This window comes from Aphis gossypii, chromosome X, assembly GCF_020184175.1.
Source record: "Aphis gossypii isolate Hap1 chromosome X, ASM2018417v2, whole genome shotgun sequence".
Classification (NCBI taxonomy): domain Eukaryota; kingdom Metazoa; phylum Arthropoda; class Insecta; order Hemiptera; family Aphididae; genus Aphis; species Aphis gossypii.
This window is the reverse complement of record NC_065533.1, coordinates 57,567,545-57,689,440: the sequence shown is the minus strand read 5'-3', so window position 1 is coordinate 57,689,440 and position 121,896 is coordinate 57,567,545. Positions and strand designations below refer to the sequence as shown.

Sequence of the window (121,896 nt, the reverse complement as noted above, 5' to 3'; positions counted from 1 at the left end):
ATGAAAGTAGCAGCATATTACACACACACACACACACACGCACATTTTATTGTTCATTTATATTATTGTTTAAATTTGTATTTGTGAATTATATAGTTATATAATAGTAAGATTAAGCGCGAGGAAGCGCAATCAGCCACATTTTTATGTCTTCCCGTTATTTTTTATGTCGGCCGTGTATTATTATAAGATTTAAGTAGTTATTAAGATAGCCCGTTCTTAAAATCTCCGGTTAAGTATCGGTTAGCACTAACCGGCGGTTAAACTGAAATTTAATGGACAATTGGTTCTTACATACGTCGGTTATGTGAAACGTCTACGGTTACCGGGAGTTTTACGGGCGGATTTTTAACCGGCCGATTTCCGCCAGTATTCCTCCGTTTAGATAAAATCTCTCGGTTTGTGTTATCAACAATAGTTTTTATCATCATTTGATTATTCATTTTTGTTTTTAATTCGACATTTCGACGTTGGAGTTTCGAAGTAGTATTGTGGATACGTTTTTGTTGTGTTTTTTTGTTACGTTATTAACAATTATGAATAGAAATCTTCATAACTACGGTTTAATTGATCAAGAAAGCGATTCGTCTGAATTTGAAAATGAAATGGCAGAACTTAACGTTCCCATTCGGAAAGAAAAAAAATTTGCAGAACGCAAAAATTACTTCGAATTATTAGACGAAGTAGAGTTTCAAAAACGATTTCGTTTAAAGAAACAAACTGTAGAGATGGTCTTGGAAGAGTTACTTAATCAGATAAAATACCCCACAGACAGGTAATTTGACATACTATTATGTTTAATTAATTTTATAAACATTTTGTAATAATGTTAAAAACCAATATTTCAGAAACAATGCTATTTCTCCAATGACTCAATTGTTATTAACTTTGAGGTTTATTGCCTCGGGGAATTTTCTAATAACAGCCGGTGATTTTAGTGGTGTTAGCGTTGCAGCAGCTGGACAAATTGTAAAGCGTGTCAGCTATGCATTAGCTAAAAAAAGTGATAAGTAAGTAACTGTATAATATTATAGAATGTATTTCTTTGATTTCGCGAAGGGTATTCAACATATCGTTACTTAGTATTCCGGAATAAAAATATAAAGATACACACATACATAAATTACTTTTTACTTAATAATTAATTAAATTGCTTTTCAGTGCTCTAAGTCCTGAACCTGAAACGTTATATTTAGTACAACTATATTTTAGGAGTCCGTTTTTTATTTTTGCGGGGGGCCCAAATTTTTTGTTATGCATCTGTACAGATATCTGATATGTATATATCTATAATTTACTATAATTTGTTTTTGTAGATATATCAAAATGCCTAAAACAACAGCAGAGATTATGGAGGTGAATATGAAGTTTTAAGGTATAGCCCGTTTTCCAAAAGTAATAGGTGCAAATGATTGCACCCATATCAAGTTGCAATCCCCATCAAGAGAATACGGAGAACAATATCGAAACAGAAAGGGGTATATTTCACTAAATTAACAAGCTTTGGTTAATGCAAATTTGGAGTTTTTGGATGTAGTGGCACGTTGGCCAGGGTCAGCACATGACAGCTACATTTTTGCAAATCTCAGACTCAGGGCAAGAATGGATCTCCATGAGTTTAAAGATTGTGTAATTCTGAGAGATGCCGGTTATGCACAACCCCCTTACTTAATAACACCTATGGCAAATCCAACAACAAGGGCTGAAAGATTATACAATGAATCTCAGATTAGGACTCGTAATGTGGTGGAACGGACATATGGAGTCTGGAAACGAAGATTTCCTGTATTATTTTTTGGACTCCGTTTGAAAATTGAAACGTCAATGGCAGTTATTCAGTCCTGTGCCATACTTCACAACGTTGCTCGTTTGGCAAATGAACCACAACCACCAGATAAGATTGAAAATATTATAATATGACGCAACAAAACACGAACGATCAACAGTTCATCACCATGGATTGACCAGACAAGGATGACAAGCAAAAAAAGGCCGCTGCAAAAACAACAACTAAAGTCGACAAAGGCGTTAGCTCCGAATTATGCTCAGTGCGAGCGGTGGATAATACAGAGAAGGAAGATGAAAATCCATCGATTGCCGAAAAACATTGGTACATAATTAAATAGCTGGAAGACGCGCGCAACGCCAGATAAAGAAAAAAAACATAATAACTAATTGATACGGAAGAAAACCCGCACGCCTAAAACGGCAATCTTACGTCGAACAAGAAATTTCATAAATAAATGTATATAAGACGCAACAAAACACGAACGATCAACAGTTCATCACCATGAGTAAACCTGCAGACACGGAGGACCAACAAAAAAAGGTGGAACAAGAGCATAAGGAAGATGAAAAGCCATCGATTGGCGAAAAACATTGGTACATTATTAAATGGATGGAGGACGCGCGCAACGCCAGAAAAAGAAAGAAATTATAATAACTAATTTGATACGGAAGAAAACCCGATCGCCTAAAACGGCAATCTTACGTCGAACAAGAAATTTCATAAATAACTGTATATAAGACGCAATGCAAGACGAACGATCATCCGTCCAACATCATGGATCGCCCAGGAAAGTACGAAGAGCCAAAAATAAATCACCATCGATTCAAGAATCAAGTCATGACACGATGGCAAAGCTTTTACTTCCGGAGTTTCGTCATTGCGAGCAGTGAATACAGTGAAGAAAAAAAAAAACGCCGAAGAAACGAAGAAAAACGAGAAAATATTGAAAATCGGAAAAATATTTCAACAGTTTTTTTAAATACGGTCCAGGACATCCGCACACAATATTAGCCGTTCTTACGTCAAACAAGAAATTTCATAAAAAAAATGTATATACTACGCAACAAAACACGAACGATCAACAGTTCATCACCATGAGTAAACCTGCAGACATGGAGGACCAACAAAAAAAGGTGGAACAAGAGCATAAGGAAGATGAAAAGCCATCGATTGGCGAAAAACATTGGTACATTATTAAATGGATGGAGGACGCGCGCAACGCCAGAAAAAGAAAGAAATTATAATAACTAATTTGATACGGAAGAAAACCCGATCGCCTAAAACGGCAATCTTACGTCGAACAAGAAATTTCATAAATAAATGTATATAAGACGCAATGCAAGACGAACGATCATCCGTCCAACATCATGGATCGCCCAGGAAAGTACGAAGAGCCAAAAATAAATCACCACTGATTCAAGAATCAAGTCATGACACGATGGCAAAGCTTTTACTTCCGGAGTTTTGTCATTGCGAGCAGTGAATACAGTGAAGAAAGAAAAAAAAAACGCCGAAGAAAGAAGAAGAAACGAAGAAAAACGAGAAAATATTGAAAATCGGAAAAATATTTCAACAGTTTTTTTAAATACGGTCCAGGACATCCGCACACAATATTAGCCGTTCTTACGTCAAACAAGAAATTTCATAAAAAAAATGTATATACGACGCAACAAAACACGAACGATCAACAGTTCATCACCATGAGTAAACCTGCAGACATGGAGGACCAACAAAAAAAGGTGGAACAAGAGCATAAGTAAGATGAAAAGCCATCGATTGGCGAAAAACATTGGTACATTATTAAATGGCTGGAAGACGCGCGCCACGCCAGATAAAGAAAAAAAACATAATAACTAATTGATACGGATGAAAACCCGCACGCCAAAAACGGCAATCTTACGTCGAACTAGAAATTTCATAAATAAATGTATATAAGACGCAATGCAAGACGAACGATCATCCGTCCAACATCATGTATCGCCCAGGATAGTACGAAGAGCCAAAAATAAATCACCACTGATTCAAGAATCAAGTCATGACACGATGGCAAAGCTTTTACTTCCGGAGTTTCGTCATTGCGAGCAGTGAATACAGTGAAGAAAGAAAAAAAACGCCAAAGAAACGAAGAAGAAAGAAAAACGAGAAAATATTGAAAATCTGAAAAATATTTCAACAGTTTTTTTAAATACGGTCCAGGACATCCGCACACAAATTAGCCGTTCTTACGTCAAACAAGAAATTTCATAAAAAAAATGTATATACTACGCAACAAAACACGAACGATCAACAGTTCATCACCATGAGTAAACCTGCAGACATGGAGGACCAACAAAAAAAGGTGGAACAAGAGCATAAGGAAGATGAAAAGCCATCGATTGGCGAAAAACATTGGTACATTATTAAATGGATGGAGGACGCGCGCAACGCCAGAAAAAGAAAGAAATTATAATAACTAATTTGATACGGAAGAAAACCCGATCGCCTAAAACGGCAATCTTACGTCGAACAAGAAATTTCAAAAATAAATGTATATAAGACGCAATGCAAGACGAACGATCATCCGTCCAACATCATAGATCGCCCAGGAAAGTACGAAGAGCCAAAAATAAATCACCACTGATTCAAGAATCAAGTCATGACACGATGGCAAAGCTTTTACTTCCGGAGTTTCGTCATTGCGAGCAGTGATTACAGTGAAGAAAGAAAAAAAAAACGCCAAAGAAACGAAGAAAGAAAGAGAAAAAGAAAATATTGAAAATCGGAAAAATATTTCAACAGTTTTTTTAAATACGGTCCAGGACATCCGCACACAATATTAGCCGTTCTTACGTCAAACAAGAAATTTCATAAAAAAAATGTATATACTACGCAACAAAACACGAACGATCAACAGTTCATCACCATGAGTAAACCTGCAGACATGGAGGACCAACAAAAAAAGGTGGAACAAGAGCATAAGGAAGATGAAAAGCCATCGATTGGCGAAAAACATTGGTACATTATTAAATGGATGGAGGACGCGCGCAACGCCAGAAAAAGAAAGAAATTATAATAACTAATTTGATACGGAAGAAAACCCGATCGCCTAAAACGGCAATCTTACGTCGAACAAGAAATTTCAAAAATAAATGTATATAAGACGCAATGCAAGACGAACGATCATCCGTCCACATCATAGATCGCCCAGGAAAGTACGAAGAGCCAAAAATAAATCACCACTGATTCAAGAATCAAGTCATGACACGATGGCAAAGCTTTTACTTCCGGAGTTTCGTCATTGCGAGCAGTGATTACAGTGAAGAAAGAAAAAAAAAACGCCAAAGAAAAGAAACGAAGAAAAACGAGAAAATATTGAAAATCGGAAAAATATTCAACAGTTTTTTTAAATACGGTCCAGGACATCCGCACACAATATTAGCCGTTCTTACGTCAAACAAGAAATTTCATAAAAAAAATGTATATACTACGCAACAAAACACGAACGATCAACAGTTCATCACCATGAGTAAACCTGCAGACATGGAGGACCAACAAAAAAAGGTGGAACAAGAGCATAAGGAAGATGAAAAGCCATCGATTGGCGAAAAACATTGGTACATTATTAATGGATGGAGGACGCGCGCAACGCCAGAAAAAGAAAGAAATTAAATAAATAATTTGATACGGAAGAAAACCCGATCGCCTAAAACGGCAATCTTACGTCGAACAAGAAATTTCATAAATAAATGTATATAAGACCCAATGCAAGACGAACGATCATCCGTCACAACATCATGTATCGCCCAGGATAGTACGAAGAGCCAAAAATAAATCACCACTGATTCAAGAATCAAGTCATGACACGATGGCAAAGCTTTTACTTCCGGAGTTTCGTCATTGCGAGCAGTGAATACAGTGAAGAAAGAAAAAAAACGCAAGAAGAAACGAAGAAAAACGAGAAAATATTGAAAATCTGAAAAATATTTCAACAGTTTTTTTAAATACGGTCCAGGACATCCGCACACAATATTAGCCGTTCTTACGTCAAACAAGAAATTTCATAAAAAAAATGTATATACGACGCAACAAAACACGAACGATCAACAGTTCATCACCATGAGTAAACCTGCAGTCATGGAGGACCAACAAAAAAAGGTGGAACAAGAGCATGAGTAAGATGAAAAGCCATCGATTGGCGAAAAACATTGGTACATTATTAAATGGCTGGAAGACGCGCGCCACGCCAGATAAAGAAAAAAAACATAATAACTAATTGATACGGATGAAAACCCGCACGCCAAAAACGGCAATCTTACGTCGAACAAGAAATTTCATAAATAAATGTATATAAGACCCAATGCAAGACGAACGATCATCCATCCAACATCATGTATCGCCCAGGATAGTACGAAGAGCCAAAAATAAATCACCACTGATTCAAGAATCAAGTCATGACACGATGGCAAAGCTTTTACTTCCGGAGTTTCGTCATTGCGAGCAGTGAATACAGTGAAGAAAGAAAAAAAACGCCGAAGAAACGAAGAAAAACGAGAAAATATTGAAAATCGGAAAAATATTTCAACAGTTTTTTTAAATACGGCCAGGACATCCGCACACAATATTAGCCGTTCTTACGTCAAACAAGAAATTTCATAAAAAAAATGTATATACTACGCACGCACAAAACACGAACGATCAACAGTCATCACCATGAGTAAACCTGCAGACATGGAGGACCAACAAAAAAAGGTGGAACAAGAGCATAAGGAAGATGAAAAGCCATCGATTGGCGAAAAACATTGGTACATTATTAAATGGATGGAGGACGCGCGTAACGCCAGAAAAAGAAAGAAATTATAATAACTAATTTGATACGGAAGAAAACCCGATCGCCTAAAACGGCAATCTTACCTCGAACAAGAAATTTCATAAATAAATGTATATAAGACGCACGCAACAAAACACGAACGATCAACGTTCATCACCATGAGTAAACCTGCAGAAATGGAGGACCAACAAAAAAAGGTGGAACAAGAGCATAAGGAAGATGAAAAGCATTCGATTGGCGAAAAACATTGGTACATTATTAAATGGATGGAGGACGCGCGCAACGCCAGAAAAAGAAAGAAATTATAATAACTAATTTGATACGGAAGAAAACCCGATCGCCTAAAACGGCAATCTTACCTCGAACAAGAAATTTCATAAATAAATGTATATAAGACGCAACAAAACACGAACGATCAACAGTTCATCACCATGAGTAAACCTGCAGACATGGAGGACCAACAAAAAAAGGTGGAACAAGAGCATAATTAAGATGAAAAGCCATCGATTGGCGAAAAACATTGGTACATTATTAAATGGATGGAGGACGCGCGCAACGCCAGAAAAAGAAAGAAATTATAATAACTAATTTGATACGGAAGAAAACCCGATCGCCTAAAACAGCAATCTTACGTCGAACAAGAAATTTCATAAATAAATGTATATAAGACGCAATGCAAGACGAACGATCATCCGTCCAACATCATGGATCGCCCAGGAAAGTGCGAAAAGCAAAAAATAAATCACCACTGATTCAAGAATCAAGTCATGACACGATGGTGAAGGTACTAGTTCCGGAGTTTCGTCATTGGGAGCAGTGAATACAGTGAAGAAAGGAGAAAAACGCCGAAGAAACGAAGAAAAACGAGAAAATATTGAAAATCGGAAAAATATTTCAACAGTTTTTTTAAATACGGTCCAGGACATCCGCACACAATATTAGCCGTTCTTACGTCAAACAAGAAATTTCATAAAAAAAATGTATATACGACGCAACAAAACACGAACGATCAACAGTTCATCACCATGAGTAAACCTGCAGACATGGAGGACCAACAAAAAAAGGTGGAACAAGAGCATAAGGAAGATGAAAAGCCATCGATTGGCGAAAAACATTGGTACATTATTAAATGGATGGAGGACGCGCGCACGCAACGCCAGAAAAAGAAAGAAATTATAATAACTAATTTGATACGGAAGAAAACCCGATCGCCTAAAACGGCAATCTTACGTCGAACAAGAAATTTCATAAATAAATGTATATAAGACGCAATGCAAGACGAACGATCATCCGTCCAACATCATGGATCGCCCAGGAAAGTACGAAGAGCCAAAAATAAATCACCATCGATTCAAGAATCAAGTCATGACACGATGGCAAAGCTTTTACTTCCGGAGTTTCGTCATTGCGAGCAGTGAATACAGTGAAAAAAAAAAAAAAACGCCGAAGAAACGAAGAAAAACGAGAAAATATTGAAAATCGGAAAAATATTTCAACAGTTTTTTTAAATACGGTCCAGGACATCCGCACACAATATTAGCCGTTCTTACGTCAAACAAGAAATTTCAAAAAAAATGTATATACTACGCAACAAAACACGAACGATCAACAGTTCATCACCATGAGTAAACCTGCAGACATGGAGGACCAACAAAAAAAGGTGGAACAAGAGCATAAGGAAGATGAAAAGCCATCGATTGGCGAAAAACATTGGTACATTATTAAATGGATGGAGGACGCGCGCAACGCCAGAAAAAGAAAGAAATTATAATAACTAATTTGATACGGAAGAAAACCCGATCGCCTAAAACGGCAATCTTACGTCGAACAAGAAATTTCATAAATAAATGTATATAAGACGCAATGCAAGACGAACGATCATCCGTCCAACATCATGGATCGCCCAGGAAAGTACGAAGAGCCAAAAATAAATCACCACTGATTCAAGAATCAAGTCATGACACGATGGCAAAGCTTTTACTTCCGGAGTTTTGTCATTGCGAGCAGTGAATACAGTGAAGAAAGAAAAAAAACGCCGAAGAAACGAAGAAAAACGAGAAAATATTGAAAATCTGAAAAATATTTCAACAGTTTTTTTAAATACGGTCCAGGACATCCGCACACAATATTAGCCGTTCTTACGTCAAACAAGAAATTTCATAAAAAAAATGTATATACGACGCAACAAAACACGAACGATCAACAGTTCATCACCATGAGTAAACCTGCAGACATGGAGGACCAACAAAAAAAGGTGGAACAAGAGCATAAGTAAGATGAAAAGCCATCGATTGGCGAAAAACATTGGTACATTATTAAATGGCTGGAAGACGCGCGCCACGCCAGATAAAGAAAAAAACATAATAACTAATTGATACGGATGAAAACCCGCACGCCAAAAACGGCAATCTTACGTCGAACTAGAAATTTCATAAATAAATGTATATAAGACGCAATGCAAGACGAACGATCATCCGTCCAACATCATGTATCGCCCAGGATAGTACGAAGAGCCAAAAATAAATCACCACTGATTCAAGAATCAAGTCATGACACGATGGCAAAGCTTTTACTTCCGGAGTTTCGTCATTGCGAGCAGTGAATACAGTGAAGAAAGAAAAAAAACGCCAAAGAAACGAAGAAAAACGAGAAAATATTGAAAATCTGAAAAATATTTCAACAGTTTTTTTAAATACGGTCCAGGACATCCGCACACAATATTAGCCGTTCTTACGTCAAACAAGAAATTTCATAAAAAAAATGTATATACTACGCAACAAAACACGAACGATCAACAGTTCATCACCATGAGTAAACCTGCAGACATGGAGGACCAACAAAAAAAGGTGGAACAAGAGCATAAGGAAGATGAAAAGCTATCGATTGGCGAAAAACATTGGTACATTATTAAATGGATGGAGGACGCGCGCAACGCCAGAAAAAGAAAGAAATTATAATAACTAATTTGATACGGAAGAAAACCCGATCTCCTAAAACGGCAATCTTACGTCGAACAAGAAATTTCATAAATAAATGTATATAAGACGCAATGCAAGACGAACGATCATCCGTCCAACATCATGGATCGCCCAGGAAAGTACGAAGAGCCAAAAATAAATCACCACTGATTCAAGAATCAAGTCATGACACGATGGCAAAGCTTTTACTTCCGGAGTTTCGTCATTGCGAGCAGTGAATACAGTGAAGAAAGAAAAAAAACGCCGAAGAAACGAAGAAAAACGAGAAAATATTGAAAATCGGAAAAATATTTCAACAGTTTTTTTAAATACGGTCCAGGACATCCGCACACAATATTAGCCGTTCTTACGTCAAACAAGAAATTTCATAAAAAAAATGTATATACGACGCAACAAAACACGAACGATCAACAGTTCATCACCATGAGTAAACCTGCAGACATGGAGGACCAACAAAAAAAGGTGGAACAAGAGCATAAGGAAGATGAAAAGCCATCGATTGGCGAAAAACATTGGTACATTATTAAATGGATGGAGGACGCGCGCAACGCCAGAAAAAGAAAGAAATTATAATAACTAATTTGATACGGAAGAAAACCCGATCGCCTAAAACGGCAATCTTACGTCGAACAAGAAATTTCATAAATAAATGTATATAAGACCCAATGCAAGACGAACGATCATCCGTCCAACATCATGGATCGCCCAGGAAAGTACGAAGAGCCAAAAATAAATCACCACTGATTCAAGAATCAAGTCATGACACGATGGCAAAGCTTTTACTTCCGGAGTTTCGTCATTGCGAGCAGTGAATACAGTGAAGAAAGAAAAAAAACGCCGAAGAAACGAAGAAAAACGAGAAAATATTGAAAATCTGAAAAATATTTCAACAGTTTTTTTAAATACGGTCCAGGACATCCGCACACAATATTAGCCGTTCTTACGTCAAACAAGAAATTTCATAAAAAAAATGTATATACTACGCAACAAAACACGAACGATCAACAGTTCATCACCATAAGTAAACCTGCAGACATGGAGGACCAACAAAAAGAGGTGGAACAAGAGCATAAGTAAGATGAAAAGCCATCGATTGGCGAAAAACATTGGTACATTATTAAATGGATGGAGGACGCGCGCAACGCCAGAAAAAGAAAGAAATTATAATAACTAATTTGATACGGAAGAAAACCCGATCGCCTAAAACGGCAATCTTACGTCGAACATGAAATTTCATAAATAAATGTATATAAGACGCAATGCAAGACGAACGATCATCCGTCCAACATCATGGATCGCCCAGGAAAGTGCGAAGAGCCAAAAATAAATCACCACTGATTCAAGAATCAAGTCATGACACGATGGTGAAGGTACTAGTTCCGGAGTTTCGTCATTGGGAGCAGTGAATACAGTGAAGAACTGTAAAAAAGTGTAAGACTTTGCTTTCTCATAACACTCTAATAATAAAAACACTTATAATAATATACCACTATTATTATAAAAACAATAACTGCTAAAGTTAATGTACATACTTTATTTTAATATTGATAATACAATTGAGGTTTACAAAATTTAATTATCAAAACTACTTATTTTAACATGATTTTTCTGGAATAAAAATTATATTTATTTTAAATTTATTGGCTTTCCAAACAATTTGTTATGTTCACAAGTAGGAGAAGTTATTGATATATTGAAAATTAATTTCAAACTATATAGTTATTAGTGACTCACATTATATTGATTTATAAAAAAGAATCAATAGATGATTCTATTGATAAAGTGTCCTCTATTTTTTACTTATTTGTATTATACGTACGTCAAGTATGTATATCAAGAGTTATATTATTTTGTTCTGTCAATAGTTCAATTTTTAGCCAAAAAAATAAAAAATTCTTTATCACAAAGTTATTTTTAAAATAAATATAAATTTTCAAAATTATGATTTTTGTTCCATGAAATATGAATAACTACGTTTATGCGACCCATATAAACGGTATTAGTCAAAACTTGCTATTTATTAGTACATTATTAAATAAGACTATATATTAAAGGGATGGCCAAACTTTTTTTGGTTACGATCTTCTAAAAATATACTTCACCTTTGAGAATCGACTTCCATAGAAATTTTTTTTATTATTGTATAACTATAATTATTAAGAAACATATAGGACGCGTGGCCTTAAAAATTAAATTCTAACAGAATCGACTTTGAAATTGTCCGCGATCGATTGTTTGGCCACCCCTGATGTAGTTTATAAAATATATATGTATATTGTACGTATATTAGGTATAGCCGGGAACATAAAAGCAAAGAGGCAATTATTTTTCTTTATATACATTATGATAACTGCAATATTTTTTAGAAAATGTGTTTTATTTTTGGGGGGTGCACATTTTGAACTTGGGGGTGCACAAGTCCTCTGTTCACCCTCTAGTTGTGCCAATGACGACATCTAAAACCTACGTCGTTCACCCATGACCCATTCAATCTCCGACCTCTCAGACATTCCGGTGCGTATTCAAACACCTGGAATTCAAGGAAACTATACACGAAGACCGTCGCAACCGATGAAAGCGATCCATTGACGACGACCGCCGTGAATAATAAAAATACCGAGCGACCGAGCTAGTCAGTACTCCCATCGATACACCAACCATCCCTTACCGGCGCGACAGCCAGCGGCATAGGATTTGCCTGCCACACTGAGTGTATTCGGTTCATTTGTGTAATCATAACTGTCGTTTTTTTGACAACCAGACTTGTGAAATTTACAACTACGGAACCCTTACAAACGTAATACCCATTATAGTGCAGCCAAACGAAACTAGAAGTGTGGCTGTCTCGCACCCGGTGGCAAATTTCCTACAGGACTTCTACAATATGCCTTCCCGAGTAAAATATTGTAAAACCCCTAGGTTCAACGAAAACTAGTCTTAGGCATAGTCGAATGATTTCGATATCGAGTCATTAGTTATGGAGACATTTTCATAATCGAAATAATCATTTGAAATATTAATAATCAAGATATTGCCATTATCGAAAGATCTCTCGATCAAATTCATCCAATTGTATAGAACGAAAGATCGTGTGACTGAAATTTTTGAAAATTACAACTTTTCAATACAGCCTGTCATAAATTCATAACTCGTTTGGTCATTTTATATACAATTAAAAAGAACATTTTATTGTGTCAGAATTTTCAATAATTTATTTAGTCTCAATTTTTATACTAATTGCTTTTTAAATTTTTTTCACAAATGAAAATGTCAATTTTACATACCTTTACATACGAGTATACGACAAATACGACAGCTAGAAAAATTAAAATTAAAATTTGAATGACCAACATAGAATTTATGAAAAATAACATAAAAATAAATCACATTTTGAGGTATGCAATATGTAATATGGAAGTTATTGACAATATTATAGTACTAATAACTTGAGAATAGTTTCCTGTAAAAATATAGCTAGGAAAATTTACGTCCATATCTTTCGAAATCCACTGTATTAAATGCTTGGGCGAACTCCTTATTTTTTTTAATCAGCACGTCGGAGAAATTTTTTTTACCGTATATAATTTTTGCAATGACATACACTAAATTGTAATGTTCTTCGTACTCATCGGGTGGTGAAATGTTCGACAAAACGTACACCATGACTTTTCCGCTTATATCGGACACGCACAAATGGTTACCGTCCGGTGAAAACTGTATGTCGGAACACTTTTGATGTGGATTTGGCATTTTTTGTACAAATATTGGATCATATTTCGTCACACTTATATCCCAAATGTGTATACAGTTGTCTGTAAAACACAACACATTGATTGACACTATCATTACACTGCAAATATTATATGTTAACGACTAAGAATTTATAAAATAATATTATGCTTCATAAAATATGTTGTGACCAAGGATGAATTGGACTAAACTCAAATTAACAACTTAGAACAAAAAGTTTATGAATAAAACCAGTCTTGTCAGAGTGTCACACTGTCTTATTTTATTCTTCTGAAGAATAAAATTTACAATTAATTTAAATTCGGTCCGGTTATTTTGTAGACACGTTGTGTTACGTAGTTAATAACTTATTTTATGTATAAAATAAGTTTGGATAAATATAATTGAAGTATAAATAGACATTCTATAATATTTCATCAACCTTGCTCGAAAACCAATCAAGAATTCAGATGTTTTTATATACGATAATATATCTACCGACCATAATGAGTGAGCGTGCAATTAATATTAGTTATTTGGTCTAATAAAATCTGACTAATTGTATGATACATTTAATTTTGCATTTGGTGTCTGTTTACCTAACCAAAGGTTTGTGGTACTAACGCTTCTCGCACAACACCAATTATGGCGGATAAACGATAAACGACGATTGACGTCATCGCATTCCACACAACCGGCTTCCCATAGAGCAGCGGTTCCCAACCTTTTTGAGACTTTAACCCATAAATCAGGTTAGATATTAAGAATTACCCCTCCCTCCCAAAAAATAACAGAAACAATATATAAATATTATTTGAAAGTAATACAATTATAAGTGGCATTAGGACATAAGATAATGTACCTAATCTAAAACTATCCCAAGACTATTAACAACAATTATATTATTACAATTACTTTTACTGTTGGATTATACATGACTGATGCAGAGTTAATTATTATAAATATAAAGTTCATAAAAATATAGTCTTTACCCCCTTAAAAATTTGTGTTTTACCCCTTGTAATTACCCTCAGGTTGGGAACCGCTGCCACAGAGGAATTACCCAGCCAGGAAAAAGATAAAGCTTTTCACACTGATACATACTACGGATTATTGTTTGTAGTAGTTTTTAGCCATTATTTATTATTTTAATATACTATTATAATATAAAACATTTCACTACATTAACAGTTATTTTCTACATTGCACACATACGTCAATCAGTCAGTAATCGGTTGTACCTCGAAACATACGGTTGTAGTTTTTTTGTTTGCAAAACTTATAACGGTATTTTCACCATATTTTTCAAGTAATTTCGCGCGACTAGTTTTGATATTGGGTACATATTCATTATCAATGCAAGACAATATATTATTTTCAATCGAAAATTGACATTCCTCACTGTTTTTTAAAATAAAAGTATATTTTTTCCATAACTATCATAATACTCTCATTTTACGGCCTCTTTTTAAATTGCCACTAAAAGATGATTTGAAAAAATGAACATAACAGTGTTTGTGATAAAAAAAAAACATCAAGTGCTACAACATCAATTTCATTAACCAAACGTTTTTCAACATCTTTACCCCGTAAGTCATTTTGTTTTTTTTTTGCTTGTGCAATTATAAAATGACCTACATTCAGTGGCGAATGCTGATTCCAAAGTATGGACATGCTCATTTATCATAATACATTATAATTTATAATTCTATTTAATTTATAGTTGATAAACTATACAGAAATTTGTATTTATTTATAAATCAATAAAAATTAATACAATTGTCACACACTCGTACACGTAAATTATATTAATCATTGGCGAAACGCATCACGTTGAGCATGCCCTGGGTTGTTAGTATCGCGGCCTGGTAGAGCTAGTCCCGGAATAAACAATATTTCACAGCAATAACAAGCGTTGTATACCTAACTTGCGCACACAGCTATGGCATGCTCACGACACAACGCACAGATACCGTAGAAACGTGGTTTTAACTCCATTAGAAAGATCATTACTTAAACTATGCATCCTCGATGAGTTTTTTTTTTAAAAATTTTTTGGTTTATTTTTTACATGGATGGAAAAAATACAAAAAACTGACATTGTTAAGCTTGAATATTGGTTGATGTATTAAATCGATCAAAAAATCTCTTCGAGGAGGCATAGTTTAATATCTATCCTTTCAACAGAATTAATCACATTCCTTCTAAGTAAATTATTGAACGAGCTGTAACTATAGAGCGTATGTTAGTTCAGACTGCGTTAACACGTTTTGTCTATATCACAGGTGTGTAAGACGGAGACAACACATGCGAGTGCGACGACCTCTTAACAAATGTTACGATCAATAATAATTTCATCCGTCTAGATGACAGTTTTGTTAAACATTAGGATGTTTTTAAATACGTAATATATTATTATTGATGACAAAATAATGTTTGTATTATTTTATACTAATTATGTTTGTATTCTTAAGCACGCGATGCATGCCCGGAGAATTCGCATATGCGGTTACATTTAAACTAGTCACTGTACACACAATCTGTCTATTCTGAACAGGTTTTTTCTTTTGAATACCAGAAAAAATGTGTGGTATAATATCAAAACAAAAAAGGCACTTTGATTTTAGTTTAAGCGACTGATGAGATGACCGTACTTTATTTTTAATACGTGTAATAGGCACTGCCTTATTAGATGCAGTAGAAGCACTAGCTTGTTTTTAAGTCACTTTTATGATGCTACTTTTACGTGTGTACGATTTTCTACATTCTACGTGTACCATTACCGTGCCACTAAAATTATTAAACTTATTGCCACCGCGCATTTGACTAGCTTTTATCGCACTTATTAAAACCTTTTGTTTAACTTCAACCAAGTTACTTCGAGTCTTGTTACAAATATAACACTTTATTAATGACATTTTTTATAATATTATAATTTTAAAATAAAAAATTGAACTAATAATGTCGAAACAACTTAATATTCACTAAATCGCACAAGACTTTCAAATGTTCAACTGTTTCGTAACGACTACGATACACACACTACCATCAACCGTATAATATGACGGGAACGGGAAAACTAATGAAATTATTGTATGAATAGATTCCAATATGACAATATTATTTGGATAGTTTCTTATCGGTTATAAATACCATAAGATATTATAACGTGCCGACCGTGCCGTACAGATTTTCTTGTTATGTCGAACTCGGCTATCTCGAATATTTGTTATCTCAAATTAAATTGAAATCCCCTTGCAATATTACTATAATATTGTAGGCACTCAATAGCGTTTTACTCACGATAACTAATAAGTAGAGTTCGGATTTGAAGGCAATATAATAAATAAAAAAAAAAAGCGTTTAAAAGGCAAATCAAAAATATACCATCTAATCGGGTAATATCATTGATTATAAAATAACTCGACGAATGCGGACTGACGAACAACCTTGAGTCTACGCATTATGAACATATTTTAATCTTTACATAGGCATAGGACCAAAGAACAAACGTAGTTCGGGTGCTTTTATAGCCATACCAAATACTCGATAAGACGAGAACGGATAGAGTATTCAGCGATATCGATAAATATTTCGAAGAATAAAACCCATTTGTACCGATAATACGATATGTACGGGCCGGGAACGTATAATATTATTAATAAGTACGCGCGCCCGGTCACCAACTACTTCGTACTTCGTAGCGCTCGCACACACCGACCGACCTGTGTAAATGTGTATAATATGTGTGTATAGTGACTTAAAACTAGAGAACAATAATTATTAGGTAACTGATGCAAAAAATGGTTGTTCAGATGAAATAATAATAACGATTATATAATTTGACGAAAATAATAATAATTTACGGTCCTTTTGGCCCGACAGAAAAAAATGTATAGTTTAAATTGACGGTTCGGCACGACCGATATAATAATAGTAAAACTCACCGATTATCGGCACTCTGCTGCAGGCCAGCTGATACCTATGCTATAATAGCAATTAACAATAATTACATTACAAGCTCGCGGTGATTTACGCTCACCAGAAACGAAACAAATAATGACGATAATACGATGAACGAAATATGAATAAATACCTAAATAAATACGCCGATTTGTGACAAACGTACAAAATATAAATAAAATAATAAACGTGGCGATTAGCGCCTTTAAAACAATAATATGGTACTATATAAGAATAATTGTGGCACACAAAATACAATCCAAGTATAAAAAATGACCGACGGCGATTATGAGAGGCGTTACATACTTATATCATATTATATTATGCGTCAACGCTGGAGAGAGGACTTAATAATATTATTGAGCGGCTGTGCTAATCTGTTCATCTACATAATATAATATTATATTTTAATATCCACAACGAGACAATTGAATACAAAAATAAAAACAATAACATAAATAATATAACGATAATATGTTTTTGTGTGCGTGCGTGTGTGTGCAATCAGCCGGCAGCGGCGACGTCTTTATTATTACGTTTGTACGGCTTCAACAAAGACATTTTGTTGAGACTACTTGAGGTATGGAAGGTATAGAAAGGACACTCTCGACACAAACATTTGACACATAGTGATACACGACACTTAGTGCATATTTTGTGGTAATTAGTACGTTTGAATCCGAGATTTAAGTACCTATTTATAGCTTATTCAATATTGTATGTATTTAAATCCACAGCAAAATAAGATGCGTTTCTGAATATACAATTAAAAATATATGCCGACTTTTAAGAAAGACCTACAAATTCTAACGATGAAAATAAAAAATAAAATATTTTCAAAAACGTTAATACTTATTAATAAAATAAGTATTTAGGTACCTTTAAAAGCGTCGCTCCGCTTACGCCTTTAATCTTAACTTTTATAATTATCTTATTGTTATCTAAACTTTTATTTATATAACTGGCTAATGGTATTGTGTATTACCGATAATAGATGCTATAATTGTTGAACGTGTCCGACTCCAAATAGCTTTTTCGATTTGTTTACCGGTACTTAAAATTATTACTGGTTCAAGAAAATAACCACCAATCCAAATGTTTATGTTACAGTCACAACCAGTTGTTAAATATACATCTTGAGAAAATGGCGATTTTTCCAGAGATTTGATTATTCCGAAGTGAGAAACAAATTTTTTCGGACGAGTCATCAAATCGTCGTATGAAAACGAGTAGACGAGACCGTCCGCAGTGCCAATCAAATCCGCGTTTTGATTAAGTTCGATAAATTTAGTTATGCGAAAACCTGGTTTGAACGTTTTACTTCCGTCTAAATTTTTCTCTGGGTGGTCATCTTGTATCATAATATGCGATAGTTTCATAATTAATTGTTCCACAAACTTACAGCGTAAAAAATAATAACGTGAAATACAACCAATCGTATTGCACGCCATCTATATATGAATCAAGTACAAGTCGAATTAATAAGCCTAATACTATTATGTAGACGTTTACAACTAACTATCATTATTTGTATTATTATATACTAACTAGACATTCGGATTTTATCTCATAAGGTATTTTTTTGTTTTCAATGTTGATGGTCCAAAATAACTCTGAAATTGTGGTGGTTTCTAACGATAGCTCCGTGGACGTTTGAAACAATATGTTAAGTGATTTTTTTGAAACATCGATTATCAATATTTTCCCACAGTCGAATCCTATGGCAAGTTGATTTGGTGATACGGTGGAGAACTTAATGCACGTAATAGCTGTTGTATTGAATTCGTAAAATCTAAAACCGATTAAACATTATTGGACGTGTTTACTTATCAAAGATGAAAATTAAAAACTGTCTGGTATAATCGGTGCTCACGATATGAAGGAAGGGGGCAGTTAAAGCTTTACTTATATTTTAGATATATTAGTGTATCCGTTTATCTTTTTTAAGTAGATCACACGAACAGGTATCCAGTTAGGAATGTCGTATACGTTTGTTAAGAGAACATCATATCAGCGTGAGCCGTGTATCGTCTTACCGCAAAGCACTGTAGCATATTTGAATTAAAAAGAATCCATTTTAAGAGCAGCTTCCTTTTATATTAAAGTCGATTTACCTATTATCAAAACTTAAAGATAATAGTATTAATAAAAGTCTTATTACATTTAAGTTTGATAATAGGTAAATTGACTGTAATATTAAAGCTAACACTATAAAATAGATTCTGCTGAACTTAATTTGCTATATTGACTGACTGACGGAGACAACATGTGCAGATATGACGTCCTCTTTGACGAAGAATACATTTATTAATTGAGTGAGTATAGTGAGTAGTGTAATATAATTTTGAAAAAATCAAAATAATAAAATGTTTGCAAGTCACAATTTCGTAATTTTTTGCTTTCGACGTCAAGCACTGTGTATAATAATATACCTAATATTGATTTAACAATACAAAAAAACAATACATTACCACGTATGTCAAATATTTGATTTTTACCTTTCAGGAGTATGCTGATTTTTTGTACTCCACACGGCGACGGATGCGTATTGCTTACCGGTGTAATCTGTGTACATCAACTTGCTGTAGACAACCGCCAGCAACTGCTTTTCTGTCTCGTTCCAATGCATGCATCTTACGGCTATGCCTTTATCCGCATCACCAAACAATTTTAGTGTAAAACAGTACTTAAGATCAAAAGCTATTTGTTGCCCTGGTAATTCATTACTGTGATTCGTCATTTCTAGATCATTTGACCAAAATAATTTGACGTCCAACGAGTTTTGTGCCAATATTCGTTCTAAAAACATTGTCGTTACGGAAGAAGATTTTTCTGTCTCCTCGTCAGTATCATAATTTTCCATGTCATTAGATACTTCTGCGATGGTTGGTGACGTGATTACGTTTTGTTTCTCGTCTATCTTATTGTAAGCGTCTATTATGTTAAAATCGTGGACCTGAGTACCAGCCGAAAACGTAATGTCATTCGAGGTTTGACATTCCACATGTTCACGTTCCATAAGAGAATTGATTGTTTGTGAGATATTATCGACCTTGTCGCGTGATTTTGCTAGATTATTTAGATAAATTTCTTTTAGTTTTTGTAATCTTTCGTAATCTCCATCTCTGAAATAACGAAATTCGATTATAAAACTGTTAATGAACAGCATTGTAAGACATAGTTACGAATTTTTATTTTTGTACATAAAAATATTGTAAGCATTGCTTGTATTACAAACATTCATAGAAGTATAAATTAAAGAACAAATTATTTAATTCTCATCAAGCATAAAGTACCTAGAATATATAGCCTATATTTTATGGACTTTAATGCTTAATTTCTGTTAGTTACAAATTTCAATACATATAATTATACCACTACTATAGGTTCGTGGTACTGTGTCCACAAACAGTAAATGTTTCATAATGGTTTATTTATAATATATTTTAATGAATTTAGTCAAGTAATTATTGTAACCAAGATTTATTATTGATAAATGTTATACATTTTTAATTAAAACGTAAGTACCGGAAAGTAGGTCATGTACACTGTACAGTGTACACTCTTGTAAAATTATTCTATAACTGTCTAGTTAATTTATAATTTAGTGTGATTTTCTGGAAACTTCGTCATGAAATTCAAATGAAAACCTAACTAGTAAATAATTAAGATTATATTTTTTATAACCTTACCCTTTTATAGTAACACTGCTTGGTACGTTCAAAATGTTAAACGGTGGACTCTCAATAATTTCAATCTCATAATTGTCATTACTAGTATTATTTTTTGGTAACAGAAAATTTGGCCCAACGTCGTATTTATGTTCTTTCGAAATTTCTCCATTGTGATATTGTCGTTTGGTAAATATATTGTCAAGTAAATTATCAAGCGATTTAATGCTGAGGTGACGAAAAGTATCGAAGTGATCTTCTGGTTCTGGTTCCTGTTCTACGTGAGTAGTAGTCCATATCTTTGATACAATTGGTTGATCCAACAAGTCATCATTAGATTGTATGGTTTTATATTTAATATGAATTGGTTCTTGAGGTGTCACATTTATGTCCCCTAGATAAAACTCGTATCGATGAAGCAGTTGATTTTCGATCGAAGAACAATATGAATCATTTTCATTTGACGTAACCACTAATTTTAGGGCTATTTCATCATTAGATTTATTTTGTCTTGACTTTTTCATATCTATCTACCAGTGTTACATTTTAATAATATTAATTATTAATTATGTCATTAAACAGTACGATTAAAATTGGTTTTGTTTTATACTACTTAACTATTATACATGTTGCACATGATTAATATCATGTTTATATATGTATTATAATATATAATATTATACACACATTATACCTACCTAAACATTATTTTTATTAATGGTATTATAAACACTACTGGTTCGTTTAAACTATATAGATACTCATTATACACTTTAACTATTGAAGTATTGTGGTAATTAATTAAATACAAAAAATAGATAGGTAGGTACTTTAAAATGATAACATATAACATAAACTCAAATGTGTAAACGATATGAAAAATTTTGTTAAGGAAAATTAATATTATTCATGGTAATATCATAATATCATGTACGCCTATACGTAACAAAAAATAGATGTTTATCTAACACTTATAATTTAAATTATTTAATAACTGCTTTACCTTTTATACTTGGACGTTTTATAAAAACTTCTACAGTTCTTATTAACAGAAATAAAATAAAATTACTATTATACAGTGTGAAAATAATAAAAAAAAAAACTAGATTTTTCGATAAATTATAATATAATTATAATTATATTCTTCTTATTTGGGAGTTTTTTTGGGATTGATACTATTTGATTTTTTTTTTTATTATGATTAATGAAATGAAATTTTTTTTGTGTAGGTTTGTTGAGTTGATTTTTGTGAATATAACGCGGCTCGCTACATAATGAAAATGTCATTTACTATGACAAAAAACTCGAAAGATCACGGGCATATACTTTAAGCGTGTAGTAACTAAGAAATGATACTTTTTATTACAAAAACAGGAAAAACTAGCAAGCCTTGTAAATAATATTCCTAATTTAACCTAATGACTTTATAACAAAATGTATGATTTTTGTCATAAATTTAATCTAAATTATTAGTCAAATATTAAGAGTAAGCTGTTTTTAAACTTCTAAATAGGAAATTATAGTAAAACTGAACAATATTTTGATGAGTTTAATATGAAAATGTTATAGCTGTTCGTTTTAAAAAAAATATAGTTTATTTTTTAATCAATTTTCAATGTACACAAACATAATATTAGTCTACTTTAGTATATGTTCAGGTACAATAGGCACATGTTACTATTTCAATGAATATTACGCTCACTATTTAGTGTTTTTAAGTTACAAAATATGATACATATTTAAAATATTTTCATATCACCTGACAAAAAAATGTAAAGGACTTAGCCACTTAGATCTTAAAATCAAATATTATAAATTGATTTGGATAGAATATCTAAAATGGAAAGTCGTCTTACAGTCTTGTCACACATTGAGATTTAAATACCTCCTTCTCGGTTTAATTAATTTAATATTAATTATTAAGTAGATATCCTGCATTCTCCTATCATATACATTATAACATATGACTATTATGTTATAGTAATTTTGAATAAAATAAATAATTTATAATTTTATTATATTAATATATACATATTTTTTTTAATTCGGTAGATTATATTTATATTTTGAAAGTTTGTTTACTTTAATTACCATCATTTATTATGTTTTTTTTTTTTTTTTGTAGAAAGTGCGTAAAATATTTTTAAAAAAACCATAAAAACTAATATTTTGACAGTAATGTAAAATATGATTATAATTATAATTTATTTAACTTATAAGACAATTGGTAAAATTAAACAAAGGATAATTCGTATACATTCAGCAATTGTTTGACATTAAATTCAGTCATTCCTTAAGTTTGTAATATTCAAGATTAAAACTCTAATAATACATGACAACTAATACAATAATATATTATTTTTAATATTACCGATTTGGCGATTTTCAATATTATTAATGTATAGATATTCGCTCAAACCAAGAGAGCGAGCTTTACGCATGTATGTAACTGTCTGTATATAATCAAATCATTGGTGAACATTTCATTCGTGAATAATCAATAGGCTTATGCAAGCGTTTTCAAGATCTTCGTCGTTCGAGTCGTCATTTTTTTTTTTTTGTGGTGTTAAATAATAAATAATTAACACAATACAGTTGTTATGGTTACTAGTAATTCAGTTCTTATTGAACGAGTGTATAAAGTGAACTAACAAAATACAATATTTAATTCGCTGAATTTTAATAGTTATAGGTACTGTACATGATCTAACCTAATCTTTTTTTTTATTTAAACTGAAAACTGGGGTGGTAGGTACAGTCATTGTAATTTCACACCTCCCCAAAGCCAACATAGTTTATCAAGAAAATAATTACAATTAAGGATATATTAATTATTTAGGGGGAGTCATAATAATTGAGAAGCTTTATCCCCTCAAAAGTTGCTTTCAATATGTATAATACATAAAAGATTAACTAAGCGTTTCATTTTCTTTCTCTCACATGATTTCATGGATAATTTATGATGCAAATTTCCACTATTTTAGGCCTCACTGAGGTTCTCTGTGATGCTGTTGAGTTAACTATGTACGTCTGCTTTATCAAGCATTGGAAACGGTAACTATTTGAAAGGCGTCGTCAATGGCATTATCACAGTATCAGCAGACGGACGATTCCAACTTGCAAATTAGTGTAAATACGCAGCAAAGCATTCGGAATCTATAAGAGCCTAGCTGTGTGAGATTGTTATTCGTCTCTTCGTGCTCTCGCAAAATACATATCTCTAGATCAGTAATTATGTAGTATGTATATCTGTCTTTAAGTGATTAGTCCCATTTAGACTACCAAAATCGAAATATCATTTTTAATTTTTTTAAATAGGTACATAGTTAATTTCATATTTCGAAGCAGTATTGTTCGAAGTAGGTACTTAAATATTTAAAAATCAAATTTGACGCGTGTATTCTATTAATTATTACTTATTAGTTATAACTTTAAATACTTATAGCTCACAAATAACTTATCTAAAATTAAATTATTATATAATCAAATACTTACTCCAAAAATTAATCTGCTTTTGAATAAGAAATTAAAAATAAATGCTGCAATTAAAATTGTTTTTTTTTTATTATTAATTATACCTATTAAAATTATTTTCAAAGATCTTAATATTTTTTGAAATAATAAATGTTCTCCATTAAAAGAATCAACCAATATAGCATAATTTAACTTCCAATTTTGTTCTTAAAATCTTGTTCATTAGCTTGTAGTTTTTTCTAAACTGTTTAACTAGTCATGGTTCGGTACTGGGCCAGCAGTTACAAAATAATTCATCTCACAAGAATTAAAAGTACTGATATTAGCTGAGCTTGAATTGTTAATCACCTGAATTATTTCTTATTGGGTGTCAGAAATGTTGGTGACTTCAACTTTTAAATAAGCTAAATAGTTCAAAATATTATTTCAGTATAGCCAAAAAATACAAACAATGTTATTATATGTACTATATAGTTGAATAAAATATTTTTCTTAATGTGAATTAATCATATTTGTTTTTAGAAATTACTAAAATTGAAAAAAAATATTACTTACTGTTATCAACTGAAGTAGATGGAAGAGCTAAATTTTTTAAAATAGATGACAACTTTTTGTTAGTATTAAGATTTAAGATACATGATTGAAAATCAGGAATAATGATTTATTATAAAAATAATATTATATTACATAAATATAAAAAGGATGTAAAATAATACTTAAAAAAACCATATAAGTAGGTACCAAGCATACCTACCGTTTTTAATATTGTTTTCAACAACACGTGATACATTATTTCATTATTTTCAATTGATTTAACCTTTGGGTGTTAAAAAACTATTAATAATTATCATTTCCTCATCGAATTTTTCATTTATTAGGTAACTAGTTTTTACTTTGTAGATCTGGAATATATTCCTTATCCTTGTCAGAATCATAACCAGCAATATTAATTGCAATAAATAAAAATCTTTATTATAAATAATTATCCTTACACGCAAAAAAACTATTAAAATAGTATCATTAATATCAATATACAAATTAACTTGAAAAAATCTCATATTTAGGTAAGTAGGTAGATTACATAATTTAATTGAAATATAATAAAGTGCTTACAGAAGTTTGATATAGGTATTGTAATCTGATTCTAATTCTGATGATGATGATTGTACTTTTGTCGATGTATCTTTTGTTTTATAAATTTTAGTTTTGAATTTTGAATTCCTACATAATATCACCAGTACTAATTTTGCACTTTTTAATTTTATATTATATTAAAGTGACCTATTCAGATTTCACATTTAAATTGGTTTATATTATACTTAACCTACCTACTATTTTTAAATCCATAATAATATACTTATTAAAAATAAATATATTTTATCACAAAAATATCGTATCAATTTCAACATTTACTTTTATCGAATCAATTGTCCTTTGCTATTACGTTATTTTGAAAATTAAGAACCCTCAGATATGTCTAATATGTATTGTGCAGTAAGGACTTTTTCTTCTGCTTCTATAAAAGATTCAGTGGAAAAAGAGCTATTGTTATTATTTAAATAATGAATGTACAAAATTGTACAGAATAGGAAAACTATGCAAATTATGTTATTGTCCAATGTCAACCACTTACAAAATACAAATAGAATCGCTGTAAGTATACTCGTATTATAAATTTAGAGAAAAAGTTAGTAATATTTCTTACTAGTATTACTTATTGATTGAATATATTAACATTATTTGCAAGAAATATTATGCGATATAAGTTAAATTAAAATTAAAATTCATTTGTTTTGACTCAGTTTGTTCTTAATTTATGTATATTATGACTTATTGAATGATGATTATAATGTGAATTGACAAAAGATAATATAAACAACATAATTATTAGTTGCAATAATAATAAATAGTATTTTACTATAACTAAACACATATCTGAGTACCTATGAAAAGTAAATTGTCTTTTAACAATAAGTATATTGTTATAATAAGTATAATTAATTAAAATATTAATATTTTAATGATATAAAAGTAATTTTTATAATAATTATATATGTGTGTATTTTCTTTTCTAACTAAGGATATTTAAAAATTATAACATTAAAACATTAATTTTAAAGTAATATTTTCATTACATAACATTAATTTCTGATTCAAATGGTTTAGTTTCAAAAGTGTGAGATGAAAACTGAGTTAAATAAAGTTAATAAAAAATTAGCAAAATAAAAATTGACATTGTTTATTTCCAAACATAATATAATGATAAAATCTATTAGGGACATATTATTATGTGTATAGAATTATTATAAAACTGTTAGGAGTAATTTTAAGTGTTATGTATCAAAAGAATAAAAGAATATTCTGTTTATCGCCTCGACGCTGTCTTCCACCGTGCTGGGTTTCCTTATTCAATGACGTGTGTACATATTGATATGTGCTCCTCGATTAGCTGTTACCTCAATTTCTACTTATCCAGCTGTTTCTATTTACTATCTAAAATAAAATATTATGGTTAGTTTGTGTTTACTCACATTCCTACAGTTAATTTTATTGCCGATCATATATACCTCAGTATTATTATTATATTAAAGACGGTCTAGTCCTTAATTATTTATTGAATTTTGCCATTCCTTAGTGTTTGAAATCATAACCGGCCTAAAAAAATTATTCCTCATATTCCTCATTTGACAGCATGTGCGGGATTAAGGCTATAGTTATTACTGTGGTAGTTGCTAGGTGTTTCTGTTAGTGATGTTGGTATTTGTCTGAACACTTTGAGTATAACGCAATACTTCTACGTGCTCTGATGTTCTATAATAAATACAATACATGTAGGTATTAAAAATGTTAGGCTTAAAAATGTAAATAATAATAAGGAAACAATAGTTTACCATTAAATTCTAATTCTAATGGTAGCGGTTTTAAAATTTTAAAATGAAAACTGAGTTTTTTATTAGAAAAATAAAAAGTTAAATGGTGCGTCATTGGACATAACTAAGAAATGAAGAGTTTTTGGTTTAACAACAATTTTAATGGGACATATTATATATTACTAATAATATCTTTATTCTTTACTAATCATTAAATGCTAATTCTAATGGTTATAATTTCAAATGTATGAAATGAAAACTGAGTTTTTTATAAGCAAAATAAAAATTGTGTATTTATATTCTACACACTACACTATTTTAAAAAAAAATAGTTTACATTAAATTTTGATTCTAATGGTTATAATGTCAAATGTGTGAGATGATAACTAATATTTTTTTAGCAAAATAAAAATTGACTTTGTGTATTTCTAAACATAATTATGATAAAATCTAATAGGGACATAGGTATTATGGATATAACGTTATTACACAATTTTTAAGGCTAATCTTACATGTTATGTATCAAAAGAATAAAATAAAATTCTGTTTAAAGCCTCGGCGCTGTCTTCCACCCAGGAGGTGTTCCCTGTTCAACGGCTTGTGTGCTTATTGATGTATTCTGCTTGATATTAAATCGATTTCTGCTCTACTGTTGTAGGTGTTGTCCTAGAATTATCTAGCTTTTTCTATTCACTATTTAAAGTAGAATATGATGGTTAGTTTGTGTTTTATCATGTCTCTACAGTTAATTTTATTGCTGATCATATATACTTACCTCTGTATTGTTATTATATTAAAGACAGTCTAGTCTCTAATTATTTATTGAATTTTGCTGTTCCTTAGTGTTTGAAATCATAATCGGCATAAAAAATGTATTCTTCATTTGACAGCAAGTGCGGGATTACGGCTATAGTTATTACTGTGGTAGCTGCTGGGTGTTTCTGTTAGTGGTGTTGGTATTTGTCTGAACACTTTGAGTATAACGTAATACTTCTACGTGCTCTGATATTCTATAATAAATAAAATACATGTATGTATTAAAAATGTTAGGTTCAGGCTCAGCTCAAGGAGTAGGCGACATAGGCCCACGCCTAGGACGACATTTAATATTTTTGTATTATAGATAAAAAAAAATGTTTGATGTAGTATGTAAGGGGCGGCAAAACTCAAGTTTGCTTAGGTGTGTTTAAACACTTGAGCCGGTCCTGGTTAAGCTTAAACATATAAAAAAATATTAAGGAGGAAATTAAACATAGTGAGTTGTGATAAGATACGGTGCCATCTGCGTCCGCGTATATTAGTATCACAAGATCAAAATGTACAACTGTATACCTATAATAATCGATGACGACGATAAAATATCGTTCATTAGAAACTAACAAAACAATAAAAATTCACTGAAATATTCTTACCATTTATTTATTTCAGTATTTCACCTCTGCTTCACAACAACTATTCGAGGTTGCTCATACTTGTTCATAATTTTGACTAGCGAAGTGGCGAATGGCCATGAGATAAGGATTTGAAACATACTTTAGGCGATCAGGTACTGTCTCAAAAATTTTAAGAATATAATTGTTTTTTACATGACAAATTAAATTTAATTTGTCATGGTTTTTTATTTTGTTCATTTAAGCGCGAGTATTAATTGTCTGTTATTATCATAGATATTAAAGACATTATTATCTATGATTATTATCATTTACAGTAGTTATCAGTGTATCACTTTATTGTATTGTCGTCATCGTCAAGATTAGAATATTATAGTCTTCATGGTCATCATCATAGACTAATTGACTGGCCTTTCGTATACGTAGTCACGTACTCAAGTAGAGCGGTTAGAGAAAAGGCGTTCTTCGCGTGTGATTTGTGACCTCACAATGTTAATATTATTATTTAAATATAATGACAACACTGATGTGTCTAGTGATTTCATTATATTGTACATTACTGCAGTACCTATGTCTACGATTTTAAATCGTGAGTAGGTATGTCTGAGTGTCTGACCGGTTACTACTACAGCTACTCCTCTACAGTCTATAGGCAAGGCCAGTCTATTAGTAATTATTATAGTATAAGGTCTATGCATCCAAACTTAGGTATAATATTCTATTATATCGTTGATATATTTATCAATGATTATAAATTATTATTGTTGCCTGTTGGGCATTAGTAAAGAGTGTGATCTACCGAGAAAACAGTAGATAAAAAAATAATTCTATAATGTTATATTATTATTCAATCAAAAAAAAATAACTATGTTTAATACATTAAAGTTTTTTGTGTCCATTAAACAAATGATACGATACCTGTGTAAATTATATTCAAAACATGATAATTGTTACAATATTACATTTTATGAAACATAAACTTTTTTGAAGAAAAATGTATAAATAAAATAAAATAATTCCTAATATTTATTGAGCGGTATCAAAATTCAATTAAATAGATTTAATAGTAATAGACTTTCATTAGTCCTATACATTTTAAATTTTAATATTGATCATAAACATTCTATTGTTGATGTTTTATAAGTTATATTATTGTTGTTGTTTATACATAGGTAGTATAATCACAGATTTCTATTTAGAACAAGATAGCGAACTCTTACTATTTATTAGTTGAAGGCTTAAATCCACGTTTTTCGGTTAGCATCATGTTATTATGATATTTTATTTGATAAATATTAATTGTGTTGTAGGTATTGTATTTTATGATTTCTAAACCGTTTGTTTAAAAAAAAAAATACTTTTTATAAATCATTTACCATTAAAAAGATGTTATTCCTAATAACATTTTGTACAAAAAATGTAACGTTTTGCTAACCGACGAATTTACGGATACAGGGGCTTCACTAATTAATATATATAATATAGGAGTACCTTATGTAGTTAGTATAGAAGTGTGGGAGTATAATATGTATAATAAATGGTTTAAACCATTAGTTTTATTCACCTAAAATTGTTTGATAGTAAATCGTTATTTTAAGCGGAAATTTTAATTTCGTAAAAATTTAAACTTAAGATAAGTTTTTTTAATTTGATAAAGCTCGATTTCTTTAAGCCAAATTTATGAAAAATCCTGTATCGAATTTTCAATTCTTAGCTACTTACACAACATTTTTATACATTTTTAACTACAAAATAATTTTCAAATATTCATGATTTTGATGAATTTTTGTTTATGTTTGAACTTTAAACGCCAATATAAAAAACTGAGCTTATGTAAATTTTACAGTTTTAAATTTAAAAGTTAAATGTTTATAAAAAATGTTGTATAAATAGTTACAAATTGAAAATTAAAAAACAAGATTTTCCATAAGTTTGGTTTACAACAATTATAAAACAAATTAAGTGTGTGTTGGCCAAATAAAGTAAATTTATCTTAAGTTTAAAATTTTACAAAATCAAAAATTATAAAAAAATACTAATGGTTTTTATCTTTGATTTTGTTTTCCACAGCCAATTTTAGATTCTAAACAGAGTGATGAATGTATTGATTTTACAATGATGATGTATGTTTTTTTTTTTGTGTATTTGTACAGCATAACTAGTCGAAATAATGCTTCAATTTCAAACTTCGGGAGTGGTTTCCGATGGAAAAGTGAATATCCTTGGTGCATTATAGAGGTAAAAATTAAACATTTTCCAACAGTTTTCAAAAAAATCGAGAAAAACAAAAAAAAAAAAAATGACGGAAAAACGGGAATTTTTACGCAAAACCAGTTTTCGACCGAATCGATTTTTTTATATGGTTGTAATTCAAAAACTAATCACTGTAAATACTTGAAATGTTCGCCAAATGTTTATGTTAGTGTTATCTATATACAGTTAAATTTTTAAAAATTTTTGACTTTTTTTGACAATTTTTTTTTATAAGCGTTAATAGTTCAAATTTTTACGAAATCTGTCGAAAACGCGAAAATTTGCAAGTAATTTTGAAGTTGAAAAATCATAAAATGTTTTGTGTTTATAACTTAAGGTTAAAAATACAACACTAAGTTTTCCATGGGTTTTTCTTTAAGTATCTATAAAGAAAACTTGAAGCATCATTATAGGAAAAATTTTAAGTGCGTTTGAATTTTAAATTTTTACGAAATCGCGTAACGATAACGATTTAAAATATTTGTTATTATTCAAAAAGTATAAGTCGTAAATACTTGAAAATTTTACCAGTTATTTAGATTGTCATTTTCTTTACGTGATTTGATTTTCAAAATATTTTGACTTTTTTGAGCTATTTATAGACAAATGAAATTTTCAATTTTCCTAAGAATTTTTTTTTGAAGTGTCGATAAAATTTTTTTGGCGGAGTCAAAATATTTGAAAAATTAATAAAAAGTTCCTCATAAGTTATTCTTATAGCGATAAAAAAATTATAAGAATACATACGCATAATTTTTTTTGATTAGCATTTGAAGTTCAAATTTCGACAAAAATTCGTCAAAATCATGAATATTTGCAAATTATTTTGTAGTTCAAAATTCATAAAGTTGTTTGTATTTATATCTAACTTTAAATATTCTAGACTGACAAATCATCTCCGTTCAGAATCGTTTTTCGTATACAATGATACATATATCATTGCATTCAAATTTAACCTACCCTAGTCCGAGGTCCACCCCATCCCCTAATGTACAGCAGAGCGGTAACCACTTGCCGACGTTTTTTTTTTTTTGATGTGTCAATAAAAAATATTGGGTACTCAAAAAAACTTGAAAACTTAATACAAGGTTCCTTATGAGCTGTTCTTATTGTTGGTAAAATAAATCAAAAATCGTTTGTCACAATTTTTTTTATAAACGTTTATAGTTCTAATTTTTACGAGTTATGTCATAATCACCAAAATTTGCAAGTAATTCTATAATTGAAAAATCATAAAAATATTTGTGTTTATATTATCTAAGATTATTTTTATTTAAACTCAAAAAAAAAATTCGACCAAAATGTAATAAATTATACACGTAAATGTGTCCTCAAAGATCAGATTCAATCTGTTACATGCTCAAAATGATAATTATTTTTTTTTATTTTACAATTGATTTTATGATTTAGGTTAGTTTATAAAAAATAATAATAATATCATTAATAGGGCCTGGATTTCAATGCAGAGTTCATCTTACGTGCGCTATGATTCAAAAAAATACATTTCAAGTACATAATTTGTTTCATATAACAGATAAAGATATTTCAAGAAGGACACTTACTTTTTATATTTTATTTTACAATTTTTTTTATTAATTTTTGGTGTATAACAAGGGTGGGCAACTGTCTGCCTGCGTGACGCATCCGGGCATCCGTCACACGAGCCCTTTTTATCTGGCCCGTCCTACATTTCCAAATGACATTTAAAAGTTTATTGACTATACTCTATATTCTATAAACTATGTATATAGTCTATTTTATCCATATAATAATACTGTTATCTGGTATTGAACTTCGTTAAATGTCTAAATGTCATAAAATAGTGTATACACACGTATAGCTTTTAACCATTATAACTGTTTGTACATTCGTGTCATGCTGTCGTTGAATTTATTATTTTCGTGTTTTTGTAGTGCTTTATAATGTCCGCAAAAAAATCGTAAAATTGATGATTAAAACAGAACTTTTAAAACTTTATGAGAGAATGACCATTTATTTATTATTAGCAAAATAAATGCAAATTAACATGTATATTTTGAATGACATCATTTTTTTTTGCTTACTATGTTCTCTGGTCCGCTAGCGCTAAATTTTAATTTTCAAAAAATTGACTCTCTAGTAACTTTTGAGTTGCCAATCCCTGGTCTATAATATCAAAATTTATAGAAGAAATTAGAAAATTTAATATCGTTGTTGAATTACCGTTAAGACAATGGATGGATAAAATAAATGACAGAAAAAGTTCTAGACAAATTTTGAAGAACTCGCCGAGGTGAATTATTTTTCAAAAAAAATGTCACAGATAATGTCTCAGGTGATACGTAACAAAATAAGAGGACCTAACAATTGCTAATTTGTTTTAGAGGTTTTTTAAGGAGTTTACGAATCTGGGAATTGAAGTGATAGAACCTCCAGTCATTGAAATGGTGCCAATGACAAAAACTTTAATATCAAAGTCGATAGCACCTATGTACAGTAGTAAAAACACAACAGAAAATAGTGATAGTGCTACAACAACTGGACTCTCAAGACGTGATTATTACAACAACCGTTTCGTCACTTTTGACGTTCATTAGAGCGGAACCAATTGGTTGCCAATTGGAAGCCAATTGGTCTAGTCGAAGATGATAACTACTTACTTTATTAAATAAATATGTTTATATTTTAATGAGACATTTTTAAAGTATATTTGGTTATTATAAATCAAACTATTGTCAATAATAATTGCGAGCTACCAAAGTACATACGTAACATTACCACGTTAAAACAAGACATGTGTAGTGTGTACTTTAAAACAATAACAGCTAATGCCAAAATAAGACCAAAAACACCAAATACATTTGCTGTAGCTCCTTTACTGCTATAAATCTTTTCAGGAACTAAGCTCATCAATTAAATAAAACACAATATATAAATATGATACTATACATAAATTGTTAAGTATTTTATACATAAATTAATTTTTTATTGGTTTTTCCTTTTATTAACAATAAAATAAATGAAAAATATTGTTTTAAAATATTTTATGTTACATCCAATTTAGATTACCACAACAATAATAATAATAAAAGTAATTATTTAATTCATATTATTTGATATTATAGGTACCTCGGTTACGTTAATAGTATGTCTTATTATAATTTAACTGATATCTTATAAATTTAGATAACTTTAAGCAACTATAATAATAAACAACACTGGCTAAAAAAATTAGCAATGCAAATAAATGCTTATCGACCATAACAGAATACAAGAAGTATTATACGTAGTTATCGAAAAAACATATATTGGTTAAAACATAAAATAACTAAATTAAACGTCGTCAAATTTAATTGGCGTACTTATTATACAGCAAGACTCGAGTATATATATCTATACGTTTTAGCAATATATTCGGTAGAATTGATAACTACTTATATGTGAAAAAACCCAAAAAATAAATATTATGGAACAACAAAAGACATACACAGAAAAAAAGCCATACCAATGTGAAGTGTGCAATAAATCGTTTTTTCGAAATTTTGATCTAAAAGTATGTCATCGAACTCACACGGGAGAAAAGCCATACCAGTGTAATGTTTGTGGCAAATCGTTTACTCAAAACAATAATCTGAAACGTCATCAGCGAACGCATACGGTAGAAAAGCCATACCAGTGTAACGTTTGTGGCGAATTGTTTACTCAAAACAATAATCTGAAACGTCATCAGCGAACGCATACGGTAGAAAAGCCATACCAGTGTAACGTTTGTGGCGAATTGTTTACTCAAAACAATAATCTGAAACGTCATCAGCGAACGCATACGGTAGAAAAGCCATACCAGTGTAACGTTTGTGGCGAATTGTTTACTCAAAACAGTAGTCTGAAACGTCATCAGCAAACGCACACGGGAGAGAAGCCATATCAGTGTGATGTTTGTGAAAAATCATTTGCTCGAAAATTTGATCTAAAAGTACACCATCGAATTCACACTGGAGAAAAGCCATACCAGTGTAACGTTTGTGGCGAATTGTTTACTCAAAACAATAATCTGAAATGTCATCAGCGAACGCATACGGTAGAAAAGCCATATCAGTGTGATGTTTGTGGCGAATTGTTTACTCAAAACAGTAGTCTGAAACGTCATCAGCAAACGCACACGGGAGAGAAGCCATATCAGTGTGATGTTTGTGAAAAATCATTTGCTCGAAAATTTGATCTAAAAGTACACCTTCGAATTCACTCTGGAGAAAAGCCATACCAGTGTAACGTTTGTGGCAAATCGTTTACTGAAAACAATAATCTGAAACGTCATCAGCGAACGCATACGGTAGAAAAGCCATACCAGTGTAACGTTTGTGGCGAATTGTTTACTCAAAACAGTAGTCTGAAACGTCATCAGCGAACGCATATGGGAGAGAAGCCATATCAGTGTGATGTTTGTGAAAAATCATTTGCTCGAAAATTTGATTTAAAAGTACACCTTCGAATTCACTCTGGAGAAAAGCCATACCAGTGTAACGTTTGTGGCAAATCGTTTACTCAAAACAATAATCTGAAACGTCATCAGCGAACGCATACGGTAGAAAAGCCATACCAGTGTAACGTTTGTGGCGAATTGTTTACTCAAAACATAAGTCTGAAATTTCATCGGCGAACACACACGGGAGAAAAACCATACCAGCGTGATGTATGTGGCAAATCTTTCATTCAAAATATTCATTTAACAACACATCGTCGAACTCACATGGGAATATTGGCGTAATTAAGAAATTGTACTAGGTTTTGTCTATACATTGTTTTTTGGGTGGGGGGCTCAGTCCCCTTTACTTATTTTTATACATATTAAAACCACTCTTCTTGTATTGTTGTTTGGATTTGGAATAGGATTATCAAAAGCAATAGAATATTAATATCTTATACCATTAAATTATTAGATCGATTATTAAAATTAATAATTTATTAAAACATACATTATTTTTTATAAAACCAATAGGTACTAATTTTCTAGACATTTTAGCCTGATGATCATTTTTTTTCTTCTGAGTCCAATTTAATATTTTTATTCGTTGCCAACATACGGTTCAATAAATAAAAACTATTTCATATCAATCAAGTATTTAAATTTTAAATTATTACCAAATATAATACAATTTTATTAGTAGTAATAATAGTGTATTTTAACAATACCTCAGTCAAGTCAGCCATAATATTTCTTAGGTATAATTTCAATCTTTTTAATTTTGAAAATATATATTCAGACGTATTAGTGGAGATGGATAACGAAGAAAATATTTTTAAAATAGAACATATATTAGAATCACATTCGATGATTGTTTGTAGTCCAGTTTTAGGCAAAATAATTTTATTTGATTTCTGTATCCATACTTAACCTGAGCAAGTGACTCATCAAAATTTTCTACTTCTGGAGTATACAAATCTATTAGTTTTTTTAAAAAATAATTCTTCATTATCAATCATTACAGGATTCTTTGAAAATAAACATTCAAATCCTGTAAGAAATTGTATTTATTATTGATAAAAAATTCCCAATTATATAACACATTTATTTATTAATTATTTTATTTATTACCTTTATAAATGTTTGAATGAGATAAAAATCTTTGTTGAAGTTCGTTTATAAAATATTTCAGATCTGGTAAAAATTTAGTTATTCTATAATAATTTTCAGCATCTAATGTTTCATTTTTAACTGTTGATGGATTTGCACGATTTGTTTGTCTTTTACATCATCTTTTTACAGTCAATTTCAATTCATTTTTTTTAGCCATTTCCTAAAAATATTTATTTAAAAATGTATTATTTTATTAAAAATAATAATAAACGATGTAGGCTTATATTCTAATTAATTAATAAAATTGAATTTAAGACACTATTTACTTTTAATAATTATAAAACTTTTTAGGTAAAAATTGTTTTTAAGTTTTTAATTCATTGGTACAATTACTGATGAAAAAACTGATGAATTTTATCTCGAATACAACAACCTACTTAGGTTAATATTTTAGAAAATACATTTTTATACATAGTACCTATTAAATCGTTTTAGTATATTGTGTAGATTATTTTCATTAAATTTAAACATCCACATCAATACATAATATTGAAAGACTTACACGTTAAAAGAAGAAACAACAATATTTTTATTTTTTACTTTTTAAAAATCTTATATACAAGTTAAAACATTAATCATTTAGTAATATTTAGATGGTTTTTATTGTTTATTTTAAAGTACAACTTATTGAAATACTTAAAATATTTCTAAAAAATTAAAAAATATCAAAATATTATAATTAAAAATGTTCCAAGAGACATAATTTTAAATTCTATTACCATATATTTAATAAAAAAATATAGGTACTTGTGCTTTATCGCGACTACACGAGCCACATAAGCGTTGTCACAATACATAATTTATTTGAAGGAGGGATAAGTATTATAATCCAAAAAACTTTCATAAAACAAACTTTTCAGTGTGTTAGAGCAATAGGTAAAAATTCTTAGAATAAGCACTGATTTCGAATGTGGATGTATTTGGGTGTTCAAAAACCAAATTAAACAAAAGTTTTGGTGTTAAGGACCAATTACTTATTATTTAAATTTTAAAATAAATAATTATGCAGGTTTCAGATTAACGGGAATATTCAAATTTTAGATTCTTAACGAAGTGATGAATGTATTGATTTTACAATTGAGTTCAATTTTGTATGAATTATGTCAAAATCGCCAAAATTTATCAGTAATTTTGTAGCTGAAAATGCATAAAATTTATTGTATTTATATTTAAGGTTAAAATTCAACACTAAGTTATCCATAATAAGTTTTCCTTTAAATAGCTATAGAGTAAATGGAAGCGTCATTATATCGCGTAACGATAACGATTTATGCACAAACGATTTCAATATTTTTATTATTCAAAAAGTTTAAGTCGTAGATACTTAAAAATTTCACCAGCTATTAATATTACCTAGTATTTTCTTTACATAATTTAATTTTCTAAATATTTCGCTTATTTTAATGCTTTTTATGGGCATTTGAATTATTTGTTTTTGTTTAACTTTTTTTTTATATAATTATCGATAACATTTTTTGGTTGAGTCAAAAAACTTGAAAACTTAATACAAAGTTCATTATAAGTTAGTTTTATAGTGGTTCAAAAATTATAAGAATACATAGTCACAATTCTATTTTATTAGTATTTGAAGTTCAAATATTGACAAATATTCGTCAAAATCATGAATATTTGCAAATAATTTTGTAGTTAAAATTTATAAAAAATTTTGTATAAGTAGCTAACAGTTGAAAATTTAATACAATATTTTCCATAAGTTTGGCTTACAATAATTATAAAAAAACTTAAAGTTTTGGGTATTTAGGTGATTTAAACATAAACCACCTTTTTCACTACCCACTGAAAAATATATCCTAGGCTGACAAACCATCTCTGTTCAGCATCGTTTTTCGTATATAATGATACCTATCATTGGATTCAAATTTAATACATAAATTATAGTGACCTACTATAAAGCAGAGCGTTACTCACTGCACCACTCTTTTTTTAATATTTTATTTAATAAATTCATTGTTCCGCTTTGGTCAATTTAAATATTTTTCATGGTTAATCGGTGGTATCTCGGGTACAAATTTATTAATGGATTTTTACACAAGCGTGATAATGATCATAGTATAAGTCAGCGGACGGCGACACAGTTGATAATATACAAACATTTTTACTTCTAAATTAGGATATATATGTGATCTATTCAATGAACCACATGATAATTTATGTTATTATTATAAATTTCTATACGTTTACTAAGAACATTTACAATTTTAAACCTAGAGCGCAGCACCTTGTACCTAACGTTTTTATTTGCCGATTTGGTCAAATTTGGATATGCTTGCTATGCTGTGAAATTAAATAGGTACATTGAAATAAACTATAAAGTGATTTAGTAATAATTAAAGTAGGTACTTAAAAGTTAAAAATGAATAATGACACGAACATGTATATTTAAAAAAAATTTTAAATAACATTAAACTACCTACCTGATTACGTTGGATCGAAGTAGGACTTTTTAGACTATTTGAGGTAATTTAAACATATATTTACAGGAATATTTTAAATGTTTAATCATTGCCGAACGCGCATACGTAGCAAGATTTATATTTTTATAAATAGCAACATATATTTTTAATACCATACTTGAATAGGCCATTTTTTAAATCTATTTTCACTTTATAACTAGTTCTAAATTTCAAAATTGACTGCGGTTTATGTTCCAAGTATAGTATTAAAATATATGTTCCTATAAAATGTATATATAAATACCCTCTAACTTGTCAAAAAAAGCCTCAATTCAATCCAAAAGAATCTGTCCGACAAATGTAATCTTATCTGAAAAATAATAATACTGTACATTATGTTTTCCTTAGACTGTAGAGTATTTCTATATCCTATAATCTTTATTTGTATTACTTAATTATTAGCATAGATCTATACCGCGTGTCCGCGGAATAAGGGGACCTACACTTTATAATTCAGTAAAATTACATACTCTTCAATTATGTTTGCAGGATATTAAACTATAAATTATTGAATCATACATTTTTCCAACTTAAATTTTTTTAAGTTATGTATTTTAAGCATGCACAACGCGCAGGCATACCCAACACAATTTTTTTAATAACGACTATTTAATTTTGAATAACATTTTCGAATTAATTATTTTCTCCGGGTAATTAATTATGATGTGTCAACTTGTAATCATTTATTTACTGTTACTTTTATTTTTTTTTTATTTTACATTATGAAATTTATCTACCTATTTTTGGCTAGTACAAAGCAAAATTTTTCATTTTTTATCATCTAATCACCTTGATGTTATACCATTGAATTATTTTTTAGAATACTTGAATTCAAGATTTGAAAAATAAAATTACACATACATTTACCTTTTAAATGAAAATCAATTTCTAGCAGCAACTATATAATCGCAAATGCAAATGTTTACATCGATTTGAGGCATGTACTATAAAAACAGATGATGAGGGACATTTAACAATTTATTTTTGTAATTTTTTCCAATCAAATTGTTATATAAATATTATTTTTTCAAAGAACAAAAACAAAAATTAAGCCTTATATCAAAAAATAAAATTATAAATTTAGTATTTTATTTTCTGATGTGAAAAAATAGGTAGGTACTAGGTATACTAATAATTAGGTAATTATGTAATTTTAGAATGTGTAAATATAAAATAAAAATTTTAATAATTAACATATAAATAAAATTAATAATAATAATTCTTATTGTACTAGGTACATGGTGTTTAGAATAAAAATGACGTATACATATGTACAATTAAAAAACAAACAATTTGTTCATTTTTTTTTTAAATTATAGCATTCATTTAGGTTTCGATCAAATCAAAAATGATATTAAAAATAGAGATCGCCATTAAAAAAATCAATTAAATTTTGTTGCACGTATAAAAAATATAATTAAAACAATGAATAACATAAAATAAATAAATTTAATGATAATATAATTAATATATCATGAAATATATTTAGTAATATATAGTCTGATAGTCGACGGATAAACTTAGCACAGAATTTTTTTTCGCTTGCAACAATTTATCAAGAAGTCAGAAGTGCACCATGTTTAACACATATATCTAAATTACTTGTGAATGACGTTACACCCGATATATATAATATACACGACAGTGCGGTTACTTAGTTTCCTATACCTTTCCCCTTTTTTAGTTTTGGTTGATTATTAACAAAGGCAATATATAATTTTGTTATTTTATAAATAAATGGAATTAATGAATTCTCTTTATAGAGAAGTGCATCAGATAACATTTTTCTCTGTTTCACATACGTAAAAAATTAAGTAAAAACCCGTTTTAAGAAGTTAGCCATTGATAATTCAAATTGGTGCCTAAAATCTAAATATATATTGTTCAGTTTCTTATTAGGTTATTCATATTTATTAATAACTTCTTTAAAATAATGATATTAAAAAAAAAAGCTTCTGACAAAACGGAGATAGGTAGGTAATGTTATTCTTTATAATATAATTGTTAAAATAAGTTAATATTGTAATACCTTAATTAATTTTAACAATACGATCGTAATGACTAATGAGTGAAATAAATGGATAGAGGTTTTAATTTTATGTTATTACACATCCAGTTTAAGACGAAGAAAAAAATTATACTTGTAGTCCTTCTTAACTGTATAACTACCTATAGTAAACACTATCGATGTTAAGTAAAAAAATATATACGTAGGTAATAATAATAAAATGTTTAATAATAATAATAATTTGGCTATTGTTTTTTGTTCACCTTTAAAATACTATTTTGGTGTTGTTTCCGGCTTTTCAGATGATTATACACCTACACTGACGCAGAGGTGAATAGTATGGTGCATAATATGTATAATATACAAATAAATGATGAGTACACGCGGTCTTAAATCTTCTCGAACAACGCTGTTTTGAAAAATAACTCGGATACCACGTACCTATCGGCTATCGAAATAACAATAACGAGTATATAAATGACGATTAACGAGTATCTGATGTTAATAAAATTATCATCCTGTACCTTATATCAGCAGACTGTGATGGCATAATATGATCGTCATTCGTCAATTTGAATCTTGCATGGAAGAGGTAATAATTTATGGCGAAACCTAACCACGGTTGAATATTCAGTATAGGTACCTATATACTTGCAGCGAGCATTTTTTCGCGTGCCAATACGCATAACTGCAGTATGACGATCATCAACGGATAAGTGATATAATAATAATCGTTGTTTTAGCAAATTCAGTTTACTTTTCATTCGTTTATCGTTAAACCACCGCCCGCGGCGGATGTGATTCGTTCGCGCCCCACAATGTATATGATATAACAGTATCACAAGTTTTCCGTGTAGTACCGCAGGCTACTGTTGACCGAGTTTTTTTGCAAACAGATACCTACAACAATGAGCAATGGACGATATCGTTACTGTAAGTATTTCACAATAATATAATATACCTACTTGTGAACGTTTTACGTTATGCATGTTGCAGTGTCATTTCCGGACGCGTCGTATACGCATCACGAATCCGCGTGATTATGCGCTCGATCCGAAAACGCCATTGTTGTCTTAACTTAGATTTATGTATTTATAGATAATGATATGTAAATATATTATAGGTGCTTTGGGAATCTGTGGCTAAAGTTGTATGCTGCTAATAAAGCAATATAGCGACTAGATTTTTAGTGCGTTTCGGATAAATCGTCGTAATGCGCCGTGCAGTTATTTTGCATGACGTGTAATGTCGATTAATGTATGCACGGTCGTGTCTGACGTATATATATTTATAATGAAGTTTCGCTGCACAAGACTGTCATTTGATAGTTGTCTGTCTAGAATTTCCCTAAATATCATGAGGTATGTATATTTTGTCTACATAATATATATTAAGTAGGCACATATACATAATATATACATATTATATAGGTCGATTAGTTATTGAGGCCGATATTTTGGAGTGATAATTTTTATAATTATATTAGATGAAATCATAGAAAATGGAGTCGTATGATATTAAATTTGTATTGAATACATACCTCATGGCTCATGTACCTAGTATAGTGACGATATCGGTCAATTAAATCGAGTTAGTATCTGATATACGCCTACCTATAGTATTTAGTTATAGGACTTAGCGCCTTATCATTTTGAATCTATAAATGTATAAAAAAAGCTGGGAAAGAACTTTTATTCTAGATTTTAAAGTAGAGTTAATATAAAAAGTTTAAAGTTTGTCAAACTTATATTTGAGTACCTACCGTTCTGATATACATTATAGGTGTCAAATAGATTAATACTAAATTTGAATTCAATGATATATCATTGTACACAAAATAACAATTATTAGTGGAAACTATTAGTCTGCTTATACCAACATAATATAACTTAGTGCAATATACTTAATGCACTAATTATATTTCGTGATATACCTAGTTTTTGACATTGATATTACAAAAAAAAATGTATTTTATTAATAGTATTCTGATAGATTTATTTAACAAAAATATTTCATTTATGAATGTTTAATTATTATAATAATATATATTTAATGTTTATACCATATTATATTATTATTATTAACTTTTAAGTCAGTATCTTCTTACCATAAAACAGAGTGAATAGATTTTTATGGTATAAATAGATAATATCTAAAAAAAATACACATTTTGAAAACTTTTTGCTTATATTGTAACATTCATAATATAAATTATAAGTAAAAGTTTCAAGCTAACTCGAATAACGTTTTTGAATTATAACTAAATAATTAACATCGTTAGTCGTTGTTTAAATTTAAATAGGTATGTAATTTCGTTAACATTTAAACTTTAAATTTATATAAAAAAAAAGTAGTAATTAAATATTTTTAAAATTTTTGGTTTTAATATAAACTACTTATGAGCAACCTTTTATGCAATTATAAACAATATATCTATAAAAATTTATGATTTTATAAATTTCTTTTACTGTAAAAAGTTTGTAAATTATCGTAGTTTTTATGTTTAATTTTTTAATGCAATCAAACGATTTTGTTAATAACTAGTTTTCTTAAAAGTTCTCTTTTTCTATAATTTAAAATGTTGTGTTTGTTTTATTTGACGATTTTTAACATTGGGAATGATTTAATTTTGATTTCTCTAAAGTACAAATTAAATTTATTTTTTTATCAGAAACCACCTTAAAAGTTGAAAATCAAATCATTTTTAAACTGCTTATTGTATATTTATCACATCCATTTCGCGTTCTGACTCGTATCGTATAATGGATAGAAATTTCATCTAGTCCACGAAACAGAACTTCTTTTTTTACACATCGCGTAATGTGGTCATGTGGATAATTTTTTACGAAACGGACACGGATTTTTAGAAATACGAAACTTGTTCCGTAATCTGTACATACACATGGCGAAACATATAATACGTGTATAATTTTTATTAATAGAAACAACTTGTGTAATAACATGTGATAATATGTTAATAAAATTAGATTTTGCAGGTTGAAGAGTTAAAGAATTGAACCTTAATTAATCCGTGCTTGGTTCCAAGACGATTTAGCACATTTTTTTGTTCAGTGCTATTGCAAATTGCAATTATATTATAATAATTATATCAGAGGTCAATAAAGCAAAAGAGTTAATTCTGAGGGAAATGGTGGCTTTAACAACTGGAGGGCATGGTTTTCATAATTGTAATTTTAGAGGCAAATGTGAAACAAAAAAATGCGTCTGTTTTAAATCAAATCTAAGATGTAAAAATGTAAAATAGGTGTTGCCATAATATTACCCTGTGTTCAAACAAATAATTCTATTATGGCAACAGCCATGATTTAAAGCATTATATACATACTATATGTTTCGTCGTGTGTATGTAGATACAAATTACGGAACAAGTTCTGTAATTCTAAAACTCCGTGTCCGTTTCGTGAAAAGTAAAGTTATACACATTGTGTAATCTCACCATGAGTAAAAAAAAAAGTTTCGTTTCACGAACTGGATGAAATTTCTATCCATTTCACGAAACGGGTTAGAACGTGGAATGGATGCGATATTTATATATACAAATATAAATATACATAAATATACATACAAATAATAAAAAAACACAAATCATAAAATGAATACATTTATCGTTCCGTTTAGAATCTAAAATATATAGTAAATATACGTATATCTAATTGGTAAAAAAATAACATAAAAAGAGGATCAACAAATAACAAATCCTTTACTAAAAAAATGTATTTAATTAAGTTTGCATTTGTTTCGTTTATTTTATAAGAGATCGTGGGTCACAGCATTAATGTATCTTTAAACATTTAACTGATTTATTTAGTATTGTTATTGTTAACTGATTTTAAATTAATGTGTTTGGGTGAAATTGCAATTTTCTACGGGGACTTATGTATGGTAAGCTGTATTTGTGTTTTGTACAAACGTTTTTCTTATCTCATTTGAAATTCAGACACAGCACTTTATTAATCTTTAATTAAAAGTATTTACAATATAAATAAAAGAAAATATTAACGTAACTTCACTAAAAAATGAAACGGTAAACCATAAGGAAAATATGATTCGTTAAGTTATGAGTTATTAAAAAAAAAAAATAATATAATTTTTTAATTTAGTCAAACGTCACTTATGTTTTATCGTAACTTTAAACTTTTTATGCCCTGTCCTGGATAAGTATATATAATATATTAATATTTAGGTATATTCTATATTAGAATATTAATTAGTTAAATAAATAGGTAGGTACCTTCATAAAAATTTTCTGCATGATGCACAGCATAAATATTTTTGTTTCAACACTAAAAAATATTGTATATAGAAAAATAATATTATTTATTTTTATTTCAGAAAATATTGTGTTAACTATTTTATTTGTTAAGATGCTTTTGCCTATTATATATTTTATAGCTTATTATTACAAATCATAAATGTAGGAATAACACATATCATCTGTAATCTGTTGTTAAGTCCATTTTTTATTTTATAAAGAATTGACTAAGTTTAGGTATAGTTCCATGTTTATTTAATGTATAATATTCTGAAACATTATATATTAATATAAATTATAATATAGAAGTTTATTATAACTCGTTAAGCGTTATAGATTCTTATGTGGTTTTTTATAATATATATTATACCATATTATGATAATAATTAATAATAGATATATATTTTGCAAATAATAAAAATAATATTTATGTATAGGAAAATAGATAATCACCTTTCAATAAAAATGTTAATTAATTTAGAATTAAGTGGGTTTCTAATTATCCACTTTATTAATAAAAAAAAGAAATATTATTTTAGATTCTGATCGGAGCGATTAATGTATTGATTTTACAATGATGTATATTTTGTCGTATCTGTGTATATGATAAGTTTTAATAAGAAAAAAAATGGATCAAATTTGTACTTCAATGATATCAAAATTAAAAATTACGTGTTTTTCAAAATAATCGAAGAAATAAACAAAAAATTACAGAAAAACCGGAATTTTACGCAAATCCAACATTATTAAAATAATTATTATACAACCATGTTTACTAAAATGTAGATGGTTTTCGCTTAGAATCGTATTTTATCTTATAAATACTGTGGGTTACCATAGATTTCAAGTTTAAAAAAATTCAATACATAGTGATTTACTCAATTACATATGCCACTCGACATCTAGTATAGTAGTGTACAGTAAAGTGGTAACTTTGTCTACCATTTTGTTTATTGAATTTGGTATCAATGAAAATATTATTTAGGTACCTACTTACATATAAAGACTTAGAATAACTGTCTAAACTCTTAAGTTTAAGGTATTATTATAATTAATAACGCTCAAGTCGCTTAAAATATTCCTCTATAATTAATCATACCTAATGAATAATGATAGAAACAATTTATTTTGTTAGTAAATGTAACCGTTTATTGAAATGTAAAAAAATATTGTCTAAGCTCTCTTAAACAAAAAATAATTAATTCGTTTTATATACAAAGTTATATTTTTTTGTTTAGAAACTATTCACAGGTTATGTTAAATTGGTTAAATTTTGACAAATATATATTATAAATCCTTATATAATTTGTAACATTGACATATTGGTTATAAGCAGTGTTATAACTTATAACTTATAATGTACGCATCAAATATTCTACAGTTTATCATTAAGTTTCTGACGTTAGTTTATAGTTATAAACTTATAAGTTATAAGTATGTATAATATAATATAATAATATATACAGGGCCGATGCAAGCAAATTTTTGTATGTAGGCAAAGATGAAAATTGCCGCCTCTTGTTTTATAATTTTTTCTTATATGCCGCCTCTATGTATAAATTTTGCCACCTTAGGCTTGGGCCTACGTCGCCTACGCCTATAACCGGCCCTGAATATATATATTATATATTATATTATAGGTACCGAACTAACTTAATGCATAATATTCTTTATAATAATTAATTGATTAATAATAATTTCATTGATGTCTTGCGTAACTATAATTTTAATAATTGTAATTTTTAATTAGTTATCTCTAAGTGGTATAACTTACGAAAAATCGTATACATTATTGATTAACAATAAATTATAGACGCACCGATATTAAATGATTTGTTAGTTATAAAATTTTTAATACTGATCAGAGTAATGAGAATATATATTATTATAACATATAAATATAACCATAAATGGATGTCTTCTGTAGTTTACGTAGATGATAAATTAATTATAATGTCGTGTTATGAATGGTGTTTGCTATACATAATATACTTAAATCTAAAGCCAAAAAGCTATAATCGTTTTTAATACAAATCAACGACTTTGTACGCATAATATAATATTACATAGGTACGTACGCATCGTTTGGATTTAATTTTTTCGACGATGTTTCCATCGCCCTAGCAGTGGAATAGTGCGTCATTACATTTTTTTCTCGGGCGTTTCGTCGTCAAAATAATCGACGGGCCTTTGGGCGCGGTCGTACAGTGTTTCCACTTACGGCCAAAACGTGAATTATACGCGGTGTTGTGGCAGAATCGCGGTTAGCGACGCTCTAGGTGGCGATGGCCATCTTGGAGTGAACGATATCGATTGTCGCTGGCGATTGTATAAATCGATGTTATCGATGTTGATTGTTTTATTATTTTTTTTTTATTATGTATTTGTAGGTTATTTTTATCATTTTGCTAAAAAATTCCAATAGTACGATAAATTAATATCCAATGTCACTAATATCAGTGTATCACTACATGTGAATATATTTTTGATTCCGTTCAGAAAGAACGGATGAATCGAACGATGTAAAATCACACGACTTTCACGTAAACGTCACATATTATCTACTTTGTAGAATTAAACCCATTATATTTCGGATGTATATAAATATAATATTACTTATATAATAGAATAAATATCTATTAAATAGATAATTTAAAAACGTAGGTTCGTTTACAAGTCTTGAACGCCATAGAAAACTAATTTTCTAGAATACCTATTATTTCATTTTAACCGCCTATAAAGACGATTAGACAGAATCTATACTTTGCCCATCTATATTTATGGTTGCTTGATTAAAAGAAGTTTTAAAAACGAAAATTGAATAGAAAAATAAAAACGAAATCGTACTAAATATTAATGTGTTTTACGGAGCCGTATACACTTACATGTTAATATTGCACATTTTTAGTTCAACTCAATATTAATTAGTAATTTAGCTATGACGATATATAGGTATATGCACGATGCTCGACTTAACGAATGTGTGGTTGTGTTAATTCTAGCGGATTATGTTTAAATATCGGTAAAATAAAGTCAAGTAATTTTCAATCGAACGTCCGCGATAAATCTTGTCTTATTATCATATTCATACACCTATATTGGTATATTATTCATTATTATTGTATCTACCTATACATATTAAATGATTAAATAATCGCGATACCTATACCGGCTATACTTCGCTATTACCTACTATATTGTGTACAGGATATATATATATATGTATATCATATGAGACAAAAGAATTATTAGGATTGGATTCGTCGTATATACGAGCGGGTAAACGACGAGTGCAACGAATCCGTCGTAATATTGTCGGTCTCCGTGGTGCGTTGTTGTAGTATGTTTCAATCGTTTCACGTTTGACGGCGAAACGATCACAACGGCAACGGGTCGGCCATTTTGAAAGCAACCGACGATTTACGACAAAAAATAATTGGTTCTCGTTTTCTGACCTTCAGATTTTGAAATTACATCGAACACTGTAATGAGAATAAAAACATTTAGTTTAAACGAAAAAAACAATGAATCTATATTGTATTTTATTTTTTGTAAACTCTTTCACACTTTTATGATAATCAATTCGTATTTGATATTGTAGTTATTATTACATAACATTTATGCGTGTGATTTTTAAATACTCATGTCTCATACCACTAAGATATAGATTCTCACTTAACACCATGTCGTACAAATGTACAATATTATCTAGGTATCTACCTATACATTTGACGTACGATTTTTGTTTCCTAAACAAGTATTTTAGTATTAACATAATATATTAAATACACGGAATACGATTAAGCACCAAGCACGACGTAAAATTTGGTGTAGGTAGTGATCGTAGTGTGAACCTAGCTGAATATTGTATAATACATTATAATACCTATCAATAAAACTATAATATGCTATCAATTAAAATTTCTCATAGGTATCTAAATATATTAATTTTACTTATATTTTATATTAATAGTTCAATAGCACTTTATTTAATGTGAAAAATAAATTTTATGTTTAAAATTAGGTACATACATTTTAAATAATTTATAATTTTTTTTATTAACGGAATGTTCTCAGTTGTATTACTTTCACGATTTTGTGCGTCGTTTGGTCGTCCGCCATTTTGAAATCAAATTAAAAAAAAATATATATATTTTTTTTTAAATATATATAATATTTTTTTTTTATATTCTTTATTGTATATTAGGTAGGTAAATACCTATTCGTTTTGCAGTTTTACAGTTACGATAATACCTATATAATATAATATTTTAGCTAGATTTATATTATTATTATTATTTACAAATATTTTATACCTTTCTTTTTTTCATTCTATATTATCAAGAAATACTAAAACAGCTTGTAATAGTATGTTAGCCGGTATATTTTACAATTTACAGTAGTTAGGTATAAGTATATGTTTACCAAACTTATATTCGTATAGTTAACCTAATCTCTGGGAACTTTTGACTAATTATAAGTGTTTGTATATTGGTACTTGCAAATTAATTTTTACTCACAAGTAAAAAATAATAATGAGATATTGTCCTATATAATATTATACTCAAATACTGAGTATCGACAATAATATAACCGAGTTGCCTGACATAATACAATAATCGAATATATCAAATAATAATTAATTGATTCAAAGCTAATATTTTTTAGTGGCTCACAGTTGTATACCTACTGTTTTAATAACATAAAGTACAATTTCTATATTTTAGCGGCGAAAAAAATATTTCTCCTCGGAACTCTCTCATGTGTAATAATAACCACTGATATACGACGATACACGGAATTACTATGTATACATTACATAACTACTATACAGCCTACAGTGTTATATAATTATAAATATTTATGGCTCTAATACTACTTTTACAAATTATTATACTACCGAGAAATACTGAGTCATATTATTAAAGTAGGTATACGCTCTGGGATTTGGGGTCACACGCTTCACTTACGCCGTCGAAGCGCACCGGAAATACTCGTTAAATACGCCCACTGGCGAGGTTGTCGCGTTGCTACGCTACCACGGCCACGGGAGTGGGCGTTGTGTACGTTGCTCACTTCGATGGCTGCAACGTAGAATATTATTTGGATATAATATATTATGTACGTATGCGGCTATGTTACATTATATGTACGTGAAAAGGGTCTCTATTGATTTTTGTTCGGTGGGTCCCTAACAACCGCCGCGCCGGCGCCCCCGCTGGAGTATTTTGTTTGCTTTTCATTATTTTTGTATGTTCCAAAATATATATCGCAGCGTTGCGCGTCGTGTCGAAAACGTATTTTTTTCTTTAGGTATCTATATTTATTATTTCGTTATCCGAGGAACGTCAAATTTTATTGAAAAATAATTGCTTTTCCGTGTTTGATTTCTAACCAAATATTCGGTTATATTCGTTTAGACTATTTTCCTATAATGTATTAACTCTCTGCTAAAAAATAAGTACGATTTTTAAATTGTGATCGAACAAAAGAAATCTTTTACATTGTAATAATTAGGTATAATTCAAACTTTTATAATAATATAAATAGTATAAGGTGAAAGTATTAATATAGTATTAAATACATTTAAAGCGTTAATAAGAATCTATTAAGATTTATAAGGAATTTATAAACTATTAAGTAAATTATTTAAAATAATTAAAAAATAATTAAATATGTATTATAATAAAAATGCATACAATTAATATACTAAATTCATTGTGTTTAATTATCAAATGCTGCTATTTAATTACACTGTTTTTAAATTTCCATTAACAAGCCTTTATATGACGTTTTTGTTGTACATTTTTGTTGTATTTTCATTGAAAAATGAAGGTTTTAATAAGGAGGCGTCTTTATAAATGTATTCAAGTATTTAAAAAAAAAAATAAAAACATCTAAGAAGGTAATGGCAACTTCGAGCCTTAACGTGTTAGTCATCGATGATCCTTCGTACACCGCCTGCCAATACCTATTTATAAATGTACATAAAATGATATAAATTTATTATTAAAATACTATTTGTTCTTTCTCCGTGAGATTGTGCTCTGTGCGTATAACATGACAAATATGCTATTTTACTGGTGAGTTAGAGAGAAAAATCAATAAATACAGTACTCGGACACATTTTTATAGTCATAAACTCATAACTATGTATTTGAATACCTCTTATGGAAATGCGTCGTTCATCCTATGTAATAATAATACCTATATGCGATAGGTAATAAATAATAACATATTATATGTATTCATTTTGTCGTATATTATAAAGATTGATAGAGGAATCTGCGATTAAGATTTTTAAATAGAACGTGTTATTTTTATTCGAGACGAGCCAAATGACGAGTTAAAATCTAGCTCTCTAAAATACAAAAACGTTTCGAAAAAGGACCGCACTCGTCGGAACGGCGTTGTAACGTAATATTACGATACTCCACTATACTCACTACCTATATCATAATTTTGGGACGACGCAGAGTATACATTGTTATTTTGTGTTTCGAAAATATTCGATTTTCATAACATTTCGTGCGCACAACAACACACGCGATACCATACATGTTTAGAGTTCACTACGGGGGGAGGAGGGTGGAGGAGGAATTCTTTTGTCGGTCATGTAGTGCCTGTATATTTATATATATAATGTGCGCGTTGTAGCACACAAAGAGAATATTATTCCAAGCCCCCCGTTGTTGGAATTCATCAGTTCGGCTTACACACGACACGCCTGGCAGAAGGGTTCGAAGTACTCACACACGTATATACATACATACGTGTGTGTGTACCTACCACGTTTATAGCATGAACTGTGGGAAACACATGTCGGGTACTGTCGACCCCACGCCGACGCCACAAACCATCTGCCTGACCCCTCCGCGATAACCCTCCGGCCGCCTCATCGCCAAAACGTAGTTATATCGACGACGACGACGACTACTGCCAACGACCGATGTGCGTGCGCGCGCGTTGTGCGTGCGCGCGAGCGTGTTGCGCGTGCGCGTGACCGCGTCAGGCCGTAGAAACGGTGGCCCGCGAACGTCCGCTCGCGCACAACAACACCGCCGCGCGCCGTCGACTGCGCAGAAGCGACGCTGTTGTTGACCTGCCGGCGGCGGCGGCGGCGGCGCTGCGCGTGCACGAACAAAGGACCTTGGCGGGCGTCGCCGCGCTTGGCCGGGCTCGAGAAACGAGTGCCGTTGTCAACACCGCCCCCGCTCCGTCACCGTCCCACCGCGTTACCGAAACCCCGCCGCGCCGGCGCCGCGCGCCCAACCCCGCCGCATCGCGTCGCCACAAATTTCCTCCCGAAACCGACGACCCGAAATACGAACGCGTCTAAGCATTATGCTGTTAATAATATTATATTTTTTATTTTATCTCACAAAAAATCGTATTTTATTATTACTACACGAATACATCGTTACTGACTACTGCGTATAAGGGCCATACCTTAAATCTCTTTAAAAGTTTTTTTTTTTTTTTTTTATAATAGCACTGTATTATACGATAATATTAACCCGACGTATCGATACATTGGAATCTAATTTTGTATTCCATTTAATTTAATTTCAAATTAATGTTTTTTATTACAACGAGTTACAGCCTACAGGTCTTATTGTTAAGAAAATTAGCTTGTTGGCAGCTCTGTTACTTTGAAAATATTGTTTTAGTCGAGTACATTTATTACATAATATTAATTTACAAATAGGCATGTAACATAAATCACGAGTACATATTTATGTATATTGTATAAGTATTTATTATGTTATGCATATGCCTACAAATTATTATTTTATACATATTTACTTGAAATATTATTAAATACCTACCTACCTAAGGTATCCAATAAATATACTAAATATTAATTAATTCATATTTATTTTTTTTAATTTTAATATAAATGTTATTGATTTTATAAACATTTATCTATACCTAGTGGCTAGTTTACCTATATATTTTATTTATTTAGTATTGTGTCTATGTACGACCAAAATAAAAATTTTGGAAATAATTTTCGAAGTAAAAAAAAATATTTTTGGAGCGTATTTTAACTATCTAACTACTGACTTTCACATTTCGTTATTAGTGTATCGTATACATACTATACGGTTATACTCTATACCTATATACAAACGAGTTCTGTAATAATCACCATTTATTGCAGTATATTTTATTATGTAAACTATAATCAGTTGTGTTATAGTTTATCATTTATTTTCAAAGAAACAAAATAACGTAATAGTATAAAATCGTCGATCTATCCATGTAATATACTATTTAATTATGTAAATTGAAACCAAGACGTTTGTATTCAAAATTAGTTTATCGTTTTAAAATGAATCGTTTAAACAGCAATACGAATAAACGTGAATTATTCATGTTATTAGGTATTTATTATATCAATTAGTGGTATTTATTCATTTTGAAATGAATAGTTATGTAATATTAAGTTAATTATTATACTAAGTAAGTACTTTTGATGAAATTTTGAAAAGTTTCTCATCGAATAATCCATAGTCATAAATTTTCACTGACTGGAAATAATAGAAACTGTATAGTACCCCGAGTTCTTTTGTTCAAATCGTGCCCATATACGTATTATATGTACAATATGGACGGTCGATGTGTTAGGACGTATATTATTTATATTATATAGTATAATAATATAATGAATATCAGATTATACTTATGATTGTGTTAGATACAAATATATATATATATATATATATACAAATAAAATGTTGCTGACCTCTCGGACCTTATAAGTAGCATATAGCACAGAGAGACAAAGTATCTACGCACCTATTCTGTGTACAGTCTCATATTGTATACTATAGGTATAGTAGGTATATATCTAGTAAGTAATGATGTAGGCCGTACAGTGTTGCGAAGGAATATTTTCATATTTTTTCTTTTTCAAACTATACTCAATGTATAAACTTTATTTAAGTGTTTGGCCTCTGGTGATGACAAAAACAATTAAACCAAGATTTCGTTGTATTTGGCCCTTTCGAGACTATAAATTATGTCTCCCTATAGCCCTGGCCCCCCAGCGCCCACCATCTTTACGCATACATTGTACACACGGCGTACCGTAACAGTTAATAAAACACACATGAGACATGACACATAGACATAATAATTGTAGCGTTTTACTATACTTCGACTTTTCCTGTTTTCATCGCTATAAAAATAAAGTGTACAACAGTAAAAAATATTAGTATATTATACTCTCTATATCTGACTTACACGCTGCAACAAAAATACAATACATACGCATTTACTCAAAATAATTTTACATAATTTTTAAAAAATGTTAGAGTAAAATCATAGTAAATAATATACTTATTATAGATGTAAATGATAATTGCATTTTTTGAGACAGAAATGAAATAAAATATATGTTAATATCATTGTCGATAATTTTTGTAGTAGGTGATTTTTCTCAACAATTAATAAGATTACTTATACAATTTAATTCGAGTAAAAAACCATTAAAGCCTGAATTTGTGCGTATGTGTTTTATCTATGTTGCGCTAACCTATGTGTAGAAAGATAAAACGAATAATGCTTGACGTTCAAATATACTTATGATTAACAGTAATTATATATGGCCGTGAATTAAAATAGTTGTATTGCTATTCAATTGTAAAACAATAAAATAATTGATCAATTTATAATATGTATAATATATATATAAGATGATTTAGAATTTATGTTGTAGTCATTTTATATAAATATTCATAATAGAAAGAAATTTTTAATACGAAAGTTTTTTTATTTGGAATATTTTATATGATTAGTAGTTTGTATATTTTTTTTTACAATATTTTAGAGGAGTTTTGGAGGTCACCTTACGAAATTCAAATGGGATCTTATAATTTTTTGAGGCATTTTGATAGGTATATAAAAATCGAAATTTATCGATGAACTATTAACAGAATGATATGGTATGAGTATACTATACCATGTATCCCTCAAAATTTTGGTTTATTAATTCATTTACATATTTTTTAAATATTTATAACTCACAAACTACCATTTAAATACCTAACTAACCTGTTATGGTTATTAAATAAAACCTAATAATAATAAAAAAATAATTATTAACTACAGAATAATAATTTACAAAAATTCATAATTTCAAGGAATTTTGTTTGTAAAATTAAATTAGATGCTTTTAAATTAGGTTTTAACTGCTGTAATAATCTTGAAACTTAAGGCACCATGTTTTAAATGATCAAGCTTTTTGAACTAGGAATATAAATTTCATCAACATAACTTGAAAATTTTAAATACAGTTTCTCATAATAGTTGTTTGTTTGCCAATCAACAAATATCAACATTTATGGTCATAATATTTTTATTAGCATATATAAAGTAGAATTTTGACATATATATATATCAACTTACAGAATTTTAAATTCATGATAAATATTTATTTTAAAAACTGTGACTTCTATTTTAAGATGACCCGATTGTCTCAAGGTGGGTGCTACACATTTCTTAATAATATTTTACTTTTGTCCTCTAAAGTTTAAAAAAACTAGTTTAGATTTTCTATTAGAAACTATTGAACAAATTGAAAATTTAATTTAATAGTATATAATTAAAAATTACTATTTACATGTTTATTTCAATATATTTTATAAAATCAATGCATTATAAGTTATGAAATATTAGGAATAATCATTCGTTTAATAATTTTGTTAATTAAAAAAATATATTATTTTTCATTAGGTAATAATTAGTACTTATACGCAACGGCAATGACGCAATATAGTATTATAAATAATCAAATGATAATCCGTTAACGTGTCCATAAATTATAAGTAGATAAAAGTTTATACTTTTTCAATGTAGTACAGACTATTAATTATGAATTATGATTACCTTTATTAACTGATTAGTGATTTCAGTTAAGTTCGAGAAAACGTCTCATGTATATTCATAATTCATTTCTAAACTCTTTATAAAGAGTATAGTATTTCTCTTTCTTAGTATATTTTTTAGTATTAATAAACTTTATCAACTCTATTTCACTATACAATTAGTATAAGACCACTCCGATAACTACTATGATCTGTTTTTTCCTTCTATAAAATAAATTATTGACATCTAACAAAGTTTATTATTTATATTTATAATAATATTCTATACATGGAAAATATATACATTTCATAGTTTATATATACATCAATAATACTAAATATAATAATAGTTTACCAATTGATACCAAATGATATAACCTTAATTTATTAAGTTGTAAAGCAGAATGAAGAAACTATAACGATCATAAACATAATAATTTAGATTTTTTTCTTGAAAAACTCAAACTGAATAATCTTTAGGATTTAATTAACAATATATATTACCATGTTTTGAAAATTCAGTTACCAAAATACCAACTAAGCCTAATAAATTTTAAAGATAAAATGTGTTTTTATCTTTAAGTACGAGTATAATAATATATACTGTTGATTTGAGTCAAAATGAAGACATCTTACAAAATATATTATTCGATATTTCAATCCACATAAATAGTGTTTAATAAATTAACGATATATTTTTTATTATTATTCAAATGACTTGTATTCTTACAATATAATATACATTACATATTACATAGAGATAAGTAATCCATGCATTATATAATAATTGTTAACATTAGTTAGAAAAGAAAAAAGTTTTTAAAAGTTGTAATATATAATATTAAATAATGTGATAAATAAGTGGTATACACTTATATAGTAATATATAAACTATGTATATAGTATACAAGTAAAGAAAAATGATATTTTGCCCTATGACTATAGGTACACTCTGTTATTATGTATACTCATTACTCAATGTGTACAGTGTACACTTTCCTATAATTATTCACGCTTATTATGTCATATTGTTACTTCGTTAAACAGTATACCAATGTAACAACGTCAAAGGGAAGACGGTGAATTATAGAATGTAATATAAAATAGAATAACAACCATTACCACATTCAAAATAATCGGTTTGATGATATATAACTACTTATCTACAAATTATGCACAGTATAATGACATAATGATATCCACGATAATTGATAAATTATTATAATTAATAGCAATATTTTAATACTATCTATAACTTACAATGACAACGAAATTGTATTTACCAAATAAACATTTAATTTATTCAAACATTTCAAACGACGATATTCATAATTGATTATGCTATACAATGTAATTAGAAGCCGCCGTAGAAAAATAACAACTCATTTTAAAGATAATATGGTGAACAAAATTAATCAAATTTGTTGTAAGATATTTAAATTCTGAACGTTGTTCATTTATTTATCTATACTCATTTTTTCTTTCCTCCATACATCCAAATTATTTTATTTTTTTAATGAATTCTTATTATTATTAATATCTCTGTTCTATCTTTTATCTAAATAGTGCACATTGTGTAATATAGTTGTTGATTTTTACATGACTACTGACTCATAATAATAATATGTACATTTTGTTATAATATAATATTATTGTTACCTATACGTCCAAATAATTACCATATGAGTATCATGGACAATTAGTATTTATTTTACCCGAAAATTCTCTTATCTTAATATTATTATAATATGTTATCAGGTCGGTCTTTGATTACGATTCACGACTATTCAAACTGTGTAACTTCATGACAAATTGTTATAAACATATTACTATCATGACATTGAAAAACAACACACCAGTCACTGATGGTATGACGGAGTTCGACTTTTGGTCCCGACATTGCGCGGCAGGCGGGATGTCGGCTGCTGTGTCTAAAACTGTCTCGGCTCCCCTGGATCGCATCAGAATGCACATGCAGGTAAGGTGTGCTTGCGCCACCGCGATTGGTGATTAAAAAATAGTACCAGTATACCACATCTGTGAAAATCTGTATCTATTAAAAGAAACAAAACGAAAGTTAAAAATAATGTATTTTTAACGTGAGACAAAAATCACAGGAAATAAGATCAGGGCTTATTAGACTATATAGAAGACCAGCGAGGAAGAGTTCTAAAACGAGCTGCCTGATGGTCGATCCACTGTTGAGGAGGTGCCTTAATTTAAGTAGATATTGACTGATAAATAACCCTCATAGAATGCAGGACATTCTAACCAACCATAAATAAAACTTCAGTCACATTTACAACGACAGATAGTACTTGACTCATTGTTTCTTCTTTGCAAAGATATTGATTATCAAAGATGTGGTATTCTTTTAAATCACTGCAGTGTATATTATAATTTATAATTTATATATATATATATATATATATAATATTATTACATCATACTATTATAAATAATCATATTTCTATAATTCTACCTAATATAGAAAAAAATAAGCATATATGCTTTGAAATCCAAGCCCTAATTATTATTATTATTGTCCATTCTGTCTCTGTGGTCTTTTATTATATTAATGCCGTACGCCGTCATCCAAATACTAGTTCTATAAAACCGAAAAAATGTTTTCAAAAAAACCGGAATGACGTTTATAAAACGATATCATTCGAGTAATCGTCTGAAATGATTTTATAGTATAGTCTATGCCTAAAAGCTTTTACCTGTATACATTTACAGTATACATAGCAAACGGACATATTTACGATTTTATCGTAATCGTCGATGGTAAAAAACGATAACAGTATATTAAAATGTGACTGAACCGAAAAATATTCCACCTGTCGTATTTTCCACGGTAAACGAAAGGGTGACTATATTATTCAAATAATTTCGAAACACGTCTCGCTCGTCTATTAAACCTACTGCAACACCGGTTTGGTTGATTATAATACTTACAATACATACATTCATTTAAATAATATTATAAAATATTACATACAAAAAACCTCGAAGACAACAGTGACGTTCATAATGAATATATTATATAATATACAAAGTATAGTGAATATTGTAATTTCTAAATTTATTCAACTATATAGGCGTAAATGAATGTAGTGATGATATTTGGTGTCGTTGTGTCTATAAATCTTATATTTCGTATTAAACTGTGTACGCAGAATAAATATTAAATATTAACTGGAATCGAAAATATTACCATAATCATTTAAATAAAAATACCAAATGAATATAATTAAATTAGCCATCATCGACAGTTTACAGTGCTATCAAAAATTACATAGAAGCACTGTAAAGTGTATAGCGCGACAATATTTTTTGTACAAAGTACAAATTTTAGTATTTTTTTTTATTGTTATATGAATTGTCTCTGCCTTCAGGTTTATATAATACAATTTATAACTTCTAGGCTATAATATAATACCAAGAACCTCAATGTAGACATAAAAAATTACAAAAGTTTAAATTCCACATACAATTATAGATTTCACCGGTTTCCTATTTAAATATTGACATCTATAATAATGCAATTCGGTAGTCGCTAATACAATATTAACTTTTTGATATCAATATGATAATTTTAAAATAATTAAATATCAATAACTATTTAATGATTTCGAACATTATTAAGTTTTATTAATATTACATTTTTATATCTAATTAATAAGTATTATACAAATAGATATTATTTAAAATTTTAAAACGCAAAAACTATGAATAGTTAGTATTATATTTAAAAAACTAAAATATATTGAGAATAAAATAAATTATCAACATTTTAAAGTTTTTAAATAATATGATTTGAGTAGTTAGGTAGGTACGTAATATTAATTTAAATTGAACAAAACTTACAAAATAAAATAATATATTGTGTAAATTATTTTAATTATATCACAATTGCATACAATACTTTTTTAATTGCCTTGAAAGAATTCAAATATATAAAGCAATTATAAGGTTTATCGTCTGTTTTTAATCGTAGAAATGAAAATCGAAAAGTAATTGTCCTTCATATTACACCACGCATGTCGAGGTCATAAGGTTTTATACATTTAATTAGGTATTCATATTGCGAGAAAAAATCATTTACGAATTCGAAATATCTCGAACAGAGGTCAATTGATAATCCATTTTATAAGGAGCATAATATATTCAATATTGAAATGATGAAATTTTTGTGATAACAATTTAAATTAAAAAAAAATGATCTTAGTAACACCGATGATTAGATATAGTATAATAAGAACAACAGTCGAGAGTTTCGCAATGTTCATAATTAATAGTACTTACTGATAAAAGTCACGTGTAAAATTGGGTAAAAGATTAAATTTATACCAACTTGAAATAATTTTTTTTTTAAACATAAATTACAAGTTTTTTTAGTGAACTATATCATTATTCACGTTAGATTGTTATGCGTTTCGATTTCTTTTTAAATAAAACATTACTTTATTAACATTAAAAAATAGTCTGAATGTTTTATAAAATAGATTTTTTGGTTAATTGGTATTTAGAAATTGTTTTTGGTCTCTGTAGAATGGGAATTATCTGTTTCCACCAAAACTATACAATATTTCATTTTTCACCTTATGAAAATACTTATAACAGTTATAATATATTATAATATGCAAGCATTATATATAGCATTCGATTTTTTGTAAAAAAAAAAATAATGCATAAAAAATGATAACTAAAATATATTAAGTAATAACGTAGTAGTTAATAAGGCTAGACAAGCCAACTAATTATTTTAACTCGTTAAGTTAAGAGTTATTTTGAAAAAAAAAGTAACTTAACTTAGTTAAAAATAAGTTACTTTTTTTCATATAAAATTAATTATCATACCTTTTTATTAAAGCTTAACAAATAATATTATGTGATGGGAATTTTACTATTTTTAAAAAATGTATGTAGTTGTATTAATTACATAATATTACATTTTATTACATACATTACCTAACTCGTTAAGTTAGAAGTTATTTATGAAAATAAAAGTAACTCGTTAATGCCCAGCCTTGAATTAGTTAAGTATTACAGTTATCTTTATGTACTCCACTAAATAATAAAAATATAATTAATTTTTTTAGTTATTCCCTACATTATTATTTTATCATCATATATGACTCGCCAAAAAAATAATTATCATATTTATATAATTTTAAAGAATTTCATAGTTTGAACTTCAACGTTTGTAACAACAAAATAACCACGTATTTATTTTTAATTATAATAAGCAATTATTATGAAAAAAATTTGTATTCAATTTTTAATATTTATTTAACAAATATTTGATTGTACATAAATCGAAAATTTGTATTTAATTTAATATTTTATAATTTTTATCTTTCATTTATCTAATTAATACTTTACCCACCTCTCTAATAAGCCTATATTGCGCGTTAAAATAACTTGATATAAACGCAATAATAGGTTTTATACACGCACAGGAAAAAATATTGTTTCGTTTTTCCTGCACCGTTTAGAAACGATTACGTAATAAAGTTTACACACAATATTATAATATTTAACACATTATATAATCAATCAAAAAAGGTATAGGTACCTACCTATACCGAATACGTTAAACCGTCGCATATGTATACCTTTATTATAATAAAGGTTATTATTTAGTTAGATTGTAGCCCGTAGATAGGCACCGTGCGTATAAAAAAAAAAATATTATTTTTATATTTTATGATACGATTTGGGGCGTGCTGCTGCTATATGACCTCGAAATCGAATTCAAAATATTCGAACGATAATATTATTATATCATGTTTTTGAAAACAAACTGCGCGTCGTTTCGGTAAAGAAAGAAAAAACGAAGATCGTGATGATAAACATTGTAAGAACGTGGTTCCTCAGTGTGACGTGCGTATATAATATATATATGAGTATTATATATTATACGTCAAAGAGAAGGGTAGAAACGCTACACGCACTTAGGTTATGTATGCATTATAATAATATATAGCTGTTTCAGCTGGATGGGGTTCGTCCTTTGTGTACGCATCGTGCGTGCTGCTCATACAATACTATATAATATTATTATAAAACACATTTTTTTTTGTGTTTTTATAACGTGCGCGGGAACAAAACTCACCACACAATATATTATAATTGTATTATACTGTATGTGACCAATACGTATATAATGTGAAACGACTGAATCGAAGCTGGTGCCGCCATTATATTATATACAGTCCATTATTATATTATTATGTGTTCTGTATAGTTCTCTGTTTAAAATGTTTACATAGCATCACGTAGAAAGAAACGCATGGTTTGAGATTAATACTACTGCTCTGTGATTTTTTTTTTTTTGTGAGATTCTTGTCATCGATTTCTGTGGACACCATTTCAGTTGTTCGACCGTCTACCAAATTTATAACAGGCTAAAAAAAACAACAAATAACCGAGTCAATGTGTTTGTACAAATTACAGAACTAATATAGACTATAAAATAATGTCAACATTTAATATTATTACTGATTTCGCACGTACAGCAATTGCGATTAAACCATAAAAAAAAAATACAAATTATAATTTACATGTATGGGGTTAACAAATTTAATCTTAAAATAATAAATATTTTTTTCTAAAATATTCACTTTTACAAATAAATTACACATACTTTGATAATCAGCGTCGGCAGTTGTAGATTTTAAGGGGGCCCGAGGGCCTTGGCTCCTCTCATTAGCCTAAATTATAGGTTTTATTAATTCAATAGTAAATATAAATATTGTTTGTGTGATATTGTGATAAAATTATATTTCTATCTCGTTAGGCAATACCTTGGGTAACTATTACTATGCCTCATCTCCCAAATTAAATTCTGGATCCGCCACTGCATGGGCGTTGTAATTTAACTGGGGCCATATAATTTTGATCAGTAAATATTTAGGTCTTCATTGGCATACTTTGAAACATCGCTAATGACGACCCTGTGTAATAAAAATATAATTTATTTATTTCAATTTTAAGAATGATTTTATGCCAAACTTACGTACATATTGTTTTTAATTTTATATTTTTTTTGTAGAACATTTTGTTTAAAGTTTAATTTTTTATATATTATATTATTTCTTATTTATACAGATATTTCAAGTTTAAATAACAACAGTATCATACTATACTATTTTATACGTTTACACATCATACAGATATGATTTCTATTTTACATATATCATACCTATATGACAAATCTAAATATCTTCTAAAAAACATACCTATTATACTTGTATAAGCATATGCGTATTAAAATTTCAAACTTATAAATAAGATAACAAATTGTTACGTAGGACGGTTTATAGCTGTTTGAAAAATGTTTAACGAGTATACAATACATTGATTTATAAATGTTTAAACATTTTTGAACACGAAAATAATATAAATAATTAATAACATTATATACGAATAGAGTATACAATTGAATAAATCATGAGAATATGTAGGTGGAATTTTTAGAGGTACCTACACATGTATTAATCGATTTATAATCGTTTTCATAAGAATATGCGATACCTATACAATTAAAACAAAAAATAGAAAACGGCCATAATACGAATAAATAATTATGTTGGTAGAATAAGTAGGTAGTTATTCGAATGGTTTTTATGTTTATTGTATTTATCATTTATGTGCTTAAAAAGAGTAAAATTAGAGAACTGAGATAATTTTCAATGTTGCTTAAAAAAAATTGGTAGAGAGGCATTGCTATTTGCGATGAAAAATTGGAACGAAAATCAATAGGCATTCTATTATTCAAGAGCCGGGTGTTTGCAAGGCAGGCGGTCGATTTTTGTTTATAACACTCTCTTCTATCTCACTATATCTCGCTCTCTCGCACAGACACGAGCCACACTATTATGTACGTATAATAAGCGCTTGGGCTGGTCCATCGAACCATTTATTTGGGGTAAGGGATCTTCTATACGAATGAAGATGGATTTACCCGACGGTCCCAGCGGTTGTCATGGTAGTTTAATATTTTGGACCGCCACCGCTTTGTTCATGGCATCCGGTAGAGCTACATCGATCTGTCCCCGGACTAAAACACTCCGTTCGTTGCGCCGCCGCACACAAATAATACTATAACATCTTACCAGCTATATTATACGCGTTCCCAAAATTAGAATGTAACACAGAAATATATTATATTATTTATCTACGTTTTTACAAGATTTGACGTTAATATCATGTATAAATTGTCTTTTAGTATATTTATTATATCGTAGTATAATATAGTATAATATAGTACCTATAATAGGTAACGGATTATACATGTAGTAATTTTACGTATTTATACTTGCTTAATATATTATAAGTATCACCGTTTTAATATTGTTGACAATATGTCAATATGAATAAATAAAAATTTATCTAGGTACTATATTATATGAGTATAAAAACTATTTCTAAGTTGAAAATATTACATTCAACTTCGGCTTTAAAGCCTTTTTTTTAAATACATATTTGAACATTAACCTTTGATTATTTTACTTAAGAGGACGTCGTGGAAGGTAAATGTTGTGCCAATTTTATTACTTACATTTTAGTACGTATTTAATTTTTGCCAAAATACACAAATATAAGATATACCTATTTTCAACCACATTAAAAAAATTATTTTGGTAATTTACTCCACGACAGAAAACGAAATGGAATATGTAATATACGACTAGTAACTAGTAATAGCTAGGTATTATAAGTATTTAGTGTTTTAGGCATATAAAACATAAATATCATAAAATGAATAACAATTTATAGGAAATATATCAAATACATACAAAATATAAAGTACGCATACTTATATAAATTTATAATTTATTTATAATTAAAATATGACTGACTTTTAGGTATTTTATTTTTATTTAAAATTTTCCAGAAATGTAATTATTAAATGAACTTGATTGATCAATGATTAAAAATACAATATGTTAATTTGTTAAAAAAATTGTTTAGTTATTTTAAAGGGGTACAGATTACATAATGATATTTTATCTATTTTTATTTATGTGGAGCAAACTACAACCTTAAAAAGTGGCGTAAATTACCAAAATTAATTTTTAGATGTGGCGCAAATTACATATTATAGGTACTTATATATTTTTATTTGGTTGTTTTTGGTGAAAATCACGTAGGTACACCCGACGTCGTACTTGCATGTATTGACTCCGCACACACGTACGACGTACCAAATTTTCGTTTGCCAGTTTCAACAGTGTCTATTAGTTTTTATATTAGAGTTAATTGACCTATTATAAGATTTAAAGGTAAGATTATTATACAGGGCCCTGCGTAGCTTTTTATTAATATTATTTATTTTTAAGTAAGTATGATTATTTTAAAATGTAATTTCAAAAAGGTCATAACTTACTTAAAAATAATAATATCAATAAAAGGTTACGTAAAAACCTAGAAATAACCTTATCTTTAAATCTGATAATAGATCAATTAACTAATAGCACAATATTTAAGCTGGTGAACGAAAATTTGATGTGTCGTAGTGTGTAAGCCGGAGATAACACAATATTCAGGTACGACGTTCTCTTTATACGGGTATATGATCGAATTTCACCTGAGTTGAGAAAAGTTAACGGCCGAACTGCATTCGGGTAAAAAACAGATAGTGGTCGAACTGCAAAGAAAATATTTCAACAAAAATATCGTGCATTTGAAGAGGTTATTGTTTAGAAAACACTCATTTCCTTTCCTATTTACAGGTTTAGGACTAAAAATGATTTTAATCATTGACGTGGTTAAAAATAATAGTTAGATACATACATCATGTTAATATAATATTATAAATATATTATTTTAATTTTCTTTTTAAATCGTCAAATATTATAATTGTCATTACCGCATTTTTTTTTCATTGCGATAATTTTTTTTTTTTTTTTGAAGTAATAAACAAATATCAAACTCCAATAAAAAATTTTAGCTTAGTTATTCGCTTTTGAGTATAAAAGTTAATATATTTTTCAATGTTATTTATTTTTTTTGCTACCGTGTAGTAGACGATCTTATATCAGTATTCTGTATCACTATATAAGTATCTATTTGCAATTGTGTTAAAACTTCATTTTCCAGTTTATGTTTTAGATTTTTAAACAGTTGAAAATTTTGTATATTACAATACCATAATGATTAAGATTAATGGAATCTACAACCTATTATTTTATATAAAGGAAACATTTCATATACCGCATTATAACCATACCAATGACTAAAATCATTGTTAGTTCTAAGCTTGTAAGTGAGAAAGGAAATGAGTGTTTTTTAAACGTTTAACTCTTTCAAATGCATAATATTTTTGTTGAAATACTTTTTTGTACCCAAGTGCAATTCAACCATTTATTTTTAGGTAATAAGTACAATTTGACTATCCCTCTTAATACTATAATACAAATTGAAGTTTTTAATAAATATTTTTTTTTCAAAACACAATATTACTATAGTAAAATAAATATTGGAGCTTAAAATAATATATAACATACAGACTATAAATTTGAGATTAAACATTCCACCTTTTGACCCACAACTGTTATTTATGAACTGATAAATATTGAATTCAATGTTTTTAACCTTGGATGACATTCAACGATTTCAGTTATATAATATTAATTAGGAACAAATAAAGAAAATTAGATACACACGTATGACGTAACTATGAAATGATGTATATGACCCCAAACTATTGATCTTTTTTACATTATCGTACCAACTATTTTTAATTAGTGTGAATTACATTTAAGTGTTTTGATAAATTAACATTATGTTTTTTAATGAAATATATTGTAATTATATGGCATTTATATAATAATGAATAATGAAAATAATTATGCTTTTTAAAATACAATGTAAGTAAAATTGAATTTCGTTATGTGTTATGACTATAGGGCTCAAAACTAATTCTATTTGCATTCTTTTTCCAGTAGACTTTGCTAAGTAAGATTGAAATTAATTTTACGACACAACGAAAAAAAAATTAAAGTTTATAGTACATACTTAGTAATTTTATAGTTTTAAGAGTATATTTCTTAATTTTACCATTTTTTAGTATATGTTTTATGGTAAATGATATATTAATAATTCTATTTGAAAATTTTGGCGATAAAAAAATTTATATATTATTTATTTTGATAATTCTCACTGTGTATTATTTATTTATTTATTATTGTATTATGTTTTTTAAATCCCTATGTATAGTTATAAATATTTACCTATCTCAGTTTTTTTTGAAAATAATTGATTGACTATGGTTAATTGCATTAATAGATTTAACTGTAAATAACAAACATAATCGTCAGACATCAGTTCTGATGAATACGTTGCAACGTTGCAAGTTAGAAAGTGTTTTAGTTAGGTTAAATGGCAAATGCATACGTGAATGCATATTCAGTAGGTACTTTTTAAGTGCATTAAGTTCCGAGACCTAATTATGACATGGTTTGCTTCGTGTTTACAAGAAGTCAAGAAATGTGTCTCCAATTGCTCTAATTGCTCTCTAATCTTTTATGACTCGATTTGTGTATACTTTTTTTCGGGACGGAACTCTTATGTTCCTGTAGACCATAGAGTAATATAAGATTCATACAATCATAGTATTCGTAAACTTACACATTATTGCCGTTTATCTATTTACGAAAATTATCCTTTGTTTTGTAAAATAAAACTTTACGTTTACACTATACGAATGTATAAAAATAATGATTTTTATGATTGTTTTAATTTTTTTCTCTTATCTATAATCATATTAGGTATAACATTGATTGTTGTTAGTTGTTTTACTCCTATGTGTAGTTACTGACGCATTTAATATTCAAAATACATTTTGTGCGTTGTATTATAAAGTATATAACTTGTCCTATTATAATATCTCTCGACGTTCCGGGTTATACATTTTAAAAATAGGTACCATACCTATTTAAAATCGAAATAAGACGGGAGTATTAAATATTTATAAGCTTACTTATTATAGAAACGTATACCTATTAGCTATTAAGTTTGATATTTTAACCTTTACTATGGTAAAATGATATACAATTTATAAATTATTCAAAACAGTTATACAATATATGAATATAATATGCCTATCTCATTAAACATTCATGTATGTATTATTCACATTGACGAAATATACTAACAAAAACTAATCACGTATTCACGTATATTGCCTAATAATATCGAAATAAAATAGGCATACAAAAATTATATACGTTACTTGTCTACGACTGCAATATTACATAGAGAATATAAAATAAGTATAGAAAGTACGACGGAACGTTTAAAAACGTGGTTTATAAATATTTATTTATTTATTAGGTACCTACCTATTCATATTCTATATACACTTATGGATAATGCATAATATCTGAGACGTATTTCATTAAACTTACTATATTATAGACGTTTTATTATACTAATTATTTTGACCTAAATAGCAAAAGATTTTTAGAATTTTATAAAATACGGTAGGTATGTACTATATGGATTAAGTATTCGTTTAAATTATCTAAGAAAAAAAATTATATTAAATATTTAAATACCATAAAAATCAGATGGATACTGAGCTCAGAAGGGAATAGTAAAACCTACACCTACAATGATTTTTTACTTATTTAGAATGACTGTCAAGAGAATTGGACTTCCAAATACCCACAGTTATTTGTTTTTAAATTACTACAAAATATCGAAAATCGTCTGAGGAAAAATAGTTATATCAGGATCTACATTGTACATTCTGCAATGTCGTAAAAGTTTTACTACAACGTGGTTTAAAAATATGAATACTATATAATTTACGATTTTGATAGATTTTGTCAAAATTCTTACTTTAAACACTCATTATTAACACTCATAAAAAAATATTATCACTGTATATTTTCGTTTTTTTTTTTTTTTTTTAATTGGTAATATAATAACTAATCAGGAATTTCGTATTAAATTGTCATACATGTTTACCACGCATAATACATTTTGGCATTTATAAAAAATGTAATGAAATTTAAAAATATCTGTATAAATCAAAAGTTGAAAATTTTAGCATTTTTATTGCCTCCAAAGGTGAAGAAATTTGTAAAAAAACAATTATTATAAAATCAATACTAACATCACTCAGAATCAAAATATATATGTATATTTGTAGCTATACTAATTGGTAATGTAAAATCTGACTTTGTCTTAACTATAAAACATTAAAAGCATTATATGTATATTTTGATGATGTATTATATCAGTATTCTACATTAAATTTTATAATGAACATTGTGTTAGTATCTATAATTGCTTTCTCTAGAAGCATTTTTTTCTTTCATCGATCAACTAAGTTTTCCTGGTTGGTACTTATAATACCATAACTAATTTATTTTTGATCCTTCAGTAGATATATAAGAGAATGTAACTGAATAATAGTGGCTTCGTGATGACTATAATAATAAAATAAAATTATAAATAATAATATTTTTGTAACAGGTGGTGGAAAGTGAATTTCAATATCCATCAGCACAAAAAAATAGCAAAGACGGGTCCACATAAATCAGTACACATAATATAATTCTATGTACTCGTATAATATAGTCATTATAGTGTATCAATGAGCATATCTATAATATATTTATTCTGGGTAATATTTAATTTATCCGTCCTCGAATTGCTTTAGTAAGCATTTGTATCAGTTAAAGTCTTAAATACGATGCATTTTATTAATTGCAATTTTAACCAATCAACATAATATAAACGATGTATATTGTATAGTCATAACTTGTGACTCATCAGCTCATGATTGCAGATACCAAAATACATTTGATAAAAAAATCAAGTTTTATTCATAAATATTTTGCATTTATCTAAACTAATGCAAAAACACGCAGTCAAGCTGCATGGTAACATCTATAGGTCGAATTATTTATTCATTATTATTTTATCTTGAATGAACCCGTAGATAATATAATATATCCATACGACCATACCTATATATTTAGGTTTAAATAATGAAGTAATAATAAATACATTAATACTTACTATATGGTGTAGACATACTATTTTATCGTTAAAATCGCTGAAATATGAGTTTAGATTTATAATCATAGAAATGTACCAGTTCTATCATATTATTAGCTCATATGATAATACATAATTGTATTGATGATTTTTGTGATGTTTTAAAGATTACCGATGTCGGTGGTTTTCGAGCGGCAGTCCGACACGTATACAACAAACAGGGCGTACGGGGATTTTGGCGTGGAAACGGGCTGAGCATGCTTAAGTCGTCACCCGAGTTCGCCATCAAGTTTAGTATGTACGACTTTACGAAACGCCAGCTGAAGGCATCCCGAAACGACGGCCGCTTAAACGCCCGCGACAGGTTCGTAGCCGGCGCGGTGGCCGGTGTGTTCAGCCAGACATTCCTGTACCCGCTCGATGCACGTAACTCAGCTTATTGGGTCTTATCTACCCATGTATTATTAAATTATAGTAAAATTCACTATATTTTGAATAGTTTTAGTATTATTCAAGTTTAAAGTAAAAACAAATTCTCTGAATATTATAAGATAAGAAGATCCTTAAGAATGAAAAGGGAATAATTTTATAATATTTATTTTGGGCTGAAAATTATTCGTAATTTGGGAAGAAAACATCTGTTTTCAGACTTAAAAAATAAATAATAAGATATTGAGTGTTGAAAAGAAACGCATAGGACATAGGTAGATTATAATATAATAGATATTCAAATGATTAATAGTTAAAGTATTTTGTACATTTGAGCTATTTTGATAAGATAATTACTTTAGTTATTGCCATATTAAAATAGTAAAATTTAAATAACAAAAAAATTAATATTTTTTTTTTATAATATAAATAATAAATATGTATTATCGTCAAAATGTTGACATAAAAATGTCTATAAAAAAAAATTGCTTCTATAATTTTTAGACTGTTAAGCCTCTGTAAAAGATAGTTATAAGGAACTTAAAATAATATTTTCAAGTCTTAACTTTTAAAAATCAAAATTATATGAATTTTTCACTACAAAATAATTTTAAAGTTTTTGTTGTTTTATAAATTTGATCAAATTCTAAATTTTTTTAAAAATAATAAAATGATAATTTATTTTTAAATAATTTTCATAAGAACCAATAATATGAAGTCTCGCATTACATTCTTAAGCTTATAGTCGGAGTTAGAACATTTTTATTATCGCTCAAAAAAAAAAATAAATAAAAATTACAAATACTTTATAAGTAGGACTAGGATTTATATGCATTTGCATGTTTTTTTCCTTTAGTCCAAATTTAATGGTTGTCAGATTTGTCCACGATTTGGCTAATTCTCGTTTAAATAGAACCAATTTATTTTTGCATATTTTTGCATATTTTGAACACAATGCATATAATTGCATATTTATAGATTTTTGGAATTTTGACTTTTTTTAACTTAATTTTCAAATTTTTATAATTTATTGTTAATTTTAAATGGTGTTTTTTTCATAAAATCGATAATTTTTGGTTTATCCGTCGAATTATTGTAAATATAAAGAATAAATATTATCTATCTAAGAAATCGATATTGATTAACTCCAGGATAAATCGCATTATTTAAAATATGCACCAATAACCTCGTGTGATGTGGAAAGGAGTTTTAGTCAGTATAAATCTATTTTACGTTCAAATCGCTGGATGTTTGTATTTGAAAATTATTGAAACAACACATTATAGTAGCATGTAATAATGATATAATATAAACTAATATTCAATATTTTAATGTAATAATGATATAATATAAACTAATATTCAATATTTTAATGTAATAATAATACAATTTTGAATTATGATAAATAATAATACTCTAGAAATAATAAAAATTTGTTTTTGCATATTTTGGTAAATAAAATGCATATTTTACAATTTTTTATTGCATATAAATCCTAGCCCTATTTATAAGGTTATAAACAGCTTAAAATTAGTCTACTACTATTTTTAAAATGATATATTGTCTATAGGATTTAATAAATTAACTCGTTATGGAATGTTTCAATATTCAGTTATATTTTTTTAATATCAACAAAAATCGTAGTGGATATTAATTGTTAATATTCTTACCTATGTTTAAAGAATATCCAATGTAAAAATTTGAACTTTAAAGTTTAAACGCTTATAAAATAATTTTGACTTTATGTATTTTTGATTTTTGATTTCTGTCTTGTATCTTTATATCATCTTTGTTGCGTTATTTGCGTAGTCCGATAAATATTTTAATTAACTACTCAAAAATGTTGTTTTTGATATTTAATATGTATTGTCATTAAGTGTTTTGTTTTTTTGATATTAATCACAGATTCACACTGATGCATAGAATAAACAAAAAAAAAAATTGTTCTAAAAGTCAGTTTTCCTTCTTTTTATATCTATACAGCGTCACAGCGATGTGAATATATATATATAACTTCTCGGTTCTCTCCCTTTACCCTTATAATAATAATCAATAATAACACGACTGCGCTTTAAGCATTCATGCGATGTGGGCTGCCAGTTGTCGTATATTGTCGTACACAGGCCACACTATGGTATCTATATATTATATTATATTTTATACTCTGATTCTTGAAAATCAATTTACTATAGGAACGAAGTACTCTCAGAGTCAAAATTCGTATTAAATAATCTCATATCAAACGTCTTGTCGTCCATATACTTTCACTACTCTAATGATATTCACATTGATGTACACAAACATAAGGTTATATACAGTTGAATACTTTTGGATATCTACTATCTAAATATATAGTAAAAAACAATTTATAATATTTTATTTATTAGGTATGTACTAATGATATGTTATTTTATGGATTCGAGATACTATGCATTTTAAAATTTTAAATATTGTAATTTTTAAAAAATAAAAAACAAATTCTTTTTAAAATTAAATATTATTCTCACTTAAAGTCACTCACTTTGAAAACAAATAATGTTCTCATAAAATAATTTTATAATATAAGCTTAAAATTTAAATTTAATCAAAATTTATTATTTAAAAATTTAAATCCAGAATAGCTTGATATATATATACTATTTATATTGTTACTACTTTGTTAGTTATTAGTTAAGGCAGAAAAATGTTGCAGATATTTCGTGATTTCAAAGAATGGCGGGGAAGGGTTGAACGTAATATATTATTATAAATTTTGTTCATTTATGTTCATTTGTAGAACTTTAGTATACTATAGTTCAATAGAGAAATTAACCGTGTCCTGATCGAAACTTGTCCGAATAGACGTATCTTTACACATTTAATAAAGGTACAGACAATGTTTTGTGCTGGACCATTTAGTATAGTGGTTTTTTTTATACTCAAAAAAGCTTTTAGCTCCATTCTGTATTTCTATTTTTGTCTATGGAGTGCGAAATCATAAACCGGCTTATAGAGTATGGCACCTATATAAAAAAATATAGTAGTATATAATATAATTATACATATATCTATATTCTATATTAACTATATATTTTTTATTAACGCTCTACTAGCTGCGACTTAGGTATTTGATTTCAGATTTTTTTTCCATTAACCTTGTCGTTTGTATAGAATTTTTTCAAAAAGTTCCGAAGGTTGTTATATTCATTAATATAATTTAATTAAGTCTTCATTATAAAAATACATTATATAATATAATATCGTTGTCCGCCATATCAATAAAATTATATAATAGATTCTATGGGCCACGGCATACATATTATAATATTACTTATAATAGATATTAGATATCGTCTATTCTGTTAATATTGCGTCATCTTCTATTATATAATACGAGTATACCGTTGCAATTAAAAATTAAACGAAGTAAAAAGTCTTTAGATAAATTTACGTCGTTATCTACATGTCAAAAGGTCATTTTTTAGCTTTTTGTTACATACATCCGTTACATGTAATTGCAGCGTGTCCTATAACGGTTACAAAAAATATATATATATATTTTTTTTTGTAAGCCTAACAATTACATTGCACGATTAATACTTTTTATTTTTTGTGGAACATTAGGACTTCTGTATACTGCAAACGTTAATGTATTAATATACAATATGGAGTACCTTATATTATGTATTATTAAAGAATAGACATAGTCATTTTATACCATTATAACATTACATGTTACACTATAGCAACTATATATATATATTTTAATTAGTATGAATAGTGTACACTGTGGACATTATATAACTCCATAATAACATAATTTGTATTAAAACAGCTGTATAGGTATAAATAATAATATAATAATTAATGTACCATCCAAATTTCTTATTTGTCTGATTAATTTGTGAAATATATGTATGTAATAATATTTACCTATGTGGCTACGTATGTATAACTATAACATGCATACGGCCAAAATCGGTACTGAGCGATCAAGACAATCATTAGATTTTATATATATTATGTATTCCACTGCGCATGTATACTGTGAAATTAATATTCGTATTACACCTACTTCCATAAGACTCGGTGTGTAGCCCACTAAAAATATTAAAACAGCAAACATTAATAAAAAAAAATAAGAGTAGTTATAGTATTTAAGTATCTTAATCTCTGTACAAGAAATACATATTACCTATACAAAAACCACAAAAACGTCTGCGCCCTGCGTGGATTATTAATTATAATAAACTTAAAATACAAAATATAATTTAGTAAATTTATAATATCTACGATCTATACGTATTAAACCTATTGTCAATTTTTATATAGTTTTCAATAAAGTAAAATTCAAGTACCTATTTAATCGAAAGTAAAAAAAAATTGTATGTAATTTCTAATAATATTGTTTTAATGAATAGTCATAAAAAATACTCTCTCGTTATAATATACAAAAATATCTTTAACAAAAATATTATCTCATAGTATAATCATATATCATAATGATAAATTACAAATAATATAATATGTATTATTTGTGTTTTTTTTATTATAATATATATTAGGTATCGTATTTCACAAGTATACCGAATAATAAATAAAAATAACAAAATATAATACAAAGTAAGAAATAAGCCTAAATATAATAATTTACTAGTTTCTATTTTAATTAATTTCAATTGTTGGTGAGGAATTTAGTTTTGATAGTTTTTTGTTTGATTCAAAGTTTTATATCTTTACAATAATATAAATAATATATATATTTTTAATACCATTTATATTAGGTAATGATTAGTTGGTAATCAAACCTCTACATGGCAGTACATGCTTATGAATGCAATATTTATTAATATTTTATTATCCGTTTATTCGCAACGACAAATTCAACAAATCGAATAGGTATATTTTTTTAAAGGGTGCTCGAAGATTAGGTCACAAATATAGAACACAAAAGTATACAAATCTATTATAAAATTTGTTAATGACAGCATTAAATATAATACCTATACATTTTAACTGAATATATTTTTTTGGTACCTATATCACCAACGAACTTTGCCATATTAACTTTCGCGATGTTTTTTTTAATCTTTGTAAATAATTAAATTTTAAGTATTTTTATCCTTTTTATTTTATAACAACATTATATTCATATAGTTGAAGCTGATTCTAAAATATTATTTAATATTGATTTATTATATTTTGATAAGACATAATATGGTCGTTTGGAATAAATCTTTTTATGCACTTCATACTGGTGTAATGAATTTTAAATATATATTATTTTATAAAAATATAGTGGTCCAATCACCGGATTCAATAATGAAAAATCAATTGAATAATGCTCCGATCAATGATATTGTCTATTATAAATGTAAAATTATAATGGTTCAATTACCGTATGTATATCTTTAAAAAAAAAAGGTTCATTATAACTCATTCCCAGTGACTATATATATACAAAAAAAAAAAAAACAAAAATATAATATCATTTTTATTTTACAAAAACGAATCATTGTAGTATTTCATCCAATTAAAATAAGAAGAAAATATATAATAGAAACTTGTTTTACTCGGGAATAATGGATTCGTTTTTTCTCCTCAAGCAATTTCTACGTTTTTTCTATTGTATTTATAAACTGTATTATTAAAGCTATAATATACGGATTCACAGAATTATATTGTTATTATACACGACTAAAAATAAAGAAAACACCATTTATAACATTTAATTAAAAACTTTTATGGATTTTTCTTTGTTATTTCGCTTAGGAGGAAGTAAACGACCTTTATTTGACATGTTACGCTCAAAATATCAAAATATGAACTGTTTATTCTGAAAGAATGGCATTTTCTTCACTTTTTGTTAAATTATTCAATTTTCATTGTTGATTTTAAACAATATTTTTCATTTCTCAATTTACTTTTTCCCCAACTTCATGTCTACCCTATGGTGACCATACGTCCTGTTTTAAACATGATTGTCCCGTTTTATACATAAATAAATATTGCACATTATTTCATGTTTTGACAATAAATATACCTATATTTTACTCATTGCAAAAAAGTGTCCTGTTTTTTTTTTGAAATATGGTCACCCTAGTCTACCCATTATAGTTCCCCGAACGCTGTTTGTAATTTTAATGTGTATTTAATTTTAAATTTATTATGAATCTAGGAGCAAGAACAATAAAATTAGTCAAAACACTTATCATCGATAATAAAATATTTTATAAAAATACTTATATATAATTTCGGATAAGGTTTTTATTTATTGTAATAAAATAATTATACATTATAAATGAACGTAGTAATATTCATTGTTTTCTGTAATCATATAATTGTTAGTCAAGCCCTAAAAAAATATATAAGTATTTGTATACTTTTAAATTTATATCATTATAATATTATAAAAAATAGCAAGTAAATCAAAATATATACACACTAATAACACAATCCACTATCCACTATACTTGTATCATACTAGGTAATTGATAGATAAATGAACAATTTATTTTAGTTAATTTATTATTATACGTTGAGTGTGAACACTAAACGTGAAATTTCAAAACAAACTAAGAATAAGTATTATTCATTTACCAAATTGTATTTTTTATAAATAAGTTGCTTTTTAGTTTACCATGAATGAAGTTTATGAATTATATGAATAATAATTGATGTTTACATTAGGTAATCATAAAAAGTTAAATTTAAATATTACTTTCGAAAAAAAAATGATGTTGTATTATTTTTTATTATATATAACTATACATAAAATAATTTATACTCCTGCTTGATGTACCGAAAACCGATTTTTTAAATATCCCGGAGAGATATTTCCTGTATGAGATATAAAACCAATAATAATAATAATAATAATGATACTAACAATATTTTTTCCCATAGACTGTGAAAACACGCTTGATCGTTGGCAAATACACGAATTTCATGGACGTAGTGGTCAAGACTTACAAAAACGGTGGTGCATGGGCGTTCTTCAAAGGTTTCTGGCCAAGTACGCTAAGTATTTTCTTGTTCACCGGAATTGAGCTTATGACTTATGAGCATATCAAGGAAAATTATTCCCATTACTGTGAGAAGGACGACTACCTGAGGTTGATTGTCAACTTTTACTCGGCATTTATCTCCAGCACTGTGGGTGTCATGATATGTTATCCAATATCTACAGTAATCACTAGACTCCAAGTCAATGACGGTTAGTACAACAAATATGATAATAATATAATCTGAATACTGTAGTAGAAAAGTTGATACGTCTTACCAGTTACCATTATACTATTATAGCATGTTTTCACTGGTTTATATGAAAATTAATTATTTCCTGGCTAGATTACACAACTGAGTTGAAATGTAACATTAAAAATTATATTAACTAGGAATATTAAAAATTGTTTCAGTTTCAGTTTCCTCTTGCACAGTACTAAGTATATTATACAATTTAAACAACCAATCTACCCCCTATTCTTTATGTCGTACTTGGATTGGCTTATTTTAAAACTAAATTTGACTATGGCGGGAATTACGGTGCCACATATGTGAAATAATTGATTTTTTTATTACAATTATTCAAAAATAACTTGCTGTAACTTGGTCAATTTTCATTCAATTTCAATTTTTTTTGTTAAACTGTTTTAAAAAATATGTTCAAAAAAACGGCTATATTAAAAATTGAAAATTATTAAATGCATAAAAATTTTTTTTTGAATTTTTGAATTTAAAAAAAAAAAAATGAATTTTATGTCATTTAATCAGAATTTCCATACTTAGTACTGTAAAAAAAACTGCGTTTAAATATATTGATTTTCCATAGAGATATAAGAGTGATAGGGACTTATGGGACATAATATAGGTAGGTACATTTAAATTTTAAATAGTATTAAACATTTCTTATTATTGAATTATTATTACTAACATTACTTTATAATATTGTTCTATTTGAAATATCCTAATCACATACTAAATACTATTTAAGAAACATATTCTAACACAACATATTATCTAAGAAATACCTAAATGCATTAAAAAATGAACTATTAGGTTACTTATAATTGGATTTAAATGTTTTATATATAAAAAAAATATTATATGATTTATAATTACGTTTGAAATGGAACTCATTGCTCAATGGTTAATTTTGATTTTAAAGCTACTTGTGTAGTTTTTAGTTACAATTACTTAAAAGAACAGTCCTACATTATACTCAAATATTATATTAAAATAATAAGTACCACTATTTAAAAAAGATATATGATAAGCTGTACAATGCGAAGATATGCATATCGACAGGATTAAAAACTTGAAAAGTTCGTATAAAGCTTTAATTCAACATAATCCGTGCTAGAAATATATTGTTTTTCATAAACGACCATACAAAATAATATGTCAAAGTCAAAGTGACTTTGAAAAAAAAATATAATTTTTAAAAGATTTTACTATGTATTTACTACTATAGTACATATCTGAATGCATAGTGAAGCTATTATCCTAAATATTGTAGGTACCCTGCGTAGCTGTCTCATTTCCCTCTAAATGATCGCCGTTTAAATGTCATCTGTTATATTAATGCCAGAATATAATATACTGATCACATCGCATTAAATATACATTAGTATAACGATACTCTATAAATTGTATATTTTACTGCACATAAGCCATACAATAATGAATACGACATTAGTAGAGGTCAAATCATTTTTAATACGAATTTTTTATGATTGAAAAGTTACAAAAAAATCCCAGTAGATATATATTGTTGTTAATTAAAAGTAATGGAAATATTCTATATAATTTGTTCAAATAGCAATGATAGCAATAAAAATAATCAATTTGTATCTTATTAGTTATATTTTAATTTTTTAATTTTTAATTAACGATATCATTATCGCATATACTATATGCCATATTGGTACTTACTATAAAAAGATATTGTTCAGTTCTAAAAACTTAAATATTTAAACTACACATTCCTTCTAGTTTTCTCCCAAGTTTTCTGTACATGACAGCTATATTACGAGTATTAACATACCACACATAATATAACATGGATTAACACAATCTAGTACTTCTAAATTAATTAATAATTTTACTAATACTTTATTCAAATTAATCCATTTTTTATTCTAAGTTAAATAACAATTATCTATACCTACCTATATTTTATGACACATTTGAATGAATACTCATTGAATACATGAATACATTTGAATAACCTGTAACTATGACTCTTATCCCTGATATTTTATCAAGCCTAATTAAAATGAATGAGCCATGGCCAATATACAGATTTTAACGACATAGTAATTGTAAAATCAGTACCAAAAAATAAGTATAATAGTTCATTGACTAATCCACAAATCATCAGTACCTATACGATAAAATATTATGTAAAACTAAATAAAATATGAGTACTCTTATTGTATACATTGGGTATGAAGTATTTTCAAAACCATGATGTATATAAATGTAAATCATCGCATATATTATAATTTGTTTGGTTTTATTAATATATAATATATATTGTATTACAAGTGACTACTCGAGTAGAATGGATCTTTTTCTATTGACTAAAGGTAATTAAAACCACTCACCTAAAATTAAATAACGAAACTAAAAACTGCAACTCTTCTTCAGATGTACTCTGCAGCACTTTAGTTGACTGAACGTGTTGTGAACTGCGAATACGCGTTATTATACGAGAAAATATAGTTGCAGATTTGCAACGTTGTCGACTTAAATAATTACAATGCACAATGAATCACAAATGACTGAAATATTACCCCATAGCACGCGTATTAGCCCTTCTCCTCTATATATTGGCACATGCATATTATTATAGTGTTTCGAGTTGAAGGACGAACGTAAATACATGTCATATTATCATGTACGCTTTATAATATGTCATAATATGGCCATGTAGTCCTAGACTATATTTATTATTACCTATATACAGGTAGTATTGGAGTTGGAATTTGCGAGTGAAATATAAATTGAAAAAGATAAATTTAAATCACGCGTAGAAGAGTCAATTCATCTAATTTGTTTTATTTTTTTTTTAACTTGTAGGCATTAGTGTACAATAATGTTATTTTTCTCTGTATACACCAACAACTTATATATAAAATGTCAATATATGTAATGTAAGTACAAGGTTTTTTTAGTAGCACCTAATGAATAAGAACATACTTATAAACACACGATATCGGCGTAATAATATATGATTATAATGTCATTGTAACATAATATTTTTATTATTATATAAATTATACTTATTCATCGATAATTAGTTTTAGAAAATAAAATTATTTAAGTATAATTACCTGTTTATCCGGCACATCCGAATTGGATCCCAAGTACTAGGTTCTAATCACGAGTGTACACTAGCTTGGTCCGAGATTTTTACTACAGATACTACTCTTGTTAGGAGTTAGGATACGGTTTTTTACAGGTACTATACACTAGTTGGATCCGGGATTATTTTAAGTAACAACACATCTTAAGTACCTAAACATACAATACAAACAGAAAATATTGAAAATGCTGACATTGACGGACACTTGTAGTTTTTCTAAATTCTCATAATCTGCTATTAAGTATTTTAGCAATTACTTTTTTTTTGTATTTTTCTATATGCAAATTTCATATAGAAAAATACTAATATATTATATATTATAATATTATATAATATTAATATTATATTTATTAATTTATTTTATTTATAATATTATATTATTTTATATTTAATATGCCATTGCCAAATTATCATCTAAGAAAACATAATACATACCATTATAAGAATTAGTACCTACTGCTATAATTCTAATGTTATATTGATACATAGGTATATATATATACATATAATCTGAACATTTCATATTTCTAGTATAGATATTGAAAGATAACTTTATAAGAATAATGGATATAGAAATTGTAGAAAATGTTATTATAGTGTAAAACCCACCAAAAGAAAATTAGGAACTGAATTAGTGTAGTACCTAAAATAAACCGGTACCCAACTAATGTAGAACCTGCAAAAATCCTAGGAGGAATACTATTCCGCACTTTTTGTTTTTTGAACCCGATTCCGCACGCTCTATTGTTCTTTGAAATACAATAGGAATTATGTGCAAAGTTGTCAAATTTATTTAATATAATGTAAAATAATGTAAAATTTAAATAGTTTTTTCCCGTGGTACATAATGCCAATGGAAGTTAGATATTTTATAATACATAAACAATATTACAAAATAATATAAATATAGATTTTATGCATTGGGGGATGAGCACTATGAAAGTGGTCGTTATACATTTTATGGAAACTTTCTGCTCTACTTCAATATTTTTACGTATTTTTTTTATTTTTTAAGTGTTATAAACAAGACTAACATTATATGGGTATAAAATTATTTATTAAAAAAATAATATATAAGTTATTAATTATAAATAATTATAAATGGTTTTATGTATTTTTAGGAATAGTAAAAAAATGTATTATTTATTAAAATTGAAGTGGCCCATATTCAATTTTTTTTTAATTTAAAACCATAGTTTATCAACTACATCAAAACTACTTTAAAAAAATAACCCTTTATCCGTATATAATGTCCAAAATATGTTACTATAAAAAAAAAAAAACATTTTTACTGCATATTCTCAGACTGAAATGATAAACATTTTGAAATATATCTATAAATGTGTATTTATATACCACCTGCTTGTAAAAAAAAAAAAAATCAATTTATTCCAATATAATAACATTGCTGAGAAATTCAGTGTTCTTTAAATTGGTGATCATACTGTATCTAGACATAAAGTAGTTACTTCAGCGCATTAAATTTTCGTATACATTAATTTCGATTAACCTTTAAACATATTCAGTACGTTACGTTAATTGGTTTTTTAAGTTATCATATAGATTAGTATATTACTATGTGAATTGTGAATATATATATAAATGTGTTGTAATGTTATATTCCAGGTATTTTCTATCTAATAGGCGGCGTACGGCCTACGGCTTATATTTCTTTATCCGATTACCTACGTAATATTATATATATAAAAAAAAAATAATAATATATTTCCAATTATATTATATGTATGTCCCACCACGCCCAAATACCCAAGACCCAACCAAGAAACAAGATACCGAATTATCCTAAGAAAGGTGTTTTTACGACGACGTTTTTGTACGTCTGTTATTTTAACAAACCCGGAGTGTTTTATACTTATTATTTTAATTTTTTTTTTGTAGGCATAATATCACGTGGGATTTAAAAACTTAACTAATGTACATGCATTATTCAGTGAAGATAAAAATGTTCGACACTTGAGAATAAAGAATATATACTTTTACAGTTTTACCTGCCACCAATACGATTCCGAAATACATTGGCTGTCTGAATGGTCTATAATATATATTAAGTATTATATTGCATCACATCACACTTTTTAGTCCGACTATTAGAATTTAAATTAATTCAACTCGACTTATATATATATGCTTTATTTAACACGTGTAATCCATTATACGTATACCATATTATATTATAATTTTATTGTTTATTTATTTATTTAAATTATTTTTTTTACTGCGTCGTTATTTTTTATTATAGGTCGACCATAAACCATTCTTTCAGCTCACTCCCTCTCCGGTTCTTTTCTTTTTTATATCGTTGTCAGTCGGTTAATAGGTTTTTTTTATATTCCACATGAGATTTACAGACATCTACTTTTGAATTTGATTAAACTACATTATAACCCCGACCTAATCTGTAAGATCGAATTTCGAGTTCTGTGGAAAACTGAACAGCAAACGTTCACGTTTCAATATAACGTCATCTGTATTTTACTTAAAGATTTTCAATCAATAGATATGCATATGCTATAAGATATGACTGTATGAGCTATGTATATAGTGATCTCATTCAGACACCCATGTGTACTGTTTTCGTAAAATTTCGCACCTGAAGCGAACAGGTAAAAAGATAGTTTATGATAAATATTGGGATTTAAAAATGTCCATTCAATTATAAGAATGTTTTGCTACCTAGCTCAATTAATATTACCTGTACAAAGAATCTTTAACGAAGCCCAAACCAAATTATTCAAACTAATCTATCTAAATGTATATACAAATAAATAATATCAATTAAATCTCATAAATTTGAAGATTGAATAAAAATCTGCAATATATAACATTTCTAAAGTGCAAAATAAGTACATAAATAATCATTAGTTATTACCTACATTAAATACGATTACATTTTAGTTATCGATTAACAGTAGGTACTCACATTATTTTTAAATTTAAAATTATACAGTTATTATTATTTTATGCATTTAAACTTGGTAAATTATATTTGATTGTTATTATAATAAATTTTGATAAATTTGGATATAAGCCTCAAAAACTATAATTATCTACAATATATACCTATATTGATGTTGTTAGATTTTTAAATATATTCATGATTTACTATTAAGGTGATTATTTTCATTTTTATTTGCTCATTTTTATGCGAAATTTATATGCGATTCCTAAAATTTACACGAATGAGTTCGGAGGGCAGTAGAATTCACCAATCGTCCACGACGGCCATTACAATGAAGATCAATACCTATTCACGGTCCCACGGTCGTAGTCCATCGCGTTAACCCAAAATTCTCCTAAATGACACTTCACTGTATAATTTTTATTAGGTGATCGCATTTTATACTTCGTTCACACGCTTATTATTGGACTTATCTGGCAAGTACCGGAAACCGAATAGTATTATAATATTCGGTTTTGGAATTCATGTTTTTTGTTATCTCTATGTATTTTTTTTAATGATTTATATTTTGACCTTGTAGTCAAAATTATGCGTTATCTTAGTTTGTGTATACATGTAGGTTTTTATAATTGGTATTGATTAAAAATGTTATTATTTCATAAAGAGTATTCTTTATTACGAATCACAGTAAAATTTTTTAGAACGTCGAATTATTTTTTATTGCGTCTCTCCATAATGTATATTTTTTTCCTCTATTAAATATTACGAAATATAGATTATTCATGTAATTTATGTCCAATTAAAATATAATACTATAGCTATAACAACGAATTACAACACAAATCAATGTAGTGAATACTCGCAGCTAGATATATAAAAATTCAAACAAGTTATTGATATCCGGATTGTTAAAACATACATGGCTATATAATTGTATAAAGTTATTGTATTATGTTATTATGAATTATTCTAATTAGTAATTACTTTTGGAAATGTAAATAAATTTACTAAGTAAGGATATAGTTACGTCTAAATAGCTTCTATGTAGGTAGTATTGACAAATATTGTTAAATATAAAAATATTACATGCGGGTATGGAGTAGTATACCTACGTTGTATTATTATAACGAACGCAGTGTTTATCTGACAAAGGCAGAACAGTTTAAAAACCATTATACTTGAGCTCTCGTTAATATTTCATTGCAAAATTAAAATAAAAACATCGAAAATAAAATACTGTATTATTAATAGGACATTTGAATATTGTCCAATAATATACTCATAATTATTAAAATATTTATTAACAACAATTAACCTAGAGATCACGTTAAGTTTTCTATGAATATTAAATTTGACATGACGTAACTAGGAATATTATATAATTGAATGTATAATATGTGTAAAATACTCTTCATTATACGCAGGATTGTTTAATACATTTTTTTTAAATGATATAAGCATTTAATGTACGTGATGTCGTCATAATATTTACCAAAGAAACAATAACTATATATGATAGTATAAATTACATAGAATTTCGATAACTAGTTCTGAATAAGATGAATTTAATCAAATGGCTCTTCTATATAGTTCTATACTCATATCGTTAGAATTTATCGACCGATAAATTTCGAGTGGTAACAAACTACGTAGTTGATGACGAACAAATGCGAGCACAAAACCACGGTACCGTTCCCGTTGAAACTATATACACTGGATATCATCTGATAAAATAGTTTCTCGTTTTATTGTTTTGTGTTGAAAAGATTTAAAAATGAAATTTTCTCGAGTTATGAAGCATTATAAATAAAATTTCTGACGTTTAGAAAATCATCTGACAAAAGGATTTTTAAAAATTAATAAAATACTAAAAATTACAAAATGTTAACTCAATAAACCATTTAGTATAACTACAGATATAATAATCAATGATCACAAATAATATGTTTTGAATTCATAAAAATACAAAAATTAAAAAAAAAACAATGTAGTGGATATAAAATGTTAATACATAATTGAAAATATTGTATTAATATTTTAAACTAGCCATTTAATGCCTTATTTTTTTCTATTTCATAATATTTATAGTCTATTTTATCAAGATCAACAAGTAAATATGAAAAAAGTAAAAAATATACAATTGAAACTTTTGATCCAATTATATTACCTACCTATATCAAATAAAATATAAGCTAACTCAGTAACGCGTTCGATGTTGTTTAGTTTTAAATTTAATCGTGATCATTCTTTATTAATAAATAATAACATATGAGGAATGTCTACGAATTAAATTTAATGGTTCACATACGTTACATACATATAGGTACGCCAACGTTGACTTATAAATTATAATTCATATATCATTAGAATCTTTGCTATAACTGTAGTTTTAACCATTTGATAAATTAAAAAAAGGTACAGTTATGTATACCATATAATATACGTATATATTATTTTGTTTTCTTCAAAAAATGAACCCATGTCCCCTCATTTATACGACTGCCCAGCAATGACCTCGTTTATTAAAGCTCTCATTTCATTGTATATTATCATTGTTACTATACGTAGGTAGTATTAAATTAATATTATACGATCATAATGATCAACATCCGTTTTCAATAAATTAAAAAACTAAAACAAAACTAAAACTTTCCACCGTGTCAGAATTTAAATTTTAAATTATTCATATTTCCGTTCGATATTTTGATATGTACCTAATGAACGACCTATATTGTATACCTATAATATAAACTATACTATGTAAATACAAAGTTTTAGCATATAGATTTACAAACATAAGTCATAAGGTATTTATTATGCTCATATTGTATCTACAAGTATTTTAGTATGTACCTATAGAATGTCACCGTCTTATAAATATTTAAAAATATGATTTTTGAAAATGATTGCTCTATAATATTGATGCAAGACCGAAATTGAACATTTATTATAATACATTTTTTTATGAGTACGCATTTATCTGTTTAGACTAACTCTAAATAAAATCGTTTGTTTGTGTATAACTAAAACATTCGAAATAATCAATTCGTGTTAGAAACTATGTGTATGTAAATATTTTAACTCTTTTTAGATTCTCGCATAGTATACATAGTATACATATTATACTTATCAAGCAACAGGAATATGTTATAGAGGACTGAGGAGTGCCTATGTAATATGAAAGCGAGTAAGAATTACAAGGTCAACCATAATAGTGAGAACGAGACATTCTGTACACTAAACAATATACCTACACATCATGGTGCTTTGACGACTGAATTGTTCCCGAAGAAGGGAGTGATTGTGTTGTTGTGAAGGACTCTATAGCATAACACTGGATGTTTATAAAATAGTCCGTATTTTAGTATACAGAATACGTAGGTTAATACGTATATATGTTTAGTATACAGAATGCTGTATTCTTAATCATAACAATACTATATGCAAAGCGTGTATTTTAATCTGCTTACCTAATGCATACCGAACAAATAACTATGATAGTCGCTCGTTATATATTTTTATTTTTTATTCTTTCGTGAATGAGGTTATGGAAAGGCGAGAGCAAAATTACTCTTAAAAAAAAAAAAAAAATATTTATGTGTGCTCCTATCAAAAGACGGTTTAACGCCGTTCACGACGATTTATTCAGTTACACAAGTTTTTTACACTTGTGTACCTATTCTTCTTTTAATTATTGTTAACCCGATTCAAGTTTTGTTCATATAATATTATACAGGTATTGTATTTTCTAATTGTACGTGAAAAAAAAAATAATTCACACATAAAACACAACATTATAATATATCGCATAACGGACGCTGTGATATTACACTCGCATACAGGAAGTTAATGCAACATTATGCAACGATATATTATATTATTATTTATGACTACGTAGTAATATTATAATATACATTACGATGGTGCACAATTATCGGTTTTTTTTTTTTGTGTGTGTTAGAGGTCAAACCTAGTTGTAACGACTAACGATACGTCCGTATACTGCACAAAAGCATTATAATATTATATATTATATTATTATTATTATTATTATTGTAATAAACGTGTTAGGCGTCAGTGTCAGGCGAAATCGGGTCGAAGAGAACTAGTTGTCGGACCTTCGTCGTTATTCCACCATAAAACATTCTCCACTCCCACTCTCGGGTTCGTCTTTCTGTACCTAACCAACGCGTAAAATGTGTTTTAGATGGCCGTGGGAAAAGGGGACGACGATGCGTATTTGTCACGGTTAATATTATTATACACGCCTCGGCCATTACGATTACAAATTATACGAGAACGTATGTATACGTGTGTATAGTCTGGTAGGCATAGGAGGTACATTGTAAGCTTACTTTACATTTCAAAACGAATTGCCGCATTTTGGAAAAACGTTATTCTCACTTATAAAATGAACCGATTCGATTTTCATCGAAAAATTTGAACATATATATATATATAATAATATAATACCTACATAATAATAATATGTATATATATATTATACTAATAATATAATAATATAATATAATAGAGATCACGCTCTGAATTTATATTTATAATAATATGACTTTTCCCTTTATTTTATATTTACTTTTTCATGCCACTTAAAATATACAGTTATATTATAGAAAAATAACTAAAAGTTTAATAAGAAAAACAAGTTACGTACGTGACCACGTATTTATTTTAATGAAAAAAAATAACTGTGTCAGATCTGTATAATAATTTTGCTGCAGACTATTTTTGTCACGAAATGCTTTTGACGATAAGTATAGTATAATATAGTAAAAAAAATATACTACCTATAATAGACTATAGATCACTCCTCACGTGTAATACATATATAATAGACCCAAATCCCAATTAATAAGGAAAGGGATGTTTCAGTGACCTTTATATTTAAATTTAAAGGACTCATATCGTTAAAATCTTAAAATTGTATTAAGGGGTCATTTATACTTTTATAGTGTAAAATACGTACCTATTACATATTTTTAAGACAAATGTAAAGAAAAAAATTATAGTTTATTAACTAAATAGTTAATACAATATCTATATATTACAAGAATATAATATGCCATACTATAACATACGTCATCATCATCAAAATTCCGTGTTTTTCAATTAGGTATCGCCTGCTAAGTAACAAAAAAAAAATAATACTTATTACATTATAATGGTTGATTCACCAAGAATGTTCATTCTAATTGTTTTTTTTCAATAGTAAATTTAATCTAATTCTGATTCTTAAAATTCTTAACTTATTATGTATATTTAATGAACATATTTCCAAGTATTTATATATTTCTTGTACCATTTGAAATTATGTTATTTCACAATAGGTACATACTATTTTAATGAATACCAACCATTTTTATTGTAAATGTTATTAAGCAAAACTGTCAATACATTAATTTAAGTTAAATATTACAATTTTCAAATCACTCCATGCCTACTTTCCATTATCATGGACATATTGCCCTAATTACCTAAAGTGAAATAACTAACAAGTTACTTGTTCGAATCATTATTTAGATACATACATTTTTCCATAAGAAAAATATTATTAAGAATTAAAATATTACATAAAAAAATCAGTATACATATTTTTAAAATATTTTTTGTGTATTATACCTAAAGCTGTACACTAGATTTGAACCGGCTAAACGGAAAAATATTTTCAGCCTATAAATTCAAATGTGTTTGAACGATTGAAACTGAATTTCGGTTCGAGTCTAGTGTATGCACGGCTTAAGTAATATTTTAGACAAGTACGTATTACTAAAATAAATGATAGAATATATTTAGCTATTAAAATATATTAAGTACTTTAAAAAGGTATAGTTTTAAATTTTAATAAAAATAGATAAATTTTACATAATATAATTACACCATACACGTATCATCAATGGTAATTATATAATATAATATTACTGATATTATTTACAATATTATTATTTATTTACATTGAGTAATCATATAAAATTATGTGGCCAATATTATAACGTTCAAATTAGGATAAGTTTGGAAGTGTACTTTTTTCGGCTGCATCCGAATTGTGTGCCAGAAAAAAAAAGTTCAAATTGCATGCGATTTCTTAAAGGGGTCTGTCCGAATTGCACGTCACCTCAAAAAAAGGTTGTCCGAATTGCATGCTATCTCATAGAGACAGCTGTCCAAATTGCGTGTTGTGTTTCGGCAATAGTCAATTTATTATACACTTATTATAGTTATTAATATATTATAACTTTTTTTTGAGTTTTTCTAATTTTTTTAAAAAAAACGCATGTATAGAAACGCTCTATGTTATGGTTGTTACAAATGATTAATTTCTGAATTGAATATTTTAAACTTTATTTTTATTTTGAACTGTATTTATATACATATACAATACGCTTTTTTAAATTGAATATGACTATTAAGACAATATTATTTCTATTATATTATATTTAATATTATTATTATTTAAAAAACCACCAAATTGTATATTATAATTATAATTATTTATTTAAAATAATATACCACGTACAAATGTAAAATAAATTCACTTTATACTATACTAAACTATACAATCGTTTTATTTAATATTTAATATTCACAGTGTCACCTTCTCTAATATTTATATATTTTATTTAAATTAGTGTAATGTAACAAAATCTTGTTCTTTCAGTGGAAAAGTAAGTTAAATTATTTCATTATCAATAAAATTATGCAGGGCATGCGATTCGGACAAACCCTTCAATGAGCTAGCATGCAATTCGGACAGACCCTTTCAAGAGATGGCATACAATTAGGATGCACCGATTTTTTCTATCTATATCAGGGTATACCCACAATTATCTGCAATATTATCGTGTGTCTGGGCCGCTATAGGATTTAATCCGCGCTTGAGTCATAGTAATAGCCATCACACGGCGCTGACATGACACGTACATGAAATACGACTTCCCTGCACATAAATAAAATCAACCGATAAATCATAATATTGTCAATTGTTATTTTCATTGAAGTGTGTATGTGTGCAGGATGCTCGAGAGGAACGATGGTCGTGTCGGAAAAATGTAGCAGGCGACGGCCGCTTTCGGCCAACGTCCTCTGCAGCGGTCTACAACTTTACAGAGGTATCTCCGGCAGTATCGTGAAAATCTTGCCCACCACGTCCATTGGTTACGTGATTTACGAAGAGCTATGCAAGTCGTTCGGCGTGCGAATGTCGTGAAGAATTAAAATAATATATTTCCGCGTAGGTATACCTATTACCTATATATTATTATATATAATATATTGTTACGCCAAATAATAAATATGAGTAATAATTATATACGTTTTCAGGTGGAATATATATAAGTGGTGGTACTTCACACGCTGCACGTACTCTCGCACTTTTCTGTGAACATTATTACGTGTTCGCCGTATACATTATCTTTAATTGATACATTGGTAAGAGCCAAGAGGTGCCTATAAATATTTTATAATTCATTAACCACAAGATCGTTTTTTATAGTATAAAATCCGCCCAACAGCTAAAAATTTCGATTTCCGCACGTGTAACGACAAAAACAAAAATTATAATAATAATTTGCATTCATACTGAAGATTTTGAACGGAGCATTGTATAACTACACAATATAATGTGTGTATATGTGTTTTGTTATAACCTAACTATTGTAGCAGATTAGACATTATTTGTAAAATCCAAGGAATCAAAATTAATTCTTAATACTAAGTACAACGGGATTGGGAAAAACTGAAAAAAAACTAATGTTTATATTTTATATAAAAATCACGAAAATTCATACGCGTCATTATCGTAAAATTTTTACCTAAGAGCTAAGACTTAAAAGTGTACCTAATAGAATATTCATTAAACTTTTTTTAAATTTTTAACTTGAATTGAAAAAATAGTAACTTAAAGATACAAAACTTTTTATGCGGAGTTGAATTTCGAAACACTTACATATAGCACTTCAAATCTGTTGTGTAGGTACCAAGTTACCGATATAATATAATATCAGGCTTTAACATGTAACGTAAATACATAATACATAGATTTATTTTTACATAATTTATTATATATAGGTAAGTATGCGTAAATTGTAACTAAATATTATTTTGTTGCAGTTGTTTTCGTATCAGGAACATTTTCGACTGTGATGTTTACATAGTAAATATATCAATATTATATATTTTGAAGACTGTGCCTGCAGATATTCGCAGATACACTCACTTTGTACTTTATAAGATATTGCGTATAATGTATTTTAACCAATTTAGTCAAACACTGTGAATATGTATTTAATGTTTAATATATTATTGTACAGATTATTAAAATCGTAAGCATATATTATATGTATGATATGTTTAAAAATAAAATATAATATTCGTTTTTATAAATAAATGCCTACACAATGAGCGATCATAATTGTAATTGTTTATGCTTCTCAAAATGATAAATAAGTAACAATGCGTTTGTACAAGTGGACCTCAAGCTCGTATTATTATTAGATTAACGAATCCACTGTTGAAAGTGAACCATAAAGTGATATTTTGAAACGATTTCAAGATATTATTTTCTAGTAATTTAAAAATGAATAAAAAAAGACTTGATATTTTTACCAAATATTTATATTACCTCTTTTTGTAATGTTTATAGACTTTTAAAATGTTCAACTTTATTTTTTTTTTAAATTTATACATGTTAAAAATTAGTAGATGCAATACACTATGTTGTTTATAAGTTTTTCTGGTCACAATTAAAAAATTTTTAAAAATACAGTCATATTTTTTTCTTTAAGCATTTAAAAGTTCAAATTTTTAAAATATTTTTCATTATAACGAAAATAAGTTTATTATTTTGCAGTTAAAAATGCATAACATTTTTAATTTATTGCGATATTCTTATATACATTTTTTACTGAAAATAAAAAATGTATAAAAGCCGCATTAAGTTTTTATTAACAGTTTTATAATTCTATTATTATAAAAAAAAAAAAAATTTATTTTATTGTTTGATCATCGCAAATCAACTTGTAGTTTATAATTTTTAACATTTTAAACGTAATTTGCTATAAGGTGTATGTGCTACATTTATGATACGTATATCATTTTTACATTACATATATTTTTAATTTTTTAAATTATTCACCCATTTCTCAACATATTGTATACATATTTTTTATGAAATTGGATTCTATTCTATATAATAAACTACTGCATAATATAACATTATATGTTGACGTTATAATATTAAAATGCCCCCAATAAAATCTATTCACTTGTTTACAAATAAATGGTTAATTTTATCGAAATAAGCAGAATCCACTGCTGTGTTATATACAACTGCTATCGTACGAAATGCGTTTCACTTGTATATACGAAGCAAATCATATATTCAAACCGTTGACCTCGATTGCTCAGACGTCGTATAAAGAAGAGAATGTAAGCGCAGAACAGATGAAAACAACAATATATATCGGATTCATCGTCGGGCGGTCTTAAGTCTTTGTGGCTAAACAGCCATCAGGTGTGTATACTACATAAGTATATACCTATGTACCTACACTATATAGGAAGGTGGTAGGCAGGTACATAACATTATACCGTTAAAAACGCACAACGCCGTGACGCATAGTACCAACTTAGATGATATGTTATGAGTACAACAAATATAATACGTGTATTTAGTTTTATGAAGACCATATAGTTATGAAACTATAATATACGTAATTACATAATATACCTTTAGGCTTTGTAGCTACAAGTAAAATATATTTCAGAGGTCATTTAATACCGATGATCCGTTTTTTGTTTGATACTCATTATAGTTAAAAAAAAAAAAAAACTATTAACGTTTTTTATTATTACATAATAATATATCTGTCGAAAAACAATTTTTTCTAGAAAAAAAAAAATTATAACACAAAATATATTGAAATTACTTGCAAATAATATTCTGCTACACAATATAAAATTAAAAACATGACAAGCGGTTACCTCCACTTTACTGTACAGTATAGGATTCGAGTGGGTCACTATAACGGACGAGTTAAATTTGAATTTAATAATAATATAATATTGTATACGAAAAACGATTAAGAATTCGGTCGTTTATCCTGTGCCTTTCCCCGATGATTTTTTTTTTTTTAGTAATATTGAACGTGCCCCTTAAATCGATCATTTCTATTTAGTATTTGAGATACTTACTCGTGTTATTATTTTATTATTCCAGATACAATTTAGTACCTATTTACTATTAAAATCTATCGGTTAAAAATGTATGTGAAAGTTTTTCAATTCCAGATAATATTTTGAATTATTTAGTGTCCACGAGATATCTTACTGAAATAAAAAGATATTAACAGAGTTAAAATTTCTAATTTTTTGATTAAATATTATTATTTAATTTTGTAAAATCAATACTGCTTTCATTGATTCGCTCGGGATTTAAAATTTATCTACTACGTTGTCATTCATATATATATGTACGAATTTAAAAAATGAAATCAACGAAAAATACATATTTTTTTTTTCGTAAAAATGTTGTTTTGTAACGACTTCAAATTATGGGAAAGAAACATTTTCAATAACGTTAATGTTTTCTGAAATAATGAGTGTCTTATACGTTAAATAGATCATCAATATTATATGCACTTTTATTATGTGTCTTTTGATGGTACGACTACTTGAAATTGTGAAATGGAGTATCTGTTGACCCGAAAAAATATAATACTCACTACGTAGTACAATAATATTACGTTGTACCAACCATAGCTCGTAATATTATATAGGCACCATAATAATAATATTGTGGCTGCGGTTCAGCGACGTACGAGCGACCGGTTGACCTTCTAATGCGATCATGGAGGGGCCAGCGCGCGTGGAATTTATGAGCAATATTTTTGTAGGTAATGCGGCGTAACTGGTCGAAGAATTTAAACGGTAACCATCTGAAAACTTGTTTTTAAACACTGTCGAAAGCAACGAGAGACTGAAGAGGAAGAGAGAGAAACTGTGTGTGTGAGAAAGAAAGAAAGAGAAGAGAGAGGAGAGAGAGAGTGAGTGAGTGAGAGCTATCTCGAGACGCTCGGCTACATGATATAATAATAGTAATAGTAATAACAATAAAATGGTTGTTGTTAAGCGTGTGGCATGTTGTGGATGTATTCAGCTGTTATACTGGGTAGAAAAAAAATGTAATAAATATAAATTACAAAAGAACACAGACCGAATAAAACGAAACCCTCGCGTCGGCATAGAGATCTTTTTATGTAATAATATTTAGTATTATTATATTATTATGTGATGTGCCTGGAGATACTTTCGTTTTGAATAAGCACAACAATATAAAACATTTAAAATTCTTTTCAAAATAACAGAGAAAACAAGAATTCTTCCGTAAACCCAGTACAATTTGACGTCATCAATTTTGTTTCAAAACGAAAAACCTTAGATATTTAACATTTTTACTTAGTTTATTTTGACATTTTCTAAATATAATCAACTTTTCAAAAGCTATATCTACTATTATATAAAAAAATAAATTATAAAATGTCATTAAAAATAAATGCTGACACATCGCCACACCATCAGTCATCACCGCTAAGAATTGTTTTCCGTAGGCACTCATTAGTACCTAATAATTATCATTTTATGATTGAATTCAAATTTAATAGGTCATTACAAATAGAAACCTATACAGTTGTAAATTCAATAAAGAGTTACATTCAAAACCTTCTATGATAAAAAGTGACTTTCACAGTTCTAAAGAACAACTTGCGAAGAATCTTGTTATATATTTTCAAGTTTTAATTATTGAAACTAAAAATATAAAGAATTGTTGTTAAGATATAAAGTAGGTCCATATTTTCGTAATTATGACGAATTTTTTAAAAAACGTTTGCTTAAAACCATTGTAAAAAAAAATTGTGACATAAATATTCGATGATTTTAAATTGTTCCATAACATTTTTGAAATACAAACAAATTTGTATTAAACGTTAAAAAGAAAATTAAAAAAAAAAAAAACATTTTAATAAATTAACAAATTCAAATATCTACAAATATAACAAAAAGAGTCAATATATTATGTACCTAGGTATGTGAAGTTACAAAGTATTAATTCGATCCAATTTGCTACCAGATTCAACCCTCTAATAGTTGAAGATTGAATCATTATTTCTACACACTCTTACATAACTTTAAAGCCATCACTCCACGTGAATCTAAAATGTTTAAGAGGACATAACTCAAATTCGTTGTCTCTTTCTTACGAACGTTAACCATAGTAAATTTGCGTTCAGCTGAATCAATTTTATGTTGTTAGCTTTAATATCAGAGTCAATTTACCTTTTATAAAACTTAAAGGTAATAACATTATCTAGGCATCGCATAGGATTTTATTATTATTTTAATTTTTACGTGAGTTATAGTTATGTAAAATTTAAAAACTTTAAAATGTAACTGTTCATGCGGGTATTAAGTCTTTTTAAAATAATTTAATAATATATTATTGTACAGTTATATAATTATATAATTATAAAAAATATAACTGAATAACCTTTTTTTTATAATTCTAATAGGCATATAGAAATATGATATTACGTAATAGTAATAACGAGCATAATATATATACCCATTATGTATATGTATATATCCCTATTATATTTCATACCCATGTGTGTGTGTGTGTGTGTGTGTGTGTGTGTGTGTGTGGTGTGTGTGTGTGTGTGTGTGTGTTATATGAGATTAGGCATAAAAAACCATAAATTAGTTTATTAAAACTTATTACAAAAAATATGGAGATCCAACCTCTAATTTTTAATCAACAGTTATATATATATAATATATATATATTGATAATTTTTTTATCATCCCAAACGACCCAAACGCTGAGTATTTAAGTAGAGGATTCTAGCATTTTATTCACAGTTTTTACAAAGAGTTGTAATAGTGCTGATTATTTCCAAGTCTTATTTTATACAAATATTAATTTCCATTCAACATCATGAAATATTCGGTAAGTGTATTATTCAATAACATGAAATAAAAAATTATTAATTCTAAAAATGTCTTTTTTTTATATATTTTAATAACAGTATGTTACTTTCGATTTAAAAATTTATTGATATTTTCTGTATTCAATTATTGTCTTGAAGACTTCATTAGGAACACAATAGATACCTATATATACAGACTAATGGGATATTATATTATATTATATCGACGTATGTATTAAAGCTTTACAATTATGTTAGCACTAAAGTTTAAAATACAAATAGTTAAAATTAATGAGTTACCTAACATTAATAAATATAAAACAAGCCTTTTAACTAAATCCCATAACGTTTTACTTTTTTTAAGCGTTTAAAGTAATTTCTATTAATTAACACGTAACATTATTTTCAATAATTTGCAAGTACTAAATCAGTAATCAATTAATTAATTTTATAGTTTAGTATTAAGTTCAATTTTTTCTCATACATACTTCATAGATTTATAATAGAAAATGTATTTTAAGTATTAAATTGTTGATTATCGAAGTATTTCTGGATTTTAATAGGAATCAAAATAGTATATTTAAATACAACTAAATAAATATATCCATAATAAATTAGAATCTCACCCAAACACATTATTTATATCCGGATAATAACAACCTGGATAAACCAGTATAACGCTTAAAGTCACTTAGATATATCGTACCAAACGAATAACGATCTCTTAAAAATTTAAGTACTTAATAATTTCAGATAAATTGATTTCTATCGTTGAATACTTGAATGAACTGTATTTTTGTTATTTTTTCTTATAATTACTCTTAAATGTATATGTCTAGTTTTCTCTGTATACATAATTTATAAATATTACATATACAATATACATACATATGTATTTATGTATTTAAGGAGGATAATATAATACTAGTTAATAAAAAAAAAACTGATTTAAAAGCACATTGGATACCTAATGCTATACTAATTATTTTAATAAAATATAAATTTATATTTTTATCAAACATTTTAATTGTGCTTACATGAAATGTTTAGTTACAAAAATAAAACTGAATTTTAAGTTGTTTATGTTACTTTTTTCTATCTAACTTGTAAAAGATACGAGTTTCAATTGCTTATAAAAATAAAAGTAACTTAATTATTGATTTAACTTAATTTTTCATATATTATTAAGTTTTTAAAAAAAATAAGGTACTTGCTTAGTTTAATAAAATAATGTTTTTATAAAACGTTTTAACAAGACGATTGACATAATAATTGTATTCTATACTGATTAACATTTACTTAATTTATTTTAAGTATACCTAAATGAGACAGCAATATTAAACAATTTACGAAGTTTTGTTTATATTCATCAATTCTATATATTACTTATATTTAAATAAGCATGACAAATAATATTTTCAGTACAAAATGATTTTATTATTGTAATCGAATGACATTTTACATAACTATTAACTAATTCTTATAATTTTGTTTAGGTCGCATTGTGTTTATTGGCACTTGTTATAATACAACAATGTATGAGTACTCACATTCATCATCAAGGAGAAAAAGACTTCAAGGATCATGATGAAGATGACAATACTCACATGAGCCATGAAGGATGTGACCATCCAGATCACGATCACAAACATGATCACGATCACAAACATGATCATGATCACAAACATGATCATGATCATAAGGAGGAAGATCACAGTGATCATCACCAATTTGGAAAACACGTAGGTTATACTGCTGAAGAATATGCCGCTCGCATTCGCCATCAAAAACATTATGGTCAAGTCTACTAACGACAAGATCGCATGAGCCAAAAATAATAATTATTATTCTAAGCATTTATAACAACACGGTAGTTAGATATAGGCTAAATTTATATTTCATCAAAATAATTAGTATAGCATTGTGCAATGTATTTTTAAATCAATTTTTTGGGGATAAATAATATTATGTAGCATTATAGATTAAGTTAAGAAAAGTTGCTCAAAATATTTATAATAAATTCACTTCATAACAATAAAAATCTAATTCAACTAGTAATAATATTTATGAATATTATTGTTATCCATTGTCAAAAACATACTTAAATAACAAAAAATAATAATACTATTATTAAAATGTAATGAATACAATGTAATATTTTCAAAGTAATCCAGAACTATTGTTAACATAAATGAATATTATAAAAATATAAAATTTTAAACACAATCGATAAATTTAATATAAATTAATTTTCTGTAGCCTAATCTATCTAGTATAAATTAGTGAAATATTCAAGATGATATTATTTAGAAATTTGTGAAAAACAAGACAACCGTAGAGAAACTTAAAAAATTAAATTCAATTGAAAATCCATACAGTTAATTTTAATTGATGACGAGATACACTCGAAACAGTCGAAACATACTATACAGAAGGCCGACTTCCATGGATGACCTATTTTATGTTAAAAATTCTAAATTGTATTGTATTTAATTATTAAAACTGTTTATTGTAATGATTGTTATAGAATAAATTATTAACATAATCTAAATAAATTGTTATTTTTGAAAATAATATCGCCCTATACTTTTTGACGTTATACAAAGAACACAATATTATATTATTGTCTATTACCTACCTAAATACTTACTAATTCGTCAAGATTTTAATCCTTTTAATTATTATTACAAATTATCCAAATCATAATGGTTGTAACAGCATAAAACAGGTAGGTAGTTCAATATTCGATGATAAAATTTATTAATCTCGTCAGTCGTCCATAACAACACAGTCGTCGAAAATGGCAACGTCGGATTTGGCACGTAGGTAACCGATTTATTATATTGTGTGGGAGATTGTGAACAGCGCTATAATATGTCGACTGCTGTTAGTTTTTACCGTTAACCGTACCAGGTTAAAATGTTTCTGATAATATTTCTATGCTACGTACTGTACACTATGATCGCTATAAATTGCAGCTTATGTAATATTTGTATTCATAATATTAAATTAAGTCTAGCGATATTTTTCAATATTCTCCAACTTCAAGCTTAGAAATGGCAATATAACTGTTTTGAAATATTGGTTTTGCTTTCTATGTTGTTTGTAATAAAAAAAAATATATATCATGAACAATTAGTTATTAAGTGACAGTTAAAAATTAAAAAATGTGTGTAGGAAGTCTAAACGAGTAATAATTTTTTTTTTTTGTAATTATTTCATTTTTTATAATACTATTAATACTTATATCTATATTCAAGTTATATCACTTGATTTCGCCCTAATTAAAGCTAAAACATATTCGTAGCCTCGTAGGTACAATGTTTTTGACAAAATGAATTGTAAATTTCAAATTTAGTCATAAATTAATATTTAAATAGCGATAAACATGTTTAAATACTAATAAAATAGGTTTCATTTAATATATTTTATAAGTACGTAATTAGATTAGATAATATGTTATATGAAAATCGTGCATTAAAATGTCAACTGTCATATCAAAGAAAAGAAAGTTTATCATTTTAATTAATAACTTAATAAACTCCTATTTATCATTAAGACTACGTTTTTTTCTACACCTATTTTTTTCACGCCAAGCGGCTTTGTAGTCAAGTAATATTACGGCAACTCATAAAAAAACAGCATGTCGACATATTATGCTATTTAAACGTTCGAATTGTTCCATTGTCTACGCTTGTGATGAAAACGTGAATTTACCATAACAGCCCACAATCTGCGCACTTATATACCGTGTCTGCACAGCGCATGCTGTGAGAACAATCATCAGAATCACGGACGTAAAACCGTCATAATTGCCGTTCATATACCAAGCCGAAAACTGTGATGACGCCGAATCGCTCTATTAATTATTATTGCATTATAATGGTAGAAATAATTTAAAATATAATAAAAAATTTTTTTTTTTGGAACCGACAACGGTACCGTGAAAAAAACTTTCACGTTATTTTCGCACCATCATCGCCATCACACAAATTATTATTCGAATAATAATATACATGCATACAAGACTACAAGAGTGAACAAGTGCTATTACACTAAGTGTTTTGGGTTTAAACGCTGTTTCAGGAGAGACACGCGACATTTCATTATTTTAAAACATTTTATGGTGTGACACCTGCAGAAGTCTTCTCCTCCTTCATCCACCATCCCTCCTTGTCCAAAATAAAATGCCCTATAAATATCACTTTTGCACAACATATTCTGCAGACTGTCGCTCGGTGTGATATTCCTGTTGTAGACATTATAACAATACCTACAACTACTAAATACATCTATATAGTTTCCAATGAAAAACTGTTCGTGGATAAAACTATTATTTCAATATTGTAAAAATATCGAACGATTATTATTTATTACGTTGACTTAATAATTTTTTATATCGACATTTTTACTTATTGAGAATATAATATGTTACTTCGAGGCGAAAGAAAACATTATACTAAAAAATTACAAGTTAACAGTGGCGTGCTGTAGTATTGTAAGTGCCAAAAAAAAAAACCCCGTTACTTATATAAAGGTAAATTATTAATTATTCAGGTAAATAAAAATAGGTTAAGGTTTTTTTATAATGTATAGATTGCATAATATTTATTTAATTGTTTATAAATAAAATCCATTCGTCTATCTTTTTTATAAATTCATTGGTGTCTTTATCATAAAAATCTAATTTTTTTTTTTTGTTTTTATTGATAAAATAGTATAAAACACTATTAGGATTATTATAATGTAATTAACAAAAAAAAAACTAATTATTAAAAATTTGGTATACCAGAAAAAGTAATTTTCGCTCGATGTAGCGCTTCCAACTGCAGCGTAAAATTGTGGCCACCCCGCCCTACTGCACCCGGCCATACCTACAATACCAGATATGAGACAGGTAATCGAAATCCAAAGCTCTTCTGTCAATATATTACAGGTAAAACACGATTGCGAACGTTTTACCTTTTTTATAACACGATTGCGAACGGTTTTTTAGACTACGTTTCCAAGTTTATAATTTCTGAATATTTTAAACATTTATTATACGTAAATTACAAACATTATTTTCAATATAAATTATTGGTATTAATAATACAATTAAAACAACAACTCTTCGTTACAAACTAAAATAAAATTATACAAAATAATATATAATGTTTAAAATGTTGATTAATTAAAACAATTTACGTTGTATAAATATCAACGCAAAGTGCATCATAGAGGTCAAAAGTAAAGTTTTAAAAAAAAAACGAGAAAAACAAAAAAAAAGTGACGGTAAACGGGAATTTTTACTCAAAACTAGTTTTCGACCAAATCGATTTTTTTATATGGTTGTAACTCAAAAACTAGTTACTGAAAATGCTTGATATTTTCATCAAATGTTTATATTAGTGTTATATATCTACGTACAGTTTAATTTGTAAAATATTTTAACTTTTTTTGAGTTATTATAGACCACTGAAATTTTTTTGAAGTGTTGATAATGTAATACATTCAAAATACTAGTTTTAAAAATTTACATGTTATAGTGTTACGTTAGAAACTGAAAAATAAAATAATACATAACAATACATTCAAAATAATAGTTTTAAAAACATTTTCTACATTTTTACTTTTTTTTAAATTTTTTCCTTGGTAGGAACTTCCAGTTTTTCTTAAATATAAAATACGGCATAATAGCGAAAAATCCTTATTTTATTACTATTTGATTATTTTTTAAATTATTATTAAAAAATTTGTTATTGACACCAAATCTGACATCACTGCAAAATTTAAGTCTGCAGGTAAAAACGTTCGCGATCGTGTTACCGGAAAAGATCCGTTCGCAATTGTATATTACCCATATACCACAATATTATACCTACATACCTATATGACCTTAATTTATTAATTTTCTTACCAATTACTATAAAATTATATTATAGATAATGAAATATAATTACTAATGAAGTGATGAGTATACCTATTATATCTATGATAAAAAAAATTTATATTTTATTGCTCGTCGATATAATGAATTAAATTAATTTATTTTTATATATAGGTAAATATGTTCGTCAAGTCAACAATAATACATTGTTTTTAGGTACCTATCCCGATATATATCACCTATATCTTTTTACTAAACAATTTAAATATTACTATACCCATTAGTTATTATTTTATTAGTCTTTTCATTTTTGTACTACGCATTTATTTATGTTGCTACACACCAATGTTTTTATAAAAGTATATAAAGAATAAAGATGATACACTGCTGCGCAGGTGGCCAAACGGCGACAAAGGGTCCGTTGGTTACCTTGGAAACATCTGCTCGTTCTCGTTGCTACGGGAGGGTTGAAATGCCGGATCAATAGAATTTACTGATATGTATATAACGTGAATAACACAATAACACTGTACCCTCTGCAAACATTTTCCAGCGTTATAAAATAATATTGTATCATACGACGTATCTGCTAACGAGGCATATTTTTGACATTCTATTATTGTTTGTTTATATATTTTTCGCTAATAATTTAATAGGATTTTACATTATTACAAACTTCGTTAGAAATAACACAAGAACAAAAAATATTTTGCACGAATGAAAAAAATAACAAACTGTTATAACATTAAGAGACTTTCAAAGATTTCTCTCTCACAAAAGAATCTCTCCCATCACATAAAAATTATTTAGAAATCGCACGCACGTCGATACGCTCGTGGCTTGTTGTTTGTTGCTATCGTAAAAATAGGTACAATTGCCTGCATAATATTATACATCGACATATCGTAATAATAAATAGGTATTTATACTATCATATTTGAAAGAGATAGTACATGATATATACACTTTATATATCTATAGAACTACCTATAGTTAACGACGACGATAGGACAGGAAGACCCGCCCTTATTAGAGTTTGGAACGTCGTTTCATAACGTTTCTTCACTGTCACCTCCGCCGTCCCATACATCATCACTAACAAACCACACGAATAAATTATATCATTTTAGTTTATCACAACGTCTGTTATATTACTAAATAACAAGCGTAGACAGATGCATCTGGTACCCGTATTGTCGTTATTATTGTTATTGCAGCCACCTACCGTGCACCATAAAATGTACCCACGTCCGCACACCACCATGTTGACCGGCCTTAAAATGCGTTTTCGTTAATAAATTATTAATTTATTACTAAGTTTCGAGGAGATAATTGTACTGTTTAATTTTTAAGGTAGATAGTTGCACAACCTCTACCCAATCATCAGGGTACGCTTGTATTAATATTATGTTCAACGAACTGAGGGGACGTTGGCTAGCCGTCATAATCGCTATACTCTAAATCTCCTAATCTTCTTTTTGGTAGATTTGAATACTATCAAATTCGTACAATCGATAAATTGTCAATTTAAATTCTATACGAAATAACAGTAAGTATATTAAGTATTTATGTAGGTACATTACGGCTTCGAGATTAGAAAGTAAAAAAAAAAATCATAATGCGTTTTTCCGACAGGACTGTATTATATAGGTTACCAATATATAATTTTAAATTAAATTCATAAAAATGAAGCGAATGTTGATTTTAATAAATTGCCCTTAGTTACTGTTTTCACTTTTTAATCATCTAAAAAATGTACCAGTTATCCTCAGATTATTATGTGCATGATTACATACTAAACCGTAAATTAGGGAAGTGAAAAAAAAAAAATGCATAGTATAATAAATGCATAGGAACACGCAATAATATATTCTATAATAATAAGTGTTATACATAGTATCTAGTTTGTCTAATTGCAGTTATTACACGTAATTTATGCAGCTGTTGTAATCAATAAAAATAACATCATTGGATTACAATATACAATGTTTATTACATACATTTTTAGCTTTAGAAAAAATGTAATTCTATCATATCTAGACAAATAACTTAGAAATTATTCATATTATTATATCATAATAGTCATATATTATTATTTTATTAATAAATATTAAAATATTAATAAATAAATATTTTTAAACATAGGTACCTATACCATATTTTGTTACAGACAGTCCTATAAGTCTATAAAAATGCGATGGAAGATGTTTTTTTTTAACTTCACGGTACTTGATTAATATGTACCTTTAAAAAACCAGGGGTTCAATTTGTCCTAAAAGGTCTTATTAGAACAAATTATAATTTAATAATAAATAATAATAAATAATTATTTATGATTTAGAATAAAGTCGTATTGCAATCGCATATATAATAATTAAAGCATTGGTACATTTATTTGAGAGCAACAGTTGCATTTGGCACTAGGTAGTTTGGGAGAATTGGTATAAAAAAGGTACTTTCGATTGCAACTAATACCTGCCTGTATAATATATACGTCATTATAGGTAAGTTAATATTTTATGCAAGATTGTCATTTGTCCTTTATTTCAGTTTCGTGTCCTGTTGTCCTGACCAACGTTCTTTCAAGACGCTTTTTATCTTGTATTTTTTTTTGTCAATTCAATAATTATTCCATATTCATTTTTATTGATATATGCCTATATAATATTAACATATTATATGTACATCATAAATACACATTTTATTTTTGAATAAAATTAATTTGTTCACAAAAATATTATTTTAGGTACTATTTAAAAAATAATATTACGATAAATCGATATCGGTAAAAATATATATAGGTTGTATCTCTTATAGCTTCACGTTGAACGGTAATCGTGATCCAATCGAAAATTTGATTAATATAAAATAAATATGATTTTAGAATTCGTTTATTTTTATGTTTTCATTTCATTGACATCATTACAACAATCGTTTACTTCTTAATATTTTAATATATTAATAAAGCACTTAGATGTTAAATTAAAATTAAAATGCCTAAGACAATGAGCATATTTACTTCCAACTTAAAAGTTATATTTCCATTTTTATAAATACTAACAAAATCCCAAATTATTTTGGTCTTGTATTTTGTTTTTTTATTTTTATTTTTAAATTAAGTCACCCTATGGCCTATTCTATACAATAAGAATGATATACAGGCTATGAAACAACATATTATTACTTGAGGACCTATTGCCTTATATATATATACTTACCTAGTACCCATAATATACAACTTTTTATATTATTTTAACACATTATTACACTGCATTATTTATATGACATTTTTGTGTAGTATAGGATTTTAAATATGTGGTTTAAGTTAGCCCTGCAATGAAGTAATTATTTATTTTCGACTTTCGAGCTAATTGAAAATTTAATTTTGTCTATCCAATGTATATCAGTCAACGTCGAGACGTAGCTCTTACGGGCCACCGAAAATTTAAATCTACATATGTATAGTAAATGAATAATTATTTATATTAAAATATTATACTATTATAGATTATCTATATCTACGGTATATATATTCGTTATTCATGTATATCTAGTGGCACAACATGATAATAAGCCCCATGTGAAAATTTCGGGACTTGGGGCCCTTGCGTGCTAATATAAATTAAAAACAGTCATATATACCTTTATATAATTCTAAAAAATATTGTTTTTCAGACGCATGAATTACACACTTACATAGTACACTTACTAACATAATTATATATAATAATATAAGAACCTTCAATTATAGTGTACCTCTATACCCTCATTCCGGTTATATTATTTACCTACGGCTATGCGGTTCACAGGTTTCCCACATATACCACGTTTATATGTAATAGTTAAAGTTAATGCGCATTAACTTATTAGTGCGCATTAGAAAGCGGATTTATATACACTTAAAATATCAAGATTAGACGTTGAATAAAATTAAAAGTTAATGCGAATGTTTTCTAGCCCATACTTTTTATACTTTGGATTCCATTACGAAATTTTGTGATTGGTACCTTACCAATATATTACCATATATACTATATATTATTTTATAATTTGGCATTTTAAAATTTTCGCTAAAATATTAATTCGCATTAAAGCGTTTAGGTGCATTTCTTTATCCCGGAGTAAGAGTTAATTCGATTTAACGAATTGAATTAAATAATAAATGTGCATTAGTTTAATACGAATTAAAAATACGTTTATATGCATCCAACTCTCGGACTAACTTAATGCGCATTAATTGCAGCATATAAACGTAGTATATTAAAGATTATAGTAAAAATATAAGATCTAGGTCCTCCCCCAAAACGGGGGCTTCTATAGATTGCACACCCAATGATATACCGATAATTGCGACATTATGTTTATCACATTGAGGTTTTTAATGGAATTGGTTATATTATATTGAAAAGGGGGAACTATAAAGGAAATGTTTTGTAAATTTACAGGTACAACCGTACAGATATAATAATTTTAAGATTAATTAAAACAGCTATAGTGTGAAAATGTTGATTGAACCTCAGTGGCTCGGTAGTTAGTATCCGATAATGTTATTACTTATACAGTCTAAGTAGAAAATAATTAAACCAAAAAAAATGTGCCTCGCTCATTTTTACGTCAATGGTTATAGTTTATTGTGCCTATAAAATATGAAATATATAATAAATGTAACCATAAACAATTATTTTTTTTTAATTTTGGACTTTGACTAAGTCCAAATCAATAGATCTATATTAATAATATTTGTTTTACATTTTATCATTATTCATTGCTAATATATTATAATACGTAGGTATATGTCATGAACTCATGAATCGTGATGATATAAACAACAAGTAAATACCTATCTGCTTATTATTTTATTTTTGTCGCCGATTAATTACTTTTTTGAAAAGTTCGAAATTAAAAAATTATCTTTTTATTTGAAATTGTACAAAAATGATAAGACCTCGGACATTCGTTGTTGTGATCTTGTGAAGTGTCTTTCAAGCAAATCGCATAAAACAGTAATAACGCGTGTATCTGCGAATTAACTATAGACACTATGATTTTTTCTAAAATTCGACACAGTATAATATTACACGCAAACGGAAAATTACTACTATATTATCTATTACATAGGATTTGGTTATTGACCTCAGTTTCCCTAGTGCGCGTGAGCGTATCGCATCGCTTTCCCCGGCGGATGGGATAGTCGCTATGGAAACGCGAAAAATCGATCGTGTGAAACGGAACTGACGCCGCAACAACTTCCGCCACCAACGATACGCTCTGCTGGGATTTTGGGCGTATTCCGTGACGGTTGATTTTCCGAGTAAAATGGAAGCGTGACAATTTTATTTCACCTCGGATTGCAGGAGACGTTTTTATTCGCGTGACGAATAGTTCAAAATCGAACAAAATACATTTAATAATATTTTTTTTTTTTTTTTTACAATTTGTTCATTCGTTTAAACAGGCAAGTCATCGTACTATTCGTACTTATAATTTTGAGGATCTACGTCAAATACTTAAATAACTTTTGAATGGCATAATGTTTTCTTGAATAGGAATTCAATATTATACTTATCTGATTAATTGTATTCATTGATATTTACATATTATATTTATATATTATTACATACTTCAGTATAATGTAGTATACATTTTATAAGTTGACTCGTTGGGCTCAAAATGTAGGTTTTTCATCATTATATTTTTAAGTTTTAATAAATCAGTAAGGCGCAATTGTAATGATGCGATTTATAAAAAAAAACTAAAAATGTTAAATAGATATTACCGTCAATTACTTATTTTTTTAAGTATAACACGAAAAAATATCAAATACGCAATTTTAAAATAGTGTGTTTATATTAAAGTATGTAGGTACTAAAAAATTTCTAAATAAAATTTGCAAATAAAAAGACAAAGCATTGTAGGTGAACATCACGTCTTTAGCTAAACGCAATGAGAAGAATATTATATCATGAGAGCTATTCCGTAAAGTTACATCATTGTCCACTGAGTTCTATAAAAGATTGATTGTAAATTTATAATATTATATTTATCTCAAATATGACGTATATATTACAGATGTAGTAAGTTTTATCTGCACAGTTTATACACTAAAATTCCTACGTTACACTCATATTTATGTGAATATATTATCAGTATGATAGATCGCAATACATATATACAACAAATCTGTCGTTTAAAATATATAAACATATTAACATATATATATAATAGTAGAATATACAATAAATTTTACAATGGTACCTATTATATTATACACACAATATCCTAAAACAGTAACCAGACTTTTGTTTCAATTGATAAGCATTAAAATATTATATATTTATCGAACTGAGTGAACCACGATAATTATATAATGATGCATTCATACAAAATATAACAATAACAAATTTTATAAACAAATACGTTTTTATGTCTAAAAGTCAAAAACTATAGTTAATCACTTATAAAATAATATAATTATAGAATGTGCATTTAAATCGATACCTACACCGAAAAAGTAATAGCTTTATCGTTTATCCAAATTATTACTAAAAATGCTAAAATAGTTAATTATGGACGTGTGAGTGTTTTCATATACTTGTAGGTATTTGTGGGAATATATTAAAATTAATAATAAAATTAATATAATATAGTTGACCATCCGAACACAAAAATATATTTAATTAAATTTTTTCGGAAATTTATAAATAAATAATTTCGTATTTATAAAGTCAATAGTTAACCCCTTTTAAATATAACCTAACCTAAATTACTGTAAAAATAAACTCTAATATTGAATCGAGTCCTATGTATATAGGTTGTTGGAATTGAATCTAACACATCATATTTGATGCAGTTGTTTGAGTCGAGTCTTTATACAATTTATATACCTACCTACGTGTTATTTAAAAGATAAAACGTAGACAGTCGTAGAGGTTATTAGCTGATAACTGAGAAGTCTCCAAAAACGAGTGTGCTTATTTACACTACTTAAACTGTGATTAATATACAATTAAATAAAAGTTATCTGTTTCTTAAATAGCCGAAGATAAAATTAACAGAGGATAATTTAAAAAAAACACTTCGATGCATTGCTATAATATAAAAATCCACAATTGCAATTCTTGTTTCGACATTCTTTAAAATCAAAACTTTTAAACATGTTAATTTTTTAAATTATTTTTTGTTTTTCAATTTACATAACATATATGCACTCCGTTATTTAAAAGTAGTATTGTATTAACTATTAGGCATTAACGAAGTAAATATATTCGGTACAAGTGTTTGTGTTTTGAATGAATTAACTCTACCGAGCGGGTTGGACGTTGACGAATATAGCTTATCGTACGTACATCGGAAACCTTGCGAGGTTCAATCATTATTCGACTGAAAATAATATGTCCTATCTGTCATAATAAATAATACATCGACACAACTGTTATGCAATCTATTATTCTAGTGACTACAGTAGAACTAAATTCATTCGTTTTTCTGTTCAATATGTTTCTTTTTGTTATACGATTCAAATTTTAAATATGAACGTAAAAAAACGATCGGTTAAATATTTCATACTTTCAAATGTATGAAAAAATAACAACACAGATATTTACATCGCTAAGTCCCTAGTGACTAATTATTATTATAATCATATATATATATCTATATTTATATATAATATATATATATAGTATATACTATATGTCTATATAACTATAAACATATACCAAACCCGATGTAAGACTTAAAAATATTATGTATAGTTACAATGAGCGGAATAGCATAACCAACGATAATTGAATAAAAACGAGAAAAAAAAAGGTAATAAGTGCTCGACGTGATTATTATACTAACGGCGCATTGAGATTCGTGGAAGACGTGACACGCGCGTCCCCGTTCTATATTTTGTACGACGTATATTATATTTTATGGTTTTTCTGGGCAATATACGCTGACGACCGGCAATATAGACTCCTCCTCGCGCCTCCTCTACGGTTATGGATACACCGCCACTGCCCGCCACTCGTTTAACCCGCCAGGTTTGCTCGTTTTATCGCAGTGGTTAATAATAACGCGATGTTCTCGACGTTGAAAAATGTCACTCGTTAGCAGCTATGACACTCTGTTCAATCGATCGCGTTCTAAGTATAAATGAGAGAGGTACAACTTTCACGGTCTGTTGACGCACACCTCGTGTGAACAGTATATTTTATTCGTATATATAGTTATTCGTTAAGGGCATCTGTTATAACCCTGACTAAATAGGTTTTACTCGGTTTAAGTGGCGACGAGTCGCGTCGTGTGTGCGTGGGTTAAAATAATATATCCTACAGCGGATAAGTGTACTTAGACAATAATATTAGCGTCATCCTTGGTCGTAAATATCCACTACACGATAATATATTCATATTATAGAATAACGAGCGGCGACAGCAAATAGTATAACACGTTAAATATGTTTTAAAACCGACACGGTTTAGAGTAGTAAGCATATAATGTACGCGATAATAAAATTGTAAAAAGTTTTTAAAAAATTTTCGAATCTGCAGAAGTTATAGAGACGCCGAGTTCTTAAACGTCGAATTTGTTTTTCGATAGGAATAATATGTCACAATGTCACATACTCACTCGTTTTCTCTCGGCGGGTTAAGCGACAACACGGCAGATTCAGTACAGAACTAGCCTTGCACCGTAAACGAGTGCGTAATATCGAGTCCGAATTAAAGTTTATACCATCAATTATTATTGTACTCTTATTATTCGTACATCGGCTTTTTTTTTTTGTTTTACAACAAATCAATATCAAAAGCGATGTAAGTGTAAAGTAATTTACATTTTATGTGTATGAGCATTTTAGATCGAAATACTTCACATTGCGTCATTGCGGTACAATAAATTGCACGATGTTGTACAAATTTATAAATCGAAAAAAAACGTTGTGTTTAATTCGAATATGCGACACATAATTTTAATAGTGAAAAAAATTGTAAATTATTGCATTTATCAATATCTATATCATTAGTAGGGCTGAGATTTTGATGCAAAAGCGTTTTTTTTTGGTGTTTTGAAACGTTGCTCTGTATGTATAAAATGTGTTTTCGGTGATACTGATTTTTGTTTTAAAGTAAACCGTTTTTTGCATTTTTCGACAAAATTCACCTTAAATGCATTTTTAGGCCATTAAAATGCCAGCCCTAGTTACTGCTGTCGAATCGCACGACAATTCGAAGCCGTCGCGCACGCAGTAGTGACCAATCACCCGTAGCGCGATACAGGACTATACGGTGCTAATAATTCCATACCGCAATAAAGCGCAATAATATTATATTATATAGAACCAAAATTTTGAAAGAAAAAAACGTCCACGATCACCCCTAACCCTCCCCCCAATTCTACGTCACTGATTCGGTCGTGAATCGTGATCGTTCGGCCTTTTTTCCAATTTTTTTCTTCTTTTTGCTCGGCTGGAAACCGAGAGTTTGGTCATAACTCCGCGAGAGTGCGCTGCAAACCGCGATCGACGGTCGTCGTGTACGGTGCACGGAACGCAGTAACATAATATTAACAACAACAATATAAGTACAACAACAATTATTACTATTATATTGTGGCCACGATCTGTTGTTGTTGTAGTGGTCGTCGTCGTCGTTGTTGTTGTTGTTGTTGTTGGTTTTGCTACTGTGCCACCGCGAGAATTATTGTTGTACCCCCGAAATGATTTTAAGCTTACTAGGAGCCCATGCGGTCGGATCGCATTATCTCGGCCCGAAGAGCCCGGCGATCGGCGGCCGCGAGCTCGCCGCCTGGAAATTGCGGCGGCGCTCGTCGTTCCGGCTGAACTCCTGGTACGTAAATCCATCGGTTACCCCTAGAAATATCGATCGACGTCCACAGTATTATAATACCGGCGAGTATTATAATATATTTGATAATATTGTTGAAATATTATTGCTGCAACGCCGCGCCAATACTTGTTGGTTGAACGCCAACTCGGCCGTTCGGTTCTTGGGGTCGGATCGACCGAATTCGTGTACCAGGAACCCAGACGGAGGCGACGAGCGCCGCCGCGATTTCTGGCGGTGAGCGAGCCGCCGCCGAGCACCGTTCTCTCCGGACCGCGATGATGACATATTATACGGCCGCATAGGTTCCTGGTAAATTTTAAATCATATCGGGCGACAACTACAACGGTGACAGAAAAAATAGTAATATATCTACAACAGTAGTCTAGGGCTGAGATTTAAGCGCCCTGAAAATTCTCAAAAATATGCATTTCGATTTGTTTATTATAGGTAGCTTAAAAATTGAAAAAAAAATAGAAATGATAAGGTACTACAGTAGAGTATTTTTTTTTGTTTTTTTGTTTTTTTTTTATATTATATATTATAATGTAATATATTGTACGTTTGTACGTTGTTACTTGTTGCTAATTTATTATTTAGTATATAGTCGACAGTGTATTGAAAGTTTCTTGTTAATAGCAACAATTTTCGTTCATTTAATAAACGAATCGGAAAAAGTAAAAACTGAGAAAATTACATTAAAAATATATCTTAGGTTAATTTTGTCAAAAAAATGCAAAAGAAATTACTTTGAAATAATCAGTACCACCCAAAATACATTTTATAGGTGCGGGCCAGAAAAAATATGACTGCATCAAAATCCAAGCAGTAATTTTTTCTATAACTATTATTTTATTACACTCCGAGAATGTATCGACCGCGATCGCCGAATAGGTTTCTAGCTCGTCGGGCCCCACGTTTATGACATAATAATATAATGCAACTACACACCACCGTCATCGTGACATCGTTTAAACCAAGTCGTGGCTTGATAAAATAAAAAAAATACATGCAGATTAACGCTTGAAACGGAGACATATAATAAATAATATTAATCAAAATAATATGAATTGAATATTGAGATATTATAACAAATACACTAGTAATAGGTAAGTAAAGAATTGACTTGTAGATATAAGAAATATTAAAAATGCAAAATTATGTAATAATACTTATAGGTAGTTCTATTTCTATATAATTAATAGATCTAATAAAACATTACCTAATCAATTTTAAATTTTAGTTGAAGTTTTTATCTATATTATCTGTCTTACCTGTACGAGTAAATATTATAGATTTTATAAAAGTAAAGCACAAACTAGTAAACAGCTTACTGCAGCAGGCGAAATATTATGCAACAATGTAGTTTTTCACGTTTTTTATTGTAGGCTAAAGACTGAACGGTTTTCAGGTAAAAAATTGTATTTAGTACTTACATAAACTTTTGACGTCGAATATGATAGTACAACATTTTTTGAGCCTTATAAAAATAGAGAAGGGTAAATCGTAAATATTGTACGAGTAAAACAGATGTAAAATATTTAAAAAATTTTAGTACCTATCTACAATGTGCGTAATCTATTTTGAAAATAAGTGTTTAATGTTCATAAATTCGTATGTGTGTAAACGAGCTATAAATTTTTCTCCAACTCAGTTGTCTTTTAAGAATCATTTATATTTTAATGCATTGATTCAATCATTCATCGTATACTCGGGTACATAATATTTGAGTCTATTGTCATAATTCGTAGATAACAACTATAGTAGTGAGGTATCTATTGCACTATTATTTTTAGGGCTAAGATTTTTATGCATTTCCATGGTTTTCCCCTACAGTCCACATTGATAAGTTGTCAGATAAATTATGTTCACGATTTAGTTTATTCTCGATTAAATTGTACCATTTATTTTTTTTTTTGTATTATTGTTTGCACATTTTGAATATAATATTATGTACAATTATATATATTATATATATTGATTTTTAGATATCTTGTGAATTTGATATGGTACTTATTTAACTTTATTTATAGTTATTGGAGTTATTTATCGAATTATCGTAAATATAATATCTATATATTTAATCTTATCTTGGTCAAACGACAGTTAGAATTATCTATAAATTTATTATATTAAATTGTCAATATAATAAATATTTTATTTCATTAGTACGATTTGAGTTACCTAAATGTGCGGACGTTAATAACAGTACCTACCTATCATTTTTATAAAGTGCACAAAGTTCGAAGTGAATCCATAATATTGAATAATTTTCCAGCGAAGTTTATTTAAACAGATGGTAAGATTGATTTTATATTGTATTATTTGTGATCAAGCTGTACCAGTGACAAAACGTTTTTTTTACGTGTTACTGGCTAGTCTACAATTCGCAAAAAAAATTTCAAAATAATAACAGGCATAGGTGATAATATTTTTGTAAAACGTTTAGCTTAATTTAATTTAATACTGACAACGACTATGTTAGTTTTGTTATTGTATATGTATGTATGTATGTATGTATCATGTATATATTATCATGTATTATTATTATTATTGTTATTATTAAATAATAAATTAGATTTTAGTTATAACTACTTAAATTTATAATGATTGGTAAAAATAATTTTAGCGATACATATTTTAGATCATGCTGTTTCCAGTTATATTTATTTAATAATATTTGTATTTAACCTTTAATTACATAATATATTGTATTTAAAGTTTAAACAATAAAAAAATCATTCGCGGAGTTAGAGTTGAGGTGATATATTATAAAATTTCCATCATGCATTCGCAGTTATGATGCACCGAATATTTCAATTTTTACTTTTGAACAGAGCAATTGTTATTATATTTTGATGACATTCGAATTAAATAGGTAGGTACAATTTTAATTTCTGATAACTGTAGAGCGTAGACGCGGTCTCGCGTTTTAGAGGCAAACCCGACTATTCGAGTACACGCGATTCCAATATTATGTTTATTATCGTTTATTCTTTTATTTTGATTGTAAGCGTAGGGTTGGTCTTAGTGGTCTGTGGGCGAGGATGATAGTAAACCATATAAATCACTGATATAGGATACAAAAGGGACGGAAACGCTAGTCACACGTGTACGATTTAGGTCATAGCTCAGCTCAAAAATGAAATCGAAAAACTAAAATACGCATCCAGATCCTGTAATGTATTATTACAATATCAGTGGCGTGCGGCAGGGCGAGCGAGGTAAGTGCGAAGTGCCGCATATCCGTTCAAAAAGGAAGAAAAATAAATTTAGTTAATTCATTATATCTGCAATGAGCAATACGATATAAGTTTTTTATTTTATAAATAATAAGTATACTCATCAGTAATTATACTTTATTATCTATATTATAATTTTATAGTAATTGGTAAGAAAATTAATAAATTAAGTTCATGTAGGTAGGAAATAAATTGACAGAAGCCCTCCGGATTTTGATTACCTGGCTCATATAGTATGGTAGGTATAGCCGGGTGCGGTAGGACGGGGTGTCCACGATTTTATGCATCGGTCGGAGCGCTTTTAAATACTTTTTCTGGTACCATACTTTCGATAATTGGTTTTTTTTTTTTGGTTAATCACAATACAATAATTTTAATATTGTTTTATAATATTTTATTAATAAAAACAAAATATAATTTAGATTTTTATGATAAAGTGACTAATGAATTTATAAAAAAAGATAGATGAATGGATTTTATTTATAAAAAGATAAATAAATACTATACATTAAAAAAAATTATTTTTTATTTACTTAAATAATTATAATAATTTACCTTAATAAGTAACGGGTTTTTTTTTGCACTTACCTAGCTTAATATAATAATACTAAATAAAAAAATAATAAAATATAAAAATATAAATAATAATAATTATGTATAAATATATTATTACTAAATAATAATACTTAATACTACCGCACGCCGCTGTACAATATGTTTATCCAAATCGAGAAACTGCGCAGTATTTCTTGCTCTTTATATATTTACGGATTGAATACAATTTTATATATTCGACAATGACGAACACTCGTGTAGTCGTATATTATAAAGTACTACAATATCGTATTGTACCTTAACATAATGTGTATTTGTTGGCTATCTGCTGTGATAATGATTTATAATGCAGACATTTTGATACCTAACGTATACCGGTACACCGTAAACGTACCCTTTGGTCAACGGGACGTGTTATCGGCGCCGCAAATACGATTACTGTATCTTTTGAAGACAATCTTTATGCTACACACACACACACACACACACACACACACACACACACACACACACACACAAACACACACCACCTTTGCGCTCAAAAACATTTAATACTGTTGATTTAAATTAAACACGGCTAATAAATATACCCATATAATTTTATAACATATACTTACTTACTATATACCTAATAAAATGTGCATACCTCATCCATATTATTATATTATAAACTAAGTTTTGGTAGTGCAAGTAAATCATTTGAGACATTATGATATTTAAAGCACAATATTGTGAAATACTTTTTTACCAAAATTATAAATTATAATATATATTTTTCTTTGTGCGCAAATGTGCAATCACAATGTTGTGTTTTCTTAAATATAACAAGGTGTAAAAGCACAATCGTTTTTCGCAAAATATACAGGTAAAATGTCTACAATCGCCGCACATTACATCGCACTGGGTGTCTAGTAGTGGTAAATATCACCAATTTATTTAAGTTAACTTTGTGTTATATTAACACATCTCAATACTAGCCACCTTGGTATATTATGCACAAACATAATGTACTATGTTAATGTGTCATCATTACGCTCAAGATTAGGTTAAAATATGTAATTCCAGTGATCCTTATTGGGGCTATGAATTTAATGCAATAAAAATGTCAAAAAAATTCAAAAATGTAATATAAAATGCCAAACCGTATAGTATAAATATACTTAAAATGGTTTTTAATTTAATTTTTATATTTGTATTGATAATATTATAGGATATTATAAATTACGTAGTACATTATATTTTACATGCATAAAAATGTGTTTATTAAAAAAAAAAAATAAAAAATTTAAATGTTTTATTTTTTCGATTAAATTTGAATTTTACGTGACATTTTTAAAATTGTGTAAAACAAAAAATGTTTTCAAATATGTTTATTGTCGGAATTTAATAAAAAATAACGGAAAATGAACTAAAAAAGGAAAATATGACCTAAAAAAACAAAAAAATTAAAAACGTCAAAAAATGTAAAAATATGCAAAATAAAAGTTTCATACATCGATTTGTTGTTATACAATTCAAATTATGTACTTACAAAGCTATGTTTCAAAATCACCAAAAGAAAATGTACTTTCCTACAAATTCACAGCTCTATTTGTTATCGTTATATGGCCTCGAAAATATAATATTTATTTTAATATAAATGTAGTTAAATTAAAAAAAAGTATAATATACTTAATACATTAAACGATTAAACTATTTTTTTTTTTTAAATGTTAATTTCTTCATGTAATCGAATTTATATGATTTTAATTGTAACATTTTTAAGATTTCTTGAAAAAACATACTTAGTAATAGGAAAATATATATTCATAACGACTTAATACAATGTCGTGATTTAATTTATATTAGACAAATATAATATCAATTATTCAATTGAAACTACTATAAAACGACAACTCAAATTGAATTTAGTTATAATTTTAATTATTATTTCACTATCGATTATAATTTACAAACGCGTACGGCGTTTTCTACCTAATGACTATATTTCGAAGAAAAGATAAAATACCAATTTATATGTAATTAAATTCATTAATACTACGTGATGTGATAATAATATTAATAATTTAAATTCCAGTCGGTTATTAGTCATTAGTCATTAACCATTAATTAAAACGACAAAATTATTGATTTTTAATACGTTGGTGTGCCTAACATAATAGGTATACATTGTTCAGATTTTTGATAGTTATTAAATTTTATTATTCGTGAAAATAAAATCATATCCACTCCTTGCATTTTTACGAGTATAGTGAGTATATCCAGTGCCGGATTTAGAACAGGCGCCGCCCTAGCCCCTTTTAAATATGCCGCCTCTATACCACAAGAAAAAAAATGTAGTAAATATTTATACGATTTTTTTTCCGTTTCTTACAAAATTTCCGTTACACATTTGTATAATTTAATTTCGTCAGCTCGTAATTTTAATTCTTTATTAAGAAATTCAACATAAAAAAAAATATACCGTTTATTGGGTGGGAAACGTAGTTAGTATTAGTGGGTTAGAAATTAAAATATTTCTCTGCACCACCAGCTATTGAGGCCAATTTACGACTACACTGCGTACCACACAATATTTAATATGAATTTTCTAGAAATATATCTATCGTGTTTTTCCGTATTATTTGTGTGTAGTGAAAAACAAAATCGGCCTAACAGAAATACGGTCAATTGATATCAATTCGTCTGTTCGTATAGCGTATGTATTTTCGTCTTGAGTAAATATTGTTAGTATATAATATTCTTGACTACGTTAATGTTTGGATATAATGAAAGATTCGGGCGACTTTCGGCATTATCAGTGAATATAATGGCGATCACTGATTATATTTTGTACAGTCTGACACATCAACGAAGTGATGTTAGATAATTTATACAATAACTAATAAATATATAAATTATATCATTTATTATCTATACGTTTCAGTAATCACATAAACTATCTGATTCAAAATTTTAACTGAAACATATAGGTATATATTCGATATCGTCATAACTCATAGGTATCTTCAGTATTAGTGTTAAAATGAAATTTGCTTAAATTTTATTTGATTAATTTCATTGGTTAATTTATATTGTAAATAGAAAGAATATTTAAAATTTCCAATTACTATTCAACCCATATACAGAGTGTCCACATGCTCCAATCTACCATTTTACCTGACCGAAACCAGTGACCGTTTACCTGTTGTGAGACATACGTTAGGAGTTGTATAATTTGGGTTGCATCCAAAAACCGCACACTTTTGATTTCGATTAGTAAAAGGTTGATAGACAAAAATTGCACACTTTATCTGTTATATAGTATATTATACTATGTTAATTACGGCCCACGTATCTAACTTTAAAACATACGAAAATTGCGGCTCAGGTTTGAAATGTACGTAAATTTTCGATTTTGGCCTAGTTTCCGATTTTCGGTCGGCCGTACAATTTGAATATAAGTATGAATAGTAGGTAGGTATATTTAATATTGATCGATCTAGAATCTAGATAATATACTCACTTACATATAATATTACTAGTAGCCAGTGTGCATTTGATCAAAGCGTTGATCAACGTTGGTACGTTACTCTACAATTTACTAGTAATAATTGTTTTCAATTTATTAAAAATGGACGTTATGAAAAGTTAAAAGAATAAAACGTTGAAAATTCTTGATGGTTAAAAATTTCGTATTCACAAATTGTTAAATAATGATATTCAACTTTGTTCTAGCACAGTTAAAACATGTAAGTGTTTTTTGAAAATTAATAATAATTATATTTATATAGGTACATGGTTTTAAATTTCACAATCATTTACAAATTTCGGAACCAATGATAAAAATCAACAGAAACTTAATAGCATAACAATTTTTTTAAAAAAGTCTTGGACGTAGGTATAATTTTAGAGTAAGAATTTGAAATGGTACGTAATTTTCTGCGAACCTTATTTTTAATTCTAACTTACGGATAAGATTAGATTATAAGATATACCACAATAATCATACTAACGCATTTCAAGACTTTAGTCAACACTCGTTATTAGTTAGTGTTGTGTATATAACATATTAACATAGTAGTTATAACTTATGTGATTTTTTGTATTTTTGTTCAAATATTTTTAATTATAGTAATATAGGGGGCTAGAGGACAATACATTTTTACATTTTTTTTAAATTTGATTACACATATATTTGTTTGAATAAATTATAAATTATAGGTAAAGTACACGGTTTTTGTCTATCGACCTTTTTGGGGTCAAAATCAAAAGTGTTTTTGATGATGAAGTCATGACCAATTTCATAAAAAATTTTATTAAATTTAAATATTATTTAATAAATTTAAGTATTTTATACATTCCAAATAGGAAGGAATAGTGAGCTTGTTTCAACCTATCAAAAATTCGAAAATAATTTATCAATTTACATAATTCCCAAGTGTGATGTTTAAGTTAATCAAATTATTGTTTGTGTTTATCGTAGAAATACACTTCATTAAGATGCGTATAGGTATTATTTATATTTTAAACATTTTTAATTTACTTTTAAGTATAACTTTTGATAATACAGTTGTAAATTTAAAAACTTTATTATTTTGACTTGTTAATATTCTATATGTATATTTTTACAACATTTTTAATTAAACTTTAAATGTTTATATTTTAATAATTTACATTATATATACTTACTACTTCGGTATAAAACTAATATATACAATATATACTTTAGGTTAATAATATTAATATTGAATTGCACTTACTTTAGTTGAATTTAGTTTGAATTGCACTCTGGTTCAAAAAGCTTCAGCAAAAATGTCATGCATGAAAGGATTAAATGCTTTAAAAAACTCATTTCCCTTCCCACTTACAGGCTTAGGACTGACAATGATTATAATCATTGGCGTGGTTAAAAATGAGTTTTCTGTGTATATAGTATATATATATATATATATATACAAGATATATAATACATATAAATAATTATATTAATATATACATATTATAGAATAATAAATGTGAAATAATATTTTTAAGTGTTTTTTAAACTTGTCACATAAAACATAATTAGTTCTATTATTTTAAATTATTTATTGTAGTAGTTATAAGAGAAACTGAATTCAAAAACTTATCTGGTAATTGATTTCTGATGATATAAGTTCATATATTTCTGCATTAAAATATGAGTATCTATTTATAATTGTGTTAAAACTTTATAATAAACATAAATAGATTTTGTATGTGGTGACAAAAATGATTTATTAAGCTTTGGGTGGAATTGCTCTCGTTCTTTGACTAGAAATCGTATCCAAAGCCCAAATAATATGAGAAAGAAAATAAACCTCATTAAAAATATAATTATATACAAATTAGTCACTAAATTCTTGAACAGCACTTTTAGACAGAGCAGTTCTATATAATATTATATTATATACTTAACACATTTTCTTACAATCTCTACAAAAAATAATTTTATTAAATAATAATAATATATACTTAATACTTGTAATATAATGTACACAATACACATACATAT

General features: G+C 28.0%; 4 protein-coding genes and 3 long non-coding RNA genes across 22 annotated transcripts; 3 read left to right on the top strand and 4 right to left on the bottom strand.

Annotated features, from left to right (window-relative positions):
• Positions 1-2,080: 2,080 nt before the first annotated feature.
• On the bottom strand, positions 2,081-7,432 carry LOC126552892 (uncharacterized). Of its 2 annotated transcripts, none has more exons than XR_007606345.1 (3): positions 7,229-7,432; positions 6,489-6,679; positions 2,081-2,300 (listed from the first exon to the last, which is right to left on the bottom strand). It is a non-coding gene; the product is annotated as an uncharacterized LOC126552892 (long non-coding RNA). The 2 variants fall into 2 exon arrangements; XR_007606344.1 differs by lacking the exon at positions 2,081-2,300 and adding an exon at positions 5,723-5,894.
• A 5,513-nt stretch (positions 7,433-12,945) lies between these two features.
• Positions 12,946-23,521, bottom strand: LOC114128896 (dynein axonemal intermediate chain 4-like). 2 transcript variants are annotated; one of them, XM_050207862.1, is made up of 6 exons: positions 23,309-23,521; positions 20,959-21,467; positions 19,765-20,391; positions 18,815-19,058; positions 18,252-18,717; positions 12,946-13,386 (listed from the first exon to the last, which is right to left on the bottom strand). In XM_050207862.1, the coding sequence occupies exons 2-6, from the start codon at positions 21,459-21,461 to the stop codon at positions 13,049-13,051; spliced, it is 2,178 nt and encodes a 725-aa protein (XP_050063819.1). In that variant the 5' UTR covers positions 21,462-21,467; positions 23,309-23,521; the 3' UTR covers positions 12,946-13,048. The 2 variants fall into 2 exon arrangements, with proteins under 2 accessions (XP_050063819.1, XP_050063818.1); XM_050207861.1 differs by having other exon boundaries at positions 20,959-21,463.
• A 3,104-nt stretch (positions 23,522-26,625) lies between these two features.
• On the bottom strand, positions 26,626-29,412 carry LOC114128901 (uncharacterized). Its single transcript, XR_003592791.2, has 5 exons — positions 28,694-29,412; positions 28,057-28,291; positions 27,794-27,974; positions 26,979-27,222; positions 26,626-26,904 (listed from the first exon to the last, which is right to left on the bottom strand). It is a non-coding gene; the product is annotated as an uncharacterized LOC114128901 (long non-coding RNA).
• Positions 29,413-34,085: 4,673 nt separating this feature from the next.
• Positions 34,086-35,769, top strand: LOC114128897 (zinc finger protein 658B-like). Its single transcript, XM_027993501.2, has one exon. It carries the CDS (start codon positions 34,371-34,373, stop codon positions 35,667-35,669), a length of 1,299 nt encoding a protein of 432 aa, XP_027849302.2. The 5' UTR covers positions 34,086-34,370; the 3' UTR covers positions 35,670-35,769.
• Positions 35,770-41,162: 5,393 nt separating this feature from the next.
• Positions 41,163-92,634, top strand: LOC114128903 (calcium-binding mitochondrial carrier protein SCaMC-1-like). 14 transcript variants are annotated; one of them, XM_050206449.1, is made up of 9 exons: positions 41,239-41,954; positions 42,145-42,382; positions 57,924-58,143; positions 70,355-70,645; positions 77,502-77,811; positions 90,913-91,130; positions 91,220-91,327; positions 91,392-91,520; positions 92,009-92,631. In XM_050206449.1, exons 2-6 carry the CDS (start codon positions 42,267-42,269, stop codon positions 91,104-91,106), a joined length of 1,131 nt encoding a protein of 376 aa, XP_050062406.1. In that variant the 5' UTR covers positions 41,239-41,954; positions 42,145-42,266; the 3' UTR covers positions 91,107-91,130; positions 91,220-91,327; positions 91,392-91,520; positions 92,009-92,631. The 14 variants fall into 14 exon arrangements, with proteins under 14 accessions (XP_050062412.1, XP_050062411.1, XP_050062416.1 ...); XM_050206451.1 differs by having other exon boundaries at positions 41,232-41,954; positions 90,913-91,134; positions 91,220-91,520; positions 92,009-92,634; XM_050206447.1 differs by having other exon boundaries at positions 91,220-91,520; positions 92,009-92,632.
• Positions 62,599-80,752, bottom strand: LOC126552002 (uncharacterized). The gene is made up of 3 exons (XR_007605860.1): positions 80,204-80,752; positions 62,978-63,127; positions 62,599-62,884 (listed from the first exon to the last, which is right to left on the bottom strand). It is a non-coding gene; the product is annotated as an uncharacterized LOC126552002 (long non-coding RNA).
• Positions 92,635-96,790: 4,156 nt separating the features above from the next.
• On the top strand, positions 96,791-99,456 carry LOC114128899 (protein catecholamines up-like). Its single transcript, XM_050207751.1, has 2 exons — positions 96,791-96,902; positions 98,379-99,456. Exons 1-2 carry the CDS (start codon positions 96,891-96,893, stop codon positions 98,691-98,693), a joined length of 327 nt encoding a protein of 108 aa, XP_050063708.1. The 5' UTR covers positions 96,791-96,890; the 3' UTR covers positions 98,694-99,456.
• Positions 99,457-121,896: the final 22,440 nt, after the last annotated feature.

What these genes read in the sequence shown, in the direction of transcription:
- LOC114128897 (XM_027993501.2), top strand. Translation starts at nt 34,371, where the DNA reads ATGGAACAACAAAAGACATACACAGAAAAAAAGCCATACCAATGTGAA.
- LOC114128896 (XM_050207861.1), bottom strand. Translation starts at nt 23,378, where the DNA reads ATGCGTAAAGCTCGCTCTCTTGGTTTGAGCGAATATCTATACATTAAT. An exon ending in TATTGAAAATCGCCAAATCG is followed by an intron (nt 21,464 to 23,308) that starts GTAATATTAAAA and finishes ACTGGTAGATAG; the next exon opens with ATATGAAAAAGTCAAGACAA. An exon ending in AGCAGTGTTACTATAAAAGG is followed by an intron (nt 20,392 to 20,958) that starts GTAAGGTTATAA and finishes TCGTTATTTCAG; the next exon opens with AGATGGAGATTACGAAAGAT.
- LOC114128903 (XM_050206451.1), top strand. Translation starts at nt 42,267, where the DNA reads ATGTCGATTAATGTATGCACGGTCGTGTCTGACGTATATATATTTATA. An exon ending in ATTTCCCTAAATATCATGAG is followed by an intron (nt 42,383 to 57,923) that starts GTATGTATATTT and finishes ATATGTTATCAG; the next exon opens with GTCGGTCTTTGATTACGATT. An exon ending in GCATCAGAATGCACATGCAG is followed by an intron (nt 58,144 to 70,354) that starts GTAAGGTGTGCT and finishes GATGTTTTAAAG; the next exon opens with ATTACCGATGTCGGTGGTTT.